A 144,179-nucleotide genomic window follows, 5' to 3' on the forward strand; every position below is an offset into this window, starting at 1 on the left:
GCTTGGAAACATTAGCAACAGGGAAGAAAAGAAGGAAGTATATTGAGATTAAATGATATATATTAGACAAGGAAATTGCCTTCCAAGTTGGAGTCTTGCAATAATATTAACATTCCACTTCTAAAACAATTTGTGGAATATAATTAACCTTTAAAAAATCTTTATCTTTAAAGATAAAGCCATTACCATTTCACACTAATATATGATTACATCATTTAAAACCCTATCACTGCCTGCATAAATGAGAATTATTCTCAGAGAGGAGAACAAGTAAGAACAACCAATGAACTAATAATATGGAGTATGTTTCCCTGTATCTCTGGAGAAACCTCAGGTGGTTTTCTCATTGAAAATAAGTGTACCATAAACCCAATCATGGTGAAAGGAGTGCAGAATTCTTTCAGCCAGAAAAAAAAAACAAAACCAAAAATTTGAGAGATTTGGGGAAAATAGAAATATACAAATTTAAAATCTCCCTGAAGAAACAGTTTGACTTTTTCTTACAAAATGAGGTATATATTTTCAAATTGTCCTGACTTCAAATATTATAATAATTTTAAATTATCTAAATGTTGAAATCATATACTCTGGATCACTTCATTCCTTTTGTTTGTTTGTTTGTTTTAGCTTTGTCTTTAGGCTAATTTAATAATTATTTATGCAGATCTATTTCCACAAAACAAATGTCTAATACTGCCAAGGTACACCTCATACCAGATTTGTTTTAATGATTTATGAACAGTCATTGTAGACAGCACTCTTAAATTTATAGAATTTAAAACCAAGAGATCGTAAGGTCATCTGGGTTTATCTTCAGTGAATCATAGGCTTTTAAATTCCACTATTTTCCCTGGTATATATCCAAAGCTCATGTTTGACTAAGGTGTATGTTCCAGACTACACTGAGCACTGGTGTGAGGGCAAGAGGTGCAGAATCCAGTCCTCCTGGTAATTTGTGCCAATATTTAATTGCTTACACTGTTAAAAAATGTGTCTGATTTCTCATTTGAATTTGTTCTGGCATCCAGCCATTGGCTCTTTTTATGCTTTTCTTCACCACATTAAAGAACCCTTTAGTGCCGAGTATATTTTTCCCATGAAGGTACCTGTACACTGTAATCAAGTCACCTCTCAATCTTCTTGTTGATAAGGTAGACAGATTGAGCTCTTTTAGAGTCCCTTGGTAAGGCATTTTCTCCAGCCCTCAAATCATTTTTGTGGCTCCTTCCTGAGCTCTCTCCCATTTTTCACTGTCCTTTTAAAAAAGTGGACACTAGCGCTGATGAAATATTCCAGTAGCTGTCTCACCAGTTCCTTATGCTCTTTGCTGTACTTATTCATCCTCTGAAGAAAGGCAGAGCTAGTCAGAAGGCACCATCTGGTGAGGAAGTCTGACTGGTAGGGGGCAGATTTAAATACTTAAAGAGTAGCAGAGGGGAGGGTGGAATGGGCAAAGGACATTTAAAGACTGACTTGCTAGACTATGATCATTTTTAGTTTCCCCAGGAGGTTAGTGAATTCTTCTCCCTTGGACTGCTATTGCCTGTGTTTAAAAAGGTGAATAGCAGCAGACTATAAAATATGGAAAATGAAAATTTCATTGGGATTACACATGGATGAGAAAAATCAGCATCTGCCTGCTGGAAAACACAGGACTAATGGGGATAAGGCAAGCAGAGAAAAAAAAGGAAAGAAACACCATGATAGTCAAATAGGAACACAAAAAATCTGCAACAGTCAAAAGAATATAAATAGGAAGGGGATTCCATGGCCCTAATTGATGTTGTAACCTATATTTAAAAAGCATTGGATTACTGAAGTCTCAGAATGCAGGTCCAGTACTGAAGCTAATACCCACCCTGCAAAGCCAACACCTGAAAGGGGACACTGAGGATTTTGCCCCACTCAGCTTTTCAAATTGCATTTCTTAGTAAAAGATCCTTTTTAGAAGCTTATAAAGATGAGTAAAAACAGGATATAGAACTTGGAGACTGTATACTTACTTATGCACCCAGCTGCTCACAACTGCTGGGGTAGCTCATGAGAAAAAGCTGTCATGGCAGACAAGCATAAAGCTGGTTGCTGAGATGAGAGGCAACAGTCTGAGTTGCAGATATAAAAGACATGCAAGTCCAAGAGAGAGCTTTCGAATTACTCTCAGAAGCTGCAGAAGCCAAAAGCACTCTCTTGTCCCCTTCTGCAAGGACTAAAGCATTTGTCTCTGCCTCTGCATTCAGCCATGCTTATTCATTCCTTTAGGATCTGTAGATTTGTTTTCTACAATGCATGGTGACTGAAGAATAAACTTGAAAAGTGCATGTCAGCTTCAGTTGTTACAGCAGGATCCTGCATACTACTGTGAGGGTATTAGTCCAGGCAAAAATATACTGCCTGAGCTCTTCACTGACCCTGTATCTGCAATAACACAAGCATTGGTTTGTCACTATTTTTTTGTATCATCCGAGTAATCAGTAATAATTCATTATAAAGGACACGCAGTATATAAAAATGTGATTTTGAACTCTCTTTGTAAAATCATGCTTCGTATAATTTCTTATACTTCTGAGAAAGAAGAGTGCAAACTACTGTAATACTGTTGTTGATTTCTGACTTATTTATAGAAACATTCAAACACCTAAGGCACATACAGTTGATTCTTTCTGAAAAATCAGTCTTTGTTGCTTAAGCCCTTTACTAAAGTTCCCATAGCAGCTCTCCATATAAGCTTTATTATTCCATTCTAATAAATTAGGCAACACAAAGAACATCAATAAAAAAATTACACTTTAGCTGTGAAGACAGTGAGGGTTTCTAAGAATTTTTGCCTAACTCAATGGTGTAACTGAGGGAAGAGAAAGGAAGACTAACATAGAAGTGTCTTAAAGGCTTCTTAATTACTGAAACAGAGGAGACATGGTGTGAGATGCGAGAGAAGGAACCTTTGCAGACATTCTTTCTTTGTTTTGCAAACAGCAATTGCAGAGGCATGTTTTTCCGCTTTAACTGACAATTAATCCCTTGAGCCTAACACTAGCAAGTACTTGCCATACAAGTCCAATTCCCTCCAGATTTTATCTCTAATGCAAGATTGTTACAAAAGCCCTACATTCTGATGCTTCCAAGTTACTTTTACACTGTGTAAATGTTCCAGGATGCACAATTTGAAAATAGAATACAGAACTGCTATTAATATTAGGAAGGTCTTTACTTTCAGGTGTTACTTTTACAAAATAAAATAGTGACACCAACAGAGGGTTCCGTCTTCCAGGGAATGACAAAGAAATACACTTAACTGTTACTTTATTACAAGAAAATGAAATGTAAATTTTTAAGCATTTATCATGAACATCATAAAATTGATTCTCCTTTTGAGAACTTCATTTTCTTATATTTCCGTCTTTCTTGAAATAAATTGTTAGAGAACTCTAAAAAACTTAATGTACCTGGTCTTCTGTTATTCTAGCATGAAGTAAAACCTATAGATTTTTTCCAGTTTATATATTTTAAGCTGTGTTATATCCAGAGAGATGCAGCATTCTTATAGAGGTACAATGCTTTGCACTTATTTTACTATTTGATCATTTGATTTTTTTATTTTCCCAAGATATAATCATCCATCTTTTTTCTGGGCAAATTATTCCACTGTATAATAGAATTATTAACTCCTCAAAAATCTTCTGTTCAAACATCAGACTTGCTTCAATAAGGATAAGCATCCTTAATGTGTTTGAAATAGTAACATTTTGTATTTAATTTCCAGCTACTCTACAAGTTCACTAGATGACTTTCCCATTAGTGTTTTTGAAAGATGTACACCATGCATCTTCATATTCTCTGATATGAATGTTTATTTCAGAATGTCTTTGTTAGCAGCAGGAATGTGACATTGCACGTACAGAGTCAGAACAGGAGAGCAGAAGAATCCAGGTACTATTCTTACTATTATCCCATCTGCTTTTTGACCTTAGCTAAATTACACTGAACTTGTGCTACCTCAATTTCCCTACTTTAACACTGATATCAAGATATTTCATTCCCTGTGTAACAAAGCTAAGTATTTCTTTATATAAAAATGGAAGAACCCTTAGCGAAACTGATTCAATGCAAATAAGCTAATGCAATGCTATGGTTGAGAATCTGAACAGAGAACTCTCAAAAAATGCGAAGGCAAACTCCCACAGCAATTACAAAGTAGGTCATATTGAACGTATGTGTTAATGCATGAAGGGGATATACTTGCTCAGAAAAAATTGCAGTTGCTTTCAACAACCAGGCACACATGAGTTCAAATCCAATGCACTGTTGTGATAGCCTGAAAGTTGTATTTTCATTTAATAAGACAGTGTAAGAGATAATGCATTGTTTGCATTATATCCAATCACTTCTGATACTATGCTCTATTGATCAATGTTTTCTTTCCTTTTATATTGACATTGTGGCAGCATATACGTAGATCTGCAATGACACTACTGCGTTCGACATTGTGATATTCCCTGTACAGCTGCATTTATATCATTTGCAGCCCTTTAGAATGACAATAAGTCCCATGAAATCAAATGATGAGCTATTATTATCACAGAAACATAATGAAAAATAACCAGCTTGGAAGCTGGATATTAATATATTAGCTACCCACCCAAGAACTTCAAAACGCAGTTGGTTTTTTAATACAGTAGACCCCCTAAGTTTATCTTCTCATTCGTTCTTCTATTTACACTTCTAAAAATGTGACTTGGAAGAGATCCATTCGTCAGTAATTATCAAATGAACATCAGGATGATCATGTCACAGGTCCATCTACTTAAGTTGTCAACAGAAGACACTTAGACAGCCAGATGAGAAGCAGAGCTTTAATATATCCCATGGAAAGTACTCAGGAACATATGAACATCTTGGGATAAAAGTTGTACCATCAGTACAACATTTAATAGCTTTCTCTCTAATTTTGTAATACCCTTTGAACAAATTTTCATAATATTTATGGTAATATGCTCTGCCTTAAGAAGAAATATGTTTTCTGTTGTATATTAAAAGGCAAAATCTCTTTTTCTGGGATATAATCTGTGACTAAGAAGTGATAGATATCTAAATGCAGAATGTTTATTCTAATAAACTGAATTTATCTCTCAATTACAGGAAACATATATGCCTATATGGAAAAGCCTAGACAAACTGTATTACATATGAACTTAGTTTTTGATAATAGTGATCCTGTACATAATCCTAAGAAAGCATTTAGAATGTACTTAATTGGCCTGAGTTATTTAAAACTGTATTATCTTAAAAAGGGGGGATATAAATTAAAAGCTGTCTCAAAGACACAACACTACCACAGTATTTTTTAATGATGTGTCTCTGTGGATTCAGTACATTTACTCCTGAAAGGTAACTCCATATGAAGCATGTGGCTTAGAACTGATATCAAACCCAATGATTGTATGTGCTATCCAAATCTGATGAATTTAAATTCACAATTTTCATAAAAGACATGGTGAATGTCTTAAAGGCCAAAATCCCTCCTTTTTATTTGTGAAGTTGTTTTGTTTTTTTTTTTTCCCCCAGCAGAGTTGTCATTGTCTTTCATCTTGTACAATAAAAAAAAGCAGAATCAAAAAAACTACAGTAGCTACTTCTGGTGTGGGGATTACATTGTAGAGGTAAAAGTCATTTCCTACAGCAACTCTCTAAAGTGCAGATGAGCAATAATTGCCTCTAACTTTCTGGCCACATAGGTGTGATTTGGAGATTAGAAACCGGTTAGCTGTTGAGATCCCCAGTTTTTGCTTGCACAACTGAGGCAAACAGCAGCAAAACTGAAAATTCCTGAATTTCGCGTCAACAATCCAGTAGTACTGCTAAGCAAAGAAAATAGTATGTTTGTAACAAAACTGATACTCCAAAGAGGTTTCTAGCAGGGAGTTAATCATGAGCTATCTAGCAGTAGTACAACGTCCACAGTGCCTAATTACTTAGGTTATCCTCTCTGCGGTAACTAAAGCCTCCCACACAGTATCTCTCCTCTACAGAGCAGGAGCTATTCTTGTGCTGCAGTTGCTAATGCTTTTGAAAACTAGCACTTCACTGGGGGGCTGGTTACTTCTGAATCAAAGCACATCCCAGGTACTGTGTGAGGATGTGAAATACCGGCTACATGTCAGTTCCCAAAACTTGACCAAACTGCTGCACCACTCAGTCTTGCTATCCTCTTTCTAACACTGCACACAAAGCTCCTGTGTCTTACACAGTCCTTTCCCCAGGGGCCACTTGATAAATCCAGAGACATGTAGCGGCTAATGCATAATCTGTCTTTTAATTTAATTTTCTTTCAATCAAAATCAAGGCAGTGGCAATGAAGATATTCACTCACATATCTTTGTTTCATAGATCCTCTTCTGTTGTTGTACTGGCCAGGCTTCTATTACCCTTACTCCAGTAGAAATTTCCCCAACAGGAGCTCACAAGCTCACAACTGTGGGGTTTTTTTCACTGAAGATAATTTTGAAGGCAGATTACAGGCCATTTTGGAGAAAGAAAATGTTCACTCATAATTTTGCGCTGCAAAACTGCTGGTTAAGAGTTTAAAAAAATTGCTCATTTTTGCAAGTTAAAACATTCAGATTAAAGGATTAATGTGAAAAAATGAGGTACAAACTTTGACTAACAAGCAAATACTGCTACAAAGTGGTAACTGTAACTTCAATTGTCTAAATGGTCTCAGACATTTTTTCTAAGAAATTATATGTATTTCCTCTTTTCATAATGGGGACCTTTAATACTGGCATTTAACTGGAACTTTATATACACATACTTGTGTCTTCTGCACCTTTTAAAACCATGCTAAAAACTGATAAAAATATTGTACTATCCCACCTATATCTTTGTGATTTTAAGAGTTTCTCAGTTGTTTATTTTATTTGGGTTGGTTTGGGTTTTTAAAAGCTTTGAATCCCTCATAGTATTCACAAAAAATTCAGCTTGATTTTAATACTTCTGCAGTGACTACGGCAAAGGTTCTTAACTTTTACACTATAATGCAGTCAATGTATTTATAGTTCTTGAAAATGTCACATGGCAATGTTATGCCAGGGACAGCACATCTCAGAGACTCCTTAATATGTCTGCATCGTTGTATTCTATTTGTAGAGGCATTTTTGTCAGCAGCAATGAAGAAACAGAGCTGCTGCTGCAGCTCTTTCAATAACATTCAAGCTTATAGTTGACCCGAGGGGCTCACATTATGACATCCATATTTAATTTAACAATAAATCATATTTTCATGGACTAGAGTATTGCATTATAACCTCACTGTTTTATGTGCATGGGAATGCAGCAAAAGCAGGCTTGTACCTATCTACAACACAGACTAAATGGTTAGTTCATGAGAGCAAGGTTGGCGTGTATAGTGACAACAATATATAAAAGGTTTTATAACAATTCTTAGAAGTCTGAGGGAAAAAGGATACAAAAAGCTATCCAGAAGGGACTGCATTTAATTTAAAGTTCAATTTTTAAAATCTTCTTAGCTGCACCACCTTGCTTACTGTCAGTTCTAGTTCTGCTCTGCACTTCCCATTGCAGTCAGCATTTCTTTCAATCTCATTATCTCATTTTCTCTTCTGCTTCATTCAAGAATATTTAAGGAGAAAATTAACACCATCTGAATCTTAAACTTTACCCATCCTTTTCTCCTCACAGTCATTTCTCTATTTGCCCTGCATCTTTTGCTGCTGACCTTCTAGCTGACTCCAAATTAAATGTTCATATGTTTCCTATTTACTTCCAAATCTAGCCCTGCTTGTTCACATTTATTCTTGTTCATCTCCCTCTTATATGCCTCTGCTCATATCACATCACATCATCCTCAACTTCTTTACTTTCTATTTCGACTAACTTCCAGGATATACTTTTTGCAGCACTCTGCAACCTAAAATTCATTTAACTCATTTTTTCCTCCCCATCAGCGTTATTAATAATCTTCTACCAGCCAGACTATGGAATATCTTCACTGCTCTTCTCCATCAGCTGGCAATAGTTTACCCATATTTGCCCTGCTCTCATCCACAGACTTTATAGAACTACATTATCTTTTTTAGAAGGCTCCACTTTTCAAACATCTTTTTCTTTCTTTTTTTGCAGCCTTGATCTTTGGTCTAGATGTCATCCTTAGCGTACATTACATAACATTATGAAAGAGCAACTCTAGTAAAAAGCATTTGAATACTCTGACCCATGTTCTCTTTCTACCTCTCAGTCAGCTTTTTGCTCGTCATCTCTTCATGCATTGTATCTAAATTAGATTTTCAGTTCCTTGGGGTAAGAAGACATCACTTTCATTTATCTGTAAAGCACCATGCATGCTTATGGCTCTGTCGAGGTGCTAAATATGTATATCCACATTTATTAAAAAACTGATGTTTTTATCTATTCATATATTGCAGAAGCAACATGGCAGCAGTTGTACACATTTATAATAGCAGTGATATGATTTATAGTAGCTGCATGCTGTTCTCTATTTCCTAGTTTATATTTACATTGCTCTTGCTGGTCTTTTTAACTAACTAAAAAATAAAAATCTCGATTTTCTCTGACAGTGTTGATGTACCAATTCAGGACTGCTCCTGTCCTCCAAAATCTTGTAATTTAAATTGTCCTGATGACAGTAAAAGTTTTAGGAATTTTGGACATGTAGATTGAGAGGCACTGAAGTACTCGGATTTTCAGAGTACTAGAGCATAACTCTTTCTAAAACACAAGATCTTTAAAATTGAAGATCCCTACTATTTTGAAAATTTTGGGTGACAAAATTAACACAACTAATGTAAGTGTGTATCTTAAAAGCTAGGAAGGTTTATAATTAAAAAAAAAAGATAAAATGATGATACTATCAATCTAATTACAATGTACTAAAATATTTATAACAACAAGTGCAGTAACTACCTGTAGATATACTCTTCTTTGTAGTCAAGCATGTTTATTTCTTTTTAAGTAGCTGTTTAAATCCCATAGCAGAACCCACACAGTCTCCTGTCATGACTCAGAGCCCCTTGCATGACTGAGTCTGTACTAATAATTTCAAAAGTTAGCTCAAAAGATAAGGAATTATTGTAGAGTAGACACTATGGACAAAGCAATTAAACTATTATGCTTCATGTAACACTTAATAAATGGTTAAGCATTTAACCACTGAATAAAGTGAACATCTTTGAGTATCCTGCTTTGCATCAATCTGAGCTGAAAACTTGAAATGGGTTGCTCATTTGTGGGTCATTACATGTGGAGTGGCCTTGATAAACTGTTTACTTAGAGTAGCAGGCACGAAGTTACATGGGGATAATGTTACTGACATTTCTTCATAGAATGCCTACAGCTGATGGATTTAATAGCTGTATTATCTTTGTATAAAGGGACTCATTTCAGCCAGCATTCCACCATAATATTTTACTGGATAAAATGATAAACTTAATGTTGAGCTGCATATATAACTAAATCCGTGTAAGGTTGCACTAATTACATTCAGACCAAATACACATTTAAACATATTTTTGGACTGAACAAATGGTAAAGGTGAATTTTACTTAACTCTTGATGTGTTCCAATAAGCATCTACCTCCAAGCTAGTCCCATTCATTTGTTACTATGCATAAAGAGAACTGTGTCAACAAATTCATCAGACCTACCCTAAATATTTACTTCAGGATAAGCTGTTGTACATTCTAAAACATTGTCAAACAACTAGATTTGGTAAATGAATTCCATTTCATCAAACAGTGAGAATCCCATGTTTATTAATTTCTTTGCATCTTCAGAGAAAGTCAGATCCAGATATCTTGTCTACAAACCTAAAAGTAAACAAAACTCCTTGATAAAACTGCTGTCCAATGCCAACTATTAGTTTCCAGATGTGGCTTGGGGCCAGATATGGAATAGCCCAGGAAGTGCTCTCCAAAGACAGCTGCAGATGGCCTGTCTGCTTCAGATAGAAAGACGACCTACCAGTTGGTTTCAGCACAAGAAAAAGTGCTGAAAAATAGAAAATCTCCTACTACGTTGTAGGAAAAGAGGTAATTGGCATGGATTTTTGCATAACTGCAACTTTAAATGAAAAGGAAGAAGATAGACAGCTTTTAAGTGAATATTTTAACAAAAGTAAGGATAAAATAAAGAATATAAACAGCAAAAGTAAAAAATAAGCATGACAATGGAAAAATAGCTACAAAAAATTATTGAACTATGATATGACTTTCATGATTGGGATCACTTTGGACCAATACAAAAGGGATACTAGCTGTTATCTAAATGAACTGACATCCTAAAATGCATTTCACTTGCTACACAGTGAGAAGGTCAACTTCCAGTAAATTACTTCAGAGAATACTACCAACAGAAGGAAGGTAAGGAAGGAATTTCCAGAACATTGGAAATTGGACCAATACAAAAACTATAGGTAAAGCATAAAAACAGATCTTTGCCAGTGCTGAACACTTTTGACCACCTTGACACAAAGGCAGACGCTGAGTTCTAATGACTTAATGGCCATGTACAGGAATTAGTTGTTACACAGACCTCACTGTGTGGGGGAGGTTGTATTCTCTAAGGATATTATGAGATGCAAATGTCAGGTTTCTAGGTGCACTCAACTTCACATCCTGAACAATGAGAAGTACGAATGATAAGCACTTTTTAACGTGGTTGCTCTGCTCAATGAATAACTGTGACCTTACAAAACAAATTTAGAAATAACATATATATGGAGCACCTTTTCTTTTGTTTCCACACCAAGATTAAAACTACTTCCTTTCCTTTCAGCTAAACATTTTTTTTCTAATCTCATCACCTTACTCTGATTTACATAAATTTTAGCTTCAAGAATCATTGATCATTGCTGAATGCAAATAAGCACAGAGTAAAATTATATTAAGTTTGCACAATTGATCTTTCATAATTTTAAATGCTGACTTTTAAAATTTACTGTAAAATCAGTCTGAAATACTCCCATTGTTGACTGCCATCAAGTAGAGCAGGGTCACTTTGGGAAAACCCATTCTCAGTGATGTAAATTATAGGGTTATTATATGTATCCTAGAACAAGAGAGAGCAGAAGTTTTATTCAGAACAGATGTAAGAAAGCCCATAAAATCAGATGCATTACCCTCTATCTTTTCTAAGCTACAAACTAAAACTAGTTTTCATCAAATTGCACTGACCCTATTAACTTAATTTTCTGTGAAGTGACCTTTTATGACTAACAATGGAAAAGCAAAACTGTGCAAATATCCATGAAGACAGTGAAATGACTTATTTTAATGAGAAGACTAAAATATCTTTCCTGCATTAGCATCTGCTTATTGTCACTGCTCCTTAACCCCTTGGTACTGGCAGACACCACATGTCTCCTTTCCAGGAGTAGATGTATGCCAGGAAAGCCTTACTGCTAGCATCAGAAAGATAATTTCTGGAGTTCAAAAGATGATATAACACTGGTGTGTCATTTCAAATTGTAAAACAGATATCAAGTACAAAGGTAATAGGAAAACACTAAGGCTCCTACTCATAAATGCCAGCATGAAAAACTTAAATTACAAATCCCAAGGTGACCTGTTTATTTATATCTTGTACAATATCTTATGCCACCCAGATGGGCTCCTCAAAAACCTTCTGCAGAATTCACAGAGGTTCTATCAATCTCAGCTATAGACACAAGTCCACAGTGTTTTCTCCAAATGTTACCACAACTGCATCAGGGTTTAGCAGAAGCTTTTTACATATTATAAGCTACCTTGTAAGCTCTGGTACCAGTACTGGGGCTATACCTTTTTAACAACCACCTAAAGCAACAACATAAGGCCCATTAGTAATAATCACTCAGTCTCCAAATGTACTGAAGCAATAATTTACATGAATATCAATGGTCTCAATGATCTTTTCAGATCTCCAGTCACCTCTGGTTTTTAAGGATTAAGGCAAACCAAACTGATACAGGGAGAAGGATGCCATTTCCCAGGTTATTAATGATTTTGCAGCAATAATTGACTGCTGAAACTAGTAAAGGAAACAAAAGAGGGTTAATAATAATTTTGATACATTTTAACACTTGAAGCAACCTCACTGCACATTTTTTCTGTTATGAGATGCAAATATTTGCTTTCAAGTGCCTGCTGACTACTGTTACAAGACCCCAGAGTTGGCAAAAATGCTCAGCACACAAAATCTTCCAACCAGGCACATAAAATGAAATGAGGATGCAAATTTTCAAAATAGATCAGTGGACAGCAACTCCCCAGGAAAAACATCATTCTGATGGGTGCTGGTTACATGAAAATATAATCCTTTCATTTAAATGCCTGAATGGCAGCCTGACTGCACATGCAAGATACAAGCGTGTTGAAAAAAGCCTGACGCTTGAGAGCCTTACAGGTGGATTTGTTCTAATGAAAACATTTCTCTCCTTGAGAACTGTGTCTTTTAAAAACTTCAGTGCCACACTCAGCAAGGTAACTAAGCTGATCTTTATGTTTTGAACTTGGTTAGCTGGATTAGCTGTTTCCTCTAGAATGTTCCATTCTCCATCACTGTGCCAGCATCAGGACAAAGATACTGTCAGTGTATTCAACATTTTGCAATGGTGTGAATTCAACATTTCACTCATTAGATCTATATGATATTAAGGCTTTTCATTGGGTTCTACTAAATTTTAGATAGAATTTGAGGCACTGGTCTCTTTAGCCACCAACCTGAATGGCTTGACAATAGTTTATCCAAGAAACCATCTCTTACCTTTTTACACTGCCACTGCTGCAGACTGCTCAGTCCTTCTAACTCCAAGAAGGAATTAGCTCACCTGTCTAAAAGCTTATGACTTCTAACCTTTCTTGTCCCCTCTTGCTAAGACAGAGATCAACTTTAATTTCCGGGATGTGTTGTTAAAGCTGGCCAGTACTGGGGATGTATTTCTAGAGGCTTAAAAGGAATTCACCTTCTGTACAGATTTAGCAGTGGCTGACATGAATATGTTTCCTAAAGGACTATTTTTATGCTGCTGAGAGGTCACTGTAAGTTTAAATATCAGGATACTTTAAGCTCTCAAATAGGCATTTTTAATTTTGCTTACATCCAAACACAACTGTATTGCTTTTAAACCTTCTGAAAACACTAGATATTGAAATACACATCATAAGCTCTGGTTCAAAGAGTATCAATTACCTTGCTCTTTTACTTGAACTATCTGGTTTAGTGCAGTAATTGGAAAAGGCCAGCAGTGGCCTTGAATTATTATTTGTTAAGCTAAGAGCCTCCAGACAGGAATAGTTCTCTCTCATGCTGGTGGAATGTAGAAGTCAGTCAGCCTTTGCTTCAGAGGCTTGGGCTAAACATACCAAAGTGTTTAATAACCTCAGAAACCTAAAATTCATAAAAAGTTTGTGCATCTTAGACTACCACATATCCTAGTAAGACCTAGGTGCTTGTGAAATATCTATCCCAAGGCCTTGCTGTATTGAAACACAGAACTGAGAAATGTCTACAGGAGGTGAAAACATGGCAGAAGGAAGAAGGAGGAAGACTAAATTGTAAAGGTTAATAAAATGTATGCTTAGGAAGCATGTGTGGCTTAGATCATTATTCTTAACAGTTTCTGAAGCAGAGATTTTGTTTAATCCAAAGCAGGAGATTTGTTCTATACTTCTATTATACATTCCTTGGTATTTTCAGGTTCAGCTTACTGTGTACTGATGTTTGAAAATGCCAACACAGAACTCCATACTACCTTCTTCTTAAAAGGAGAGTATAAGACTTCAACTTAACCCAACTTCAAATGACTGATTTTAGGGATTTCTGCCAAATAGCTCTTTAAGACAACATTTACTGGAGCAATCAGTTATGAACCCCGAATTTAGACAGTGCCTTCTCCTAAACAAACAGGTGCATACAAATCCCTTAGCACAGCAAGACTCAATATCTCACATGTAGTTTGCTTTTCCTTCCAAATGCAGCACCAGAAAAACAAATTTAATTCTAAGGAGATATGTGCCTGAGCCTGAGAATGCTCCCATGCAAAAGAGAAAGGAATATACTAGAGCTTCAATTTTGAAAAGCAAATTCTTAGTTTGCAATAGCAATTAGCAGCAAATACATCTTGTTACTCTAACTTTTGAATGGGTTTCTATTTGTCTTCAGTGGGACTGGGTATGTGTTAACCCTTTGCTGATGAGACTACAAGGTTTACTACAAAAGCTTAAACTGGGAGAAAAGAGATCCTTTGCTGCTACAGGATCCTGTCCTCTCATATTAAGAGTAATCCCTACCTAGAAGACACTAGCATTTCTCATTCTAATTTTCAGATTATAAATTATATAGTACAATTTATAACATTTAAGTGCAACCAGGTATCATTTATTTTTTACATCTGAATTAAACACCTATATTGGAAAAGATTTATGCCTTTTGTTAGGAAATGAAGAGAAATGGAACTGCATTCCTGAAAGATGTGAATGTCAAGTCAAATTTCCAGGTTGTCTCATACCTTCCAAAGTAGGCTGACTTAGCTTCTCTGGTTGTATCTGCAAGTCAGGTAGAAGCAGAAATACAGAAGAAAACGTTCTTCTGAGGAAATGAGGAAGGGTTTTGTGGAGATAACCCAAAATTTTGGGATTCCAGATATTAAGGAGCAGTTTATTACTAGAAAATGAAGGATTGTTCTTTTCTCCTTTCTGTCATCTTCTCTCCCCATGCTGATTCCCTACCTTCATGCGTGAGACATAACATCAAATTCTCACAGACTCAATATCCCCATGTCTACCCCTTCTGTATTCTTCTGCACTGACACCTCATGTTTAGCAGCTCACTTTTTCTGCTCAGGGCACCTTCTAGGGTAAAAATAATTGTACAAAAGTACTTTAAAAACTTAGTGTAAGCTTTAAGCTAAAACCTGACACATCTTAGGAACAATACATCTACAACATCGCTGCTTTAAAAGACCCTACCTCCAGCAAGTTAGAAACAGAATGGTTTTAAAGGTTTTCAAATGTCCTACATCTTAGGTGTGAAATTGGTAGTGAATCAGTTGGTGTGAATGATTTTATTTGAAAGGACATTGCTTTAAGCTTTCTAATTCTTCACATGCTCTTTGCAAAAATGTTTATATAGAAGATGATGGCCTTTCCATGCTATGCAGTTACAATTGCTTCAACAGATCACTGCACAGGAGAAGTGAACTCCTGCCTAATGAAAGCTGGCCTACTTGGAGTTCTGCCAATGCCCTTTCGTTAAATGTAAAGTTCATAATATTAATCAGGCAACTGCTTATACTGGGGATCAAGTGAACATTTTCTGAAATTACAGTTGAGTTTTGTCAAAATGTTAGCTTTCCTTACCAAGTACGTTCAGAATGTCTGCTTGCTATTTCCCACTCTGACAACTAAATAACAAAGCCCATACGGTAGGCAGCTCACTGGGGTTTTACAGTGCCTGCAGCCCCAGCTGAAGGAATATCAGCACAGGAAAGAAACCACAACGACTAAGCCAAATTTAAATTCAACACACCACAAAAAGCATTCCAAGGGAAAGACAAGCTGTGCCAGTGAAAGTGGGCCACGTATTGTAAATTTTGGTGGCAAAGAAAAAGCTTCAATTCAAGCCTCTCTGGGATACTGGCACATGTATCTGGCATGCTCTGCAGGGAAAAATGGCTGGTTGGTCTGTTTACAGCAGATTTACCAGCCCCCCTTTCTGAACTCTTGCAACAAAGGCTCCTCCACTCTCTGGTGAAAACCTTAATCTGCAGGATGCAGAGGATGGGCTGCTGTCTACTGAATAGCCAAGCTCTATATGACCAAAATTCTGCAGAAAAAGATTGCTTCTGCTGGAACCATCCTAGTACAGATAAGGATAACCTGAAGAGTATTTTCTAAAAAGTCCTATCCTTCATAGCCTTCCATCATTGCAATCTTCAAACCAGAAGAAAGGAATTGCCAAGGCAAGTACTGCCCTAGAAGTATAAAGATATCTATCTTCTTGGTAAAACTGAGATGCAAAAGAGTAGGAAGCAGAATTGAGATTTAGAGGTTCATTCAAATATACTTTGCTTTTTTCTCCTTGGAACATTATCCTCCCAGCATACAAGAGATCTCAGCCAACTACTTTGATTCTCCCATTGTTTCTGGTTCAGCTTCAGTTGCTTTTATTCTTCACAATTCTGTTTCTTCTTTCTTCCATTCCCTTTGTTCTGTAGGCATAACCGTCCTTTCCTGTCTTTTCCTAGTGAGTGACCTTAATCTCACCAAGTCCACACCAATGGAATTAAAATAAATTAATCAGAAGTGAAACAAATTTTATATCTGAGTTCTAGCAATCTGACCAGCTTATTTATGTGCTGTATCCCTTTACACATATATACTGCCTGCTGAGACTGTGAAAACTCTTCAGAGCTTCTATTTGCCAGAGAACTAAGCATAGTTCCTATCAGTCTGAAGAATCCTCTCTAATATGCTACAGAAAAATGTCTGGGAAAAGTATGTCCCTTAGTGCAAAATAGTCAATGTGAAGTTCAGCACATTGGAGTATACTGATAAGCTATCTAAATTCACTTTGGCAAATGAGATAACTTGTCTGTTGTAAGCTGTCCAAAAATATTCTCATGGCTAGGATTCCTGTAAGTATAAACATTCTGATGAAGCAAAATGATTTAGAGTTACAATTAAAAAAACTGGAGTAAGCAAAAAGATACATAGGAAACATAGTAATAATCCTATCCCAAAAGATTGTGCTATCCAAGGGGATCTAGAATATTAATTAGTAAGTTGTTGCAAACCTATAAAAAATCATCCCATAATTACTCTGAAAAAAAGTTGCAATTTCAAAGCAACACTGCAGAATAGCATACTGGATTAATTATGCCAGACTGCAGCAATAACCTTGAATTAAAGCTGCAACCTTCTATTTTTAAGAAACAATTGCCTTTCTGGTTGATGAAACCTGTCGTCCCATCAGGTAACAGACGTGACCAGGAAAGAGAAAAGCAATAATGAGTCAATCCAAGCTGTTTGATACATTTCAAATCTTCCTCCCACAGAGTGTAGCTGCCACAAGCTACATCACCAGTCTGGTTCTTGAAAACTCGATCTCCTCCCTGATGGGTGAATATGTCCCAGACATTAGGGCCCTTTCCATCTGCATTCCAGCCTTCTGCTTGAAAAACAAAACTTGGTCGTTACACTTTTGACATCAAAAGACATATGTTGCAAGTAAATATTTATCACAAAATAGGTGCAAATCCCTGAAAACCCTATGGGCAAATTGAGAAGTATTCTCTACCCACTCCTTATAGTATCTAAAGTAACTAGGAACTTTCAAGCATTAATATACATTTGCATTAGGTTTTGCATTTATTCATATTTTTACTTGCTGCTAATTATTTGAAAATTCTGTTTTTAAAAAAATCCAGACTTCTAACACTCTTCATACTTCCTTAGCCAAAAATCAGATGTTTGCCACTCTTGAGACATTACAGGTTTTCACAAAGGGCATTTTCTAATGCAACCTCCATTCATAAAAGATCAGTCCATATCAAAGAAAGCCTTCAGGGTATGAGAAATACATCCAACAAATAGGCACTTATGGCTTTCAGTATGTCCTTTGAAAATCTTGACAGTTGGTTAAAAAGAAAGGAATGCCATTATGAGCCATGGCCCTAGGCATATACAAGCTGAATTAATAACACAGCTCTACAAAACTTCTGCTTTTTGTTTAGCCAGACATTCACAGAAATTAATTTTGAGTGTTCAAAAGCACTGCACCATTTCCCCCAAACTTTCAGAGTTTTGAGATATTTCTTCACAATTCTAAAATTGAGATACACAGATTACCATTAAAATATGCAAAATTTAGCTGTTGTCTGAGATCTAACAACATATAATATTTGATTCGAATAAATGCACCTTTCTTCATTACAATTTCTTTGTCTTTCCTGAGCAATGCTGTAGCTGAGGCAAACATTACATTTTTCATGTGGAGAGCTCTGTAAACTTACTTCCCTCTGTAAATCCCTGTAAAGTGTGATTTAATCATAAAATCGCAATTAACCTCAAAATGGCCAACCTCATTTACCACCAAGATTTTTCAGAGTCCCAGTGAACGCACTGTTCCACGGTTTTTCTTTAAAAACTTAAAGGACATTGTGTGTTAAAATTATGTATAAATTAAATATCAGTTGGGTTATAAGATTAATAACTATATAATAGCTACATATCAATCCTCAATAAAAGTGTTTTAATAATCAATTAGTATCATAGAAATTAGAGATGGGGAGAACTATTAGGAGGTCATTGAGTCCATCCCCTGCCAACGCAAGATTGCTCCCTTAAGTATATTCAGTACTTAATATACATCTGTCTTATTAAATCTAAGTTTAATGCAAGGTTAAGCATATTGAAGACACTTAATTTAAAGCATTACTAAAATCTGTAATATCACTTCTATAACCTAGCTTTTCAAAGATCATTGTCACATTTCATGGTCTTTACAGAATTTTATTGCAGCACACATACATCTACATTTGGTTGGTCAGTAAATTAAATTTTACATGGGACAACCTTCAAAGTAGGTCAAATTTTAGATCCAGACAGTTTTATTTTTTATTAATCTTGGATTTTATCATAGACTTGGTGCTCTGTCTGTATGCTCCTCAGAAAAATACAATACTACAAGTTTTCTATATCCTGCTTCAAATTTCAAACATGACTGCTGAAACAAATAGTCATCTGAGAGAAGTGCAGGAAATAACAGATAACAGTAATTCTTTGATGGTACCTAAAATTTTGAAGCCTTTAAGAGCAGGCTTCCTGCACCATATTGGTTTGATACAGCTCTTTTTTCAGTTCGGTTGGAGTGAAGGGAAGAAAAAGCTGCCATAACAGGCAGTTAGCACACTTTCGGTTAAGAATTGTCATCTAGAGCAGAGGCTGAATGATCCCTCTTTTTTGTCTGCCTTCCTCCAACAAAGGAAGTGGGAGGGAGGAGGGGAAGCATTTGCTTTTCAGCAGAGTATAACAGTACTACTCCCGTGGTCATTAGCCACTGTAAAGCCCTGAGCAGGGCTGCAGCAAACAGACTTTTCACTTTCAAGCATTCCTCACACTGTTTAAAGAGACTTCTCTGTACAGCATCGAGCATCTGAGCTACCTGATAAAGTGTAGGAAGGAATGCAGCAAGGCAACAGAAAGCTCTACATACTAACACATCCTACTGAGCCACAATTAGTCTGCAGAGAGCTCTGCTCTTCTTCATTGAACCAAGCTTGCACCTCTAAGCTTGCTCAGAAACTTCCATGCTACAAAGCACTCCACAGTGTAGGCATAACTGGAGTTTTAGGGAGCTTTGGGGCCAGGAAAGAACAGTGATGAGGAACTGATTTTACATTTAAAATACTTAGGTGTGAATTGGATACCAAATCAGCACATGACATGCCATTGAATGAATAATATAAATTATTGTGATACATGTTCCCCATTCTGTGTAATTATTACATCAGAAAGAAATGTAATGCTTTTCCAACTAGTGAAGCTACTAAAGCAGGACTATTACTGATCAGAGTGTTTTTAAGCTTTTATGTACTTTTACAAGTACACTTTTCCTCTAATTCAGCTGTCCTTTAACCTTCCGGAGTGAAATTTTCTTGACCTGGTCTCTGACCAAAAAGTGTAATTTTGTTTGAATTAATGCAGTTCCACTATTTGGCATATGAAAGAAGTGAAGGAAACCACTTTTACCATTACAAGATTTTTTTTTCCAACTTCTCTCCCTGCCCCCACCCCCCAAAAAATAAAAAAACAACAAAGTCAAGCAGAGAGTTGAAATTTAGCATAGAAATGGCCCTCAGTAAGAAGAAGTGCTTTTGAATGTTCTGGTGCAAAATTGATTTTGATTTGACTGAGTCATGAACCTTTGAAATCTGCACTTTGAGCATGCAGAGTACAATTGGTATGATTTTTTAGCGCTTTGAAATATACAGAGTGGAGAAGGTTGTGCTGTGCATAAATACATAGCTGACAGTAAAAAATAAAGTAGCCTGTCAGCTTGTTCCTCTTCTACTGTGTATCTTGTGATATGCACAGCAACTGAGTTTGGACTCTACAAGAACTATTGCTTCAATCATGCTGCCTCTAAGTCAGAAGCTGCACAGCCTCTGAAGCTTTCAGGAGAAGGAATTCCCTGTTGAGTTTCTTACTTCTGCAGGAAAAGGGTCATTTGAGTAGTGTCTAGACCATATTATAGATTTTTTTTTTATGTTTTTCCCACTCAGAAGCCATAAGAAAGTTCATTAAAAATACATTAAGAGAACATTAAAGTTGCACATCTAGCCACTCAAAAGGCAGGAAATTATAATGTCATTCTATATGCACACACAACTCACATTTTAAAAATTAGTTAGAAGAGCTATGTGCATTGCAGGACTCGAGTTAGAATCTGGCCCAGAATATTGATTTCCTGGGAACCGCGAGCTGTGGAGTCTATTAGGTGAAGTGAACCGAGCTCATTAAAAGGTACCGAGCATGGGCAAGTACTCTCAATTTCAGCAATAACCAAGAACTAAAGGCTACATCCTCAAAGACAATTTAGGATCTACAACTCCCATTTAGGTACTGAAATCAATGGGAGTTAAGTGCCTGTATGCTGCAGGGCATAATATGAGAAAATCAGGTACATGTGTATTTTGAAGGTTTGTAAAGACACGTTTATGAAAGGATAAAGTTTTGGAGGGGTTATGGCTGTAGGTGTCCCTATGTTTATGTGTTTACATCCCCTAATCTGCAACATATTTTCATCCCATGCTGGGCAAATCCCTTCATCAGTCCCTCTATTCAGCTGGGAACACGACACATTTCCCTGGGGGACAGCCTCCACAAGTCCAACTGTTAACCTCTCAGTTCATTGTTCTTCAAAATCTTTGGAGACGAGTTCCTACCTGAAGACTTCTTGTGAGTACCAATGTCTGATGAGGTAGTTGTCCCATCCAGTTTCAAAATAGCCAATAGCAATTTACCTGAACTAGCTTTACAGAAAGCATATACACAAGAAGTAGATGAAAAAATTACTTATATCTTATATATATATACACTTATACTTGCTTCCTCCTCACCCCCCCCCCCCCTCAATAACTAGCTCCATTTCCATTACCTAGCCATATGTCTGAGATTTGAAACATCTTTTACCCTCTTCTTACTCCTCAAGTCAAGTGTTTAGACATAAGTGCTACATGGATTTGCATCAGATATAATGTCTACACAACAAGGCAAAGATCAAACACTCCTGCATCCAGATTTTTTGTTCACTTAAAACTTCCTTAATGCTTTGATAGTTAAAAATTGACACCTTCAATTTGATATGCTGCTGTAGCTGCACCCCAAGCAAATCCAACTGGAAAAGCAATATCCTCCAGCACCGGCTGCAGAGGACAGGTGAATACACAGCATTATGTGTGTTGTGGAGATGTCGGCTTCATTTGCAGACAACACTTCCTGGCTTGATCACTCTTCCACTTGTTACAAGCAGATTCTATGTGGAAGACAAAAATAAACCCTGTGCAGCTTCACACACTGGAGGGTAAGCCATGCACTTTGCATATCTCAGGATTAAAGCAGAGAGGTTCAGTCAGCTACCAGTGAAAGTGGAAAAGGCAGCAGTGGAAAAGCCTAGGGTGGTCATGGTAAAAGGGCTCCTCCTAGTACAAAGAATTAATACACAGAACAGATCCATCTTTCCCTTCACTTGCCTCTCACCTCCCATCTCTCATACAGAGAACTTTGTGGACCCTCTATTCAACATAATTCCTTTAGCTACCAGGCAAAAAATAATTTCCACCTCTTCCAGTAAGCTTCAAAAACCAGCAGCCCCTCTTCTTTTCTGGCATTCTTTTTTTTTTTTTTTTTTTTCTCTTCCAACACCAGGAAAACTTGCCTGCAGTAGCTGAAAAAGGATATTTTAGCCATTACATGTTTTGCAGTGGAAACCAATGAGTAGAAGAGCAAGATTTGTATGGGAGTACAGACAGAACAGCTATCTTTCTCCTTCTTTAAAACCCCGTGGACGCTCATTTTTTTAAAGCAGCAATGACAACCTTATGGCATGTGTGCCAGAATCAGCATCTGCAAAACAGCCCTCAGGTCTCTTCCTCTACCTTCTGTCAATGTTGTTACTGCTCTCCTGTCAGCAAACTGAAAAGGAAGCAGCAGCAGGAGGAGAGTCACGTAAAAAGTGGGATGGGTTGAAAGTAGTTTACTGTCCCTTTCCAGAAAACCGCAACACCTGGCACACTAGATGGCACTACTGCAATTTTTTTTCTTTTTTCACTTACTGGTGTTTGTCCCCCTATATTATAACATTACATCCACACTGTTTTTGCTGAGGTCCGTATCTGCACGTATTGAACTGCTGTAATATATGACCACTGTTCTTCTTCTTTACTCCACTTACACTCTACTCTCTTGATTTTGAAATGTTTCTGGGTGAGGACCTACTTCTGCAAAGCATTATACATGTAACTGACATTTTCTTTGATAATGAGAATAAGAAACCTTAATATACGTAGGAAATCCACTAGCACAGTCAATGCACATACTTTTGCCAAGAATGCACACAATAAAAGAATCAACTTCTTAGAAAAAAAAAAATTCCTTTGTAGAGATGCAGGGAAGCTGATTTAATTCCAAAACGAATATTGCAGAACCAGACAGTGCAGCTGCAATGCAAAATAAATCAGGCTTTCACAGCAGGCATGTATTTCCTCAAGTGTCTTTTAGAGGAAAGGTAAAAGCCCCTTGAATACAAAGGAACGAAGGGGAAAATGGGGCACAACATACTAATTTGTTCCCAAAACGCATGCTGACACATGGTCTAGGCAAACATACATATCCTTCATGTGTATTATACAGATGACCAAAAATCGATAAAATCAACTAGTCAATGTTCTCTTGTTGAAACAGCATCCTCAGGCTTTCATCTGCAAGTTAAGGACAGTTAACAGTCAAACTCATCAGGGCCACCTTAAATTATGATTAATAAGTATTAATGAACCAGAATAATAATGCTTATTTTTTACGTCATTAAATATTACTGGTAGGCATCTTGGAAAATGTAAGTAACATTAAATATTTTCTCTGAGAATAATACAATATAATTTCACAGGAGATATAATAAATATGTAACTCAATAATAGGGGGAGGGGCAGACAGGAGATACTAACAATAAATAAGTTTTATAAAAATGCTTAAGCATAAAAACAAGGCTAAAAAGTGTCACTGCAGATTCCGTATCAGGAATCAACAGAGACGGGTTTTGGGAGAGACTGAGTAGGAGGAAAATATTCCATAAGCAGTCTGGGGGAGAGTGAACAAAATTTGCCTCAGAGGTTAAGACAGATTCACAGTAATGAGATACCAGGTTTTGTCAGATAAGTAGGCAGATACTGAAAGACGCAGGGCTTCAAAACTCAGAGAAGCTGCGCTTATAGCAACGAAGCTCAGATTTTTCTGGCAACCCAGTTTCTACATTTGTGATCCCACTTCTGGTTGTATTTCTGGATTCATAACCCATTCCTTACTGCAGTGGTGGGACTTGAAATTACATCTTCTTTAGACCCACTGCATGGATTCTAGGACGCACCCACCTTCTTACTCTGATAATTTTCCCTACATCTAACAAATAACCTGGCCCCAACCTGAATTGCAGTATTTTACTGTCCCATTGTTTTGTTCAACACATGTAGGTATAAAACTTTAAGAGAACTATTAAACTCTCTCTACAGGCCACATTTTTCCTGACTATGTTTAAGGTCTTTATGTTTGCACTGGCACATATGTAACTGAATGAGCTCAAGCCAAGTATTTGTAAGAAAAAACAAGCAGTTTCTGGGTATCCAAATGTATTTGGACAAAGATTTTTTTGTCAAATCAATAAAAAGCAGGAGTAATTGGCCCTGGTAATAAGGGTTAGCAACTAAAATTACAAAATGCTAGATAATTTATTAAGGTGAAAGATGAATAGGTTTTGGTGATGGACTTTAAGTCATGTGGGTTAATTATTATCAGAGGAATTGTATCTTGTCAAAAGGAGATTTTCCTGACTGAATTGGTTTCCTATTATAAGTATCTTTAATTGTATTTACTATGGAGTTTAGAAATTAAATTTTGAAGGGGTGGTGAAAATTAAAATCTTGTCCCTGAAATTTTACACCATGCAGGGACCCATAAAAAGATATACCTGCTTTGGAAGTGAGACTGTATGTCTCTGAAACAGCCAAAGGTAGAAGTTCATATCTTCTGTGAGTTCTCTTTGTAATTGCAACTCATAAATTTACCTTCTCTCTCTGGCAACGTAATAGAGCAGCTATTGAGAAACAAATTTACTAAAACACGTTGAAGTCTGCCAGAAAAACTTGATTTTTTTAATAGTAATACAAAATTAATGAATAGAGAGCAGAAGATATACTGTCATATGTCTGACGTTTAGCCATATACTGTTTACTTTAGGATATTTTAGCACTGGGCTTAAGGTGTTCTCAATTAAGTTATGGAGACAGTTTCTGCCTTGTGCTGTGGCTGCAGTAGAGGACTCATAACTTTGATTCTCTAAATTCAGCCTTAATTAGAAGCTGCTCCTGGACTGTTGATTAGCCTTTCTTCTGCCATCACCAATGTGTCAAAATTCTGTTCCCAAACTTAAATAAATTGGAAATGAACTATCATGTTGACTGAAATGAAGGGTGATGACAAACAATGAAGGGTAATGATAAACAATAACTTTGAAGGGAGGCATTTAGTGCAGTACACAAAGATTAGTATTACTTATGATCTCATTTAATAGCTTCAATAATGAGCTAGAAGAGGGAGTAAATGGTACATTAATGAAATCTGCAGATCTATTAAACTAGGAGGAGCTGAGCACACTGCTGAAAATGGAGAAATAATTCAAGGGTTCTTGGGAAGATTAGAAACACGGGCAGAATATTGCAATGCGATTCCATTTAGAAAACAGATGAATAATATTTTGGTAAAAAATCAACAGATGGTAACAGGTAAAATTCTGGAGAGCTGTAATGCTGGAAGAGATTTAAAATTGAGAACATCAGGAAAACTAGGCAGAAATCTGTAACTGAGCAGTAGATATAAACTGTGAAATTTGTGCAAAACTATTAAAGAATAAGTAAACAAGTAATGACTCATCTTAAAGCAGCTCTACAACCATCGGTTCTCTTCGGTGTATAGCATGGGCACTGAAAAACAGACTATCAGTCAGATGGTTAGAGATTTTACAGGTATGGAATTTTTTCCTGGAAGAAAACTTAAAAGTAAGCCATTCATACAACAGAGTGTTGTCCTTCATAAAGTGAATGACATAACAGTGAGCCACTGGCTAAAAAAACATTAAAAAGCCCAAGACTGAAGAAATAAAATACTGCTTCTGGTAATTGCATGATGCAGCTTGAAATTTTTAATATTCCTGAGGTAACTGCCGATGTAATGCCAGCTGCTACGAGCTTTCCAATACCAGATATATGTGCACAATATCTCAGAGACCTAAAGCTACTTGTGAGCAAGTTAGTTGCATTCGGGGAGCTCACACAAATTAATCTTGCTGGGAATAACTCTCCACAAACTATAGAGGAGGGTCAAACTAGTGTTACATCACTCCCTGTACCAGAAAAATCTTGGCAATTCAGAATGGCAACAGCATTAGGATGTATAGTATGTTTATAAAGTGATAGTCCATATTGGTCATCAGTTTTCAGAAGTCCTGGATAGTTCTTGGATGTTGAAGGCAATTGTCCTTTATTGCTGAGTGCCTCCATACAGTATTTTTAAGTGGGCATGTCTGCTCAGGAGTTTGTCACTGTCATTACATTGTGACACAACACTGAGTGCACAGAGCAGGGCCTTGATCCACAGCTTTAAATTTGCACACTTCAGTAGAAAACCCGGCAAAAGCCGTTTCATGTAAAACCATGCTCTATTCATCTATATCTTGGCATGTCCTGCTGTTCCACACTTCTGCATCACTCACCTTTTAGGTGAACAAGCTTAAAAACAATGAGCCGTCATGCAAAAGTATCAGGATAAAAAAAGGAAGAGATATATATATATGAAGAACAACACAAAAAATACCAGAAGTATATGCAGTACCTCTGGTCCCTTGTGAATGCACTCTGTTTGCTGAGACAGCACCCTTCCACTGGTGTTTCAGGGAGACCTGCCTACATTTTCCAGAAACTGGAAGTTTCAAGATGTTTGCAGAGCTACCTACAGGCAAACCTGCTTAATACAACTTTGCCAGGAAAATATCTGCTGCAACTTATTAGATTGGCTGCAACTGGTTAGAAAGACACATCCAAATGATTTTATCTAAACTTGTTAACATTTTTAAAATAGAAGGCAAAGTCTCACACATTTTAAAGTGGCACAATTTCCCTATTTATGCCATGAATCTGTAGGCTATTTTGCTACGCAGTTAAATATTCAAAATCATGTACGTAGAATCTTCACTGCACATACCTAGTTCTGCTTTAAAATCAGTATGCCTCATTTTTTACACTAGGTACACTGAAAATCCAGCACCTTATCCTCTGGAACATCATTTCAGCGCCCATAACTAGAAGTCAAATTTGGCTAATTTGAAAATGTAGGCCCAGTATCTGTTTGTTTTGCTGTTTCTGAAACTTCTCCCTTCTTAACAGGTCAACCCTTAGAAACTTGTTGTATTACTTGGTTTTTATTGCTGAAAGATTATATACATGATGTCTATATTTTTCTCCCATTCTAATGTTCACAACTTACATATTTCCAAGCACAGGAATGCTTTTTCTTTCTTCTGACCCCACATGCTGACAAGAAGACAGCAGCAGCCCCTGTTAGAGTGCATTCCAGGAGGCAGAGGTGTGTGCTGACGTCACATCACATGATGGGGGGGTTAAATATTGCTGAGCTGTTTGAGTGCTTACAGGCACTATATCCATGGAAATCACTAACCAGAGCCAACCAAATTTGAAAGAAAACTGGCATTTGTGAGAATACATGGCTGAATAAATATTGGTGCTGCAACATGACGGAAAGCCTGAAAAGCTGCTGCAAGTACTATATTAGGCACCAGAGAATATACTTGAAGGAGACATTACAGATGCTGGTACTAAGGGAAGTGCTTCAAGCAACATCCATAAGACCACAAAAAAGTGAAAATCAACACAATCACATAAACCTGTTTTTAAAACTGAATTATCACCGAAACACTTATTTTTTTCATTTATATGCAGGTTTTCTCGCCAAAACACTAATAACCTAAAAAATTCTTAACAATTTTTACTGACTTTTTTTTCTTTCAAGGTTTGTGTTTTGGTGGGGAGTTGTTGGTTGGTGGTTTTTTTTGGTTTTGTTTTGTTGGGTTTTTTTAATAATTTTTATTTGCTTTAATACAATCATGGAATAAACCAGGAACAGATTCTGCCCAGACCAATTTTATATTGGGGATATGTTGACAAAACAAAATTGTTTCAACATTTATAATATGTATAAATTCCTGCAGAGTCCCACTATTTGTTTTCAGAATTAGCTTGAAATAGTGCAAGTAGTTTATATAGCACTGAAACTGTATCTTTCATTTTCTTTTTCTTCCAGAAATGCTGTTTCTCATGTCACTGACTATGACTAATGACATTGACTATGACTCTAGCAAATATGCTTGAAAAGCTTCTCCCACCAGCCAGGATTAAGAAATCCCATTATATTACTGCATTTACATAAAATTCACTTCCCTGTATCAGCAATATAGAACCATCTACTATTAAATGGCAGCACACTATGAGAGACAGTAGTTGATATTACTTTTCAAAAGATTTGTGCTACACCATTATCCTGTAAATATTTTTTTCCTTTTGCAAGAAATACTATCCATTATACTCCTCATTTTTATCCTGCAAAATAGTAGTGAGTACTATTGCTTGCACCTGGAAAAGGAGATGTACAGCAGTATTTTAATTTGACACAGTAATTCAAATACCTATTTGAAATTCAGTAAATACAGGCTATTTTTCAAACAACTTGAGTTTTATACATACCTATGCACATATATATACACACACACACATATATAGTCTTCCAAACAGCATTACAGATGTGCAGTGATGTCTCAGGACTATGTTATTCTGAAAATATCACAAAACACGTACCTGACCCTGAAGCTAAACTAACAGAATAAAAAGAAAAAAAAAAAAATCAATACAACTGTTTAATATAGCTTTCTATTTCTTGATTTCAGCACATAAATAAAAAAAAAAGATTAAAGGATACAGTAGGCATAATGGAGCAGCACTAACCTTTTTACCATCACAGAGGTTGTCTCCTTAATAAAGAAGCCACATGGATAAATACTGTGTCTCATTCACTTTAAGCTCTTTATATCTTCCCTCATATTTTAGCTTGGCGCAGAGTAAACTGAACAATGGCATACTGTAGATTAAATCATACACATTCTTCCCCTTCTGATGAAATACTTCAGAATTTTATAATCACACAACAAAAAAAAAAAGTGGAGTTTATGGGTAAGCAAGTCTATGTTTAGATTGAGCTCCTTTGATTCTCTCTTAATTGCCCTTCAGACTAAACTGGTGAATAGACCTAGTAATGGTTGTTGTATGAAAGCTTTTGGCTGCTGAGTGATCAATATCCCATAGGAGGCAATAGTTAGAGCTCTGAGGATGTGGATATTGGGCACACATGCATACTGAGCTCTTACAAATATTTCTGGCTCCTCACATTCCCATAGAAGTCTGTAGAAAATATTGTGTTTATGTAACTAAAAAGACTACATCATGATCTATGGCATAGATTGGGGTAGGAGAACAAAAGCAACCTTCTATTTTCTAGCCTTTGAAAAGCAGATTTTGTGAATTACCACTATTTAGCAGAATACATAGAGCAGCTTATTAAATGTATTTAAAATCTGTCCAATGGTGGTGCTACTACCCACATCACTCTCCCCTCAGTCTGAGCCAAGGCAAGAAGTTGCAGCAACAGAAAGCTGTTACCTTTTATGTGGACCTTGCCACTGGTTGCTGTTGTTTCCTTGCCAAAGAGTGAGTAACTTTAGATTGAGTTCCAAGTTTTCCAGAAGACTGTGCTGTACTGATTACCAATTATTTTATACCCTCTTTCTGGCCTGTATTCATGATCTTAGCCTCAGTTTTGTTTTGGTCTGTTTTTTGCATTTTTTTAAAACACAGCCTTTGGCAGTAGCAGAAGAATGGCAGGGGAACTTTTGTTGGGCCTCCAAATTCTAGCATGGAGACAGCTCCATCTCTGTAGGAGCAGTCCAATCCAGTTAATGCAAAGAAGATGATGGGGGCTGAAGCGTTCTCAAAGCAGACAGAATCTTTGGCAGATTACACAACCAACATTAACAAGTTCTCCACTGAGCTTATGCAATGTGTATTTCTTCTCCAAGGCTTACACTGGCTCCACATTTATGGAAGCTCAATAGATAGGGCAAGAGAGATAAGCTGACAAGCATGTGCCATTGCTGTCCCAATTTTGATTCACTCTTCAGTCAGTGTCTGGAGGTGCTAAAGCTATCTTGTTTCCTTTCTGCAAAAATCTCATGCTTCAGATGCCTCTGATCTACACCACCCATACAAATGTGAGACTGAAAAGAAAAAGGCAGCCAGACTTGTGGCCTCAAACAATGAAGAATAGATGCAATGGTTATGAGACATCTTAAATGAAATATTTGCAAGGGTCCAGTTCTTATTTAGCCTGAGCCAGATTAAATATGCATTTCTCAATAACCAGATGAGTGTCTTAAGCAGCAGATACTGGTTATCCTGTGCTGACCTTAAAAATTCCTCCTTTTTTTTTTTTTTTTTTTTTTTTGGCGTCCTGGGTATCTTTTTGATAAAAAGTGTATTGTAATACTTCATTCTGACAAAATATCTTGGTTCTAAATCTCTGTTTTCAACAGTAAGGAAAAAATTAAAAAATCATAGTAATTTGTTTTTAGACCTCATCTTTCCATGCTTGCTGTTTTCCTCCTTTTAAACATCTTAGTCTGGAATTCCCCAGAGTACAGTGGAAAAAATACAAATTCTATCACACTTCCACAAGTAGAATACCAAAAGGCTTCCATTTTGGACTCTATACGGACACAGACTCTACAAACAAAATCAACACAAGCTTTCCATTAGTCATTGATAGTTGAATCAGGTCGTAGCTTTCACCAAAACAAGATATTTAATGAACAGGAATAAAATAAAGAGAGGAGAAAATAACACATGAATGGTATCAAAATTTTTTGTCTCTCAAAGTATCTTTTTCATATGACTGTAACTGATATATTTAACGCTACTTTTGCAGTCTTTTTTCAACATGGCTGAACTTCCACTATGTCATAGGATGTTAACAGTTATTGCAAAAAGGATTTGGATTTTTTATTTCACTCTCCTTGTCCCAGTCAAGATTAGCCAAGTCCTTGTAAACATATGCTATATATAAGATTTCTGAGGGTTTTCTAAAGGCTGCAGGTTCAGTATTTTTCCTGCACTTACAGAACAGGATTGATGTACAGCCCTGGATTGATGCCTAAAATAGATCCAAGATACGTATTTTTCATCATGCTTTGTGTCATGTGCTATTGGTTATAGAGCTTGCAAATGTTATCCAGCTGGATTAGTGCCTTAACCACACCTTTGCTGTTCAAAGAGAAGGTACAAAATGAACAAAATCTCTGTTCTCCTACAATAGTTCAGGGAGCATATCAGCATGACAGAGCAAGCTGGGAAGACCTTAAGAGAAGATCTTGCGATTGTTATAACTTCTGTTTGTCACTATACCTGTTTATTTCCATGGAATACTTTATAGCCATTAAGTTCTCTAGGCACTGGTTTGTTGTCTATTTAAAAATAATGTGATACTAATTTGAAACTTTTCAGTTTTCTTCCCTTGAATGTGCTGAGTTTTCAAATGAGAGAGGTGTTCACAGATGAAACAATGGAAAAAGAGCACAATATGTAGGGAATAACACTGCCAAAAGACAAAGAATCCATAAAAAAATATGTATACTGATACCAATTGTTTCCTGCCACAATGCTGGAAGCATTCAGTGCAAAAAGATTACAGTGCTGTTATGCACAGATCTTTCTCTGTCCCTGGAAACACACTACACAGGAGAAAAGAGCCCCTAATGAAAAGGGAAATGATTTCTCAAAAGCTACACAAAAGATCAGTATCAGGATTAGGAAAACATTTAGATCTTTCATCAGGCATATGTATTTTTCAGAGGACAATACCTATCTGTATCTTCTCATATCTACTGCAGAATTACCTGATGCTGAGCAGGTAATTTCTGAAAAGCTAAGGAAACATGCAGATGGATGTTTACTTTACAATATATAACTATAAAAATGGAAAGCTAGAAGTTTTTTGTTAGCTATAATTGTCTTTAATATTGAGGTATGCACTGAAAGCGAATACACAATTCTGCTTTGTTCTGGCAAGCATGTCTGTTGAAATGCTGAACAGAATTTGAAACTTTGTATATTCCTTCAAAAACTGACATTAACAGAGCTTTGTAACTGAAATGCTAAAATGTCAGAAAGAAGACCCAAAAACCAAAATCACATATCTCAGCTCTGCCCTTCTCTGCAGTAACCTGCATGTACTGCTGAGTGGATGCTGAAATATATCTTTTCATCCATAACTTTGCAATGGCAAGTTTCCTGTACTAAATTTACTTTGTATCTTAAAAGTTTAAAAGTTGAATGATTGCCTATTAAAGTCAATACTACAGAATCTCAGCTTCTATGGAGAAAGAAATGTTAAAGTCATGTGTTCAGTACACAACCAACTCAAATATGAACACTGTAATGACATTAGAGATTACCTTTTTATCATTTAAATTTTTCCTATGAATCTGTAAGGGAAAGAGGTGATTGTAAAAAAGACATAATTATAGCTGTTTTTGAAGAGAGTTGTGATCACGATCTACTAAAAGGATGGATAAGTATTTGGCTGTGGGACTAGAATTTTAACAGAAGTGACAAACCTATCTGAAAATAATAGCTTTTCCATTGGACAGAATCAAAAGACTGCTATGCCTTTCCATTGTGGTTTATCTCTGTCACTGCCCATCTATAGCACTTTAAAATTTATCCTCTTAACAATCATTAAAGCTTGAATAATATGTTTGCATAGTTATTCATCACTAAGACAAATGAAGGAAACTTTTGTTTAAGGCTGGAAAAAACAAAAAAATTTTTGGTTATTTGACCATAATTCACAGAATTCTATGGAGTAATGCCATTATCCCACTGACAGCATTTGATACTTGTAACCTCCCATGAGCTCACTTACTCTGCTCACTTCTGAAGGCACTGTGTCTCTTTATGATTCCTTGACCATTATGCAATCTCTCCCATGGCTGGATGCTTGTCTCCCATGCGATGTCACTGCATCATTTAGTGAGACAAATGCTTGTCTGCACTTATTCTGAGACAGGAACCTCATGGAGAGGGGAGGAAATAATTCAAGTTTCCAAATATTGGCAATTTCATAATTTCATTTGTTTCTTAAAGCTCTGCTTCTTTCCACACAAGGTCCATACCATTTAAAAAGAAAGACAGCTTGTATAATCTGTATAGGTCTACCAAATAGGAACAGACTGGTAAAAAAGCACTGAAAATAAAATTTCTATACTATACTATACTCTGAGATAAATTTCAAAGTCTCCAGATATGAGTCTCGCTTAAAGCTCTGTAAGCAAAAACCCACAACTCTTCATGTAAGGAAAAGCAAACTGTTACATGACTTAAGATCACAAAACTGGATGATTTTTTTTTTCCTCAAACTTAATAAGTGAACTAGGATAAAATTGACATTTGGTCAATGATCATATCTGAGAAATTTCAGCTGTGTAGGTGAAAGTTTGGCAAAGTCATAAATAGCTGAAAAGGACAGAAAGGAAACATTAAAAAAAAACTATAAATGTCACTATGCTCTCCATCTGGAATACCATTGCTAGTACTTTTACAATGCAGACCAGACAGCAGACTAAGGGAATCAATGGAACAATGATCTGTCTTAAAAATCTGTCATAAAAAAGAGGAAAAATATCATGAAGATCGGAGATGAGCTCATGGATCATCCAGAAGACCACCTGCTGAAGAGGAAGACAAAGAAGAAAAGAAAGTCTGTTTTAGCCAGCTTCAGTTTCTTGCTGGACTGACCCTTGAACCACTAAGTCATCAGTTTCCAAACATCCAGTTTTACTGGCCAATTACTCAGCAGAACATGACATGATCAATGATCTGAAAGTTTTCAGCTGCTTTTATTGATCAAATATATAAACAAAACACAACTGTCAGCTGCTTTGACTTTACTGCTGATGAAGTGATGTTTAAAACAATTAATGAATTAATGCTCAAACACAGATGAAAAAAACTGTAGTTTATATAAAAGAGCAAAAATGTTTACTACTCAATTAATTAATAATTTGCCTTATAATTGATTTTTTAAATTGTTTGACTGGCAAAACAGAAGTGTGAGCTATAATTACCAGCTACCTAGATTAGCTCTTTTTTCTTTTTGGATTTCTGTTAATTATTGCTAAAGTGAAGGAAGCAGGACCACTGGCGCTGCCAAACTCTTTTCAAATTATTGGTGCTAAAAAAATAAATATCAGAAAATGCAAATTACCACAAAATGTGAAGGTTGATTACTTTTTGTAAAAAATCAGGCAGATGAGCAAATGCTATGAAATGCTGAGGCGGGGCTGGGGCACACAAAGGAGTTATGGTAAACTGATGAGCTTCCAGGTGTCGGCTCAGCTTGGGTAGCTAGTAATATTTGCACTCTTAGCCTGGAGCAAATCTGAAGCAGAAGGTGTTAGATAAATCTTCAGAGAAAGCACCCTCTGCTAGCAGGACCAGCCCTAAACAAGAGTCAAAGTTTGCAAAGGCACGCCACTTTATGAAGAACAACTTACTTCACTCCTCCTTGACCTACTCTGAAAATAGGAACAATATCAACTTTTAAAGGCGGTAATTTAATTTCCCTCTGACAGCAACAGAATGATCCAGGACTCAGTACTATCTTGCCTTTTCAGAAGAAGTGTCTATAAAACAGGGTTGCTTTCAAAAAGAGACTTGGAGTTGAATTCATTATTAGTCTCCTGGAAAATGTAATTTATGTCTTGCTTAGCCAGGTAAGATGGAAGGCAATCTAGCTGTTAGAAAATAAGGAGCTGAGTTAAAGAAAATGGAAGGGGAAAGAATTAACCATGAAAAGAATACTATTTAAGGAAAGGGTGAAAACTGAGAGATTAATTTCCTGTTAGTTCCATTTTATCTCTTGTAAGTACATTTTTTAATTCTTTAAATCAAAGTTCTTCTGCTCTATGTGTATTGCCATTATTTCCCTGGAATTGAAAATGTCTGTTTTGTTCAGCAAGCGCATGTTAGAAATCTTGGGCTATTAAAAGATGGTGCCAATGTTAACTATTATACAAAGGATTAAATCTTAACTAAGTAGTATTAAAAAGTGACTCTATAAACCTTTAGGTTATTGGTACTTAAAGTTTTTCAAAGAAAAGAAGACCAATATGAGGGATTAATAGTTAAGGTTATGCAAAATCCACTTAATCAGCATGGCTAATTTTAGCTTTGACTAAAGCTGCTGGCAACTATGTGTATTTTGCTTTGGGGCTTTACTTTTGAAGAGAGTGATGAATACATTTTTGAGGTAAATTTATCTTAACTGAAAGTCTACCTAATGCTCTTTAATTGCTGAAAAAGTGATTTTAATAGCATTTGCATTTAGGAGAGGAAGAAGATCTTCAGCTGTGCCTCTTTAAGACCCTAAAATAAGCCTTTTATTTTCACATTTATATAATATACTGCTTGACTATAAAACAGGTGAATTTTATAAACAATACAGTCATCAACATGGGCATTGTTTATGAGGAAATAATTGTTCTCCTGATAGTACATAGTCTATCCAAAAAAGAGCTTAGGAAAACTGGAGCATACTCCGAAGACACGAATACAATGACTTGCCAAACTATCTGGGGCAAAAATGCTGATAATGAGGGTCTTTCATTGACAAATGCTACCTAAGCAAGGCATCTGTGCATCTGCACACTGTTAGCTCACGTACCCTAGGCATTTTAAACCAGAAATATAAAAATGCTACTACCTACAGCACTTTTACCTGGCTCCAAAATCACAAAGGATTATATCATTCAATGTGAAGTGGGTTAAATGTGGTTGTGTTCTTAGCTTAAACCAAACTATATGAATACTCTATGCTTTCTGTCCTGTGAGAGTCAGATAAAATCTGACTGCATCTTAAACTGGTGGGGTAAGGTGTTGAGAAAGCGAGAGCTGGGCATTTGGTGAACTCAACTTCACAAGGTTGTCAAAATCTTGTGGGAAGAGCTACCCTTTATATTACAAAAATGAAGGGCCATGGTCATAATTCCACAGTGGATGATGAAGGGCTTTATCTAGTGGAAAAAGTGGGTAAACCTAATAAAATTATACTACTGATTTACAACTATGTGAAATTTGGATAAGTGTACCTGTATTAGCACACTGCAATTATTCATACAAAGAAGGTAATGTTATGTTAAAACATATGGCAAGATCCTAGCATACTAGTATAGAATAATTTAATTTACTGTAAATTGAAGTCTCTTTAGGTACTTTCAATACTACTTTTTTCCCTATGTCATGAATTAATTTATTAATTGAAATTCATGCAGCTTTGCTTCCCTATACCTGCTGTCATGGCCTGAGAAGGCCATCCCACCTTCCCCCTTCTCTTAGGATTTTCATAGCACTTTTTCAGTGCAACCTGTTTATCAGCTAGGATCATAAGGCATGACATACTGGCTTAGATTCAGTGCATCCAACTATGTGGGTATTCTGTGTGTGGCAATGATCAGCATTTTCAGAAAAAAAGCACACGAACTTCCAGTGAGCAAATGAACTTTCTGTCACCCTATGCTAAGGGCTGGAGAAGGCTTAGGCACTGTGTACCAAAGCTGAAAATTGCATATAATTAAGCCAGTTCACTCTATCTAAAATTAGGCAGAGTGAGTAACTGAACAAAAGGCACTTTGGGGAAACACAGAATCTCAACCTGTCAGGAGTGATGCTTTTCCTTCCAGTAGAAAATTTATTCTGTAATGAAGGTTGTGATTACCTCTATGTACTTACAGAGGCTGAGTTTCAGCTAACTAGTTGATGTGCTGTTAGCACTGTTATTATGATAGCAATTGTGCAATTGACTAAAGAGTCACATAAATATTTGGGTAGCGAGCTTGTGCTGGTCTTGGTGCTGCCATGGCCACATCGCTATACAGAGCTGCGTTATAGATTCCCTCTCCTACAGGCAGTATCTGCAAGGGCTAGAGTTACAGTTTTTTTTAGTGCAGGTCTTGGATATATGTCCCACAAGAAGCCATCTGTCCCCCTGTGCCCATGTTAGAAATGCTGTCTTCCAGATTCAAATGGCAGTTAGATTGACTAGACTCAATGAAACTGAGATAATTCATATTGTACTCTTTCCCTTGGCTAAATGTCATCCAGTTATACAATTCTGCCTTTTTAAGATCTTCCTGCTCCTGCTGTCTAGTCTTATGCAGATATTGTCTTTGATTCTGGGTTTAGATAATTGTTTGGTAGACCACTGCATGGTACTATTTGCTACACCTCAGAAGAAGCTGTAGCTTTTTGATTGGAAAAAAATTGTTGGTAGGGATTTGTAGGAGATATGTCTTTGAAAATGAATTATACTAATAGTTTGGTTAACAATCTTCAAAGTTTTAACTTTTCTGTTTTTCATTGTAGACTAGCACTTGGAGAACAGTAACTATGAGCAATAAGGATCTGAGCCTGAAATTTCCTATACAGCTGTAATTCAAATTTTTTCACCTTCAGAGAATCACACAGCCCCTGTTACCTCATACAGTTGTGGTGCTTTTTTTTTTTCTGAAGGCATTCAGAAAGGCCATATGTATAATTATCTTAACATTTGTGATCTTGTTTCGCATTCTTACTTACATTCATGTGACCAAATGCATTTCTGTGGGGTAGGTCTGAAACACACCTTAAAACTTTGAGAGCTACTTATCTGTATGTGTTTCTACATAGATGTTTATATTACAGCTTCTCAATTTAAAAAGGAAAAAATTACCCTTCTATATGTTCTAGGAAACATTCCTAAAAATGTATTTCGAGGTATGTGCTCTGATCAGACCTCCCTATACCAGAGCCTGTTAGGTTTAAGTGAAAGTATTGTTACTTATGAATAAATTTATTTAGGTATTCTATAGCAAATGGTTTTAGTTTTACAGTAGAAGTTAAGCATCTATATCCATTATAACTCACAACAAAGAATTGTAAACTTTCGAGGCTATGTAAATCTCTGTACTCTTCATTGTGCTGCTTCAAAATACCAATGTCTAAAGAAAGGCTGACAATTACCTGGAATGTAATTTGAAAACATGCCTGGCACATTGCTTCCTCTAAAGAAGAGGTAGTGGTGTGTGGGCTTCTTAAAATGCCCTTACTGACTGCTGAGAGTAACTTAAAAGATCTCATGTCTTCTGTTTTCACACTGCATCAATTGCAGCCATGTGGGCCACCAATAGCAGCAACTCCACAGTTACTCTTGTTTACTGTCTATTCCACGCATCGTATGCAAAATTTCCCCTCTGTCTATTGCATGGACCCTTTATTTTGTTCTCAGCAAGCAGTACTTGCAATCTAATATGTATTTGTATGCTGTTAAAGGTTGCTGTCATTCTTTTCTATGAACTGAACATGTCTATGTAGAAATTGAGTTATAAGGGGGAAAAAAACCCTAAATCCATCCATTTTTATTACGTATTTTAAACTCTTAAGTTTATCCTAAGACAATGTTATGATTGTACTAGTACCCACATTTGAGGTAGCATTCATTATGTAGCAGAACAAAGTTACCTTCATCTTTGCATCTTTACATGTGATACGTTCCCTGAAAAAAAACCCAATGAAGTAATTTTCCACTATTTAAAATATAAGCTCATAACTTTTTAACCCCAATCTATCTAGTGATATTTTATCCTTGCCCTTTTTAAAATTAACTATTCAAGTCGTGTGGTACTTGACTGAAATGAGAAGGGTCACTGCTTATATGTGCAAAGCCATGCTGGGGAAGTCAGAAGCAATTTTGCATTTATTTCAACTTTAATGCAATCTGGATTATATAAAGGGTGTAGAAATGACTGTAGCAAAAGTTTTACTGATGAGGGTTTTATTTATGGCATATATATTCATTATACTTTAAAATAAACACTACTGTAGTCTATGTTCAGACAAAATCAACTCTTTAACAATTAATAGTATTTGCTTTTTCTTGTATAAAAAACTGTTCATTGCATCTGCCTATTCTCTGTGTTCTGCATTTCAGTATTTTTTTTTAAAACTAATGTCTCCTTTCAACATTATAATTTTATTCTAACACTAAAATATATTTGTTGTGTTTTATTGTCAGATTTGATTAGCTCACCTGCTGTTCAGGTGTGTGCTACTCTTCTTAACTTGGAAAGATTGTCTCATAAAAATCTGCAAAACTAACTTGATAGTCATCCTTTAAAACTTCTAAAAATGTTCCTTTCCTCTAATTGCAATGAAAAGTCTTGACAATGATGAAGCAGCTGATGTTCCTGCTACAATTGCTGTCTGTAAGTCTGACAAAGAGCCTCATTGATATCTTGGGATCCCATACCTCTATCACCTATTGCCTATTAGCACATCAGCTTCTGGGACAAGAACAAGTTTCTGTATTCTTAAAAGCCAAAACATTCTCTTAGTTGTCAAAAAACATAGGTGGCCATACCTGCCAACAGCATGACTATTTGCTGTGGTAAAAACAAATAAATAATTATAAGAATCTTTATTAGCTTTTATAAAGAAAAGAGAGCAAAAGATCCCAAAGATGTGTAGTGACAGTAGACATCTTTTTTCACTCAGTCAAAACAAAAAGGCATAAACATTTAATGAATCCTGTGATTTTAGATGAATGGACAGAAATACCAGTCAACAGAAGCAACGTCAATAAATAAATTTGAGATAATCCTGCAGCAACCAAAGCTCTATTTAGATACGCTTTGGAATATTTAATACATCTAAATAAAGCAACTCAGCTGTGTAGCAGAAAACCGATGCTGATGTAAGCTATTCTGGTGCTGGCATAGAACCAAAATGGCTGTCATTTTTGCTGGTCTGCTCAGTTTCTTTATTTAGGTGTTTCTTACATGAGATGCTGTTTTATGGGGGGTTTTTTCACTGAAAAAAAAATCCTGTCATGTCTAAATTGAGCTGTGTAAGATGTTTGATTGTGCAAAGTGTTTTTGATCTACTCCCAGCTATCAGCTCAACTGGAAAAGTTTTTCAGTGTTTGATTTATTTACCTGTGTGTTCATTTTGTTCTGGTTCTATTTAATCCAACTTAACTTCTTTCTGAGAATGCCATGTGCAACCAGGATCAGTGTTTTACTAATATTAAGGAATTCTGTCTACCGCTTTTTCTTTGTGCATTCATTATTTCATTGAAGAAACCAATTAGTTTGGTTTCACTTGATTTATGCTTTTTACAAATGTGTTACCGATTTATCACTGCATTTTCTTCAGCCTGTTTACATACTGATTGCTCTTGCTTTACTAATTGTTCTAGTTATTTTTCAGATATTGAAGTTAAATTTAGTGGCCTATAATTCTTCTGCATTTTTCCTCAACCCTCACTTATTCTCTTTTTTTAAATTGAATTATAATTTTAGCCTCCTCCTGGTTTCTAGAGGCAAAGAAACATAGATGGATATTAAACTGAGCAGTATACAACAGCATGACTAATAAAATCCAGTTTGATTAACCAATGACTTTATGGGCAAAGGAGAAAGTTCTGCTTAAACAGGACTACCAAGCTGCCTTCCACCCTTGGCTCACAAGACCATATCCTTCTTAATTCCTGTACTTCTTGTTTTCTGTGAGTGTGTATTTTTTCAGGGTGTGAGAGACAGTGAAGTAAAATGTTGTCAGTTGTTTGTTGAGTATTTTCAGATATATCATCTGAGATTGAAGTTCACTGTTTCAGTGAAACTAGAGCTGGGACTACAACATGAGTGCTAAGGCTGTATAGCAAGAAATAAGATGGCAAGAGTTACATAATCTCTGGCTTTATGTGAGTATCATGGTTTAACCCTGCTCACCACATTAGGCCCACACAGCTGCTTGCTCACTGCCCTCGTGGAAGATGGGGGAGAAAACGGGAAGAGTAAAAGAGAAAACTCATGGGTTGTGATAAAGACAGTTTAATGGAGAAGCTGCTTACCTAAAAAAGGCAAGGAATTAATTCACCACTCCCCATGGGCAGTCAGGTGTTTAGACATCTCCAGGAGAGCAGGGCTCCATCAAACACTGGCTATCACTCCAAATGTGTCCCTCTTCCTCCTTCTTTCCCCACCTGTATATGCTGAGCATGATGCCACAGGGTATGGAATATCCCTTGGGTCAGCTGGGGTCAGCTGTCCTGGCCGTGTCCTGTCCCGATTCCTTGTGCACCCCCAGCCTCCTCACTGATGGGGTGGAGTGAGAAGAAAAGGCCTTGACGCCGTTTAAGGATAGCTCAGCAATTGTTAAAATATTCCTGTGTTTTCAATACAGGTATATCTGAGCATGGTATCTAGATAGGACAAAGAACTGAAGGTAGATCTATAAACTAACAGACAGTTCAGTGGGCTCCTGATTCTCAGTGTGCAGTAGCAGAAAATAACCCCACAGTAATTGGAAATAATGGTAAATAGGAACAAAGAAGTTATATGGCATTGATGAGGCTAGTATTGGAATACTGTATACAGTTTTGTTTTTTAGGGGTGTTGAGGAACTGGAGGGAGTAAGGAAGAGATCCACAGAAGGGAAGACCTTTGTATGACAGAGATGGTTTGGGTTTAAAAAGACTGAGAAGCGATATGATTTCAGTGTATTGATACAATTCCTGTGCATTAGATATAGAGTGCTGAATAGTGCCTTTATACCAGTTTTTAAAAATAGCATAACTGATTTTTCAAGCTAAAGGTGAACAGTCACTGGAAATAGATTACTAAAAGAAGCAATGAATTCTCTAGCTCTGGATGTTCTCAGAAATATCTTTCTAGGGAGCTTGAATCAGTTACAATCTACTAAGTCCAATATGGACTTGTGATGGCTTCTTATGTTAGACTATATGATTCAACAGTTTCTTCTGACATTAATTTCAAGGATTCTTGACCCTTTCTCCAATGAAATATCTCAGTTCTCTTACCAAAACACTCTGATGCCAACTATTACTCATAGCTATGCAGTCTTCATCAAGGTACATGCATGTTACTGCAACTTCTCACATTTGTTGCAGAGGACAAGGGACAGAGTCACTTTTAGATCATCACTGTGGGAATCATGATTAATTTAAACAAGAAAATTTTCAAAAATTTTCAATGTGGCATCCGTTCCTGAAAGACGGTTATTTTGCAAACTAGAAATATGCAAATCCCACAGAAAAATTTTGACTCACTGGTTTTAATGAACTGCTGAATGTCAGTTCCTTCAGCCAATAGGGATTGCTTTTCCTACACAAATATGTGATATTATATTATCTTTATTATCTCCAGATAATGCTAATTACAGTGGAAGAAAATGGGAGAGGATCTTTAATATTGCTGTTACCAGAGAAGCTTGGCAGAATGTGACTCACGGGTATTCAGAGCACCTAGTAACTAGATTCTAAATGAAACAAATCCACTCAGTCTTTAACACTAATTTTAATGGAAAAATATGAAACAAAGATCAGATCTGCTGGGAAAATAGGCAACCTTTTAAATTAATGTTCCCTGAGCCACAATTAATTTAGATTTAATAGGACAGTTAGTGTACGTTATGTGAATACTGATTATTAAATGCACACCAAGGATTAAAAGTTATGTAATAGATTCATAACAGTGAAATTGATATGTTCCTATTGCATTGCCATAATACTCTGCAAATATGTTTTAGTATGTAGCTGCTATTTGTATGATATATAATAATTGCTTAATGAAGTCTAAATTAAATACTTGAATCTCAATTGCCTGGGAAGTACAAAAGACAATTTGAAATATGTTTATTATAGTGTATTATCACGATAAAATTACACTGTTTTGAAAACAACAAAAAAGGGCAGCAGTCTGAGGGGCCTACTCGAACAAAAAGTTTTCCCTGGATAGTTTCACTGCCAAAACTCCCATGGAAGCGCCTAGATGTCAGGATGATTAAGTACCCAAAGAGCAGGATCCAGAAATTTTGCTGAGGTTGACATCAAAATGCATTGTTTCCCCCATTTCCTTCTGTCTTGGGAAGAAAACCTTTAATGATGTATTAACTGCTATTTATTATTATGCTTCCTATTGCTCCATTTTTTATGCCTTGTGATTGTTTACCAGAACTATAAGTAATCCTATGGATAAAATGTACTGGGAGAAAAGATCAGTACAAGTCTCATTGGAGACTGTTTAGACTGTGGTTTTATTTAGAAATTGAGGGTGCCACAGATCACTTCTTTAATGATACAGCTCTGCAACCAGACAGGCAGCTATAACCTACTGCTGTGGCTCCACCTGCTGAAAGGTATGGGTTTGAGTTCTGAAGGAGTGCCACAGTAAGGCACGGTGCTTCTCCCATCCACTGATGCTTTTTTTTTGCATCTCTGCATGGTATGGCTGTGCCATGTGTCTGTGTGCCACACACAGTGTATGTGCATCTCGGGTACTCGACAGCAAGGATCCCAACCTCTGTGTCAAATGCAAGATCTTACTTATTGTCATCAATGTGCCAAAAGCAACTCCTGCTCCATCGCTGTGGGTACACCTATGAGTCCAGGGGAGCTTGTTATCATCCTCCCTTTCTGCTCTTCTGACTATTGCCCAGGCCTGGCTCAGTCCTCCAGGATGTTGTCTGAGCTACAGTCCTTTATCAGCATGGGACTCAGTTGTCACTTGCCTCTGGCCAGTGTACTCTTTTTTATTTTTGTTATCACATTAGCCTTTTCCCTCCTGTTTTTCCACCTAAATTTTCTGCCTTAGTTCAAGATAACGTGCAGGGAAGAAAAAGAGAATCTCTTGCTTCAGGCAACATTATACAGCCAATAAATTTGGGACTTTTCTAGAATTAATGTTCTGTAAAATCTAAGGTGAAAAGATTTGGGAATGAAAGAAATACTTCAAAGTATTCCTCTTAAGGAAGTTTAATTTCTGAATTTTTTAATTGCTTAAGCATCAGACAGCTTTTTTTTTTTTTTCATGTGCATTGTTCACACAACAGTGCAAATCCCCATCTATCTACCTAGACATAACCACCAACACCTTGGAACACCATCACCTTCTTTTAAGCCATAAGCACTGCTATGTTAGTAATGAAGTAGTACAGGTTTTGTTTTCCATACTAATTTTTCCATACTAATAATTCTGAGTACTTACATTACAACATTTATTGAAGTATATTACAAAGTATGGCAAGGAGTAGAATGAAAACTATTTTATTTCCATTTTTGTTAGTCGATTATTGTTTGGAAGCCTGTAAGTGCATTAAAGCTGAGTAATGTGCCTAACAGATGAAAATATTTTCAGAAGGGGGTGGAATGACAGTTACACATTTTAGAAAATTTTTAATGCTAGGTTATATGAAAACTGTATTTATCTCTTCCTCTTCCATGCAAATATATATTTTTATAGCTTTATCTTTATTTTTTTTTGAGAAATCATGTAAGATACATAGTCAAAATGTTTCAAAATTATATGAAGCAATTATGTGAAGGCTAAATACGCAAAAAGTGGTGACGGAATTTATATGTTAAAAAGAAACATTGTACAACATATTTTACCTATTTTCAAGCCGTTCATATTGCTTTCTAAAATTTAGTGATGGAACTGTATTTCAAAGTCAGTGCTCCATCTGCAATTATAGGCTAAAACAGCAGAAGAGGAGTGAGATCCCTGTGTGAGTGCTGAATCCACACAGAATTTTCTTTCAGTCATGGCAAAGAACATGAAAATCAAGCATGAAAATATTCAAGGACTGACTGTCCTTTCTGCAGAAGTGAATCTGGTGGTATTTCAAGTTTTAATACACAAAATTTCAGTGTCTAATTCTCACTTAATTTGGGATTTATTGATAACCAAACCCAGAGATCTCTAAATAAACAGCTTGGAGAGCTTTCTCCTTTTAAGCACTTCCAAAAAGTTTTCCATAAGAAGTGTACAAATTAAGTCAATGAATGTTTGGTATTCTGCCAAAGTATTCTTGAAATATGTCTGCTTAAAGAGCAACCAGGTAAAGGGAAATAATGTTTCTCCTAAGACTCCCGATGGAGGCTAAAAGCTCCATTTTCCCCATTATACTACGAAAACTGAAGGTCTCTGACCCTTGACTGCAGTAAACTGGGGAGAGGGGCTTGCAGAGAATATCTCTGAGAACAAATGGAGAATATTCAGCATGAAAAACATTAGCCAAGCATCGGGGAATACCTGTGTATTTCACACAGCAGAGCTTGGGGTAACTCAGTGACAGAGGCAGGGGTGCAGTACTACAACCTGCAGCTGTGTAAGAAGTAGTTGTACAAAGGTGACTCTGTGCCTGCTTAGATTTAGTGCTTACCAACAGCAAGCCAGCATGCGTCAGCAGTTATCATCACCTCCCTGTACTTGGAATATCAAATAACCACAGTATTGCAGACATAGCTGAGGGCAACCAAATGTTTCCTCCTTCTTGACAATTGCTGTAGCAAACAAAACATAACTGATGATGTCCCAATTCATGAAAAGTGGTTGGTAAAAAAACTCTGTGGCAGTGAGAAAAAACCCCATAAGATAGGAAGGTAGAGGTAGCCTGGGAGTCCCTTGAAGAGGAGAATTAGGGGATTTCCTTCACACCACCATTTCAGTGAAGGTGATGATAGCCCAGGAAAAGGTGCAGGGATGTAAAATGATGGATGATAAAAGAAAAGGACAGGAGTAAGCAAAGAGAAGAGGCAGAATGGAAGACAGACATAATGTAAAAGTTCCTATTTATCTCTCTGACCTGAGGACAAATGAAGAACTTGAACTGCTGCCAAAGCTACCTTTGTTGACACACAAACACCAATAAGAATTTAGTTGCTTTCCCCTCTTTCCCACATCCTTCTTCTTATATATACTGGATACAAAAGGTTAGTAATTAGTAGACTAGAAAGAAGGGAGGAAAAATTGTCCATTTCTGTGGTTTCCCTTCATAAAATTTGCCATTAGTACACTCAATTTTGAAAAGTAATTTAAAGTGAATGTACTAGTGGCAAATTTTACGAAGGGAAGGGAAACCACAGAAAAGGACAAAATAAGCTTGTTGGCAAGCTGGAAGCAAAGAGTATTCAAAAAAGTTCCAAGTTACGTGGTTCACTGCAAAGAAAGCATCACCAGCATCAACAGCATTACCAACACTGGTGGAGAATGAGGGGATTGAGGGAAAGAAAGTTTGGAGATATTTCAGTACAGAAAAACAAGCAAAAATTGCAGAAAGAAGTGATATTTTAAAGTAGCTGTACCCCAGCTATAGCCAGTAGGTTTTGGGAACAACTTGCTTCCTTCTTTGCATCTATATCAGCTATTACAATAAAAGATATTGCCTCCACCTACAAACCTTGACTTTCTTGAAGTTACATAGGATGGCTTACTTTGCTGCCCAGATGGGAATTTTCACTCTTTCCTTGTGCCCTCCCCTCTTTTTAGCTCTGACATTCTTTTAACTCTCTCCTGCGTTGACTCAATAACCTGGCAGAAAACTAAACACAAAAAAAAAGTTAGCTTTGTTGTTGAGTTGAATCGGTTTATTGAACAATCAGGTAATTACAGCAGGTGGAGCAAGAGTGAGGGCATATAAGCTTAAGGTAAAGGGGCTTTGGGAAGGTAGGAGCACAGGACTTTCTGGTTTTTGTAGCTTTGTTCTTAAATCCTTAGATCAGTACATCTACAATAAAAGTAGTGACCCAATAAACTCAACAAAGGTATATTGCAGTTCAAAAAAACCCCAAACCCACACATGAAATTTGTTAAGGGACTCCTGTGGGACATATGTTTTGGATTAAGGGCTTTCCTGAGTCAATGTAAGAAAATAAATTTTCAAATATTTGGCACAGAATGGAAGCTGCAGTAATTTCATGAAAGAGGAAAGACGAGGGGAGAAGCATAAGCCTTCAAGAAGAGACTTTTGCTTGAAGCCTTCAAACTTTTTGAAAACAGGCGAGGAACAGTGGAATTAGATTCACTGCAGAAGCAGTAAAACTAAGAAGAAAAATCAACAGAGAGCAAGATTTGTATGTTTCCATAGCAGCAGTTGAAACAGAGGCATAATTCAAAATTGCGGTGTTGCAGCTGGCATCCAAAGTTAGATATCTTAGTAGGGGTGGTTTCAGCGGAGATGAAAGAACAGAGCAAATACCTCAGAAACATCAAGCACAAGTAACACACAAATCTACACATTAGAAGGAAAGGAATTGGACATGACAATAAGATGAAAAGCAGTAGCAAGAAATTTGTCTCTCCAGGACTTTAGGAAAATGGAGAATTACGATGGGCTGTGATCACAGACACCAGAAGCAACAGTTCACCATTTCCATCATCATGTGTATGTGACCATGTGGATCATCTCACTGATACAACTGGTCAAAACATGAACTGCCACAAACACGAGACAGGTAGAGAAGCACGTATCTTCAGAAAAACACAAGAACATTTCTTTCAGTAGCACTGAAGTGCAATCTTGATTAGTTATGCTGAAACTGTGGTGATGCCAAACCAAATTCTGGTTGCATCAATAGTCTAAACTGGCATAAACAAGCCCCACTGCCAGAAGAGGCAGTTTTACGCCCTATCTCCATGCTGATCCATCACCCAGCACAAACTCTCTATGGGGCTATGCAAAGAATGGGGTCATACTATTGATGTAGGTGAAGGTTCTGGGAAGAAGGTGGCAAAAGGGAAGAACTGTTTAACCCAGCACTACTTCTGAGGGAAAAAAGTATCTTGAGCCATGTTTTGATATAGTTAATCCAGCTTTAAAACTCCTGGTGACAGATCAAAAATTATAAGCTTCCATGATACAATGCAAATTAACACCGCAGTTTGAATTTGTTTAAAACAGAGCCCCAAATGGAAGAATTATCTGAACACTGGTGAATTTTATGCTAATTAGCTCTCTCTTCTCTTACAGTTAGTGTAACTGCAGTGTAAGAGCAAAAAGGCATTGTCAACTTTGCATTTTGTGTCTTGACCTAATTCAGTTCAAGTGTTAATAGTGGCCTCGCATCTCACCCAGATCAGGTTGGTCCTGTTGAGTGACTCAGTGGCAGACAAACATCATATTAAAGTTCAGGGACCAGTGTCTTCTTTGCACTCCAGTCAACAATTTCAGTACTTGGAACAGGTTTCATATTAATTTGTAAGAGGACACAGAGTCTATGAGTAAAGGATGATTGTGATGTTATTACTGTAATCTTGTTCATCTTGCTCCAATCCACAATTCCAATGGTTTGCCAGTATCTTTCCTTAGGTTACATTTAAAACTGAGTCACAGACTAAGTGTTCAACATTATTCAAGGACATCTTAGGTTAAAGATTTTGTAAGACTCATTTTGGCAGCTGTTACATGTCAATATCTAAAATGGCATTTCTGTGTAATAGCAGGTAGTTTGCAGGGTGCCATTTGCCAGTTCTCTTCTCAAAGGATAGGGCACTGTGAGTTCTTGGCTAGTTACCAGAACTTCCTATGGGTTCTGCAAAATCTGTCTTAAAATTTTTGAAATAGGTCCTGCCACATTTGACTGTGAGTTAGGTAACAGTTATTTTATTATCCTCCACCTACCAGAAGCAAAGAACATATTGAATTTCAATTATCATCGACACAAAAGTGTTTGTGCCTGGCTGTACTGGCTGCAGAGAAATGTGCAAACATGACCTAATTACACCCAAAAAAGTAGTTTCAAGCGTGCCATAAAAATACTCATTGTTGGTAGGTGGGATTTTGTGTGTTTTTGTGGGTTTTTTGAATGATATTTAAATAACTTATGGCTACCAAGGGAATAACTCGTTACCTCATTTTAGGGGGAAAATTTGAGAAAAAATGTCTTGTAAGTACTATTTACTTGGCGTTATGAATTTTGAAAGCCATGCAGCACCCAGGCAGGGGATTATCTTTTCCCCATGGAGCATGAACAGCAACAATCCCCCCTGCAAGAGTAAGGAACTGGAGCAGGAGGGCAAGCGACAAGTTATGAAAACAGACGAGAGGGAAACCAAAGTGCTTTATCGAAGAAGACAGAGCCCACGGAGAGTCACACAGCCCGCCAGCTGTGCAGCAAGTAAGGGCCCACAGGCTCCGTCCGTGCAGGAATCAGCAGCACAGACGCCCCCTCGGTCCGGCACCCCCGGCCGCGGCCCCCGCCGGCGCCGCGCAGGCGCGGGGGGCACGGCGGCCACGGCGGCGCTTGCGCAGTGGGGCCGCGGCCCGGCGGGCGCGCTCGGTGCCGCGGGGTCCGGCCCCGGCGGGAGGCGGCGCTGCTGCTGCCGCGCTCGGCCCGACCCGCGCCACACAAAGGCGGCCGCGGCCACCGCGACTCCCGCCCGCGGCACCGCATGGCGGCGGCACCGCCCCCGTGGGGCTAGGCCAGGGCGGACCCTGGCCCCCTCCCTCGCTCCCTCCCTCCGGCCTCTCCCGCCCGGCCCGTCCGTCGCCGGGAGGAGCGGAGCAGCGTCCTGCACGGCCCCGCCATGCTGCCCCCGGGCCGCCGCGCTCTCTGCCGCCTGCCGCCCTGCCGCCGTCGCCGCCCGGCGCGGCTCCTGCCCGCGCTCCTGCTGCTGGCGGTGCTGGGCGGCGGCGGTGCCGCGCTGCCCCCGGGCTGTAAGTACGACGGGCGTCCCAAGAGCGCCGGCAAAGCGGCGGCCGGCGGCCCGGCGGAGGTGAAGGTGGTTTGTAGCAACCTGGAGCTCGCTCAGGTCCTGCCTCCCGAGGCGCTGCCCAACCGGACGGTCACCCTGTGAGTACCGTCGCCGCGTGGGGGGTGGGCAGCTTCGGTGCGACGTGGACGGGGCGGAGGGGGAGTGGGAGCGCCGGTCTGAGGTAAAATGGGGTGAGGTGGGGGGGAGTGGAAGCGTAGGTGACTCCCCTCTACTACTGCAGAAAGCCCCGGGAGCGGATGTGCTTTTCATGTTTTCCGGTAGTTTCCCGGGATGGTTATTTGAGAAGGGGGCGAAGTGTCGCGTAACTCACCGGCGGAGCGGCACCGTCCCGTGGAGCTCCCCCCGCGCCGCCGCCCACCCCGTGGAACAGCATCCCCAACTCTCCCTCCTTCATCCCTCAGTAGGCGTGCTGTTTTTGTGTGGAGGCAGTCCTTGCTTATCCATTTGAATAACAAGTTTCAAACAGGATATGCAACTTAATCTAAAGTAAAAAATATGTTGCCACTTACTTAGACATAAGTGTGCACATGTAAAGAGAGGCTTTGCAAATTATTTTCATTTCTGAGACATTACCGGGTCACTTTAGCAAAGAAGTTCATAGAATAGTTTGGATTGGAAGGGAGCTCTCAAGATCAGCAGGTCAAATCCCCCTGGCATGGGCAAGATCTTCCTCAGCACTGGATGTCATCAGTGGATGGTCCCAAAAGTGGAACCCTTGCCTCTTCTTCAGAGAGGCTTATTGTACCTGTGCTACCATGGGAAGACTCAAGTGCAGCCAAGTAGTGTGCAAGAAGGTCAGTGAAAAGGAACTGAAATATGGGGTCTAGCTTAAGATATTTATCTACTTAACTGGAAATCACAGATTTGAAAGATCTACCAGTAATCTGGCATTTAAAATGTACAGAGTATACTGTCATGAGAACAACAATCTGCTGCTTTTGGGAATGCTGACAGCACTGAAACACCAAGGAAAGGCTTCCTTCCAGAAGTCTTAGGTGTGAACCCAGCAGATGCACGGACCCGGACCTGTGAGAAAAGGGAAAGCAAAAAACGGGAGCTGATTAAGGCTAAAGTAGTTGTTCGTGCTTGAAAGTCTGCAAGGGTTCAGACAATATCTCTAAATGACTTGTGAGAAATGATTATAGATGTTCCCATGTGAAGTTTCTGAAGTAGGAAACAAAGCATAAAGTAGAAGTGACAGTAGTTTGATCAACAAATATGTTTAGTCTTTGTTAGCCTCAAATGCTTTGCAGCTGATTAAATGTTACAAGTATGGTATTATCCTTAAAAATTTTGATATAAGTAGATGTTAGTATGGTTGATATGCTGAAGTTCACTGTGGGGTTCTTTTGGTTCAAAAAACTTGAATCACAGCTCTGATAGCTGTGAAAGACAAGCAGATACCAAACACAGCAGCCTTGGTGTGAGTGGATCTTTGTTCATCATTGCAGTGACAGAAGAATTTGGAAGAACGGTTCATCTTTCATCTTGATTTTTCATACTGCTTCAATATCTAGAGCATATCTACATACACTAATTAGTAGCTTTCAATTAACCAGCCTTTGAAGTTCATAACAACTTTTGAAACATTTATTTTTCTGGTTTGAACTTTTTAATAGACATAGCAAGAAACAATGCCATTTTTTCATTGTTATTTGAAGCAAATATCTTAACTGTGTTGATACAACTTAATGAACATACACTTTAAAATTTTGCTTGAATATAAGGCAAGTATTATTAAACCAATGACCTGCTTTTTCCAAGAGTGTGGACACTAACTGTTGTGTTCGGGTTCAGAATCTTTCAAGTTTGTTGAGTCTTGAGATGTGACTTTGCATTCTCTGAGAGTTTTTGGTTTGTTATGGTTTGGTGGTGGTTTGTTTTTTTTTTTTTTTTTTTTTTTTTTTTTTGTGTTTTGTTTTGTTTTTTTTTTTTTTTATTATTACTTTTACCAAATCCATGTTAATCTGGATAGAAAGTGTTGGTGATCTGTGGGGTTTGTTGCCAAATGCCACTTCACTAACATGTTGATTAGTAGTGCCTGGATTAATTGTTACCTAATCTTTTGCCAAAAATTACATTTTTTTCCCCAAGCTGATACTTAAAATTGCAGCACTTGATGAATAGTTGTCTGATACGAGACAAACTGCCCTGAGTTGTCTTGAATCTTGATTCTTGTGGGATTCATCTATTGAGATAAGTACTAGTTCTGTTAGATCTTTTTGGATTATTGGATCACTGCAGAGATATGTAGCTGAAAATAGATCACTGTTGTGTATATCAGCTGCATTTTAATTCAGTTAATTTTTTTTTATGTTGACTCTATTTTGCACAAACCAGTTTTAAATACAGTGACCTATATAGTTTTATATAACTTTTTGTTTTTTGAATGAGTTAGGAATGATGCAAACAAAGTGATTATATGCATTTTGGAAATACTGATTTCATTCTTATCACTGGGCAACCTCTTAGATTTTCAGCTGATTAGCTACTGTGCCTTTAGCATTTACCTTTTTTTTTTTCCCCAGTGAAATATTTTTGAGGACAATAGTCTAAAAAGTGAGAAAATAAGAGAAATAGTGGAATTTAGTATAAGCGAGTAGCATCTGAGGATGCTGGCCAGGTTCCTTCATTCTTGCACACCATTGTAGTTAGTGGTTAATGATGATATAAGTTGGGCAAGGTCACTTAATTTGCGAAATGCCTTGGGCTGTGTTTGCCACAAAACATGTTATTGTCCCACTAATTTAGGTCAGTGTGGTGAGATTCTTCAGTTGCAATTCAGAAAAAAAAATCCTAACTTGATTTCAATTGATAAGAGATACAGTAAGTTTGTTTCATGATTGAGGGAAAAAAGCAGACACGGGAAGAGGAGTATTAAAGTATGGAGACATGTTTATGGGAGAGTTAAGGTTTAGGATTTCTGGCAGTACTGTAAATTGGTTTTCCTTTACAATCGAGGTAGAACTAGCTGTTCTTTATGGGGCACTTAAGTCAAATTCCAAGGTGAATTCAAGTTCATTTATAGCTAAGGAAGTGACTTTTTTCCTAGCATTATATAATAACAGCTGGTTTGGGTGCAAATGAAAGGTGTATCTACATGAACACCATAGATGGCTTTGACCTTTGTAGGTTAAGTAGCCAGATGAGATGCTTTTGGTTTGAAGATACCAAAACAGGCTGAATATAACTGTGGCTTGTCTGCCGTGCTCTTTATTTCAATAGATACTGAAGCCATTGCCATGATGCAAATTTAAATAAGGAATGCACTGTAATAGAAGTCTGAGATAAAATGTCTGTTGCTGTTGCATTTCTTGATGCAAACTCAAATGATGGTGGTGGATACTTGTTTGAACTTGTTGGCTATTAGCCATTGCTTTGTGTTTTGAAGAGAATGTGTAAGTCCACTGAAGGCAAGCCCATGAAGCTTATTATTTGTTGAGAATACTATTTACCTGTTACATATGTTATTGGAACAAGAATCTGAATAAGCAAAGGAAAAGCATATATATTCAGTAAAGAACTGCATTTCTGAATCAGGAGGCTTACTGCTCTGCAAACATCTCTGCTTAAGCGCATATCCTAATAGGAACATAGGAGTACCACTGTTTACACTTAAAAAAGTGTTAGGATTTACAAGCCAGAGCATTTGCCTGGATTTATGTTCAGTGCTTTTCAAAGATGTGCTTAACTGGGTTGCTGTTAGGAAACATCTTAAAATGGTACAGTTTTTGTCCAGCTCTAAATAAAATCATATCAAACTACATCCATTAAGCAGCTCTAAGGCATACTTACTTGGACTTCCAGATATCTGTGCAATTTTTCCATTTATGACACAAATTTAAAATTTCAAAAGTTCCAAAGCAAAATGTCACTCATATTGTAAGAAGCCACTTGTATAGCAATGTGCAGTTACGTTGTAATTATCTGAGTCGTGTGTAATGTAAATGTCCTCTCTGGAAGTTTGCCTCTTTTACAGTGCATTTCTATTTACTAACTTGATGGTACTCTTGGTGGCTATTGGTTTGGCAGTTTTTTGTTTGGTTGGATTTTTTTTGGTGGGTTGGTGTTTTTTTTTTTTTTTTTGAATAGTCAATTTTAGACTGTTTAAGTGATCAGTACTAATAATTTGGGCAGTGATAACATTTTTGAAGGTTCAAAGTGCTAATAATCCCCATTAAAACTTAAAAATTTCTTTGATCAGTGGATACACAGGCTATGCAAAATGCATTTTACATATGAACACAAGGCAGTACAGAGCTAGTACTTGAGAACTATAGCCACAGTGTAGTAATTCACAAGTACATGTACATGCCTTTTTATCAGTGACATCTGACTCCTGAAAATCAATAGAGTGTGTCATTTACTGATGGGCTTGTGTTCTATACTTTTAGCAGATTTTGTTGAGAAGATAACCAGTTTTGTGCCTTTCTGTATGTACTTTTCCAACATGGATTCATTGCTGAGAGCTTGTTATAGGATATTGAGTACATACAGTATTCTCTTACTGTGTACACTTTTGTATGTATTTGAGTATTGCAAGAAAATTCTGACATCACAGTATGAACAGTGTTCTCTTCTAAATTTCAATATTTAGTTCTATCTGAAAAACTATTCAGCTTTGGAAGACATCATGTTACATGGTTTATATGTGTCCACTGGGATACACTGACAAGATTGAATAGTGTTTTCCTATTTCATGAAGTGTTGCAGTAATGACTTTAACATACATGGTGGTTTTGTAACTGGCAATAGTTTTCATTCAATATTGCATTCAATTATTGTATTGATTCATACTTCTTTTTAATTAAAAAAAAAACTTTTCTAAATAAGCATTTTTAAGTTCTTTTATGTGCCTTTCACAATAAGATTACTGTACTTTTGATTAAATACATGAGAGAAGTAGAAATATGGCTTCTGTACCATAGATACAACGATACAACTGTAGCAGTTGTTACGAGCCTGGGCTCAGGTTTTGCATTAGAGCTATGTGTTGGTTACTGTCGAGTTGAAAATAGCAGAGAAGGACAGAGCTAAGTGCTGCAAAATTCTGGAGAGCAAATACAAATTTTTGTAGTGGAAACTTTTTTTTTTTTTTAGTTCTCAGAGCTACCATATTAATGCAAAATTGCCCAATACTTTTGTTCCTAAGAAGATACGCATATAAGCAATGCTCTTCATGTGTTCATTAGCCCTTCAATTAACCCTAAAGTGACTATTAAATGTTGAATGTCTTATGCTATATCTAGCCTCAGGAAGACGTCTTAATCTTCACAATTAATACTTTTTTATTTTATTGTTGTCTTTTATTGATCAGTAGTATTCCTGGGTTTGCTTCAGAACTGCAAAATACTAGAATTTTTATTTTTATTTAATGCCAAGAGTAAAAAAATTAAACTAGAATTTGTGCTGCAGTGATGAAGAACTAATAACTTCTTATGTCTCATTGCTTGCAGTTTGCTCATGTTTCAGAGGTTATTTTTGTAATTTAAAACAACTATGTAGCTGCAAGTTTAGGTTTTTCAGAATTTAATGGTTCCCATATGTACTTTGCATGGGCCAGATATGTTGCAGGTTCATGGATTTGTCATTACTGCCTTATATAGTCTATCTTTACCATTACAGTCTATAATTTTTGAGTTCTACTCAGTTTAAATGCATTTTTGTACTATTTGTAATCCATAAAGATTAAAAACAGTTGAGCATTTTTTTTCATCAGTGATAATAAACTGTTTTAAATTTAAAAATGTCACATAGAGTATGTTTTCATGAGTTTTGCTTTCTGTAGTGAGGTTAACAGTGAATTTTAAATTCTGATTTTGAAAATCTTACATAATCTGCTATATGTCTCTAGTCTTTACATAGTAAATAGGTGAGAATTTTGTTTTCACCTTGTACTTACTGGGTGTTTAGCTGTGAAAACTGCAATGTCTTGTTGCTCTTAAAGTGCTAGAGATGATATCCATTAATTACTGTTTATGTGGATCACTGTGTTGTGGCTTCTCCTTGTGCACTGCCGCAGGGCATGTGCAGTGGTGCAGTGCAGTGCTGCCCTGGAGTGAGTGGGATGCTAGTGCACTGCAGTGCAGAGCTTTTAGGTCCGCAAGGAGCAGCCCTGCTTTGGTTGCCTGCGTGATCCAAACTGGTCTGCCAGTTTTGGGTGGGCTGCTGAGTTGTCACTTCGGAGTAGGAAGCTGACCTTTTTGGTAAGACAGACCAACTAAGAGCTTCTTTTGGGGGAAAAAACCCCAACATAATAAATGCAGATTGATTAAAGATGTTTAAGAAATAAACACTTTAATTCCACAGTTCTGTCTGCACTGGACAGTGTGTTCTAGGATTCATCCAGACTCCACGTGGCTGAGGGCTGTGCTGTCTTCAGGTGCTTTGTGTAAGAGTACAGTCTGTGCTGTCTGCTACATCAGTTCTATCTAGGGAGAAGAAGGTGCTTTGAGGTAGGAGGAGGGAAGTTAGAGTCTGGGTACAAAGTGAATAAAGGTAGGAAGATTGGATTAAGAGGCAGAAGCTGTTGCTGGGAGTTGGGATGAAGTTTGAGTTTTTTGAATGGATATGTCAGTTACAGAGTTGGGAGATCAGAAAACTTAAGAGGGAATGAAGGCAGACCAAATATGGTACTGAAGGCTGAGTGTAAACTGGCTTGATATGAGATGAGCAAGATTCTTGGAAATTCAGCAACTACCTCCAAAATCACTAAAGACAGGATTAGTGTCTGTATGCCAGTAAGAAAAGATGGGTCGTATAAGGAATGGTAGTGGCGTAACATCCTCATGATGCACTGTTTCCACCTGAGCTATTTCTGTCAGATACAAGGACTCCTTATTAGTTTGCCCATGTTGTTACAGAGTGTGTTTTACCTTGAAACTTAGTACCGGGCAGAGTTTTTGCAAGTTACGCTTAGATTTCTAAAAGTGTCCTGTCTGATATTGCGGACAACTTATTCCAATATCTCAAGCTGTTATTTTAGGATAACAGCCTCTGGTGTTAAGAGGAATTTAAAGCAATTCTCAAATTTGTGTGTTGATGGGCTCATTGGTGTTTCTGTGGATTGCGGTGACCTGACCTTACAGCTGTGTGCTGGAGATCCCCTTCAACCCTTTCTTCCTGCTTCTGACATAGGGATGATGACATGCAAGGGCTGAGGAGAGAAGATCTCACCCTCTGAGTGGGGAATGTTGGATCAGTATCCATCTGTCTGTAAAACTGTAGCCTAAACTGGAGCTGGTGTGTTCATACCTTCCCCTCCCAGTGTCTCACTGTGTGGATGTTTGTGGGTTTTTTCCCCTCCCCTCCCTGGCTGCAGTACTAGCATTTGTCTGGCTCCATGCCTAGTCAGTTCAGGGAGCTAAGCTATCCAAAACCTGTTTAGTTCTGTAGGATTAGGATATAAATTTTTGTGAATGTATCCTTGTGTGCCAGCAGTTGACAGGAAGTGCTTGTTAACGTGTATAGGCAAAGCACTTTCTAGAGAGCAGGTACACCTGATAGGAAGTGTGAATACATGTGAGACTGGGTGTGACAGTCTGTGCTCCAGTTAGTACTACTGTGATGACACAGAGAATTCATTAATTTATCTGTTGTAGCAGCTAAAGTTAGGAGTGGCTGGCAAGACATCCATGTGCAGTCTTCTGTGTGAAGCACGTTACTCTCTTGCATGTATGTGTGGTGGTTTTTGGGGTCAGGTAAACTTGAACTGAACTTCAAGCCGGGGGAATCCTAAGAAGTGTACATCTGGTGACTAAGTGGGAAACCCAGGAGGGAGCAGAAGGTAGTAAAACAGGGCAGTTATTACAGAAGTTGATCATAATATCTTAAAATAATGCAGATGCTACAGATAGAAGCAGGCGGCAGAGAACTTGGAGGAAGCTTCCTAGAATGCAGTGGTCACAAGGGTTAGCCTTTCAGTGCTTTTTATTGGCTTTAGAAATGGCAACACGGAGTTAGTGTTGGAAGAAATCGGGTGAAGTTGTGTCCTCTGAATTTTCTTCTTGGTCGGCTTTTGAACCTGGGATAAGTACAAGAAAGAAAGAAAGGTTTGGTTGGTAATTTTGTAATTTCACAAGAATGTCTTCTGAAAGTAGTATGATTTTCAGCAACATTGCTACTCATTCTTGCATGCTATTTTGCCCCTCAGTTCTGTCCTTTTCCAAGATGATTTTTATTCAGTACTTTTACATAGAAAACTTGCTGAGTTGCTCTAGTGACTGGCACTGTGTTTCACTAGAAATAATTTCTCTCCTTAAGAACAGAATGTTTTTAATGAAAAGCAATAAATAAAGCATGTTGTCACATACTGAATATCAAGAAAAATATTCTTTAATGGCAGTGCATAGTGAGCATTGCTGCTTGAATGATCCAGGGATTGTGTAGGAAAAATAAAGATTCCTCATTAGATTATATGAATTTAGCACATTACCAGTTAAAAAATGGAGCAGCATAAATAGATACAGTTTTAATCCTGTAATTTCATTACTTCTGAGTGGTTTAGTTTACAATTTTAATCTTGTTTAATATGCATAATAATGAAATATTGCAGGAAAACTTTTATCTGTTGCAAACTTTATTTTGCAAATGTTTCATTGCTAAGCTCCTCAGTTGTAATATTTTTGTTGAATTGGAAAATACTGTCTCCTTTCATTAGAGTTTTGGAATGATTCATAGTTCTTTCTCTGAATAAAGCTTGTGGAGTGCTTTCATTTTAGAGTTATTTTTAAGCAAGTATTGTTTGTGTTCTGTTCAGTCTATTACTGGGTTTCTTTCCCTTTGACACCAGTAACTCACTAGAAGGCAAAATATTAACTGTTGAAAAACACTGGGTTTATATCCTTGTTAAATCACAGTTTCTACAAGATAAACTTTGAAGAATGTGTTTCTTTTTGCACGTTCACAACTTTCAGCAGAAAGCATTTTTCTTGGTTGTTCGCAGATGGTTATTTTAATCTGACTTTTGCTGGTGGCCACTTTCCCAGTCCTTAGGGTATGCAGTCATCATGAATTGATATGATTTATTATCTGTTTCCTGGCTCTCCATTTGAGTCTTTTAAAATGTCTTTTGGAAGTTACTTCAGCATGCAGCTAACAGTTACACAGTCTCCCAGTCTTCATGCAGGCTTCTTGGTGGCCATTTTCACTATTCAGTAATAGTGTTAATGGATGTGTGTGTGTTTTAATGATATCCTCTGGATTAGGATTCATTTGTGATGTTAGGAGATGCATTCTAAATTCCTGTCTAGTTGACTGCTGTCTTAGCAGTGGTTGTTTTATAGCTGGCAAGCCAAAATTGTTTCACAGAACAAAATTTTTTCCACTTAGTGCTTATTACCTCATTCTAATGGTAAAAAATGATCCAGCTATGTTTTTTTTCCCCACTCTGTATGAGAAAGAAAAGTTAGTACATCATCTTTAGTATCTATTGCTGAAATTCTTCATAGTACAAAGGACAGACTGGGTTTGACTGCATATATATTTTGCATGCTGGGCATCTACTGCTAAAGGATCTCGCCAATAAGTTAAGAGTCACAGTTGAGTTTCTTTTCAGTTTTGCCAAAATCTTCTGCTAGTTTATGGAGCAAAATGGAAAATGGGCTTTCTGATCCAAGCTATATTTGACAAAGAAACATTTCAGCAATGTTCTTGGAATAGGTGAAAAGCCAGGGAGAGTTAGAGGGGGTTGGTACTTTTTTTTTCTGGAGGTACATTGTTTCAGATCACCTCTTTGTCTCTCCACAGCTCTTCTGCTCAGTCAGAGGAAGAGGGAAATGCTTTGTTGTAAGGTGACTTGAGACTGTAATTCTTTCTAGAACCTACTTTTCAGCTGCGTCTTCTTCCAAGTTTTTTGTGTTAATTCCCGTGGCCATGTTTTTTTAACACAGGAACTAACATTGCCTGTGTTCCACATTTTATTTTCTGGTATGTAGGTGTTTTTCAAGCAAAGTGCATTTCTTCCAAGCAGGTGTTGTTGATCATTTAAAAGAAAAGAAAATAAAAATCTCTTATGTAGCTCATAAGAAATATGGAGTAACAATAACATTGGGCTATGGAAACCCCTTCATGAAATCTTCAGTGACATCATTTATGTTTCAAAGTCATTTGTTAAAGAGTTGAACAAGATGGGGATGAGTGGAGCTCTCATCTCAATGGTAGCTCTCTACTGTTTTCTCTTTAGACTTCTTAATGATGGAAAAGTTAGCATATTTTCAGAATTGTCTCTTTAGAAAAATTATGGTCTTAAACTAGTAACTTGGAGATATTATTGATCACAAATAATATCCTCTAAGTGGTACATGATAGTCCATCATTTCATTGTGCATTAATGCACAGAAACTGTGAAAGTGACTATAAAACATCTACTTTGAGGTGAATGCTTTATCGTGTTTTGTCTTCTTGTGCCACATCTCTTAATAGTTCAAATAATATACGGACTATATATTAATAGCAAGTTTTAACTGCATTTTTTTAAGATTAGACAACATTTTTGTGTGATTAAGTGTTTTAGATTATATGGAGTGTTGTAAAATCTATCATTTATTGTACTAAACCTTTATGGTTGAGCAACTAACAGCCTCTGCAGAGAAAATACTAAATCAGTCTGACTGTAATTTGTAAATCATGCTCAAGAGAGAAATTTACCTTGTACCCAGATATTCAAAGGCATCTACTTTAGGCCTGTTATTTTATAGGCGATGTCAGAAAACTAATTTTTTTTTTTTCTTACAGAACTGTTATTTTATTTAGTTTATACTTAGTTCAGTCAGTTATAGCTACTTTTGAAGTGGTTCAGGCTCCATTTTGAATAACTTATTTCTCTGGAAGAAATACAGGTAAGCCAGTAAATATGAAGATGAAGTAAATTGTAACTAAGATACACATTAATTTCTGTGCTACCAAAGATTGTAATTTGCTTGCTTGCTTGCTTGTGTTGGCTTAGATCAACATTCCCTTGTGAACCTCATGTGGTTTCTTTCCTTAATTTCTCCAGAAGTCTGGAATTGGTCTGAAATTTTTTTCTTGCTGCTGCTGTTATGCCTTATGTTCAGTTTGCATTAACTATTAATGATTTTTATAAGCTCCTTCATTTAATTCTTTATATATTATTACTATTCTTCTTCATGCATACGTTTCTGAAACCAGGAAGGATGTTGAAATAAAGGTATTCTTTATTTGGTTTACTGGATGTATCTGGTACCTACCATTTTTACAAATAATACTTACTGTTTAGGTTGTAAACTTTTTCTCTTTGAGTAGAAATGGAAGTAGTTTCAAAGACTTTAGGATGTATAATTTTAATGCTTCAGGTTAAATTTTACTAGTTTTGTGGGCATTCCAATTTTTAGATGGTAATTATTATTATTATTATTATTATCACTAAACTCACACTCTTGCAAATGTGTATACTGGTTTTCTGTTAAATGTCGTGCCATTCTTGATGGGAAGATTCCTTGAAATACATGTACATTTTTTAAGACTACCCAGGCTTCCTTGGTTTCTGAGTCTGTTTTTAAAAAACAGCACTGTTTCATTTGTTCATCTAGGTTATCACAGCTGCAGGCAAGGGACAATTTTCCTTATTTTCTTCCTGTGAGGTAGCTTAATGTGTTGGACTACAGAGCTATATTCTCACAAGAGCAAATGCTGTTAGCTGACACTCTAGTAGATGTTACAGGCATTATAGCAATAAAATAGCAATTTCTCAGTATACTTTAAAGTATGTTTTTCCCCTTCTTCCTTTCCACCATTCTTATGATCAGTCTTCACCTGGTATTATCTGACTGTCTAGTATATTATATTGATCACACTTGTGTAGTTGACATAAAAATTAATCTCCTGGGAGATGCCCTGGGCAAATGTGTAGTTTAACGTTTGCTGCTTGTAGAGCAGGGGGCACCAGGGATGACTTGAGATGAGCTGCAGAAATACATAATATGATCGGAAGGTGAGAAGAAGGAATCAGGACTTGTTACCTTTGTTGAATGATTTAAGGTTAACTTCAAGAATTTTCAAACCTTCCTACCATCAGGCTGGAAATGGAAGGATTTTCAGTTTGTTCAGGTGTCTTGACTCACTCTGTATGAGATGAAAGAGATTGAGTCAAAGCCAGAACTTTTACACAAAAAATACCTACTCTGTATTTGTCTAAAATTCAGAGACTTGAGGCAGTCTTTGAGAAACCTGGAGAAGAAAACTACTTAATGTAATAAAGAGTTGTGTCAAAATGGTGCTGTTTTCATAGATTGCTATTTCTGTATTTTAGTTTTATCTTATTGATTGTGTGTTTTGAAGTATTAATCCTTGTCATTATATAGTAAATTTTGTGCACTGGAGGAAAGAGGGGGATGTGTGTGTATTTGGTTTATGGCTGTTGTAAAGGACATCTGAAAGATGTAGTGGACTGAGAAGAAATCTCATAGTGGCACTCTTAAGTGCAGAAGTAGTTATCCAGCCTGAAGATGTAATTGGTGTAAGTGAAGAAGTGCAGGGACATGTTGGATATGAAGGATGCATTTGATGAAGGACCTGTCTGAAATTGAAGTGACTGTAGCAGAAGTTGTGGAACAATGTGACAGAGGGAATAAATTTCCAGGACAAGATGGTGTGACTGAAGAGCTTTTAGAAGAACTCAGGAATAAAATGTCTGAAATCTTGCTTAGAATGAACTTGATTTTTGAGGACTGGTTGGTAACAAATGCACATTTTTATAAGTGCACCACCATCTGCATAGTTCCAAGTCTGATGTTTGTGTTGAACAAATCGGTAGAGTTTATAATAAATGTATTGGGTACCTGGATAAAGGTACCATGGAAAATTTACATCTTCTGTAATGAGAAGCTCTTCCCTGCAGTCCTTTGGAGTTCTTCAGAATCAGCAAAATATTTGCAAGGTTGATCCAGCTGTTATAATGAGACATGCCTTTCTAAAAGGTGTGTCTGTCCCTTGCCAAAGGCATTTAATGAAAAGAGTATGTCAGTCTTAAACTGAGGATCATCAGATCAGCAGCTGACTTGCTAAAGGGTAAGAAGAGGGTGTGGAAGTAAATGGTTATCCTTCTCAGTGGAGTCATAGAGACCTGTAATGCACAGCTTATTTTTTAATGACCTGTAAAACAGTGTGAGTAAGGGGTTGATATAGTTGGGTGAGTTGATTGGTGTAATAAGGATGAGGATAAAGTGAAGAATTTTGGAAGAAGTTTGTGAAAGTAATTGGGCAACAAAATGGCAGCAACAGCACATTGTAAAAAAAATGAAGAATGTATTGAGGACAAAAACACTCTTGTCTTATATAAGATGATGGGCATTGAGCTGACCAGAAATCTTAGGTTCTTAGCACAAGTGATGAAGGCAGATCATATCTTAGAAATTGCTATGGAAATGGTAGAAACAGAACATAATTATTCTAGTCTGCAGATTTGTGACTTGTCTGCGTGTCAAGTACTATTTCAGTTCTGGTGGTCTTACCTCACTTTTTTTTTTTAGTGTAATAAAGCTGGAAAGAACTCAGAAATTATTAAGGTGGCACAAATGGCTTTTGTGTAAAGAATAATTAAGTAAAACATGGATTTTACATCTGCAAAGAGACATCTAGTTTTTTATATGATTGCACATGGTAAAAAGAGGGTAAGTGGATTGATTACTAAGTGTTTCACTGTTTAGAAGTGGGAACATTAAATAAAGCTGGCAGGAGGTGTTTTCAAAACGAGTGAGATGAGGCTTTTTTTTTTGGAATGGAGTGTTGTACTGCGAAGCCTTTTGTAAGGAGCGTTGCAGATGCCAAAATTTGACATGATTCGAAAGGAAAATCGGCTTTTTTTTTTTTGTCCAACAGAGCTATGTAGTTGTGTAGAAAGCGGGTCCTTCTAAGTAAGGAAGTACCCAGCTGTGCAAAGAATTTCCTACCTTGAGGATAATTAGCATCTGCTGTGATCTGTGCTTGACAAGATGGGCCTGATCCAGTTATTTCAATGGAAGAGGGAATTTGTGGTTGTGTTGTCCTTTAAGGAAAGAAAGGATAGATGAGTGTTTGTTGAGCTTATTTGCAAATGTTTCAAAAAGACTGCATTGAGGAGTAGTATGAATGTGTGAAGGATGGCTGGGAAAGGTGGTAGAGTCTGGGAGAAGTGTGTGTGTGTGTGACTGAAAATGAGAGCAGAGGAAATGGGAAGCAGGCAATATGCTGCTTGGTTTGGAAAACCAAAATAGGTACAGAAGACAAGAATTTTGAATGTACTGATTGGTTCTTTAATACTTCATTTCTACTACACCAATTCTGGGGTCTTACTAGGATAATCCTGGATAGGTATGCTTCCTCTCAGATGTTATATATGTAAGCTTGCATGGTACTTAAAACAGATGACATAGAAAATCTTCTTTTTCTCCTTCATAGTATTTAAGCAGTGCTGTTGTATACACCTCAAGACAGTGAGCTCAGCATTGTAGTTTGATCAACATCGACACAGGGTGTTAAACAAAATAAGTTACAGAAGAAGTGTAAGTTGCAGTGAAAGGTTTTGTTGCCAAACCTATAATACATTGTTCTTGACTGGTTTTGTTTACAGGATTTTGAGTAACAATAAAATAACAGAGTTGAAGAATGGTTCCTTCTCTGGATTACACCTTCTTGAAAGATTGTGAGTACTTCTTAAAAAGCTATTTTCAATTTAAAAATTAAGTGATATACTGTTTATGTTTCATTAATAATTCTGAGAACAGAATGTCTTAAATAAGAGATGTGTTCTTTATTTTGATGGGGTTTTTTGTGATTGAAGAGTTAACATAGTGAAGTGTTCTCTTAATATGAATGAATGAATTACTCATTAATATGAATGGAATGTAACAGCAAAAAAGGGATAATCTCACCTGCAGGTGAGAGGGCAGTTTCAGTGGGAAGTTTACTACAATGCTATAATGGATGGATTTGCTTTGTTGGTTGTTTCATTATGCAAACACTTACATTGTAAAGAAAATTACTTCTTTAATTTCTTCGGAAGTGTCAAACCCTTTGTTGAACAGTTGCAATGTATATTTGCAGGGGAAGCAAGTGTATTAGAGCCTCTAAGAGAGAGTGGATTTATTATAGATTTATTGTTGACATTTATTTAAAAGGTTTTGCTGCTTACTTCACAACTTTGGTATATGCCAAATGTACAGAGGGTGGGAGTGAGTCTGATGGGAGCAACTTTTTGGCTATTTTTTGCTTCCTGTTTTCACTTCCCCTTGCAGATGATACATTGCCTATGGGATAAGAAGCAGCATTGTAGCTTCTGTTACAGTCAGCTTTTTTCCAGCTGGTAGGAGGTCAGGATTGGCAGGTTGATCTACCTGGTAGCAAGCGTAAACTTTAGAGATAAGGATTTTTCTAGGCCATTTGACTGGGAAAGTAGCCAGTTTCATAATCATCTCACAGCATCTAGGAACAGTTCCAAATGACTTTTGGCTTCAGGGGATTAAAAGTATTTTATTCTTCCTCTAAAACTCGGAGGCTTCAATCCCAGTCACCTGACCTAAATAAATTCAAACACTTCTACCATTCCCTCTCCCACATACCAGAAGAAAGTGTCTTTTCACTGGCAGATGAGCTTTATTGTAGAAGGAAGCTGCTGTGCCAAAGAAGCAAGGTTATCAGCAGTGATGCCATTTGCTTAGGTAATAAAGGCATCTGCTGACAGCTGTTATTTTTTGAAACTCATTACAATTTTCAGACAGGAAATACTTGAAACTCTAGTTAGTTTGAGATAATGATTTAAGTTTTCTCCATGAATCCAAATCCTAATTTTCTTTAAAGTCAAAAGAATGCAGCTTTCTTCCATTTAACTCCTGTTCTTTGTAAGGGTTTTTTAGGTTATTTTAATATCTTCTTTCATGAAAAGGAAAAGAAAGCAGAAAGGCTGGCATCATGTTTGGAACATTTAATGTGAGCTGGGGTAGCAGTATTTTAGAGGGTATGGTAGTCTCATCAGAGTGAGAACACTCCTTATTGTGTGCTGTTGTAGGAGTTAATGCATCAACAAACATTTAATAATGGCCAGGTGTCTTCATTATAAGTGGAGGGATAGCTAGTGTGCTACAGTAATTATTAATGATAATATTTTCTTCTCTTTTCCTTTTGTACATGCAAGACTTGTTTAAAAGCCATAGATATTTAACCATAGTAAAAGTAAATTTTTCTTCTTTAAATGCTTTTCTGACCTTGGACAGAAACTGCTATTGTAATGAAAATAATTTTTCAAACTTAAATAGATAATCAATAGTAAAAGGAAAAACAGTCGAAAGTCACAGTAACTATTTTAAACATTCACATTATGTTAAGTAGTTTCAAATTATTTTCCTTAATGTTCATTGTGGTAACTTGCATGCTTTGAATATTGCACTTTTTTGACATTTTTTGCTTATTTTATTTTTTCTTACTATTCATGCTTCCCCTTGTTTCCTTATGAGTGTAGATAAGTTCCTTTCCCCACATTTAATTTAAGAGATTAAATGGAGATAACAGAAATAAATTGTCATTATTTAAATAGTTAATTCAGACAGTATCATTGTCATTTTACTGCTTACTAGGAGAGAGATTCTATATGCGTTTCATGCTTGTTTGTTCATTCCTTGTAATGTTATATCTGATAGCAAAAATATTTGTCATTTCTTCTTAGTGGTTTTCAGGTAGAGTTTATGTATGCATTGATATATTTAAATAAAGCCTTTAGAACAACAAATCAGATGAATATGTCAGGAATGTGTATCTGCATAATAATTGATTGAATTTTAATCAACACTGACAACTTTATAATTCATCTGTTAACATACTAAACTTTTTTCTCCTGTTCAGTTATTTAAAAATTTAATGAAAATGTAGATATTTTTAGATGGTTTCTATCATTTTAATAATTTTTCCTGTAAACTTGGGGACATGGTATCTGCAGCTGGCAACTTGTTGCGCTTTAGATTATCATTTTACTCAAACATGTTATCACTTGACTTCATCCCCATCTGGTAATTCTTCTCTGTTACTGTTGAAAAGGGATGTAGTTTTGGGGCATACAAGCAACAAATAAAACAGTGAGGGAGTTCATTAAAAATGGTGGCCCCAAGTAGCCATAATAAATAATAGTTTTAATAAGTAATTAATTATTTACAGAAATGTTAATTTATGATAATTTGAATTTGTTAATGCAGTATTTTGTAAAGAAGGTGATAAATTTACAAAAATAAAAGTTTTATTTTACTGGAGGGTAAAATATTTGTTAATTATAGTAGAAAATGACTATGCTATGTCTACATCTACTCTTACAGGAAAAAAGTATGCAAGTAAGAGTAATCAGGTCAAAGATTTTAACTGTCTTAAGTGGTAATAAAAGTGTCTGTACAAAAAGATGCTAAGTATTTTAATCTCCATTATGTTTTGATATTAATTTAAAATTCAACAAAGGCAAGTGCAGAGGATCCTGCACCAGGGGAAGAGTAACCCCACATACCAGCACAGACTGGGGGCTGACATGCTGGAGAGCAGCTCTGTAGAGAAGGACCTGGGGATCCTGGTGGGCACCAAGTGTCCATGAGCCAGCAGTGCCCTTGTGGCCAAGAGGGCCAATGGTACCCTGCATTAAACATTGCCAACACTCAGCCCTGGTGAGGTGCACCTGGAGCGCTGTGTCCAGTTCTGGGCTCCTCAGTACAAGAGAGACATGGAGCTCCTGGAACAGGTCCAGAGGAGGTTGACAAAGGTGATAGAAGGGATGGAGCATCTCTGTTACCAGGACAGGCTGAGGGAGCTGGGCCAGTTCAGCCTTGAGAAGAGACGACTTGGAGGGGACCTCATTGATGTCTTTCAGTATCTGAAGGGAGGGTGTCAGGAGGATGGAGCCAGGCTCTGCTCAGTGGTGCCAAGCAACAGGACAAGAGGCAACGGGCAGAAACTGATGCTCAGGAAGTTCCACCTGAACATGAGGAAGAATTTCTTTACTGTCTAGGTGACCACACATGGAACAGGTTGCCAAGGAGTCTTCCACGCTCGAGATATTAAAGAACCATCTGGATGCAGTCCTGTGCAGTGTGCTCTGGGATGACTCTGCTTTTGGCGAGGAGGTTGGACCAAGTGACCCACTGTAGTCCCTTCCAACCTGACCCATTGGGTGATACTGGGAAATGTAAAAATTCTGTCATAAGCATTTGTTGGATTTGACTGCGTATGATCTACACCCCAGAGAGCCGTGGAAGGGATATGCTGACTTTGTAATATGTGTAATGTATAACCTATTTCTGTAATTTCTTACCTTGTGGTCTTCCTTCATTTCCCTTTTGAAAAAACATTTCATGTAGGAAGAGTCCATGGTAGCTAATATGTTTCCCATCTGACATTCATTTTCAAGTAATGTTAAGGAAAAAAAGATAATTTATCCAATGGTAGTTAAGAAGACTTAATAATGTATACCTGTCAGTATGTATATATAGGCATAGTTTGTTTGTGCCTGCAGGATGCTTTATTAAATAATTAAGACAGTCTTCATTGTGCTGAGACAGAAAGCAGTAAATTTTAAAGTATGTATATGTGCGCTTTTAAATCATAGATGACTGGCTACTGAAACGTTTCATTACAAAGTGTAATAAAATTAAAGGTTTGGGGTTTTTTTTACATGGCAAACCATATTTAAATACAAGTAATCTTTCATCAGCATACTTTTCACATCTTAACAAGAACATTAGGCACAAAAAATATTTTTGTTGATAAGTTGCTATTTGTCCACTTAATAATGGCTTTGATAAAGGGCTGTTCTGATTTGGCACAACAGTATCCTCTGTCATGAGAATGGTTAAACAGAGTTGCGTGATGCTGAAATCTGCATCCTGTGAGGTTTTCAGGCCTTCATTGGATGTGACAGTGGGGCAGTTGATCTGATTTAGTTGTACTTTGAGCCAGAATTTGGATTACATGACTGACATCAACGCATCCCTTGAAACCTAAGTTTTTTAACTCTCCTAACATCTGTTAGTTGCCTTTGCTGATGAATATGCGGTACCCTTATTTACAGTGTTACTTAGATTTTGGAGTAAATTAAGAATCTTTTATTAGATTCTCAGTGTAAGATTGCTCTACTGCCTGGCTGTAGAGCACTGTTCTGTTTTGGTGTAGGGGTGGGTATTTTTGTTTGGTGTTTTTTTTGGAGTGGTTTTCATTTGGGGTTTTTTTGTTTGGGTTTTTTGGTTGGTTGATTTTTGTTTGTTTTCCTTGTTTTGTTTTTTAGATGTATTCTTGATAGATGGAAGATGCAGTTACTATAATATAAAAGATGTTACCCTAACTCAAATCCTCTCTGGCATTTCTATTGGACAGGTTTTCTTCCATTTGGACAAATAAGTATCCATAGATATATCTTGTTGGTTGAGCTTTGCCAAAGAAAAATTAAAATCAACATCTGAAATCATTGATTTCCTGTTGCTAAAACTAAAATATGGTTTATATAAATGTATTCATAGGTGTTAAAAACAACAAAAAATTTAAAGCCAAACACAACTTTCTAATGAGGTTGTCTCCCCCACCTCCCTTTTATGTGAGAAATACAAATCTGTTGGTTTAACCACTACTGTAATTGCTTCATTTAAAGACTGTCCTAGATGCTGGAATCCTGGTAGTTGTACCAGCCTGTGTTGTATGAACATCTTTTACTGTTTCTGAAGAGTTGCTAGACATGTCAGCACTGTTAATTTTGAGATCTTACGGTATCTATTATGGTATCTTTCGGTATCTTTTCTATTTTCCTCTGCAATACTTTTTGGTAGATTGATATACAGCTAGTGCCTACCCAAGGACTGCCACTGGGAAGTGTAAAAAACCCCAGCCAAACAGAGACTCCCCAGCTGTTATAGTTGCAGGCTGAGAAGAGTCTTAACACTTTGGACATTCATTGATATGAATCCATTGCAGTGGATTTTTGAAAGAGTCGTATCAGGGAGTACACTTTGAATTTATGGAGTTAAATTAGGGATCCCTGAGTCTAGACTAGTGGGTTTCCAAGGCTTGTTGTCAAGGTTTTTCTCCCTCAGTGGCTTCAACAGTGAGATTTTAAGTGGGAGTTACATGATTTTAAATCAAAATTTGAAATATGAACAGAAGGTATCATTTTTCTTCCCTACATCAAAGACTGATGGTAAGTGAGCGATGAATACCTTTTATTAGTGTCAGGTTTGTCATAGTCTGGTACACCATGGTGTTTATATCCCTGCTGAAAGAACCAGTTCTTCAGGCTCCTGATACTACTGCGTTGGAAGTACTCGGCAGTTCCTGCCACCATAGCAAGGGAAGGAAATAAAGTTGAGATAAGACAAGTGTGTATATGAAAACCAATTTACTGCAAGGTGAATTTAAAGTACTTCCAAGTATTTAAAATGTTTAGGTATAGCACTCATGTGTGATACGTGTGCCGTGACGCTGTCTGTTGTACCATGATTTGTTAATCTGTCTTCAGGAAATGCTGTTGTGAAATCTTGGGATGAATTATTTACTCATGTATATCTATGTGATGGTAGAGGTAATTCTCTTGGGCAGTTGTCTTTCAGGCAGAATTATTAATGTTTTGGTAGATGTATGAGATATTTTTTCTACTCTTGCAAATTCAAACAGTGCTTTTAAATGAAAGTATTATTTTTCTTATCAAATGTAGAAGTTTGGATATTATGGAGTGAGAAACTTTACGTATAGTAATAAGTGCCTGTGAAGTTTCAGATAGTAGTAAAGTAAAAATCTAGGGTGACTAGGGAGGTGGAAGTAATTTTAGCATTCATGCAGTGATAAAGTTTGTTCAAGACTGTACAGGTGTTGTCAGCTGCTTTCTGTGACCTTTGAATTAAGCTGTATCTGCAGAATATCTCAAGTTAGGAGTTAAAATTCCTAAATCACTTGTACTATTAATAAAGCAGTTTAGTGGTTTACATTTCTTCTTGCAGTCTCTGGAAACTTAAGATTTAGAAATTTGTTCTGAAGTTTTTTCACCAGCTGTATTTGGGATTTTCAGCTAGGGCTTTGCTTTTGTGCCAGCAACATAAGTGGAAATTTTCAGTGTTGTGTCTTCGGTGTATTTTTAAGATCATGTTTTGCTTTTTTTGGTAGATGTTGGGCACTACTGAAGTATTGAAAATTGGATAGGCTAAAAAGTCAACATTGTGCTAGACAGTATCATACTGTGTAATAAGCAAATGTCTCTCCCTGCATAGCTATAACCTGTTCACACTGTGGCAAATTATCTTTGACTCTTACACCATTCATGTGATACGAACTGATAAAGTGTTTAAGGGAATACACATGCTGCTTCTATTCTTCCTTGTTGTTAAAATACAGATTTTTCCAATTTTGAAAGATGCTATGTTAGAGAAAATAAAAATGTGTTGTTGGGGTTTTTCTTTGGTGTTTTGTTTTGGGGTTTTTTGGGGGTTTCTTTGTTTTTGGGTTGTTTTGGGGGGTTGGGTTTGGGGTGGGGTTTTTTTTGAGTTTCTCAAGCAAATTGAGACAAGTTAGGTGTATCTTTATGACTATATCTGTTTTAAAGTGTTATTTATGGTAAATGTTATGTCTTAATTTTTCTCCACAGGGATCTTAAAAACAATCTTATTAGTACCATAGATCCAGGAGCTTTTCTGGGGCTTTCATCTTTGAAAAGACTGTAAGTAGTATATTTGGCTAGTCAGTTTAAACAAAACAAACAAAAATCTCCTCCGAGAAAGTCTGAGCTTCTGGAAGTTTAGACAGCAAAGTTATTATATATTAACAGTTGAATATATATGCTGTCTAAATATATACACACACATACATAAAACAAAGTTTGCTTTCAGTCTTATGACTGAAGAACATCTGCTGCTTGTGGCTTGGCAGTCTCACTTGTTCTGACAGTCTCTTGTGTTATTCCTTTCTTTTTGTATTTGAGTGGCTTGAAGCATCACTGGGTGGATATTTGTTCAGAGCTTTGATTCCATCAAATCTTGTTTTGTTGAACGTTAAACTCATGATTTTTATTTTCCAAAGGTTACAATGGAACATGGAGTCCTTTGCTATTAATACTACACTGAAGTTGCAGCACTGTTAGGGCTGCTTTAGTGAAGGTTTTGCCAACATTCCCATTAACATATTTTTGGGGGATTCATGCCTTGGCTGTAAAAGTTCTGTAGCAGATGAAACTTGAAAAACAAAAATTCAGCATTATTGCTTTTCTGTTCTTTTTCTTCTTTCTTTTTTTAAAACACTTCAGATTTTTGGAATATTTTTACAACTTTTAATTCTTAGTGAATTTCCACTACCTCCCTCCACCCTGTTTCTTTCTTAAATTTTTAGAGTATACATGTTCATTTGTAACTGATCAGATGATCTGGCTCACTTAAAAGAAAGAGTATTGGTAAATGCACTTCTGAAAACCTTAAAAATAAAACTGAAGCACCAATTCTGGATCATTAATACTTGCAAGCTTAATTTTTATTACTTTAAGAATATTTGGCAATTTGATCCAAGACCTATATTGAAAAATATATAACTTTTAAATATTTATCTAAGTATAATTATAGAAGTCGTCTATTTTTATGTATCATAAAGGCACTAGTATAGGTCTCTGACATGTTAAAAGAACAAGTGATACGTACCTCTGTGTGTGAGTATATATATATACACACACATATATACATACTACACAAATATGAAAATTTACTTGGTAGGGGTGTAAGCCAAGCCTGTTTAAAGAAATTTATTGGTAAATCTAGACTTTTTGAATTGTATATGGACAAACTATAATTACTTAAGAGATGGATTAAGGAGTCTGTGGGCATGTGTATATACCCATATAGCAATACCTTGTGGGTTTTCCTGAAAAAGACCAAATATACATGTGGTGTAATCTGTTACTCATGAATTTTTGTTTAAATACTTCTGTTAGCAGGCTGTATTTCATTTGGAAATAAACCAGTTTGTTCCAATTTTTCCTTTTTTCTATTTATAGAGATTTAACTAATAACCGAATAGGCTGCCTGAATGCAGATATATTTAGAGGACTTGTAAACCTTATTAGATTGTAAGTATAATTTGTTCTATATAAATACACTTATGTTTCAGCCCTGTGTCAGTTAACATTCTGTGTTTTAGGGGGAGTAGTTTATTTAAGTGTGCTACTGAAAGACAGCCAGTGCCTATGGTTGTGGTTTGTTACTCAGTAGCAAGTGTAAAAACAAGTGTTGGGGCCAACCCAAACCACGATGTTCAGTGGTCTGTTGACTTTGCAACAGTTTTCCAGTTCTTAGAATGTGTAGCAGGGAGGGAGACTAGCAGACTGTACAAAATATTTTCTTCAAAAAAATATTTCAGCATTATAGACTCTTTCAATATCTATGCCTTCTCTACTGTGGCATTGGTGTCAGTATCTTTTGCTGGCTGTCTTGCATGTTTTGAAGTCATTCATTTACTTTAAGAGGATAACACGTAAGATTATGGAATATTTCTTTGCCCTGGTTGTTAGTTTCTTACACACAGTGCTTTCACTGATATATAGAAAGTGATATGGATAATATTTTTAAAAAGCATTCTGTTAGATGGAACATGCTTTCTAGAGCCTGTTAATAGGAAAACATCAGTTCACCGTGAACAGCAAAATTAATTTTACAATTCTTGAAATTTATGCTCAACATGTGCTAGTTTTTGCTTTAAATGGAAGTAAAGTCTTTGCATTTAATTTTTTTTTTCCCAATCTTAAAATTCTTCACCTAAACCAGGAGTGTTAGAGAACAGTTTATTTGGAGATCTTGCTAGGCTATTGAGACCTGATTATTATTCTTACAGTCTTCTGAACTATGAGAGTGTCATAATAGTAACTTAAAACTTTTAAACATAGTGTTATCTTGAAGAGAGGGGTTTTTTCTATTTCAAATGTCAGTTGTCTGAGCATGAGTTCAAATCATGATACTTTTATTTTTCAGGAATCTTTCTGGAAATCTATTTTCTACACTTACACAGGGAACATTTGATCATCTTGGTTCGCTAAAGTCTCTGTAAGTACTTGCTGCATCTGGTCTTAATTTGCATGATCATTTGTGTTCTTAAAAAAACCATTTTATATACACTTGCTTGTACTACAGTTTTGTATTTTTACTTTTAATCCCCATAACAATATCTGAATAAGCACGTGGCAAGTGCACGTATATGGGTATTTGGCTGTTTATAAAAGCCCCTTCAAAAGTTGCTCACTATTTGTTACATTATTCTGAAGAAACAAAGCTCTTCTCCCATTTGGGCTTCCAAAAGCTTTATTCTATATGTGTCATTTATTAATTTATAGTAAATAAATAGCATTTGACACCTTTATAGCAGAGGGAACAAATACTTTTAAGCAAGATGTTAGTCCTTTGTGAACAGTATAGTTTTGTTACACATAACAATGGGAACATCTCAACCTCGTGTCATTTTGCTCTCTCTTGGTTTCATAAATTGTAATCTTGTGCAAGAAAGAAAGTAAATTAAAAAAATAAGTGCTGATGATCAGCTTATGCTTTTCCCTGGTAGTCATGGCAGCTGGCTTACTGTACTGGGGCTTTATCAAAAGCTTTGGTTTCTGAATTTGACACCAAGTTAATTTCTTGTTTATAAAGAAGAATGTTTCTTTCCCTCCTCCGTCTCTTTAATTTTTCATAAGTTGTTGTTCCTGATATTTTAATTGTCTGCATAAAGGTTGCTGTCCAAGAACACCACAGATGTGACAAGAGAACCTGGATATAACGGTTGCCATTAAAATAATATCTGTCTGGAGGAATTCATGTGAACAAACAGCAAGTGGGGTTTCACAGGAATGTTGATTTAGTGTTTGAAGTGTTCTGCCTGTGATGTTGTGTTATCCTCTAGACACCTACAAAAAGAAAATGTTTTCAGTAGAGGTAAAAACCAGTGTAGACATAGCCATATATTTTGGTACATTTTTATCTGTTTCTAAACAGATAAAATATTAATTTCTGAACTGATAAAATTAATTAATCCCTTAATTTAGCCATCTTCAGCAAACATCTATGGGGCATTTGGTATGCCTTTTTAGTAGAAAGTACAGAAGTACTGAAAGTACAGAGAAGACTGTGAGTCAATTAAAAACCATGTGATTTTCATATGAAGCAGAATAAAATTGTATGAATACTGCTTTTGAAAAGAGAAATAGTTGAGCTATTTTTAGTTCTGTTGATTTTACTGCTAAAGCATTTGATTGCTACAGTGAAGCAATGAAGTGTCGTCTTAGGTTATGATGGTGCATATTCAAGCAATCTTTCTTATTGCTCACCTGAAGTAGCATGAACACTCTCCATGACAGAAATTGCTAGAATTTTTTCATGCACCAGTATTAGATACTCCTTATATTTATGGAGAGGATTCCTTTTCTCAGGGAGTATGTCCTTTTGTTCTCAGAGTACAGCTTGTGGAGGATTAGAATAACTTCCAGTAGGTAGAGGTAGGCAACTCCACGGTAGTGTAGACTTCGACTGCTTATGTCTTTGTGTCTGTGACAGTGAGAGGCATTGCACAGCTGTTGATGTCAAGCTTTCAGACCTTGCAGTTTTGCAGTTTGTCACTGTAAATACCTGTGTTTTGTTGCAGAGAATTTCAGACTGATTATCTTCTTTGTGATTGCAACATACTGTGGATGCATCAGTGGTTAAAGGAAAGAAATATAACTGTACGTGAGACTAAATGTGCCTATCCCAAGTCACTTCAGTCACAGACAGTGACTGGTGTTAAACAGGAGCTTCTCACCTGTGGTAAGCACTCCTGACAACTGATATGTGTTTTCTAATGCATTCCATGTTCTGCTAATGTTAGTGAACAGACATTTTTTGCTTTGTTTCATTTCCCTAAAATTCAGCACTTAGATGACAGTGGTAATAGTATCTCCTTTTCAAAGGCCGATCTTTAGTTGTGATTCAGTATTGCTAGCTTTTGGAAATAATAAATAAATTGATGATGATGGATGTTATTTTGTAGTAACAAAGGACATAAACTCCTTTTTCTTGCTTATCTGTATTTTTCAGAGATCTTTACCTAAATTTCACAAGAGGAATTCGAAACTGATAATTTCTTTCCTAGGTCTAGCTGTCTGACTTCAAATATGTGAATTATTTTAACCCCAGATTTCTGAAGTTGAAAGATCTTCATTTTTTGAGTTACTTTCCTGCATGGCAATTCTATTCTTGATTAGCCTTCTTTTTGTGGCAAAACCATGACCAACTTGCTTACCTTCTTTTTTTTTTTTTGTATTGGAATTATTCCAACTGTGAAAATAAAAACTCACATGTTACTGTGATTTTGAAGTCTTAGTGAATAATTGGGAAGGACTAAAAATGCATAAATACGTTTTTCCTTCTAATTTGTATTTTCCACTCTTTTAGATGTGGGCTGGTAAAAGAATTTTGATATATATTACATCAAAGGAATACACATTTTGAAAAAGAACATAATGATAATTTGTATTTTTCAATATCCAATGCATTAAATGTAGTTTTTGTATACATCCTGCCAGATACAACTTTATATCAAAATATAAATAATTGATATTCACTTAGTGTATTTCTCTCCTCTTTTGAAAATTAGGTATATAACAGATTCTTGCTATTAATTGTGGGTTTATGTCTTGAATTCTAGAACCACCACTTGAATTACCGTCTTTCTATATGACTCCATCTCATCGTCAGGTGGTCTTTGAAGGAGACAGTCTACCCTTCCAATGTATGGCTTCATATATTGATCAAGACATGCAAGTCTTGTGGTATCAGGATGGGAAGATAGTGGAAACTGATGAGTCCCAGGGTATTTTTGTTGAAAAAAACATGATTCATAACTGCTCACTGATTGCAAGGTGAATCCGTAGTGAGAAAATGTATTTTCTACTTCTTACATTCTGCTCTGGTTTAGTGACTATTTCCATAACTAATCCTCATGTCCTCACTGAGTGAACATGTACACAGAAACATCCCTAGCAGGGAAGTAGTCTTCACACATCTCCTATTAATGATTAAGTTTGAGGAAGGAGGTCTAGAGATTTGGCTGGTCAAAGCTATATGCTTAAAATAGTAGATTAGCTAGAGGAACTTGCAGTTGGGTTTTAATTTTCTGCAAGTTTTACCTAATGCATTCATTTAAAATATGTTTGTAGTAGGATACATTTGTTCTCATGGAATATTAAAATGATGAAAATGTTGAAAACAAGGCATTTAACTGAATTACTCATGGATTCTTTGCTCTCCATTTTGAGCACACCACAGTTGTTAATGTTGTTCTCCAGCAGAGATCTGTAAGTGTAATTTATTCTGCCTGCAGCAAATTGTTGACTTATTCAGCATCTACAGTAGTTAGATGTCCTGTAATTGTATTAGTAAATTAGAGCTTCAATGTTTATAACAAATTATGCATTTGGTAATTTATTTTAGTCTAACCTCTCTAAACAGCTAAGAATTTTGTGTTGAATAGCAATGATAACACTTGGGGAATTTGGACTTCTCATCTCTTCTTTCTGAAGTCTAGGGACTTTTTCCTGTGGTTGTTCTGTTTGTTTCCTACCTTGGCAAAATTGAGAGCCTGAAGAACAGTAAATATTTCTCTGTTAATTACAGTACATGGAGATGTAAACAGCTCTGGTTTTGTAAGATCACTCATGGCTGTATGTAATTTGATGTTTCTTCCATTGTCTTTCTGTACTTAATTCATCTTTTGGTGAAAGCTTATATAAATTTTATTGCAAAAATGTTGGGTTTTATTTGCTTAATTTATCTTTCCAGTGCGCTGACAATCTCGAACATTCAGGCTGGCTCCACAGGAAACTGGGGTTGTCATGTACAAACCAGACGTGGGAATAACACAAGGACAGTAGACATTGTGGTGTTAGAAAGTTCTGCACAATACTGCCCTCCAGAGAGGGTTGTGAACAATAAGGGGGATTTCAGGTTAGTAACCTCAGGTTTTTTTCAGATTAAAGAAAAGTCCATTTAATTTAGCTTCTAACTAAGATTCTGTGATTTTGAGGTGCCTATGTGGATGCTTGCTTGTAAATGGTGTGTAATAGATTTTTAACTGTTCTAAATTACTATGTGTTGACAGAAGTGCATGAAATTATCCTATGAAGTGTTAAACTTTGAGCCTGGTAACACATCCTTGAAAGATACTGAAACTAAGCTATGATATTTGAAATATATAAATGAAATTATTGGAATAGTTAAACTTCTGTAGATTACCTGTAAGATCAAGTTAGACCACATACTGACAGGGGGCTTTCTGCTAGGTTATCATTCTCTTTTTTCAAAGCCTTCTGCTCCTATATGACAAAATCACTATATAAGAAATACTCAATATAGTTTGGATCTTTTTTCCCCCCTGTGAGTATTAGAGTAAACAATATGAATGGTGCTGCTTCCTTTTAATGATTGTTGGGACTGTAGTGGTAGCTATGATATTCCGTTGTGTTGGGTGTTGCAGAGTATTTTATCTTTTGTTCTTACCTCTTCAATTGTTTTCCCTTTTCTGATCTTTCTGCTGCTGGTCACTCTAACAACACATTACTCCTGGAGGTGCCAGCTGTAACAGATAGCTTCTGTATAGATTCTCTATATGTAAGGTAATTCACTTTATGACTGCTCTGTGTTTTACCTCCCTGCAGTAGTCCCTACTGAGAATTAGTGTCTGCAATAGCATTGTGTTCACTATGGTGCTTAGGGTTTCTTATTGTTGTATAAACTGCTTTTATCCACTCATTTCACTTTCCTTATGCTGCTTGGCTGTGCTGATCTTCTGCTTGGTCTTTTGTTTACAGTTAGAAACTTTTCCTTTCCCTGTGTGCATTAGAGTTTTTAAAGTCATCTTCTTTGTATACAAATCTAAGACCATATATCTTTTATATTAAGAAAGGAAAAGTAAAGTTAAACCACGTTGCAGGGACATAGTTTTTAGGGGGAGGGAAAAACAAGCTTTCAGTTGCAGAAGACCTCCAGCTGTAGCAAAAATTCATTTTAAGTCCTGGCTGGGAGCATTAGTTCCAACCTGATCTCCTTTATGGTCATCACTTGGACAGTTTGAGAAGGGTGAGTATGAGGAACTGTTATTAAAGGGAACTAGTGTTAAGATCACTTGCTGCACAGAGGCAATTTAGAATTATTGAAGAGCTTAACTTTCACATTGTAAGGAATTATTTATTTGAGTAACTTTGTGCATGTCCTCTTTTTACACTGTGGTGGTTTCAACTGCAGAGATAAGCAGTACATTAGAAAAGGAGAACTTCCTGCTTTAGATAAAAGGCAAAGAAAGTCAAACAGATGCAGGTTGTATTCATCAAAGAACACATCTATTTAAATCACTTATGCATTTTTTTATGATACAAGTGTGAATTGTTCTTCTTTGATTTGCCATTAGAGGTGAAAACAGATGGTAAAGGCTTATTTCAAAGCGTTTTCCATTAAATTAACCTGTGCTGTTCAGTGACTGTTCAGTGTAATAGGATTTACCCCCTCTGGAATTCAGTAGAAAGAAATAAGATTTCAGGAAATGTTCAACTTATCAAAAAGTTCACTGTGTCTGGGTTTGCTATAGCAGACTTCCACTTGTAGCTTGGGTAGAGTAATAATAAAGAGTAATTTTTCACCTTAGAGAGCATATGGAAATAAAGCTTTGACTAGTGAGAAAATGGTTCTGAGCAGATGGCTGTAAATGATCCTAGGTGAATTTGATTTTATAGTTTTTTTAGTTGGAACTGGTTAGTCATTTTAGCTTGGAAGGTGTTTCAAGAATGGCATCTAGATTTTTATCCCTGCAGAGATGGGATAGCAAAGAGCAACGAAGGAGGTGTTTGTCTTCAGTGTCTTTGGCTCAGTATTAGTTCAGTATAGTTTGTAAAGGGCAAATCTTCATCATGGAATCTATTTCCTTTAATTTAAATATTCTAAGTCTTACTCAGGTAATATCCCTGAGTATTTTATAACTAATTATTAAAATGAAAATACAGTTTGCATGTTAAAATATTTCTGCCTCAGTAAGTCCTCTAACTGTTGTGTTTAACATAATTTTATGCTGGTAGGTTATAGAATTCTTTCTTAAATATAAGAATGATCTTTTTGAAAACTGTTACTCATTGGGTGTAATATATTTTAAAACTGTAATTATCATGCTGAATTTAGAGAATTACTAAGATGTAATGCAATAAGACTGGAGTATCTGTAAGCTAATGAAATTATGATATAAGAACTCATTGTAACTGAAAGTTACTGTTCTTTTAAAGAAATGAGTGCTTTCAAAATAGAATTAATATGTATGAAAGAAAGGATTCTTTTATAATCTCACGGTCTGTCTTTTTCTTTTCCCCTGAAATGAAATTCAAGTGCTTAAATGTAAATGAACCATCTTGTCCTACCCAGCTGTCTATGCTCATGTATATGTGATAAATTCTGAGCACCTAATTATATAAAGTAATTAAATAAGTGTTAATACAGCCCAAATTTGCACTTCTGCTAGCAGTTGGGTAAACTGTGAAAGATACTCAAGCTTAGACTCAGAAGAAATTAAGAGTACAGTCAAACTTACATAGCCTTTGTTTGTATGGTAAGAATTTCATGTCATTAGTCACCTTTTGAGCCCTGCTGGAAGGATGTCCTTGGCTTCATGGAAACTGGAGAATGCCTCTTTAGCTCATATCGTATAGGTATTGGGAGGAAACAGTTCTTGACTAAGAATGGTACAAGTTAACATTCATTTAGCAAAACTAGGGAATAAGGGGAATGCAGTTAAAGCTAAAATCAGTTCCCCTATCTCATTCACCACTGGGCTGCAAAGAAACTTGTACCTACACAAGGGGTTTTGTGTGTGGGAGAGGAAGGAGGATAAAGGGACACTGTTTCTCGAAAGTGTTCCTCTTCATGGCGCTGTGCATTTGTATTGTTTCTGTGATGTGCGATTATGGCACGAAGCTGTTGAGTTTTAAATTGCCCACTTTTGATGTCTGGTTTAGTAGAAAGCTATCTAAATCACTATACAAATAATACATTACTTTTAACAGTAAAATGTTTCTGTACATATCTAAATTTGTTCTAATGGTAGCATAGACTATAAGACTACCTGTCATTGCTTGTATTCTTTTGAGAAGATTATGGCAAAAGATGATAAAATGCTGTGTAGGGAGATGAATGTAAAGCAGGGACAATAAAAGGACAATAATGAAAGAGAGGGGTAATAAAAATAGGAAAAGTGGAGATAAGAGGAGGGAGAAAAGTCAAATAACCTTGTGATAATCTAATAACTTTTGCAGTAGTGTTAAACACTGAAGCTCTCCATTTTTTTCTGTTTGATGGCTACAGAAGTTCTGGAAGATATACATATATATAGCTTAGAAATAATACTTGTTTGGAAGCATAGTAATTAAAGCTCTCCTGAAAAACTTGTGTTACATTTGAGTCCTAGTCTGAGAAACCAGAGACAAACTCTGTTTTCTCTTTTTGCAGTTCTTTAGCACTAGATGCAAGTAGTGAGAAAAGGAACAGCATGTGCCATATTTCAGTGAAAATATTTGTCTTGGAGGTTGTGTCATACAACCTCTGTCGGGACCACAGAGCTTAAATTATTCCAAGGTCATGTGGTACTCAGTCTGTAAGGTGATACATTCAGTAAAAACTGAGCTGACCACACTTTTACTGAAAATGCTTTGGAAAAATACAACTTTTAGAAAACTGTAGAGACAGAGACAAATACCCCTTTTGAAGTAGCATCTTTGATGTGGAAACTTAATATAAAAATTTCAGCACTGATAAATGGTTTTGGAAATGATGTTTTGGTACTCCAGTGGCAGTGTTTCTGGAAACCTGACTGCATTCTAGAAGTGGAGGTTTGGGTGTATTATGCAAGGTATTTGTGGGCCTGCATGTCTTCTAACAGCTGTGCCAGCTGGTTTATTAGTTGTCCTCATCTGCCTGTTTTCTTTTTGGCTTCATTCTCTGAAGGCTTATTATAAATACATTAAAATTGGGACCACAGAAGTATTTCATCTTTGTACTTGTTTTTCCAGTCTGTGTTGAGTCAGAGTTTATTTCAATTTGTCCCTTGTGACATTTCAGAGACTTGGATAAGTGCACATGTATTATATCCTGGTGTCCCTCCCTCCCTTCCCAGCAGATGCATAACTTGCTGTCTCCATGAGCAGAGTTGGCTAGACACGATGCAATCTGATGTTTTGTTAGCTTGCTGAGGTGCATGTAACATTGCACTAAGATTACTACTGGAATTGTGGCAATTCACAGCAATGCTGTAGTAATTTTTTATGAGGAAGATTTTTGTCCTTTCTTTTGCCGCCTTCTTTACAGTTAAAAAGATGGTAAGAAACTTATGTTACCATTGCAGAATCTATAACTGTTCTTTTAATTAATTTACATTCTCTAGAATACCTCAGTATGATTCCAGGCATTTAAAATACATGCTACTTATTTAAAAATTTTTTTTCTTCTTTCTTTTAACTACCTCCAAAGATACCAAATCTTGGGTAAGTTTTCCTTTCTGGTATTGGTTGATGGTGACGCTTCTCTTAATTACTTGAAGTGGCTGCTGAGGCTCTGAGTGTATGTGAATGCTTATTTGCTGGGCTCTGCTGGATACCCAAATAATCTTCTGTCACTTCTAGTATTCAGATACTCTGATGATGGTCATAATAACAAGTTTCCGTTTCTTAATGAAATTATGTCACTGCAATATAGAGAACTGATCTGTAATGCCAACGCTGTTATAAAAGGTAGTTAAACTTAAGTCCTTATTTCCTAGTTTAGTTTGTTGTATTTATCATCTAGTCTTGTTCATTAGTTCTCTTACCAACTTAGAATTCTTCTGTGGTTGTTGCAATGACCTGTGCAATATAGGGATGCCTCCAGCAACTGTCTTTTTGTTGCTTCTTGCCCAAACTTAAGTAATGGTAAAAATGGCCTGAACTAAGTATCTTCCTACCATTATTGAATATGTTACAATTGGTCTGTTGGAACTGATGAAGAATAAATGGGAGTTTAAATGGAAAAGACTTCCAGTATACCCTGAAAATTAGTGCCTTCTATCACTTAATATAATTGAGAAGTGTAGCCTTTTGCCTTGGTCCATTCCTGGAGTTAATTCTCTTCTCTCAGGAAGAACTGTGATAAATTCTATCACCTTCAGAAGAGGAGATACTTAACTGATGAATAAGGAGGGAAAATGGTGCTGATTTCTTCAGTTTCTCTGTGTTGGCAGTATTACTTAAATTTTTAGATTCCTGAAAATGGAACCTCCTTCAAAGTGTTTACTTCACCCTCCTGCAAACACAGATTTTTTTTTTTTTTTTTTTTAATATCAATATATTCTTAGCGGTTCTTAATTTAGATGATAGTAGTGAATAAATGGCTATTTACTAAAATGCAGTCCAGATAGAAAAGCAAACTTTAAATCACAGTGTAATCCACAAAAATTTTTTTTCAACCAGTTCCAATTTTTGGACACAATTGCTTTGTACAAGGCCCTTTGAAATAGTTAAAATTTAGAAAAACTATGTTAGCTCTTAAGACTGTTAAAAGAGCTTGACATAATGATGTTACAGAAAGCCTGGAATGATCCAATGAAGCTCACTTGCTCTCAGTTTTAGATAAACCATATATGTTGGATTGTTAAATTTGAGATACCTAGCATTCTGCAATTTAGGTCTGTATGCTTTTTACTTTTAAAATTTAAGAATTTGTGCTCTGAATGATCAAATAGTGCTTATGCATATAACAGGGTAGAGAGACAGAAGCAGGAACAGGCAGACTGGCTGCCATTCCTTGTCCTTGTCCCTTCTGTCTGCTCAGCATTGCATCTTAATTCAGGCATGGTTTCCTTCTATTCTTTTTTTTTTTCTTGAATCAGTTCTGCTCTAATGAAGGATCAGTGCATTAAAGATGTATTGCAATTTATTTACTATATTTTTTTTAATCTGTGTTTGTTTTACAGATAAAATACACAGTATTACAGATAAAATACACAGTAAAATTAGCAGAGAAACTGGAGAGAACATTAGTTTTCCAAAGAAGGGCATAGTTTCACATACCTTGAGTGAAAGGAATTGTTTTCTCCTTTCTTGACACTATGAATGATGTTTTTCCCATTAATTTCTATTTGGTATTTTGTTTGCAAAACTGGTCAGAGTGGTTGTAGTACTGCCTCTACTGTTCCTTGAATGCTGCAAATGTAGTCTTCTGTTCGTATCTGCATTTTGGTACGAATATGAATGCAATTGTTTGGAAGTTATATTGATGCATGTGTAGAGGACAAGTAGAAATTGAGTATCAACTAGTTTTTATAGTGTTAACAGGGAATTTTTCATGAAGTAGGCAAGGTTTTTTATCAAAAATTGTAAACTATTTTTAGTTATTTTATAAGCACCTTCTTCTCTCCACCTGAAACCTCATGAAAGAATTTTAAAAAAAGCATGCTAGCATTAGAACTCATTTTGTTAATAGACACAAATGTGAACAGCTTGAAAATACTGAAGATGAGCCAAGGTGGCCCTTTAAATAGTTTAGAGATGCTTAGTTTTGAGTGTCTCTTTATTTCATGTTGTAGTGCTTAATCCTTTTATTTACTTGTCATGTAAATTTGTCTAAATATGAGGGTTTTTTTTTTTTTCCTTTTGACTCCCCAGGTGGCCCAGAACATTGGCAGGCATCACTGCATACCTGCTGTGTACACGTTACTCTGCTGGCAGTGGGATATATCCTGGCAACTCACAAGATGAGAGAAGAGCCTGGCGCAGATGCGACAGGGGAGGGTACTGGGCAGACGAGGACTACTCCAGGTGCCAGTATGCAAATGATGTGACTCGAGTTCTTTATATGTTCAATCAGGTAATTTGTGCATTTCTGTAAAATCAAATTATGAAAATCTAATTAATGAAAATTTAAACTCAGAAGACCCTTCATCTTTTTTAAGCTGGAAATATTGGTAGTCTAGATAGGTTATGATGGACACATGCCTCTGAGTACAATACTGGAACTTGCAGGTTTAGGTTAAAAGCTTGGTTTAGTACCTGTTTTGAGTGCCCCTAGGTTGAAAGTGCAAGGAAAATTTTATTCCTTGTACTTGTCTAAAGGATAAGAGCTTGTCATGATTATTTTTGTCAACTGGATGCCCTGCCCTGCCCACATTCTGTAAAGAAACAAGGCAGGCTTATTCTGTAATGGAGAGCAGCTCTTTTCATGATAATAATAGAGAGTAGTCAAACTCTGCTTTGCCTTTGTTGCTGTAAACCTTTGATAGATTCGGTGTAACTGATAAAAGTTAACTAGTGAAAGTAGTGAGTATTAACTAGGCTTCTTTATTTGGTAGCACTTAACCAGGATCCAAGAGAGTATTCTAGAATTTAAATTGTAGCTATGAAACAAAATTTTTCAGCTCCAAGTTTCTGTTGAGGTTCATCTAGGTAACGCACACTTCCACTAACGCTGTTCTGCAGTGGTGTACCCAACCTTGTCTGTATAGGTGCTGTGTTGTAAATTACTCCATAAAGCTTTGAACTTCTGGTTTAAGCTTGTTTTCCAACACATGCGGTCAGATCACTAGTATAGATGCAACAGGTCAAACTATGGAAATACGAGATTGTTTGTTTGCTTGTTTTTGGTGTGGTGTTTTGGAGTTTGTTTGGTGGTTGGTTTTTTGTTTGTTTTTTAATAATAAGGCTTGGTCACTGGAGTTGATGATGTTGGTAGCACCACTTATATTTAGCATGAGGCTGTGATGCTTATCTGAGCCTAGGGTAGGATTTCTCCATTTGTGTGGGTTTGGAGTGTTTTGGTTCATCTCATATTCTTTTAGGGAAAACTTCACACTACTGATCTGAAGCGCCTCAGCCCCCAAGTGGGACAGTTGGATCTGAACTGGTGTTTTCCCCTTGGGATGTCTTAGATTTATACACACAGTGAAATCTTGATGTCCGGTTGCTTGGGCTAACTCCAGTTTGAGGCAAAAGACTTGTACTACATATTGTGTAGATGCGTTGTTGATGACTTGCTCCCTCTGTGTTCGGGTACTGCCTAATGCAGACATAGCTTTTTGTTTCCCTGCTCTGGTTCCTTGAGGACCCCTCAGCACTGGTCTAACAAAGAAAAGGAAACAAAGGGAGTGGCTGTTTTGGCCCAAGATAAACTTAGAGGCTGACATAACTATTCTGCTTTACTGCTTTATATTCCTAGCACTAGAAGTGCATGCCATGGTTTGATCCCATGAAACACATTTGAGGGCTCAAATGAAGATTGTTCTGTCTTAATGACTGGTTAACAGGTGAGAGATGATGCTGGGGATCACTCTGTCCTTTTCTGAGACACAGGAAGGTTGAGTGTTAGCTTAAATAGAGCTTTGATGCTGCTGGTTTGCTTTTTTCTCACCTGGGTATTCACATTTTCCTGCAAGGCCTGTGACAACTCAATGCCGTTGCTGCCAATGTACTGTAGCCCAGCTGCTCGAGAGCCTAGATAACTTAAGCTTGTTATTACTGCTTTTGGTTAGCCAACATTTTTCAGGTTGTGGAAAAATGTTGCCAACTTTGTGTTAGGAAGTTAAAAATATAAGTATCAGACTGGTATCTTCAGAAAAGCAAAACAAAAATTTTAATGTGTGAAGTAGACAAGTTCCTGTGATCTACTTAAAAATGCATGTACTCAGGTATTCTGTGCTGAAATAAAGGTTTAATTTTTTTTAAAGGGAGGGTGTGGGAGTTGTTTTTACATATGAAAGTTGCCTTCTTTTTATGTATAGTAGGTCTGGAATTTTTAGCACTATTCTGCACAGAAATATTTTGTCCCTGAGACTAATGTTAAATGTAATCATATTACAAGCGTGTTTATAGCCTCTGAATAAAGGTAGTTGAGCTGTTTTCAACATCAGAGCTTCGCCAAACATTTTAAATCAAGTAAAGGTTCACATGTAAAATAAAATAAAACCTTTTTAGTATTCTACAAGAGCATTCATATTCCACTGTTCTTGTTTGTGTATTGAACAGGTACAGTTTTAGGTGAAAAGAAATTAATGATAAAAAGTTCAAAGAAATTTTACGGAGTATCTGAATTTGAAATTTGACTTTGTTCAGTGTGTGTTATGATTTTGAACTTTGTTTGCACTTTTAATGCATGACTCTTAGCATATTAACAAAAAATTAACTTCCGCTAGTCACATTGAAATTTATGTACAAGTGCTAAGACTGGCAAGGACAAATATATAGTTGTGCTTATGTAGCACTTTTCAAGTTCAGTAGGGCAGACTAGATATCTCCACACCAAAAACCAGAGAGAGAGAACCTCTCTAGTTTGGATTATCATGGATAAACAGCATGAGCTGATAACATTTGCACAGCTTTCCACTGTACTATGTAAAATTTCCCATTTTTGGTCCCTGCTAGCTCAGGCATGTTGATGTTGTGTATTATTTAGTGAAGAATTTTCCAGCATGGGGTTTGTTTACAGAGTGAAATCATGATCTTTGCCATAGAGAGATCTGTCTTGTATTTTTGTGCGTGTATGCCATTCCAAATGCTTCCTATAATTACAGAATTGAAAGTGAATGCTATGGTAGTGGTGTGTTTGGATTGGTTTTGGCTTCTCTTGCTATAAAATGCTATATTTAAAGAGCTTTGTGTTGTCATGCATTGGCTTTGGTGAAAATGAAAATAAGCAGTTGACAGTACTGTTTTGGGGGTGGGTTTTCTCCTTTTTTTTTTTGGTACAATACCTCTTTCTCTTCTAGGAAAACAGCACAAAACCCAGTTGCTGGCTGCCAGTACAAATGATAGTTCTCTGGCTTGTAGGAAATGTTTTTGCTTGCAGATAAGGTGGTGATTCTTAGCTACTTAAAACACTGTGACCCTGTGGGAATTGCTCTCCTGTTTGGATGAATGCTTATTTATTAATTAATGAAGTGTTTTCTCTATCTTGTACTTTTTCAAATGCTCATGTTTGTTCTCTGTGTAGATGCCGCTCAACCTTACTAATGCAGTGGCAACAGCAAGACAGCTCTTGGCTTACACCGTTGAAGCAGCAAATTTTTCTGATAAAATGGATGTTATTTTTGTGGCTGAAATGATAGAGAAATTTGGAAGATTTGCTGAAAAATATAAAGAGGTAACTGGATAATTTGCAATCACTTTAAAGATAATCAAAGTGTTTGTCCTTAAGTATTCTGAGCAGTGAAATCTTCCCAACGTTAGATGCAGGCACTGAGTTAGTGGATTGTCAGATTCTATTCCATGTTTTTGTTTGTTTAGTAGGTCCCTGAAGTTGCTGACCCATGGTCACAGACTTTGCATTCGCGCTGAGATGATCCAGCATTCACTGGACCTGTAATGTGAGTAACACCTCTGGTCAGCACTGGAGCAGGGAGATAGGTACAGTAAGTCTGTTTTTATTTAGTATAGAGTGGGTCACACAGGTTTTCATTGGTATGTTCTTATCTAAAAACACAAATAATGAAAGCCTCAGAGATCCTCTCAATAATGAATAAAACAAGACTTATCTTCTCCCCTTCCACCATGATAGGCTGTCTTTATTCAATATTGAGCCATATCTCTAAGGTTTTCAGTACTCCTCTGTTGTGCAGGATATAACATAAGACATTAAAACAAAATCTTAGAGAACGCTCATTTTTGGGGAGAAAAATGCAAGTAGTTGAATAGTCCCACCAGTGGGTAGAAACTCTCTGTTTCACTGCTGAACAGAGGTTATATTGATCTCACTGTACAGTGCATGTTGGGAAGTTGGAGACCACAATGCCTTGAGTTTAAACACGTGCAAAAAAAAAAGCCAAATTTTCCCCATCCACCCCCCAGCAAACCATAAATGCTGGTTCTACATCCTTCTCAGAACTCCTTGGAGGATTTTCGTCTTAGACAATGGGGTTTTTTTTCTCAGTGGGTTTGATTTGAAGCCAGCCTGTGATTTGCTGGTATATTTAAGGAACATGAGTACAATTTCATGTAAAAATTTTAGTAGCTATTAATAAGGCTGATTTCTTATCAAGTTACGACTCTAACTTGTTCTTGACACTGGTTTTCGTATTCATTCACTCCCGCCATCTTCTAAGTCATTCCTTCGTTTGTGCTGAGGTGGCTATTCTGAAAGATTAGTACAATAAATAATAAACAGGGTCATTTAATAGCTCTTTCAAATCAGAAGAAACAAGACAAATGCTCAGAAAGTTCTCAGCAGATTGTCTTGAGTTAGAATACAGCTGGAAAAACTTGTTCATACCTTGATAAGCAGGAGAAAGAATAATGTGTAGTATATTTTAAAAGTATGAAGCAATTTGAATTCTGTGAGTTGAGGATATTAACACTGCTGGTTTATTCTAAATTCACCATTTGTTGATGTGTAAAACTTGTTACCATTTCTCGAGTAGTAATAAGTCATGAGAAACACCTTCAATTAATTTAACTTTGTTGTTGAAGATTTAGTGAAAGGACTACAGCCTGCAAGTGCTGCTTAAGGTTCTGTAGTTAGTTGTTAAGAATTTTTACTGTTTGTAACTTCTGTTCCTAAGAGAGTCAGTTCTCAAAATAATAAATATTTTTATACTCCAATTCTTACCTTTTAAAAAAGAAGAGCAAATTATAATGTTCTCTCCTTACTAGTAATATTCTGAAAAAAATTTGGGAAGCCTGGATGGATAGTAAAGGACATATCTTCCTCACACTGCCCTGTCTCTCTTCAAGCAGAAAATTCCAGTCCCTAAATTTAGGCACTGTGAATTGCATTGCAGTCAATTCAACTAAAAATTATACTCACCTTTTCTTTTGGTCCAGTATTTGTCACTACTCCTTAAATGTTGTGAAAATCTGGTGTGGGTCAATGTTGTCAATGTAGGTACTCATTAATTTTGGTAGAGTGGCCTAAATAAATAAGTTCCCTTTATAGTTTGTTTTTATTCAGAAGGCAGGGTGAGGACTATGAACTTAAAACAATGTAATTGGTGGTTTGAAAGCAGCACTGGTACCTGTGGGTATTTGCTGTGTCTCTCATGTAAACCTGTGACCTAAAACAGGTCATGCAAATTTGAAGGCAAGCAAGAAAGCAATAAAAAAAGTTTGACTTGCCAAAAGGAAGCAAAACAGAAGGGTTGTATGCTAATTTTTTGCCTGTTTTACTATTTTCTTGTCTTCTATCATACATGCAAACTGTATTACTGTTGAGTTACAGTTTTAGTTTTCAAGTTGATTGTAAATAGTCCTCTTAAGCAATTAGTACAGTAGAAAGTGGAGTATTGCACCCCTTCCTTTTAATAAAATATTTATCATGAATTTTTTCCTAAGTACAATATAAACAGACATATTATATTGGCATAACATTTTTCTTCAATGGGGTAAATGTCTGAGTTGAAGTATTCTGGTATCTCAACATGATGAGGTGATTGAAATAGGAGGAACCAATTTCCTTGTGCTTTTTGTGCTGCCAAGTCACTTTGTATTTTTTGATAATGACCCACCTTTGGGTCATTAGGTATGAATTCATTAGGTATGAATGGTTTCATACCTATAAAAGAGTCTTACTTCTCTTCCATGTTAGCTTGGTGACGTCATGGTGGACATAGCAAGTAATATTATGTTGGCTGATGAACGTGTTCTGTGGATGGCACAAAGGGAAGCCAAGGCTTGCACCAGAATCGTACAGTGTCTACAGAAAATTGCTATGTATCGGCTTGCAAATGGAGCTCAAGTTTATTCTACTGTAAGTATGAATTTATTTATTTATTTAGAAGACGTTTTGCTCACTCTTGAGTTTGAATAGCTTTTTATTTTTCTTAATAGATGCTGGCATTGTCTGAAATGCCTACTATTTCTGTAGGGAGAAGAGCAATACTCTTGAAAGATTTTTACCTGCCAGATAAACTGAAACAGTTTTCTGGATGTGTTTTTCTGTGAAGGCACAGAATCCCTTTAAGATTATTTATTATCCTGTCTGTGGTGTGTAAAATCATTTCATGTTTGATTTTTGTCATCACAGTATTCTCCAAATATCGCTCTTGAGGCCTATGTAATAAAGGCTGCTGGTTTCACTGGGATGACTTGCACCGTATTTCAGAAAGTGGCTACATCAGACCGTACAGGACTCAGTGATTATGGGAGAAGAGATCCAGATGGAAACCTAGATAAACAATTAAGCTTTAAGTGCAATGTTTCAAATACTCTGTCAAGTCTGGCTTTAAAGGTGATACCCTCTTTGTTTCCCTACTGACTTTGTAATAATATGTATTAATAATTTGGCAAGCAAGTTTATTGTTATTAATTTCTAAGGTTAAATTAGTGGTTTTGTGTAATCCAAAAATGACTGTGAGAAGAACGAAAGGGATAAAGGATAATAAACCTTAATTATAAAATAGTTGTTTTAATGGACACAACTTTTAATAAGTAGATGTGGTTTTCTTCATTGTAACTTCTTAAGTTGAAAGATCCTTTCAGACCTTTTCATAAGTATTGAAATTGAGACACTTCCTAGTTTGTAATAGTATGTCTTTATTTTTCTGCATTTTCACCTTCATTATGTATTAAATCAGATATTATCAGTCTCCTTAAAAATGTGAAATATTCTGCTCAGAGTAATCCTGTAATTAAACATGAAATAGAAGATTGACCTGAGAGGTTAATTTCGTGTGTGCATGTGCATACACACACACGCACTCATATATTACATCTGTATGTGGGTGTGTATAAAATGGAAACACTTCTTCGTGTTCTATAAAAGTATTTTTTCAGTTATATTCCCCAACTTACCTATTTGTTTTTAGCACTTAATTTGCTTGAATGTCACTGCAGGATGTATATTACAATTTATACTTATGTAATTCTGTGAAACTATATGCATGCTTCTCACTCAAGTGTTATTTATATACAAGTAAAACCACCCTGCTTGTACGCAGCATTTTGTTTTGAATGGTACCAATGCACAATTGCAGCATTTCTCTTTGTCTACTTGTGTTGGTTGCTGCTTCTAGTTCTAATAGTCTAATCTGGAAAAACTCTTGTAATACTTTACTGATACCAACTTTAACTTTGCTCTCTGTAACAAGTAAGGTAACTTCAGAATCTTTTACTTTTTTTTTTTCTTTTAAAAAATGTTTTAAGACTTTAATAACCTGATTAAGCTATTTTATCCTGGATTACTCGGAAATACTGTCAAATAGGTTGGTCATTATATATAGTCTGCTAAATGTATTCATCTCTGACACGGTATATATAGAGGAGTTGCTAATTTAATCTCTGTAAAGAATACAATTTTCTCTTTAGAACTTTAAATCTGTTTGTTTCTAGAACACAATTGTAGAGGCTTCTATCCAGTTGCCAGCTTCCCTTTTCATGCAAAAACAAAAAAGAGAAATCAGATCAGCAGATGAATCTGTCTACAAGCTTCAGCTTATTGCATTTCGCAATGGAAAGCTTTTCCCAGCAACAGGAAATTCAACAAATCTGGCTGACGATGGGAAACGTCGTACAGTTGTAACTCCAGTTATTCTTACGAAGATAGGTTTGTTTTTATTATTACTTTTTAATGATCTTTAGTAAACATTTTTGACTCCCTTGTTTTGATTAGTGTGTATCCAGTAGAAGGTTTTAGCATCCAATGTGTTACATGATGAGAAATTTATGTGCAAATACATTTCCTTTGCAACAGATGGCTTAAACATAGCCAGTCACCACGTTCCTATCAACGTGACACTGCGGCGGATTGCACATGGAGCAGATGCTGTTGCAGCTCAGTGGGACTTCGATCTCCTGAATGGACAAGGGGGATGGAAATCTGATGGTTGTCGCATCCTTCTGTCTGATGAAAATATTACGACTATTCAGTGCTACTCCCTCAGCAACTATGCTGTTTTAATGGTATGACACTGAAAAATTAACTTTCTTTCTGAAACTTAAACATGTTTCAAGATATGATTCCGTTTGGTTTTTCTCTTGTGTTAAGGAAAACAAGCATTCCCACATTCCATTTCACATAAAACTAGACATAATAAGTACATCTTTAGTTTTTGCTTTTGTTGATGTAAATGTTGAAATAAGATGATGTTTAAGTGGAAATCTATCAAAGTGTAATTAATTGGATAATAAATAACTAATAATCAACTGGATATAATAGAAACAAAAGAATTTTCATATGCAAAATAGTATATTATAGGCAGACATTTTAATGAGTTACCTAATCAAATTGGCTTTTATGAAGTTTAGTCTAATAATGACAGGTGTTCTTCAACTGTTGCTGCTCTTTATTTTAAACTATTTTCTCTGTGTTAGATTAGATTTGTTGGCTTTGTCAGATGACCAGGAGTGTTTTCCCAGATATTTTTTTCTCAACCAAAGACAGCTATTTCATTCTAAATTAATTGTTCATTCACTAGTATGTATGTCTGTTACCAGAAGGCATCACTGGAAATGGAAAAAAAACCAAAACGCTTAGTAACTATGAAAAACATTTTTGAAATACTGCTGAAAAATAGTATCTAAAATCTAGTCTAAGCATATTGGCATCAATACAATGGTTAACCAGTTTTGAAATACGGTGATAGAAGAGACTCTTTTAGTGCTCCTCAGCTGTGAAGCTGAATTTCCTCTTTTTCTGTTCTCAGAACTCTTAATTTCAGAATTTTGCCTGGGAAGCTTCCCTTTTTATAGATGATGACTGCTACCCTGCTCATGAGAAATCACCACAGTTGCTAAATGATAAAATCTGATACATAATTAGGGTGGGCTGGTAGGAAGCTGAGCGAAATATTACACGGTTTAGGAAATACTGTTAAGTGTAAATTTGGTATGGGTTTTGTGGTAGTTAATTTGTTCTAGTGGAATTAAATATGTTTTTATATAATCATACATGGAAGAAAGAGGGCTCCTTTATGATGATCAGTGGATTAGAAGTTGATAGGGAGTTTAGAAACTCAGATTTTCAAAAATCTTCCTCTGAAGAGAATTAAATGGTAATTTCCAAGCTAAACATAAATAAAATTGATTTACATGACAAGCTTTTTAAAAGTGCTCAAAGAAAGCAACTTTTCACTTTATTTTTGAGGGTACTGTTTAAAATTACTTTAAACTTTTACAATCATATAGTTCCTTTCTTGGATATTTTTAAAATATATAATCCTTTCCTAAAATTTAACAGCATTTTCTAAAATAGAATTAAACTTCATTTGTATGTGTAATATGCATATAAAGAGAGATTATGCTTTAAATTGGTCACATTTCTGCCGCTTGAGGAGGAAAAATGAAAAGCATGTTCAATCTGCTTCCATAAAGACTATTTCTGAATTAATACATGGTAAGATTGTATGACTATCTTCTTGTGAATTATAAAGAGAACTGCTGACAATCAGAAATCAAGAAAGTTGGAGAAAGATGCAGTTTTCTTCCTTTTCTATCAGTAGCTCTCATTGTATACTTGCTCAAAACTGATATTCCTTAAGTGTTTAGCTACTTTCTAAAATGTTAGGCTGTAGAGACTGGAGAGGAGGGGGTAGATGGACTGGCACAGAATAATACTCATCTGACAGATGTTCTTTGCACACAGATAATACACTGCAGAAACTCTGGATGTCTAAGTGACTGCTAAAAAAGGTTTTTGTAATGTCTGTCCAGATATTAACCAAAAACGCCGTAATAGTCTATTTCACTTCTAGACTCCCATCATGTTGTGAAAGTCTGGGTTCTGGTCTTGGGCTCAGAGGAAGTTCTTTTGGGTTCAGTTTTAGAAGTTTGCTCTTTAATCCAGCAGTTGTCATTAACATCAAATACATGAAATGGCAGTGGCAGGGGGACCTGAACATGGTGGCTCATCGTCCTGGCTGGATGGTGAATGACTTAACCAGAGCTATTTCCCTCTGTTTTAATCTACTTTACTTTAGTTCGTATATGTGTAGAAGAAAGCAATTTGTAGTGTACTGACCCTCTTCATACATTTCAGAACATAATGTAAAGTCCTCTGATAAGGAAACACATCACTAAGTGCCTGGTTTTCTGATCTAGCGATAGGCAGTTGCAGTTGTAAAACTTTGTATTTATTTGGAAATTATCTTCACCACTGTTCTTAATAATAGAAGAGATAAGGAGGAGGCTCAGCTGAAAACTCATTATTACAGGCTGAAGGGAGGAAAAAAACCCAGCAATAGTGGTTGAGAAGAAGCAAGAGTTCTGCTAATTGGCTATAACCCCCGCCCTTCAGTATTCTTAATGCCGTCACTTCTGTTATTGTACTGTCATTCTTTTTTACTTAATAATTATTTAGGATCAGTTTAGCTCAGAAGTAACATTATTAGTTCCTGTCACTCCTTCTACTAGATCTGAGGAAAAATGTCAGTGCAACACGTAAGAATTCCATTGACTTATTCCATTGGTTATTGGGTCAAGGCCTTGGCTATCTAGGCAAGGCACACTGAGTTTTCTCAGATACTTTAGAAGATTATTGTAAATCTTGCGATTTTGTAGCTCTCATTCTTGAAATTCACACCAATACGTACATGACATCTTGTAACATGACACCAGTCCGGAAGCAGCAACCAGAATTGTCCTACAGTTTCTGTTGCCTGGTACTCATGGGCCAGGTGTGACAAAACATTTGCTTGTGCTTGTAACAGCAGTCAGTTCCCAGGGATCCCCAGCTGCATAACAACCAGGCCACAGGTAGTGTTGAAATCAGATGACACTGGCTGCCTGAGGCATAATATCTTATGATCCTTTTCAAGGTGCCAAAGAAAACCAGATAGATAAGAATCAAACTGACAACCTGATTGAATTAGTTTGAAATGAGGTTGTTAAGTTAGTTAGGAATAACGAATTTATATTCTGATGAAAGAACAATTGAAGGTATGGTGAAGAAACTGTTGACTCTAATTTAATTGTAAGCCTTAATTCAAAAACTCTTTTGCTGTCCATGAAATCAGATTACCCATCTTAAGCTTGAAAATATCATGGATTTTTCTCAAAACAGACTCAAACTTCCTCCTAATCTTTTATTGTTCTTTCTGAATGGCAAGTTTTCTCTCCTTTTCCTCAGGACGCTTTTGAACTTTGCCAACTCCAGAGATTTTAGAGTGACTCAGAATTACAGGGGAGAGACTTTTCTGTATCGTGTCCAGTCCAAAAAACTATTTTTAATAGACTTCCTTCACTAACCATAGTTAAGTAAATTTACTGTATTTTGTGCTGGAAGGAACTACAGTTTCTTTTGAGTTGTCATGTCATGTTTGTGTCCCTTCCCCGCTCCTGGAACTCTAGTAAATTGTAACTGCTTCCAAACAGAATTATTTCTTCTTTTGAGTAAATGAAAATGTTGTTCCAGGGTGGATTCAGAAAATTTAATTGACTCTATAGAGCTGTTGAATTCTCTTAGAATTATCAACGATCTATTCTGGTCAAACAGTAATCATAGAATAACAATCTGGTAGGAACATCTGGTGCCATTTGGTCCAGTTAACCTGCTCAAAGTTTGACTGCCTTCAAAGTCAAGTCTTACTGTTCCAGGTCATATTCAGTCAAGCTTTGAGTATGTCCAGGGACACAGACTCCCTGGGCAGTATGTGACCACTTCAGAATTTTTCTCCTGTATCTAATCAGAATTTTCTGTGTTGCTGATATTGTCAGTTTCCTTTCATCAGTGGATGGTTCAGGTCCAAGAAGAGTTTTAAAGAGCTTGACTTGGTCGTCTTTATACCATCCTAGTAGGTAGCTCAATATAATAATGAGATTTCTCCCCTCTTCCTTTTCTTCTTAAATATAAAAGACATCTTCTTCAGCCTCAGACACTGTATGCTTCAGCCTGCTAATCATCCTGGTGATCTGTTAGACTTGCTCCATCCAGTATGTCCGTGTCTTTCTTGTGCTGGGGAGCCTCAGACTGAGAGTTCTGCAGGATGGTCTCTCAGTGCTCAGGAGAAGGGAAGGATCATCACTCACCCATTTGCTGTGCCAGTGCTCACACAGCAAAGTGTGGCCTTGGGCTACAGGTGACACTGCTGACTTGTGGTCAGCTTTTGTCTGCCACTAACTATGGCTGTTTTCTAATCAGTCCAATGCCCAGCCTCTACTTTTATGTGCATGGGGTTATTCAATCCCAGATGCAGATCTTTTAATATTTTCCTTTCCTAAATTTCATGATGTTTTATCAACCCGTTTTGCTGTCTAACCAACATCCCTCTGATTATCCTCCAATCTGTTGCTTGGTCCCCCCAGTCTGTAACATCATTTACAGACTTGCTGAGGGCACTTTCTGTCATGTTCTTTGGGTTGTTAAAGAAGATAATTACAACTGAAACACACAGTTATTCCACATCTGTACATACAGATATTTTAAGATGAAGAAAATGGTGTGTTTCTATAAGCTGCTGACCTCTCTGTATCTTCCAGAACATATGAAGTTGAACTGTTCTATAAGAATTGTGACTGCATTTATAAAGGTCAGCCAGAATAGCAGATAATTGCAGAAGAATTATATATATAAATAATAATAAATAAATAAATAATTGGAGAGTTGTTTTGGGATGGGTGAGAAGGGAGGGAAGGCAATTCATCTAGAAGGTGTCTGTTACTTCTTGTGTTCCCTTTGTCATTCCCCCACCCTCAAAAAATAGATACTGTGGACTAATGTTATTTTTGGTTTTGTTGTTAGGACTTGACTGGAGCTGAATTATATACACAGCCAGCTGATCTTCTGCACCCAGTAATTTATGCCACTGCCATGGTTTTGCTGATGTGCCTGTTGATGATCATGGTCAGTTACATATACCATCACAGGTAGGAATCAGAATTATTAGACTAAGAAAATTAGTTTCATCATGCTTAGGACTATCTTTTCTATTTTATTAGAGAATGATATAGTAATATGCTTTCAGTGTTTTTTCACTATAAAATTTGTTGATGGAAACTAACAGTTACGGAAGTAGCTATTTCATCTCTCTTGAGCTGAATTTAGCTCTCGTAACCATGTCTCTCCTTTAATTCTTCATTTTGCTTCATGATGAAAGAAGAGGCCATTCAAGAATAATAGTAGAATTTAACAAACTGTTCAGCCTTTTACATTTCTGTTGATGTGAAAACTTGAATCCTAAAATTCTTAAATCAGGCCCCAAATAGATGTATAAAGCTGGCAGTGGGAGGGTGTTTTAATTTCTTGGGATAAAGTCCAGAGATTGTATTTGTTTAGAAAGCATGTAGTAGTCAAACAATCATTAACAGAAATTATATGTTGTTTATCACAAGAATATCTTTCTAGTTTCTGAAAACAGTAATGTAGCTGTGTTTTATATTGTCTAATTTGTTCCTTTTAACAGTGTGATCAGGATCAGTGTTAAAAGCTGGCATATGTTAGTTAACTTGAGCTTTCATATTTTCCTGACATGTGTGGTGTTTATTGGAGGCATAACTCAGACCAGGAATGCCAGCATTTGCCAAGCAGTAAGTAAAAATTAGTTGCTGTTTTCTTACTCCTATATATGAATATGGTCCCCTTGCCACTTACAGAACTGTAATGCTGTAAAGGCATTCATCAAAATGTAAAATTTAGACAAAAAAATTAATGTTTTGCTTTTAGGTCATCTAGTCCAACACCCCTGCAATAAAGAGAGGCATCTTCAATTAGATCAGATTGCTCAGAGCCCCATCCAACCTGACCTGCAATATTTCCAGAGATGGGGCATGTACTACCTCTCTGGGCAACCTGTGCCTGTGTTTTGCCACCCTCATTATGAAAAACCAACTTTCTTACATCTAATATAAATCAACAGTTTTTCACTTTAAAGTCACCTCCTATCACTACATGCCCTTGTAAAATGTGGAAGAGATTTTTTTCCCCCAAAATGCTATCACAGAAACTAAGTTTTATTGGTTATTTCTGTTTTTGAGACTTACTGACTATGAAATTATTTTATAGGCCTGTATGTGGCCTTTACAGGCCATGTGAAATCTGATTTTCACAGGTATTGAAATACCTATTTCTCTTTGCTCAGTGTAACCGAAGGGGAGAGAAGTGCTTCAAGCCCCCATGCTTTCTCTAAACACATGTCCTTAGCTTTATTGAGACTCCTTCTTTTTAATGATTTACCCTTCTAAGATTTGGCCATCTCCAATTTAGTTGCAGTGTTTCAGTATAACAACAGTTGCTGCTTTCAAAAATGTCAGTGAAACTTTAAAAAAAATTTTTTTTTAATCCAGCAATTAAAAAAAAATTCAAATCCCTTGCCATAACATTCCATAGTGCTTTTTGTTTGAATTTACAGGAGTTATTAGGTTGATGGTTCAAAGTGATGCAATAAAATATATCCCTGATGTTTCTCCTATGTGTGTGCACACATACACACACCTTTGTTCTTACCTTCCTGGAGAAAGAAATCCTCCAGAAGAAACCTTGTGGTACAGATGGGCTGTTTGGGAGTTGTGTGTTTTTATGGGTGACTGAAACTGGCAAAAACCCACTTGTAGTCAGCTTAATAGGAACTAAAGTGTTAGCCTTGCATGTGCTGTCATGGCAGTGTTGGCCTGTGAATAAGGCAGTACCGGACAAGGAGATTCCCCTGTTAAGCAGAGTTTGCATTAATGTTTGGGCTGGTTAAACAGCTAATACACTTTCTTTATCTTTGCATTATGTTAAAATCTCTGATGAATGTTGGCTGTCTGTATTTTGCCATCTGCTCCATAGTTGTCACAGTATCGTGAGTTTGCTGTTCCCTTACTTGTTTCAATTTGAATAATATCAGTAACACAGGACATTTTTAATTAAGTCTTTTGTAAAATACAGTTTCCTAAAGCGTATGATTGATATGTAATCTGAAACAGGTTTTCCCCTGTTATTAAGTTTTCCATGCATGGGTTTGCATTACATGTTTTATTCTTTTTTAAAACAATAATAATTTGACACTTAGAACAGTCATATAAAATAAGAGGGGTTTTTTTTCTCTTGAACTGAGCTTTTGAAAATTTCAGCTTTATGTTGATTTGTGAGTTTAATGATTACTATAATAACTCAGTAGAAAGGAAATATTTGGGGGTTAATTGTTTTTTTGTTGTCTATTTTTGTTTTAAGGTTGGGATAATTCTCCATTATTCCACTCTTGCAACAGTACTGTGGCTGGGAGTGACATCTCGTAATATTTACAAGCAGGTAACCAAAAAAACCAAAAGGTGTCAAGATCCTGATGAGCCACCTCCTCCACCCAGGCCTATGCTGAGGTGAGTTGTTTGTTTCTGTGGCTCTGTATTTCCCAAGTTGCTACATTTATATTCTGACCAGAATATGTAATAAGTCACTATTCTTCGGTTCTCTCAAGGTCTGTAAAGTTCCTTTCAGATTTTTCTGTTTCTCGGTGTTTTGTTAAGGAGGATGAGCTGAAAGACTTGGTCTTAGTGTGTTTCAGATGCAATGCTGGGTTGCTGATTTGTAAATTAAAAAATTGGTAGTGTTTCAGCATCACCACTGAAAGTTTGACTTCAGGATTGTTAGGACTTTAGATAGCAACACAATCCATTAAATTGTCAGAAGAAAGAATGTAGAGAACTGTTACCACAATTAACAAACACTGCAATTTAATTAAATAAAGTTTAATATGTTTTCCAAAGGTTGTTTACAAATTATTTGAAAAATAGGGTTATCACTCATAATCAAATGAAAATAGTGCTCTTTGTGAGGCATTACTCCTTGAATTTTCATTTCTGAGATCCCACAAATGAGACAAACTAATTATCTATTAAATTCACTTACGTGAAATGTTCTTACTAGAAAATACTGACATGCCTTGTTCACGTTGCCTCCTGAGCTGCTGCATGTTAATTAAAACTGCTACACTGAAATCCGCCACAAGGTGGCAGAAACTGATTAACTTTGATTAGTTACAGGCAAATATTTAATGAGCTTGATATTTTAAGTACAGAGACTGCAGAAAAACAGAAGTGCATTTCTGATTATCTTCAAGTATCATCTTCAGTACTACATACAAGCATTTTTTTATCCCTTATTATTTGTTATGAAGTTTCTCCTCTGGAAAATGTTGCAGTAAAATTACCAGCCTTACAGGCTCAGCTCTACACAGACATACATGAACTTGCTTTTTTAGGTCTGAACACCTCATCTCTGACACTGGCAGTAGCTCCACAGACAAGTATCCAAGACAAGAACAGAGCAAACAAACATGCTTTATATTTTTCAGACTTTCTCAGTGTCCAACTTCCTACAGATCAGGAATTTCCTCAGTCAGATAGATGTGTGATGTTTTTGTATGGAAGGGCCACCGAAGAATTTTTTTTTCAGTTGTCTTTTAAATTTAGTCTCAAAGTAAAACTGCCCACAATGCAGTACCTGTACAAAGATTTGTTTTATCTGGCCAGCTCCTGATTGCTGCATCAAGATACAGAATACACCAATGTCAGAATCTGATCTTTGTAGGATTCAGCAACTAAATAATAAATTCAGTTCATCTTGTTTTCCAAGAAAGTCATAATTTGTTTTAGACTGTTGTTTTGTGTCTCAAGTGAGAGAAGAGTTATTTCTGGTGAATTATCAGAAATGCACTGGAAAAGTCCAGGACCACCATAATAGGTGTCTCCTGTTGATAAAAAACAAGCGCTCACCCGCATGTCACAGTAGGAGCTTTCACTTGTGTGTTCTGATCTGAATTTGGACTGGATTAGTATAAGCTGCGGGACTGAGTACTGTTAATTCTGATTATCAGTAATTACTGATCTGCCCCTAATGAATTCAATGGGAATTCATAGAAATCAGAATGAAAAGTAAGATACTCCAACAACATAGGCCCTTTTTCTTCTTGAAAGTATACAGTTTTCATTAATACCACCACAGAGAAGCAGGAACTATATACTGTAAAATTACAGAGTCCATTAAAAATAAAAAAAAAAAACCCAACTGCCATATGCCAAACCCCTCCACCCAAAAAAATTTCAAGAAACAGTGTATATAATATTAGGCAAGTTCACCTCTGGAACAGGACATACCACTTAGTATTTTCATTCTAAGTTTCCTTACTCTCTTCCAGCAGTTTACAACTTCTGATTGACAGCTTTTGCTTCTTCCTTATAACACTGTATGGTTTTGTTCAGTGTCTGTGAGTGAGAGGTGGGAGTGAGCAGCTGTGAGAGAGAGGCAGCTTACAGCAGGAGGAGAAAAACTGTACTGAGGAAGGCTTAGAAAACAATTGATGCTACCAAAGCCTAAACCTGATGCACCCTATTTAGTTTCATAAAGAACTTGTGTGTTTCCAAATCCTGGAAAGCTCTCATTTCCTTCATGGTGACTGGAAAAAATCCATTGCGCTTAAGCAGCTACTGATAAACTGGTTTTATTTTTTAGGTTCTACCTTATTGGTGGAGGGATCCCTATCATAGTTTGTGGAATAACAGCTGCAGCAAACATCCGAAATTACGGCAGCAGACCTAATGCGCCTTAGTAAGTAGCCTATAAGTGAGAGCTCTGTCAAAAGATTCCTTAGGCTTGCTTGTCTCTGAATACTTGTTGCAATTAATTCTGATTTTTCCAGAAAATGTAGCACAGACAGGGTCATTTCAATGAACTGAAGAAGCATAAGTGACTTGTGCAAAGATATTAATTTATTCTTTGGTTTGTTTCTTTTGCAGTTGCTGGATGGCTTGGGAACCTAGTTTAGGAGCATTTTATGGACCTGCTAGTTTTATAATTTTCATAAACTGTATGTATTTTCTCAGCATATTCATACAACTAAAGCGTCACCCTGAACGCAAATACGAGCTGAAGGAACCCATCGAGGAGCAGCAGCGTCTGGCCACCAACGAACACGGGGAACTGGCCCATCAGGATTCATTGTCAGTGTCCCTGGTGTCCACATCTGCTTTGGAGAACGAGCACAGTTTTCAAGCGCAGCTTCTGGGAGTGGGCCTTACTTTGGTTTTGTATGTTACGCTGTGGATCTTTGGAGCTCTGTCCATCTCCCTGTATTATCCTATGGACCTGATCTTCAGCTGTTTTTTCGGGGCAACATGTTTAAGTCTCAGTGCCTTTCTTATGGTGCACCATTGCATTAACAGGGAAGATGTCAGGCATGCTTGGATAACAACTTGCTGCCCAGGAAGGAGTACATATTCGGTGCAAGTAAATGTGCCACCTTCCAGTTCCAGTGGAACCAACGGAGAGGCCCCGAAATGCACCAACAGTAGTGCAGAATCCTCATGCACAAATAAAAGTGCCTCAAGCCTAAAAAATTCCTCTCAAGGTTGTAAACTAACTAACTTACAAGCTGCAGCAGCTCAGTGCCACCCTACTTCTCTGCCATTGAACACAGGTCCTCAACTTGATAACAGTCTCACTGAACATTCAGTAGATAATGATATCAAAATGCACGTAGCTCCACTGGAGGTACAGTTTCGGACAAACGGACACCCAAGCCGGCACCATAAGAACAGGAGCAAGGGCCATCGTGCCAGCAGGCTCGCAGTGTTGAGGGAATATGCCTATGACGTTCCCACGAGCGTGGAAGGAAGTGTGCAGAATGGCTTACCCAAAACTCGCCAGAGCAACAGCGAGGGCCACTCGAGGAGCCGAAGAGCCTATATGGCATACAGAGAACGTCAGTATAACCAGTCCCAACAAGACAGCAGTGATGCTTGCAGTACACTTCCAAAAAGTAGCAGAAATACTGAGAAAACAATAGCTACCAACAACAAAAAAGATATTCTAAGGAAACCAATAGCGGCTGAACTTGAAAACCAACAAAAATCTTATGGGTTAAATTTAGCCGTCCAGAACGGACTTAAAAGCAGTGGACAGGATGGACCTTTGCTCACTGCAGACAGTACTGGTAATATTAGAACTGGGTTATGGAAACACGAAACTACTGTGTAGCATTATAATTCTTTCTGGGATGAATCCGTATGAACTGTGATTACACATTCCTTAAAGCTATTAACACTTTTAAAGACTGTTTACAGACTGTAGGTACTTTATGCAGGGAGGGAACAAAGCAAAAAATTTTATGCGTTATTACCTTGTCTGTTCTTACAAAGCTGAACTCTTGCTTGGTATTTTGTGAAATTTTTTCTGAAGTGTCAGTCTTGAGAGATGCAGAACACAACTTTGTATATTTTTTTTACCTGTAACCCCGCAGATGTGTCCACAACACATTTCAAATTTGTATTTAAATGTATAATAAATAGTATTTTCCCCAGCAGCCCAAAGTTGCACTTACTTGTTGGGTTTTTTAAATATTATTGCACTGAATGTCATATTGATTTTACTCTTTCATTATCTGAAACTTTTGAGCTTCTGTTACTAAAGAAAATACTGAAGTTACAATTTCCTACACTTAAATTGTTGACACCTCAGTGTAAACAAGATCATATTTTGTATCATCCTGCTGCTGTGACCAATTTGAAGTTGTAGTTGCAGAGTGGTGCTTGAGGTTGTACCTGTTTCCAGCACTTATACGAGTTTTGCTAAAGTTACATGTATTAAATAGCAAAAAATGCTTCTGTATAATGTAGTACTGGTACCACAACTCAACCTTAAGCAACAAATGGAATTGGATTGTATATACTTAGTTAGTTGGTTACCCACTGCTGACTAGTCATTTTGGGTGTTTTGGTTAAGTGTATCTGAGTCATGATACAGATCTAACATTGTCCATACTCAAATATTGTGTTAAATAATTGATAAACTTGTTCAGATATGTTTAATTACTGCTTGCCAGATTTACTGCAGCTTCTAGTTGTCTGTTTGGTAGCCTGAATTAATCTTGGATGCATTGTACTAACCTTTGCAATAGGACAGTGTTGCTAGAATTTGGGTTCTATTTTTACTTCTTCTGGGTAGTTACCATTTAAGAATTCTTTCAGGAACATTTTGACAAGTGTATGACTCAGTTTTGATTGCTTTTCTATTTCCCTGGTTTCAAGAGAGGTAGCTTTTATCTTGTATCCAGCCTTACAGTTAGCATAAGGATAGACACTCAAAAAAAGGAGCTTATGGATATTACTAAAGAAAAGAATTTTAACTAAATACACAAGTGTATATCAAATATGTTTTAAATCTATTTGATAAAATATCTAAACATCTTAGACAACTGACTGCTTTGTAATTGCTGTTTGTGGGTTGTTACTTGGTGCAGGAGGGTTCCTTTTGGTGGCAGAAATGCAGTTTTGGATGTAGAAGTCAAAACCAGCAACTTGATCCTATTCCATTCCAAATACTGCAAGTTATGAAAACCGAATTGCAGACAGTAGGTGAATGTAAGGAGATGTGCCAGGAGAAGCAATCAACTCTGAGATGAATTTGTATATTACACAACTAGGAGCAACCCATATATAGTAGCTCAAACTGAGATACTCATACATTATATTTAATCAGGTGTTTATACTGTGCTTTTTTTAATAGTAACAAATGTATGTACTCATGCAAATAATTTAAGCCTACTTTTTATCTTTAAGATTATAGTGGTAGAAAAATGTAATCCATGTATAACACGGCAAAACGTCCAAACAGTCCACAGATAATTTATTATCTGAACAAGGTATGGTAGGGAGTTAAGGTAGGATCAGTTACGCTTAAGAATCCACTTGCCCATTGCTTTTAGCACTTGCCCTGTTTTCTTAGGTTTGCTTGGATCCAAATATCAGTTTAGTAGTTCTTGAAACTCACCTTTAAAATTAATTCTATGTGTAATACTTCTGCATAGCTTGATAGTTTGCCCTGTTTTGATGAGACAAAAAAATAAGCTTTTCTCATAGTACCTAATAAACTCTGACTAGCCTTGGTACAGGTAGGGTCATTAATGTAAAATATTTCTTACCTCATCACTCTAATAAACATGCTTAGTTCACTCACTGCTGTATACATAGCTACATTTGCTTTTCATGTAACAAGTGCTTTGGCTCAGATGATAAATTAAGACATTGTTCTCTGATATAGTCTTGACAAACACAATGATACTTCCCATCTGCTGTATTTTTCATGAAGAATCTTAAGTTGAAAGAATTTATGTTACTGAAACGTGGAAGGCAGGTTATTAGACTCTGTAAAAGGGGGGATATTTTATATAGTATCTTACTAAGAAAAAAGCAGAAAAGTCTTCAGGTTTTTTTATATCTTCCTTCCTAATAGTGTAAAGTAAGCTTATTTTCAGAATTGTAATTAAACTTCATATGAAAAACCACCTGTATCACTCCAATGCAAAAAAAAAACCCCAAAACCAAACAAAAAACACCACAAAAAGCTTATTTTGGCTTTCTGTGGATCAATGTGAGAGTAACTACCATCATTAATCAGAGAGATAAAGGAAAGTAACACAAAGTGGGGGCAGTTTGTGGTATCTACAGAAGAGAGACTACTAGAGGCAGCAGTAGTTAGGGCTGGTTGTTACCATGACAAAAGTGTGTATTTGTGCAGTCATACTAGTGGCAGTGGCAGACTTTGAAAAACAAGTGTTGTGGATATAGAGGAGAAGGGTATAAGTACACCCTGGTTTATGGCTAAAAAGGTTTAGGTGGTTTTATCATAGAATGTGAAGGATTGGAAGGGACTTTAAAGATAATCTAGTTTCAACTGCCCCTGCCATGGGTAGGGACAGCTCCCACTAGACCAGGTTACTCAAGGCCATATCCAACCTGGCCTTGAACGCTGCCAGTGATGGAGCATCCGCAAGTTCCCTGGGCAACCTGTTTCAGTATCTCACCAGAGTAAAAAATTTCTTCCTAATATGTAACCTGAATTTTCCCTCTTCCAATTTGTGCCCCTTACTCCTTGTCTTGCCACTACAATTCCTGAAAGAGTCCCTCTCTGACTTCCCTGTAAGCCCCTTCAGGTACTGGAAGGTGCAATGTAGTCTCCACATAATCTTCTATCTTTCTGCCTCATGTTCATTGTTAAATGCGTGCTATTGACTTGGCGTATGGTCTCATTTGCACTGTAATTTGGGCAGAGGCATCTCTTGTTAATTGGATCTCATCCATTATCATAACACCTTAAATGGTAATAAATTTAAACTTTGTGTAGGTTAAGAAATATTTCAGATGTTGGAAGAAATAATGACTTTTTATTAAGTTCTCTCATTTTTGCTTAATTACGTTTTGACCACTTCTGTGTTAGCACTGTGCTGCTTGCTGAAACTGTTGATGTCTTGTGTTGCTGCATTTTCACATCCCTGAGCAAAGTGAAGGATTGGTTCACATTGGTTTCAGTGGGTCACAGTATCCAGGTCTTAGAGAGGTTAATAGCATAGACATCTGTGAGAAGTACTATTCTCCTTGGAGTTCAAGATTAACATATAAAACATGAAAAAAACCATCTAATTTAAATGAACACACTGAATTTTTAACCCCTGTTTTCAAAAAAGGAGAACCTGTTGTGTTGTAGGAGTTTGGTTTTAGTTTAGATGAGGTTTATATACCTTTGGTTCCCAGATTGGCTGAATATGGACATTTGGGGAGATGGAGGAGGAAACTACGTGGTGGTATCTATGAATGCAGGTGTACAATTTATTTTATATAGAAGAGTTAAATTTTGAAAACTGTTAAATTAGTAAGATTCTAAGTATGACAAGCCCATCAGCATCACTTCACAGCTGAAACTTGCCTCCACGTGAGCAGGTAGGGAATGGCAGTCCTTGGCTGGAGGTGAGGAAAAGCAGTCATCTGCCTGCTCCACTCACCTGGCCTCTTCTGAAAAGCCCTCACAGAGCTGGTGCTGCTGACCAGGCTTCTCTGCTGGCTGAGGCTGTGGCTCCCCCATGCATCGTAGACAAAGTCTTGAATTGTGGAGGATGGCTCTAGAGCGTTGAAAGACAGAAACTAAAAGGTCAGTGCAGAAATGGGCTTGCTGACAAATCATGACTCACAGCCAGCTGATCACATATCCGATGTGACTTCATCTTAAAAAAGCCAAACAACCTTTAATCACCTTTAATCCCAAAGTATACAATTTGAGTATACAAATTAAGTGCTTAGCTGAATATGGCATTTTCTCTGAAGTCAGCATTTAGTCAGTACAATAGTACTTACAAATCTTTGTAATGAAATAGATGAGGCAAGACTGAAGTGAGATAAAACTGAGGGGAAATTTTTAGTTTCTATTAGATGAAGATCCTTGAAATTTTGCACTTGATACTTAAGTACTGCATATAGTAATAGTTTCATGTACCTCTTCAAGTGGGACATCACTGATTAGCCTCAAATCCAATAATTGTGTGAATGAAAGAATACTAAATGTTAGTATAGATTAAGTTTTAGAACTTGATTTTAGAGATTGTTTCAGAGACATAGGTTTCATAAAATGACTAAAGACATAGTATAGTTTTTTTCTTTCGTATAAATGTTTTATCTTCTAAGTGTAAATTTCAGCTTTCACCTAGAGGAGGAGGACTTCAGCTCAGCTGCAAAGCCTAAAGGGCCTTTTATATGAATCACTATGTAATTCTTGATAGGATGAACCATTTCTTATAATACATACCTGACATTTTCACTTTATCCACTTAAAATTCTGTTTGCTGACTATGATAATTCTGTTTCAGCATCAAATGCTCCTCCTGCAGCCTTTTTCCTAATCCGTTGCCAGCTACAAATTAACATGGTTTGTCTTCTGCCCTCCCCAACAGCCTTCTACATTGTGACAATGTGGAGCAGCTTTCTGAATTGTTTGCAGCAATTTCCCTTTAATTCACAAATGAAGAAGTCGTTCCTATAAGGCAGAGTCCAAATCTGAGCAGCAAAAATCTTAAGTATGCAGGGACTGTATTTCATCTATTAGCTGATGGTGTTTGTATTGGATGCAGCTGGTGAAATAGAAACATGTAGGAAGGACAGTTTCCTTTCTAGGGGAGGAGGCATCCTTGGTAACATCTGGAGTTGCTGAGTAAGATATTTAAAATAAATACTTGGATGTAGTGTGCACCTAATCATTAAGAGGCTTATCTCTAAAGGTCCCAGACACACAAATTTGACAGGCTCTTCAAGGAATTGTGAGACATAAACTTGTCAATTCTGTTGACACATAGCACTTAACTGCATCAGGCCACAGTTTCTTTTATGGGCTGAAGATGTACTACTATTATGAATTTCAAGTTAAACTGTACTTGAGTTTAATCATGGCTTGATAACTACAAGGCACATAGTGTGTGCAGGGAAGATTTCAATACAAAGTAGAAGAGGATAGTTGAAAAGACACCTTTATTAAATACAGTTGCAGATGTAAAAATATCTTCTCAGGCCAGTACAGTCTCAAGATCTGATAAACAAAAATGAGTGCAATCAGCAGTACTCTGCTCCTTCCACATACAGGTAATGAACAATCCAGAAGATTGCCCTAAAATGCTGCCAGTTTGGAGTGACACACAGTTGGCCAGTACCTCTCAGCTGAAAGATGACCTGCATGTGGGAACCATCACCAGTATATGGACACATCCCTGATGATGACTTACATTGTCCTATCCTGTGAAGTAATGTCATCTGGTTATCCCATAGCTGAAGTTTTATCTGAACCTTGTGAACAACATGAATGAGCTTTGGAAAAAAAGCCTCATTTACAGTTAAAACAGTTGTACGTTAACTGGTTTCCAAGACATGCCATCTTTCCATGTAAATGCAGGCAGCTGCACAATGGTAACAGCACGTAGTGTCAGCTGTTCACTCCAGTCCATGGCTCAGCTTTCCTGTCACCTTCAACAGCCATCTTTTTGACAAAACTGGTTTATACTTAGAGATTTTTCTCATCTTTATGTAAGTTAGCTACTTGGCAAGTTTAATTCTTTAAAGACACCAGCTCAACTGGTGTGATTCCTCTTGCCTGTTACATTTGCCACCTTATATTTAGTGTTCCTGGATTAAAAAACAGGAAAGAAAGCCAGCTTAAGTCTTACTCATTAGTCTTGTAAAGAACTCCTAAATATCCTCATGTATACAGGACGGCTTGGGGAACATGAGCAAAATCTTAATACTGCTTAATAGGTAAAGATGAACAGATGAAGCTGCTCTGAGGTGCCCTAGGAGTGCCTAGTGTCTAGACATGGTGATAATGCTGGAATTTAATTGCTGACATCTGACAGTTCTAATTCAGCTCCTACCAGCCTCTTTTTGAAGCTTTTGTCTGCAAACATGCAGGCAGACCCAGGAGTGTCATGAAAAAATTACTTGGAATAAGGTTACATGCCAGAAATACCACAGCACTTAATGGCCAAAGCCATCCAAGGGGCGATCTGTGTTCCCAAAACACTGTGCTTTAGAACAGTGTAATTACCACAGTCCTAGGACTAGGGTAAAATTATTTCTTCCCTGCTGTCAAACAGTTTAGATGCAACTTAAATTTGCCCATTTGGAGATTTTCTTCTTTTCCCTGCCCCCATGAAGTTAACAGGTAACAGCTGTTAACTCAGCAAGTTGGTAGCTCAGTTTGTCCAACACATATGTCAAGGATCTTTCCTAATAGAAAATTTTCTTATTTCCCAATATACATCTTTTTTTCCTGAAGATGTGTATTCTAATGAGCAAAACCCAAAAAGCCCACCCCAAGTCCCCTGCACACCCTTCCCCTTTCCCTGTGGAATACTCCCTTCTGCTGCAAGGTGGCTCCATATAACTGGGAAGCATTTTATAAAACTTTCTTCGTTACTATTGAAATAAAAGCACAGATGATAAATTTCTGCAAGGCCACATGATTTCTTCTGTTCACCTGTGTAAAGACGATGGGCTCTATGGTAGCATGGTATCATTATGAGTCTGCACTAGAAATGTGAGAGATTGTCTGAAGATGTTTCTAAGACCTGCTATATTATTCCTGTTAATTTTCTTAGGTGTTTCTGCTTTTTAACAAGTATCACCTTAGCCTTGTCTTCTCTAGTGAATGCTAAATCATCATTCTTAATGCACAGAAGAACGCCTAGAGAAAATAAAAGCCCAACCCTTTTACTTCTGAAAGCACATGACAGAAATTTTAAATACATGCCTACTTGCCAACGTAACTTAAAATAGGCTGATTATGTAGCTCTATTTAAAAAAAAAAAAAAAAAAAAGACACAAACCTCCTTAAGGAAATTAGTTCTTCTTTTCAAACCATGCCTGCTGAAAAGATCCAAGTTACTGTTACAGTGTATTTTTGCATTAGGGCAAGTTTTTCAATTTATTGCAGAATAGATGTCCAGAGCTACAAAGCTGTAGAGAATGCTTTTTAATGCTCACACCTTGTCTCCTGTGCTCTGCCATTTCCATTGCATGGTCTGTGCAGATGAAATTGGAGTGCTGTCAGGCAGGCATTTTGAAGGGGAGCTGCTGGTACCATGTACCTTGTGATAATGAGGCCCCAACTCCTTGTTTCACAGATGTGGAATCTCAGTGATCCAATGCCTCACACTAGCCATGATCAAATCCAGCCTTGGCAGTCACAGTTGCCTGCTAACTGTAAGGTATTGCTCACCCAGAATAGCATGCTAAAAATTCAGCAGGAAGAAAATTCATGCTCATTTCCATACAATGAGCATAAGATGCAGAGTACAGTATTCCATCTGTCTCAGCTCTCCTATTTACCTCCAGAAGTATAAGCTCCAGTGGCTTCGTACTTTCAAAGAGTAAAGAATTGAAGCAAGGGTACTGGGAAAATGTTTAGTTCTCTATGTACAGCCTTTGTTTTAAGGAAACTTGCTATTTAAAAAAAAAAAAACAACCCAGTCTTTAATAATGCAAAGATCCCCTTCTTCATTTCAAGGACAAAATTAAAGTTGGTATGCTTCAAGTTACACATTGTGTGACATTTCCTTTGTTCAGGCTTAAATAACACTTATGCTTTTCAGCAGCATTACAACCAAATCTATTTGATAGGGGAGAGCCAAAATTTCCTGTGCTCCACTTATTAATGCAAAAATGAGCAGGAAGCAAACATAAAAGGACAGATGAAGTGGGAATGGAAAAAGAATATGTGAAAGAAAATGTGGTTTATAGAAAGATTTTACATTTATGACAGGGCTCTGAGGGCAGACTCCATTGCCTGCTGCTGCTTCTGCCTCCCAGTCCTTCCACACCCCATAAGGGCCACAGCTGCAAAAATAACTTAAAGGGCCTGAACATCCAAGGAAGATTTTAGAAGAAAGAATAGAGGAGAAAATTTATTAAGATGAAGTTATAAATATATTGTTATGTTGCTAGTAACATGCCACTTGTACCAGTCATGGGCAAAATAAATGATTGGAAACTCGTCACAAACATATGGACAGGACATAATAACAATAATAAATAGATTATATGAAGTAACAATGTGAGTAATAACAGAATGGTAAGGAGGCAATGCAAGCCTGTCAGACAGTTTCATTCACGGAGAGTGTTGCCATAGCTTTCAACAGGGAGCAGACTTTCAAAGTTGCTGCAGTCACATTAAAATGGAAAAAGTTCCCAAATGTGAGCACACTCAAGTTCACCTCCAGAAATGAAAACCTACTTCAACAATAGAGGTGGCAGAGAAAACAAAGAGTAGAGTGCAGCTGTGATTAGAAACAGAAAAGGCAGAAAACTGGCAAGTAATACTGCATTCATAAAGAAATCCTTTTATTATTTTCACTTTTAATCGTGTGCATTCAAAGCAATTGTTTTCTGGTCCTTGTATTGTTACTAGCTCTGCAAAATCCTCCACTACCAGCCCCTGAAAACCTATTCTGAACCTGAAGCAATAGAAGAAAAAGCTCAAAAAAACCTCAGTGACCCCCACCCAAGCTCCCAAAGTCTTAGCTTTTGGTTCTCACAGAAATCCTCTTAGAACAACAATGTACACGTATTGCCGAATCAATAATTGTATTATGTTCTACATAATCTATGCAATTACTTTGATGCTTTCACTGATCTCCCATGAAGCAAGTGAACGATAAACCCCAAATACTTAAAAGGTCTAGTTATGAATCCCAGACACAGAAAACAGCCTTGCTTGCCCAGCCCTGCCCAAGATAATAACTGCATTAAGGAACTTGATTTAAGGTAAGTGACCTCTCTATCTTGAATGTACATCTTACCCGTTAAGAATTGAGTCAGAGAATTAAATAAAGCAATCCGTAATCAATAAAAATCAGTGTTCCCTAAAATGTATGAAAATACTGCAGTTAAAGCTGTAGGAGGAGAGACAACAGCTGGCCTTGGTATTAAAGCTTAACTTTGGTTCCAGTGTTAATACCAGCAAAAAGCAGAATAACCCCTCAAATGCTATTCTTGTATTATCAGATTAACAAAAATCAAAGCTTTCCCTCAAAATCAGTGTGCATAACCTGTATTTTTGGTATGCTGCACCTGTATTAAGGAGCTATTCTAACATTCACTGTATCATGCGATAAGTTTAATCAAGGAACTGCAGGCTCCAATGTCCACTCAGCAAAACATTTTGACTCTCATGATTAAATAGATTTCTACAGTGCAGCAGAAGTTAATGCCCAAAGTGATCTTTCTGAAGAGTTTATGTGCCAGTTTATTGTAAGCTGTAAATTGCTTCTGGAGATGAAAGACATTCTTTTATGTTATTAACTGTAGCATAATGACACTGATTCTGAAATAACTTCAGAGCTAGGGACAGAAATATGCTCATCTCAGTGAAACCCAGCACCCCTGAAGGAGTACAGTACTAAAATATTCACTTTTCAATCTCAGAAGAGATACAACCATAACAAAACCCTTGTCATAAAATCCATGCCATAACAAATTTGTTATTTTGGATTTTTCCTGGTCATTTTTACACAAGAGTCTTTAAGACTCTGTCTAAAATGGTGAAATGGTCATAAAGGTATCAAGAAACACCAAGAAGTCAAAACTTCCCTCAGACAATCCCAGGAAACAATGGAATTTAACCTATATATACACATCTTACATGAAGAGTAAATTTTAAATTCTGTTTAGGACTGTCCTATGTCTTGAGCTGTCCTGTCAATTTCATGGGATCATTTGCTGGTGAAGGTACCAGCTGACCCAAGTAATGCCATCTTTAAGCCTATGCAGTAAGACAATTACTACAATTTTTACCATGTAAACTTCTCTCAAGATACAAGAAATATACTGTCAGCTGATGTTATGCTGCCTAAAGCATGAAACCAGACATTTCAAGTATTCATTGCATGAATAATATCTAACAACAGTTTTGCAACAATTGCTCAATAATGCCAAAGTTACGTATATGTTTGCTATACCCTTTTCAGGTAAGTCATAAAAAAATTGTACATATGATGGACTCTGATGGTTCTCCAGGTCTGACAGTAGTGGTGAAAGCATATTCAGCTTTCCTTAAAAGCCACTGAAACTTAGGATAAGAAAAATAAGCAGTGTAGCACAGAGCTAAGAACAAAAAATAAACCAGCCACCTATATCAAGGAAATGTTGCTCATTTTGTTGTTAGCCAAACAGCAGCTTTATTTGGGCTAAGAATAAAGAACAGAAATTTGGGTCCAGACTGACAAAAGCCTGTGTTTGTTGATTTCAGAACTGAACCCAAATTCTCTGGGTAATTCTACTCATTTTATAGGTTTTGCTAATTTCTTAGGATTTGTTGCAAGTTAAAAGAGAGGTTGTGTGCATGCATGTATGTGTGTGGGTGTGTGTACAAAATGTATCAGCTTCACCCTCTTTCAAATATCCCCTGGTAATTAATTAAAGAATGTAAAATTTCCTATGGATATTTTCAGAAGATCCCAGATGATTTATGAGCTAATAAATTACTTCCACAATGATCATGGAGATCTTTGCTTCTGAATCAAAATGCACACTGTAAAATCCCATCTTGCATTCTTGTATTTTGATTTTTTTTAAGAAGTCGTCAAAGTATTATTTGCTGCTGCTTTTTTCTTTGTTTATAAAATGCAATTTAATACTTTGGCAGATACTGATTTTTTCCCCCAGAAGATGGCTCTGAAGGCTATACTGCAAGGTGTACTTTTTCTATACTGCAACATAAAATCCTTTCATATTGGATGTATTTCCAATATGTAAGTAAGATGTACATGTGATGTAAGTAAGATGTACATGTGATGTATTTCAGGCAGCTGAACCAGAGGAATATGCAGACAATACACAAATATGTCCTAGATCACAGTTCTTTGTTTTGTCCCAGTAGCCTTATTGCAAAAACCAGAGTCAGTGAATCTGCATGTGTGGGTAACCTGTGGCAAGGGCAGCTATGCTCTCCCCAGAATCACTGCCTGACTTTGTCTTCCCCCCTCCTGTAATGTGGTATGAAGAGAAGTTCTCTTCTCCCAAGTTAGCACTAATCCTTGAAAATACTGTCAAGCCTCACCTTAATCTTGATGAGAGATGGAGTGCCATCCAAAATTTGAATTGTTGTAAAATTAAAATATTTTTTATACCTCTCACCCATAAGCAGCTAACAAAATGTAAATCCTCTTACTTGGCTAAGCAAAAGAAGCCATGAGGAGAGGAACAATTTACTTGTGCAAAACTGATTTTTCTCTACCTCCGGCCCATGCCCAAGAAGACAAAAATACGATCCTGCTCTGTTGTCTCAAATTGAATTGCCTCAAGTAAAGAGCTGGCACAAGGCAAGCTGAACCACAATAATAGGTCAGAGAATACACAAATTAAAGTGAAACACCAACGGTTAAAACTTTTCCTCAAGTTTGTTGGTTACTTAAGGTTCTTGTTTTAATTTTCCCAGGAACAACAATGGAAATTCTAGGATTTGTTATCATTACAAGAATTGTTTTGAAAGAAACTGTGTGGTGGATTCATTCATTAGAACTGCTACAGGCAAGGAAGTCAAGGCGGAAATGGTTTGCTTTACAGGTGTATACATGAATTTGTACCTCACTTGCACTACTACTACTACTACTACTACTACTACTACTACTACTACTTCTACTACTACTTTAATGGTCATTTTGCATCTAGGCAAATGACGAGGCTATTCTCCAAGAAAATTAATATCATGCTCATTTTGTTTGAGAAAGTTCTTAGAACTCACTACTGACAAGCTGACCAACAAGTCACAATCCTAAACCCTCTTTGTTGTCTGTAAGTCACATGGCAGTGGATTATTGGTTGCCTGAGAAGGCTCAACAGACTGACAGAGAACCAGATATGCCTTCAGAGATTTTCCCTATTGTCATTGCAACGGGCATGTTACAGGAGTGCCACTCCCTGGGCAGTTCATGTCTGATTCAGGACAACTCAGGATCTTCTTCCTGATGTCTTCCATAGCACAGCACTTAGTACTCTGTAACAGATGTAATGACCTTATAGCACCCTGGAAGCAGAAGCAGAACAGAGAATTTAATATTTTCCTCACTGATCCTTAAAAACATTCTGTCCCTTTGCTTTACTTTTGCAACCTGGGTTATTAATATTTCTCTTGTGTTTCTGAGGACTATTAAAGAAAATAGTTGCATTACAGGCAATTTCATTCTTTCCTTGTTTCAAAACTCATAAAAGTCAGACTAATTTCAAATCCAGTCTCTGGAATATTAGCCAGAAGTGTTCTTAGAAAGAGCGCGAATTGCATATTAATTAAAATATGAAGATAGAGTTTGATATGTGGTTTGTATTGCTGAAAGTCATCTTCATGACCCTTTCAAAACACTGTAAGGCGTAACGATGAATCATGTGACTAAATGCACAGAATGAACACTTTCTAATACTTAAAACAGAATATTTTTGGGTCTGTCTCATACCTAAACATGATTTTAACTACTTTAATAAATAAATACTGGTTTTGGCTTGTAGATCCAGCTGGATATATAATCTCTTCTTTTAATTACTGGAACATGACGAAGTCTGGAAGATAAATGGAAACACATGAAATAGCACTGTTATCATAAAACTGGACAGGGTAATAAAAATGACAGTATCAAATAGTTTTATAGACCTTTTTTTCAATGTCACAAAATAAAAATATACTTTTATGAAAGGGGGAAACTATGAATTATAATCTATGAAAGAGAAAGGTAAATCAAATGGGTTCAGTCCACTAGAATTTGATTCAGAAGACAGCTGCTTTAAGGAGTAGCATTTTGAAGACAATTTACTGTTATGGGGCACATGCACATCACAAAATGAGATATATGGGATATGGTGGTCAGACTTCTGAGGTAGTTTTAGCTACAATGATATGCACACATAATATGTCCCAGGCATATGTTCAGAGATGCTACCTGAGACAACAACACAGCAGGACTACATCAGCATGATGCTGGGCCTGAGTTGGCAAGTCCTGACTCTGAGCAAGCCCAAGCCGTGCCAGCTCTGCGATTGCCAGTGCTCTACCCTGCAGCAATGTCCCTTTCAATGCCACACTCTTCCACTTTAGCAGGTACTTTTCAGGGCTGACTCTTACTAAAGAGTGAGTTAATAAGTTTTGAAACTAACTTAAAGATTTCTAGATGATTTACAGAGCTATCTCAAATTAATGCAGAATTTCAAAATGGGTGACAAACGATCAGCTGTAGTATCTTCAGAGAGGTTGCCAGGTCCCAGCAGGTACAAAAAGTGTGTTTGCAACCAGTGGAACCATAGAACTTGATTTGTGGATATGGCAAAATGTGTCTGTCTTTCTACCTTTCCTGCTAAAGGTGCCTGACATGCCTGGAGAAGGGCCATAAGGCATCTAACTAAGCATGCTGCTTGCAATTAGCAGGTAGCATTAAGGAAAGCACTCTCCCTTTCTGGAGGTATGGAAGATGTTTGAGGGAGATGACCTGTGGATATTCTGTAGGCCTTCATATCAGGGAAATTGCATGCTAGCATCCAAAGCAATTTTTCACTTGAGAGAGGTAAACAAATTCAGTCTTCATACTCTCTGCCTATTAAACTCCTCTTATAATTTTCTATATCATAAACCTCCCTTCTTTTTAAAAAAGCAGAAAGTAAAAAGATCCATTTTGGACACATTACTTTCAGATGAGTATCTACCTTAACCTGTATCAGTTCATATGGCACATTCTGACTTATTTTACTTAAAAAGGGGTGAATATTTCAGGGGCTGGTAAGTTTTTGCATTGTGTGAGTACAGAGGAAATCAAACAACTTAGTGAAGATACTGAGCACAGACTATCATTCTAGATAAACCTAGAAATATCCCAACAACCTGAAAACCTGTTCAGAACTTCCATATTGTAATTGGACCAATGAGACCAATTGTAACTGTCCAATGAGACACAAAGCCTCTAAAGCATGCTTAAGCTTTGATGTTGAGAGAACCATTTTTTTTCAAGATTACAGCAAAACCTCTGTAGTATCCTACACTTGTTTTTTATGAACTGGCAAACACCCTTTGAGACCTCTGAGGTTTTGATTTACCAAATTATGAATATCAATCTAGTATCGATGTCCAACTGAGACAGACAAAGACCTCTAACAGTTTAGAGTTAGAAAGTGTATGTTTATTTGGCAGCAGGCACTGCATGGGATAGCTCCCTAAGACACAGGGCCCCGATCCAAGCAAACACAAGGCTTTTTATTTACAAAAATTATGAATATCCAAAATACAAATGCATATTCATAACATTAACACCTCCCATTCTCCACTTCATATGGAAATGAGCTTAAATGCCATTAAGCATGCGTAGTGTGTGTTCTGAATTGAGTCAGTGGTCTCGAATTGAGCCAGTGGACCAAAATAAATGAAGTAAGCTCATCTTCCTCATTTTGACCTTTTCGCCTCTCTGAACTTTAACAATCCTATTACTTTATTGACGTCTAAGTTTCCTCTTGCATGACTTTTGAACGGGTTCCCACCAAGGGAGGAAATCGGTAATTGTACTTGTTTCCTAGACCAACTTATCAATGTTTCTGTTCCTCGTTCTAAGCACAGCTAAACAAACATGCAAATGACAGATCACTAATTATTCAGTAAATTTACTACCATCTTGAAAACCATTTCAGGTCCAGCTCTCTTAACTATTTCAATTAACTCTAGCTGGGCCCAAATTCCTTCCTATTCTAACTAATTTCAACACAGCTAGCCTATAACTAAAATCTTCATGTTTCTTTTAAATCTATGTTTCACTTGATTGGGGGGTGGTAGTGTTGAAGACATTACAGACACATCAAATCCCATCAGCTGAGAGAAAAAAAATCTGTTCCAAGCAAAGTTAAAGAAAACCTGAAAACATCGCCTCCCGTAAACACCCTTAAAAATTCCCAGTTTAGCAACTATGCCAGCAAATATGCCTGCACAGTCCAATGGGATTTGAACCACTCACCTTTGTCTAATTGAAATGAATATGAAATCACAAGGAAGAAAAGATGACCACAGCTAAGGTATTGACAAGAAATGGAGAGAGGGAAAGGAGTCACAAATTTGTCACTTTGGTCAAAGCAGCTGGGCTGAGGCCCACCAAAGCAGATGTGCCACTGGGCTGTCAGATGTGAAACTGCAGAGCTCCAGAGAGCAGTCACAGAACCAAGAGACCGCTCTCACTCTCCGCTGAGTCTCTAAACCAGGTCACAAGCATTTTCCTGTATTTTCTCAGAGGACGTTTGCTTTAAATTATTCTCTGCATTGATTTCAACTTAGTTCTCATAGACATAGTAAAGTAAAATATTCTGTTCTCGTATTCAGTGCATTTTCCCTCTGTCTTTTCCTAGATCTCATTTCAGTATGCAGAGTTCTCCAAGTTTAAACTTTCAGGATACACTTCTAGACGAAAAAGATTTTTCAGTCCCAAAATCTCTTTCTTGCAATTTAAGCATTAGACAGTCAGGCTTCTAAGCCAAATTCTGTCATAAAACTCACTTCAATGCTTCTCCTTAAGTCAATTTTGTTTAATTCAGACACTTGTCATGATGATAAACCACTGAGTAACAGTTAAATCTGCAGTCTCCAGATGTTAATTTTTAAAAAAAAAAGAAGTAGAAACTATAATGTCAAAAATACAGAAAAAGATCCAGAAGGAGTACTTGTTCTGTTCATTACTTTCACAAGACTCCCACACAATAAATTCTTGGTATATGTGAAGAAGGCATCTTTAGTATATGTCATTAAGTATGCTTTAAGATCTGCCTCATAATCAGGAAATGTAGAAATTGAAAGCTAATGCCACCTATTTTAACACAGCAAGCTGCCTAACAGCCTGATTTATGATAGGATTAACAGAAACTGCCATGTCCAGAGGAATCAGAGAGGACCAGACCAGCCTCACTAGCCACAACTAATTGTTGAGGAACAGTAAAGGAGCAGTAACAGTGCTACTGATCTCACCCCACATGAATCCTGTAGGAAGTATGAAGATACCCTTCCACTGCCAATCCCTGCAGTGTAGTCAGTACAGAGAATGGCCAATGGAAATCAGTTACAAAAAATGCAAACAAACCTGCAGCTGATACCAAAGAGAGAAGTCACAGCAGGTGCTTTCAGTCTTCATTGTGGGGAAGTTGGTGACAGTCACAACCCCTGAGGCAACACTTAGGGCACTTCACTTTGAAGCATTTGAGATATTGATATTCAACAGTTTCTAATATTTTCAACAAGGAAAATTTAGTCTTTGGGAAACTTGTACATTACTAATATGAAACTAGTGCTTATTTAAATTAAGTAATTCAGCAGGTTTGGAGAGGAATGAGAGGAAAGGGGAATGTCATGAACCATGCCTATAAACTTTGGTAAATGTGAATGTTTATAATACTAAGTTTCCCTTTATAAAAAAACCCATACCATTTGTTTTCATATTGGCAGACATTTAGAAAGAGAAACACAGGCTGAATAAAATCCGCCTAAGTTCTGTGGAGCACAAAAAGAAGCATTTATATCACTAATGGATTAGCTAGACAGGACCATTTTTCTGCTCAGAAAAAAAGATCTACTTTTTTTCCAGCTGATCATCTGACCTTTGAAAATTCTTCTTGATGAATTGCATAAAGGTATTTTAACTTAATCTCTGAAAAACAAGCTAGATTCTCAATGCACTTTTTGCTAAGTAACTATCTGAAATGAAGTGGACTGACAAAGGCTGTGTCCCAGTCCCTGCTCTTATAAACCTTTACTCTGAGTATTCATTTACTCAGACAATTTCATTTTCTTTGTATGACATAGTATGAGTCACTATTAATAATTCCTAAAGTTAATTCTGTTCAGAACGTCTTTGTTCCTGCAAAGAATAAACTTGGTAGCCATATACAAGAGGATGTGTCCCAAAGGCCCTATGCCTCTGGTACAGAAAATAAAATCCAGGTTATAATAAAATATTTTCAAATCAAATTTCCTGGAGTCATGTATGATAAAAGGGGATTTTATTTATTGATAAGACTTGTTCAAAAGCAAGTACCTCAAGTTATTAGGGAGTCAGGAGGTTGCCATGTGGCTGATCTGTTCCCCTAAGTTCACCAGCCCTTGCCCCCCTCCTCAGTCCATGGTTTACCCTTGTAAATATCTGAGGGGTTTGGCACATATAAGGTCTCACTCCTTCTTCTGCTTTTATGATCCTCTTCTTTCCAGCTACTGCTTCAGTAATAATATTGCAGTATTTAAAATTTCCTGGGGTGCCTTTCTGTTGTACAGTCCATATTCATACAAATTAGTAGGTGTTTTTGTGCTGGGGTGTCAAAAACTGTGTGTTCTCAGGGCATGCATAATATTTACAGAGAAGACATGTCACACACAGTTCTGCCTGTTTTATTTTGGATAGAAGCAGCAATGTCCTCTGTAACGGCACTGTAAGGAAGAAGGAATGCTGTGTTCAGCCCCAGCCCTCAGGCTGAGGAGTTCAAATCCACACCACTTGGCAGGAGAAAGCGGTGCTCAGAGAGGGAGCCTTCCCTCTTCGTGGCTGAAGGAAAAGGAGCCCAGGATCAACCAAGCACAATAGAGCACAGGAGCAGATACACAAGGGAGTGCAATACGATGAAAAGCATTTGTAAGTGCAATTCTGGGCAGGAGAGGAGACCTCCAGGGTTCTGCTGTGAGCTCTGCTTCTGGGACCTCTGTACAGCTCAGGTGAAATGTGGGTCTCACTGGAGCTCACCCCTGTGAGTGAGCCTGCTCCGAGCAGCAAGAGGAGCTTCTCCATGCTTTGTCTTGCACATTCTGACACACACTGCCAGGAGATAATGGCTCACACTTAAAGCCTAGCTCTTCCAGCACTGCACAAGGAGAAGGACAAGAGTCTAGTTCCTCCAGGCAGACCTGGAAAGTTAAACTGTGTCTCCCAACCAGGCATAGAACTTGAGAAACTTCGTTAAGAAATAACAAAAGAAGACTCCCTTCTGCTGTCCTTTCCTTGTCTCCATGCACCCTCAGAAAGGTTTTGAGATAAGCAAGTATCCACTTATTTCTAGGAGCAATTATTTCTAAGGACAGAGATCTCTCACAGGACAGCTGACTAGTGCCTCTGTTATTTTAAGGTGCCTCTCACTTCTCCTAAGCCTTCATAAGGGCCAGAGCACAGGTTCAAGCACTGCAGTGGATGTGACCATCACCAGCTCTGTCTCTGGCAGCCTTGCTGTGCAGAGGAGATGAAGGGCCAGGCTTGTGTGTGTCCCTGCCATTGCATGCACCAGCCTGCGGCAGCAAAGGGAGGGAGGGACCGAGCTGAGGCATTTTTTTCTTTTATATTTTCACAAAGAGGGGGAAGTGTGTGCATGGGCAGGGAGTGCAAAGAAGGGGAAATAGTTTAAGGAATATGATTGAGCTGGGGAGGCACTGAGACCACATACGGGAACAAGATTAGCAGAGATACTGGCAAGAACAGTGTGATCTTCCTAAGTCAGCTCAAACCCCTCTGCTTTTTCACAGAGCACAAAATATCAGTTTCAGGAGACCCAGCCAAGAGGGGATTTGGTGTTAGAGAAGAAAAATACAAATCCTTTATTTAGAATAATAAGATTAAAAATAAAGGTAAATTAAAAATAAAGGTAAATTTAATCTAAATACTATTGACCTCTTTATTATTCAATAGAGGAACAGACTGAATTGAAGAAAAGTCATTGAGCAGCATTAGCCTGGTGTGTAGCCCATTCTTACAATATTGTTACTGTTGGATTTTTGTTGGATGAACACATTCACTCCCAGATAAATCAAGTATTTTGTTGACTGGGTTATGTCTCTGATAATTTAAAAAAAGAAAAATCTGTCAGACCTTTATTTTTCTTTGATTTTTCCCTTGCCAAGAATCCACAGCTAGAGTGCTAAGAGGCAAGCAATGTCCTACCTTGTAAGTTGGATGTAAACAAAAAAGTAATCAGATTTATCTATCTTTCGAAGTATGTGCTGTATAATGAACATATTTGAAATGAAACCTATTATTGCTTCAGAAACAGAGAGGTTTACATCCCCTTATTGTTTGTTCCAAGCACTACAGAGTACACAAGGCAATCACATGTAATTGGTATAAATCAAACGTCCTGAACTGCCTGGAGCCTAAATTGAGAAAATGGAAAACAAGACCAAAGACCTATAAAATGTTAATGTTTTCTTGAACAGAATGCTGAATTTATATTGTATTCTTCAGTTTTAATTTCAAAACTTAGCAAATCTTTCTTTCCTGCTGGCTATTATCCCAGCTCCAAATACATACAACATGACTAAGATTTGCTTTTGAAATTTGGTGTTGTATTCCTATGGGCTGAAATGTATCAAATGTGTGTGGTGTTTATAACTAGGTGTTAATACTAATGTGGTAAGGGTGGAACACAGATATTATTCACAAATTTAAAGTCATCTGTACTGAAGAGAAACACATCTATTTTTGCTGTCAGGCAGGACTTCATGTTTATTTGAAAGAATCAATTTCCTGCCGCCGTTATATTTTTCTACAAAAGGAATGAGCCATTGTTATTAATAATCTGATCTAATAAGATGAATAACAGAAAACCCTTAGTCGATAATTGTTTCTTCTGTTACACCTTAAATTCCATTGGTTGTTTCATTTAAAGACTAAAACCACCATTTTCCCAATTATTCCTGAATAACCTTTTTCCAGCTGAATATACAACACAGCACACAAAACTGACAGGATGGTGGTCAGACATAGGATTTTGAGGAATGGGTGAAACGGAAGAGCATAAAAGCAGGCACATCCTACAGATGTTTCATCTGGTGTAGTTAAGTGATGACAGCTTTAGGGTTTGTGTCATTCTCGGTCAGTCCTTACCTGGCCAAGAAATGTGTCTTTCCTGCTTAATACCTTTTGTGGAGCATCACAAGGAAAACTGAATACTCTGTTGTGTCCAAACCGGGAAACTCTTGCAAACTCTTGCTTCCAAGGGGTATTAGATGTCACTCAGTGTCACTGTACTTCCAGAGGTGCTCCAAATTATGTGTAATGAGCTGGGTATGAAAGAGTTTCACCATGGCTGGTATATTGTAGTGCTTTGAACGTCCATTGATTTCATTTGCAGGTTTAGTTGAATCCCTTGCACAGGAATTCCACAAGCCTGAATAACACAGTTCATTGCTTCTGGAAAATTTGAGTTTTAGAAAGTAAAAGCATTAAGCCACATGCTCTCTACCAATATAGTAAGATTAGTGTATATTGTCATTTCCTGCATTAAATGAGCACAGAAATCCATTCCTGAGAGGACAGTGACTCCTATTCTCAGCAACAAAGAACTTGAGGACATGCTGTAATTTAAAAAAAATCTCTAAGGAGAGTCAATAGATTTTTATACTGTAATATGATTAAACATTATATCATTTCTATGGATTCCAAATACTATTTAGAGATCAGAGATGGGAAAGTCAGTTTCATTTGGAAAGTGGTAAGATTGTTTTATGACATTATCTTTTGTTAACCATTAAACTTTATTAAAGATACTATAAAGATACCATTGTTCCTCTGCTATTCACAATTTATAGTGGGTGTGCCTGCAGAATACACTAGAGCAGGAAATATTATTTGAAGTAAGGTATGGATTAAGTCCATGCATAAATGAGTAGTAATCCTGCTTGCTGCTTAGTGTGTCTCCCTTAACACTTCCATCGAGACAGTATTCGATAATATAGTTCCAAAAATGGACTTGGTTCCTTGAAGACAACTCGAGAATCTTATAATCTTTGAGCAACACAGTCTCATTTTTGCAACCATGGCAGCACTGCACGTAGTACAGAACCAAAGCTCCCAAATGTTTTACAATAGTGGTAGACCTACATCTCCTTCTGATCCACACAGACAAGATATTTTCCCCTGTATTCTTAGATAACTCATCCCCCAGGAACCTCCAAAAGTGAATCTACCATACTGGAACGAATACCACAAGATTCTGTTTCTTCCCTTCAAAACCTAAATTTGGTCACAATGGAGTCCTTTTGTTCAGTGAGTGACTGTATAAAATACAGACGTGGCAGAATTCTTCCATTCCCTCATGTTCATAGCAAGGCAAACCACACATTCCTGTTTTCCTGCTACACTACATTAACATGTGCTTAATTCCCCTCTGCTGTGGGTATTGAACTTTGAAAAGCAAAGTCAAATTAAAAGAAAAAAACACCCCCAAAAAAGGATGTTGTTTCAGAGCCACATGGCTTTCTCATGGCTAGGGTTTTTTTCATGTGGAAAGGTACATTAGCTTTCAGTTTCTGATTTAGCAAACACAACAAAAACAGTGGCTATGTTTTTATTAATAATAGTTCTGCATTTTTTTTTCTTTGCATACTGATTGTTGTAAATCTGGTCTTCAAATAATTTGTTAACAAGTGAGAGCTGTATGCTGTGAGATATATAATAATATATATCTAACAATGATGTAGGTCTTGACTACAGTAAATTCTTTTTAATTTATGGAGGTGTGTGTATGTTTGGATTGCAGATTACAAACCCCAAGCTTAAATAGCCAAATACCCAAAATGAATGTTTGAATTCATGTATGTTAACTCTCTATAAGTAATTTCTGCCTTACAATATAGTTTTGCTCTATATTGGTAAGACTTTTGCCATCCAGATGGATACAGATCTTGCTCCTTTTGATCCCTAAGACCTAAAAGAGAGATGGGCCTTCACCAGGTTATTTCCATCAACTAGATTAGTCTGAAAGGGATCTGGTATTTCTTTGGTTCATTTTATTTACTTACAAAGACTACACATCATATCTTCATTGCCAAATCAATGCCAGTTTCCCCCTATGGAGCTTTCTGAGAGATAGAAATCTCAGGCTTCCCCTGGACTCTGTGCAAACCCCATAAGAAATAGTTCATTCTTCACACAGGTATTGCAATCAGTGCTTTACCCAGACCTGCTTTTACAATTTTCTCCTGCAATATCTGTCTCTGTCACACAGCTCTACACATGAAGACCACTTCAAGAGTATCCCTTTTTCTCTCCTCAGTTTAATTCTCACTAAATTCTTTCTACATGGCTTATGCTGGGATCACTATTGCTTATTCTTGCTATCGTGAAATAGAGAAGAATTTCCCCCTCTTTAGAAGGCAATTAGCTCAGCAAGTACATTGCACATGAGGAAAAATTTCATTAATAGAGACTATCATCTGGGAAAAGAAATTGAATTGAGCCAGTAAGGGTAGAATCACAAGGCTCAGAGGCCAGAGACAAAAATTAAGCTGGTTTTGACACTAGTTGTTTCCTATGAATTTCCCAGCTTACTACTTTCAGAATTGAACAGGGTAGATAAGAGGATATACGGTGTTTAAAATTATTTAAGGGAGTTTTGCAATAGGATTTGTCAGTCTTCTTATAAGGGCAGTGATTCCCTTTTGTATTAAGTAGCAGAAACCAAAGCAAAAGAAAAAAAAAAGCCAATTTCACTGGCTGTAATGCTGACATTTGTTTTAATTTAATCCTAATAGTTTTCTCTTATGAAGGTCAGAATATGTAATTCTAAACTGACGCAAAAGTACTATTTTTTCCAAAATTTGTGGATTTCTGGACAAAAGAAGATTTACAGTGCCGGCATGTTGGAGATATACTGAAACAAACAGTTTTACACTACCTATAGAATACAGATATTCAATGAAACAGGCAAAAGAGGTAAATCCTAAAAGAAAGGTTCACACGACGAAAGTAACTGAATGTTATTTGAGTGTAACACCAGCCAGAATTACGCATTAGTGGACAACAGTGGACATTTGTTCAACTGTTTGCAGTAGCAGTATCTGTGTTTGAGGAAGTTACAGGAAGCATCTGATAGCGGCTTTCTGTGGTGAAGGCAGGAGCAAAGCACTGGAGGAACGACGGCTCCAGGGCTCCAGCTCAGGAACACTTGATCTCTGAAAAAAAAGTGATGTTACATCAAGGTGTCCTATTCTGAGCTTGAAAGCCTAAACTTTAAAAGGTGGAAGAAAGGGAAAGAGACAAACACATTCTGGCTGAAGCTGATTCTTGCTGGAGTACCCAGCTCCCAGCCCTGTAAGTCACAAGTGGCAAAGCTGAGCACCATGCAAACACATCCTAAAACCTTGCAGGTAAGTTTCTATCAAAACCACTGATGAGCCAAACCAGAGACATGCTTACATTTCAGGTTCCATGCCTTGAAAGTTGCCACAAATGTTTTGAATTTCTCCTTGAAGCTTAGAGGCGCTTATCTTTTCTGGCCATCTTCTGTCAAACTGTATACCAATTATATGTTGTTGTGTTCTTGTTACAAGCTCTTTAGATTTTGAGAATAATTTGCATGCAGAGAAATCTGCTGTTGTTGTAGACCAAAAAATACCAAGAAAGCTTAAGTGAACAGAAAAGAATTAGAAACAAAATAAACAGTTTCTTAGTTCTCTACCACTCTTCCCTGGTTACTCCAAAATCTCTCCCTTTTTCTCTCCTCTACAACCAGAAAACAACACAAGTGATTTATGAATAGATAAAGAAGGTCAACAGATCTGCAAACAAGCAAACACTGGGTAAGGAATCAGGTGGACTGTAAAATACACAGCAAGCAATAGGTGAGTGTTCCTGGCTGTGCATTTATTTTACTAATTTTTTAAGGAAATGTCAATAAACCTAGCCAAAAAATTCCCTTACTATGTTCAGTGGTGGGGAGGTCAGAAGTGATTCAAAAGAAGAGCCAGTTATTACAGCTTTGAGAAAACTGATAAGGACTTTGCATGTGAGGACTCCCATGTGAGTTTCATTACCTCAGAAGTCATCCCTACTGCAGCATTATGTTTGTCTGGAAAACACTGTACATTGGCAACACAATGGCTTAACCTGGGTGCCTTTACCCACAGTTTTTTACGTATTAAATTAGAATTTGGATGGTCAGAGGCAGGCATAAATTGAGTATTTGTGATAATATATAGGAAGAATACTATAAAGCTGATCAAACTTTCTGTAACAAGCCACCACAGAATGGTTGAGACAATTTCTTGCAGTAATGGAGGAGGAAGCCCAGAATTTCCTAAATTAATGCAGGTGTCCCCAGCTCTATGGGACGTTTTCAGATGGAGACAGCAGATCAGGTATCAATTTTCTATATGTACATATCTATCACTCTCCAGAAAAGTGATGACATCAAGAGCAAGAAACAGCGCTCCATTCTCCAGTTTATGTACTAAAGCTGAGAAATGTGTGTTAAACCCACAGAATTTCCTGGGGAAACCTATAGCTAAGGCACATATCCAGTCAAACAAATGAGGCAAGGCTGACAGAAATTCTGGATGGCACCATGTCCTTCTCAAAAAATGTTTCAACACATTTCAAAACAAAAAATATGAGCCAAAAAAAAGTAAGTACCCATCTGGTATTTATCTGCACTTCTGCAGAAGAAGCACTTGCCGAAGGAGCAAGTTCTGTTCTGCTTGATGTAAGGCACATAACACCCCAGCAGACCTTTAGACCCCTCCCCATCCCTCCTCTTGCTCAATTAGACACCTACGGTAACATAGTACATAAAGACTGTCAAAGATGCAAAAACAATGTTAGTAAACACAACCCAGAGCACACAGTTGTCACAAGGAGAACTAAAGGGTTGTCAGTAAGCAACCAGACCTGCCAAAGCAGCTTCACCATTCATGCCTGCAAAAAATCCCATCTCCCAGCACATAATCATTTGAATATACCAAATCGGCTATTCCACTGCACTTTGAAATCTGGAGTTCCATTAACAAAAAGGACCCTTGCTTGCTTGCCTGGTTTCTCCCAGTTCATTCCCACATCTCTTGTGCTGTGTGTTGCTCCTTTTCCCTCCAGAATTCCATCTGCCCCTTCATACAGTTCTTTGATTTGCCATCTGTTAGGTTATTACCTGGAAGGATGCTGTACATGCTGCTCTTCATTGAAAAGACTCTTAGCACAGACACTGCAGCTAACACTGGACACACTTCCAAGGCATGCTGGTGCCTCTTCCAACCTGTGCTTTCTCACCCAAATTCCATTTTGCAGCTCCAGTACCCAAAGTAGTCCTGACTCTAGTTATCCAGCATTTCCCATCCTATTGGTAAACTTCTGCTGTCTTTGGATCATTTTGGAGTGATCTCTGTGTCTTTCATTCCTTGGTGAATCAACTGAAAATGTGGGTGTAGCTATCCTCTCCTCCGGTGAAGTGAACAGACACTGCTGTGAGTAACATATCTGAGAGCACATGAGAGGAAATCTGCAGCAGTGAGCAGAACCAGAGTGGGTGGGATGGGGATGAATTCCTCAATGTTCCCAAAGCTAATCAAGCTTTTCTGAAACTCTGGGATATCAATCAGCTTGCTCTGTGATGTGAGTCTCTCGAGACTCAGAGAGAAGGGAAACATCTTCCACTAAGTTAAGGTAGCCAAACCTCCAACCATATCATGGAAGTACACAACTAAGTGGTGTGAGTCTTCATCATTCCTGGTACGTTACAGAGCCTGTGCTTTAACATGCAAACCATTGATTTATGGTCTGCCAAGTCTATTTTAAATTTTTCATCACTATATGAAAGTTTGTACTGTGATTTTCTGGCTTAAAAAATAAACACATTGATGCACAAAGCAATGAAAAGTAACATTTCAGGTATGGGATCTATTACATACCATGTTCAGCACATTTTCCAAAAAGCAGGTTATCTTCTTGTTTTCACAAATAACAAATCAGCTACATAAGATGGATAAAAAAGGTAAATTTTTTTGTTTGTTTCCAGTCCTAAATATAGAAGAAAAAGGAGCTGAAACAGAGTAAGGAGCAAAGACAGGTATTGATGAATTGGGTCACTGCAAACTGAGATTTACAAACTGGTGTGATGTTTCAAATGTAGTCACCACGAAACAGTGACTGTAATTTAGACTTTTGTCAACACATTCAGACATCACAAAGAAGGGAAAACAGGGCCTCATGTCTAATTTGAAATATTTTAAGTACCTGCCATCCACTTCGGCTGTTGATGTCTAAAAACACATGTACAGTACATCCTGTAATTACATGAAAACATTTAAATAATGGAGCCAGAGTATATTTTCAGGGCATTTGTCTGTCTTCCCTTTCCCTCTGTCTGGCTGATTTGTCTTTCTCTCACAGCTTTTTTGTTTAGGTCTCCCTGTACTCCTCCTATATCAGATCTAAGATTTGTTGTTTTATTCAGAAATATACAAAGAATTGTCAAATATAATTTGTGGTGCACAATTCATTCTATAAGAGACATATTCAAGAATAAATTCTGTTAGAGACTGAAATGATAGAAAGCATATGAAAAGCTTTTGACCTTTGTGATTAAAAAACTCCAATGACAGATCAGTTTTGATTGAGTGAAAACCATCATAAAGTCATCAGTTATATGTTCAAGTGCAGGAAATTCCCTCCATCAACAGAAAAGTTCTTGCAGTTAAGACAGACACAGGAGACCTTTGCTCCATGTACAGTATTAGCACAGTATTCCTCTTTGATTACTGTACAAGGTGCTTGGGATAATTCTCAGAAGTAATTAGCCTTTTGCAGTGCCTAGGGTCATGCATCAGTGTCAATTTTAGAACTAAGATTTCTTGCTCAATCCACAACCTGAACAAGTTGCTTAAGGAAAGGATATCCATGATCAGGGAGAAATAAAGCACAGAAAGGATTTGGGCAGTTTCTAAGCATGCCAATTTTGATACAGAACCTATAAAAGGTAGCTGAGCTGCCAGAAAACCAGAAGATGATCATCAAAGCTAAGTGTTTAGTTGTGTGATGCTAGAGGCATTTCCTTCAGACACTCATGACATGTTGGTACCAGTAGTTCAAATGCCTTGTTTGGCTCCTGGTTTGAGAAGTCTAATATGCAAAACAAAAGTCTCAGGGCTGGTTCAAAACATCATAAAATTAATGTAATCTTTCCACAGACTTCAGTGAATATTTGATTGGTAACATAACTATCAAGAGCATTAAGTCCTTTCCAATACTTCTTATTGAAGTAATACTTCCCCAAGGCTATCAAGAAAAGTGAAGGTTTTCACATCTGGATGCATTCAGTAACTATAAAAACAGCACATGGGTCATAATAATTTAATTTCAGTAGGTGAGTGACAAGCAACCTTTTCTTGTACTGAGATAAACAAGTAGTATAGTTGCACTGCTATATACTGTTTGCATCATTGCTTGTTCTGATATCAGCACCATCTTATCCTTAGCATTTGTTTATTGAATCCAACAGTTAAATTCCTATGTAAAGGTTTAAGTGACCTGACCTCAAAGTGTTTTTGAAAGACTGTGGTGAACTACCGTCAGCTGGCAGGACCAAAAGCAGGAATACCATATCCAAGCTGTTCAGCCCACATGATAGAACTTTTCTGAACATTCAGGAACAATGAAACAGGTTTTCTTGAAAAACAGACATGATTTTCCCTTTCACTGTTGAATACTTGGGGAATTTCCTGAGGTTTATGACCCTTTAGGTATACTCATCCCCACATTACACAAGGAGCCATTAGCATCTGTAATTTGAGATAAGAATATTACCAATTCCCATACAAGCTGTTACCTCTCTTGTAGCTAATTATTTTCTAGTAGAAATATTCTATTTTCTAGAAGAAAATATTCTAATATGCTGCTCATTAATATGCCAGCATTGATTCTTTTTCTCTTTTTTAAGTTGCCTGTCAAGTTGATTTACTTTAGAAGTTGTCTAGTGAGTGCTCAATTTAAAGTGTCAAACCCTTCTGTTCTATATAAACTTCCTTGAATTCCTCAGTATTCTACTTGATTTTGAGTGGAACTTTGTAACATAGCACTTTTGTACCCAAAAACCTTTTTCTTTTTGTGCAGCCAATTTTTTTATTTGACATTTTAAACAACCATTTTCCCAACCGTTTTAAACAACTACTTTTTGAAGCCATTATGGTCAAAAAAGTGCAATTTGAGGGCAAGTTCTCTCATAATGAGAATCTTCTTGAAACACACTTCAGAGATATTTCTCTAGTTATCCAAAAGCATGGATCATAGGATCAGCTTGCCTTACAGATTCTGTGCCAGCTGATAAAGAAGGAGGGAGGGGAAAGAAAATCATGGCATAATTGCCAAATCCCAGGCTGAGTCTGCAGACTGGTAGTTACAGAAGAGCTTACCTCTACGTGTTGTCTGGGATTCAAAGAGCAACAATGAGCATGGAGCTCACACAACTCATTTGGTCAAAATAAATAACTGACCTTACTCCAAATTCCAGCTATTTATTCACTCACAACATTGATGACACCAAGGTACAGTACTACAAATCAAATACTAGATACAGCCAGGTACAACTGGGAAGGGGCAGACTTTTAAACAGGGCATAAAATTAGATAAAAGAAGTATTCAAGTAAAATGGGTAACTTCAACTCATTAGAAGAGGTTGATTCCACAGCTACTTTATCCAGCAGAGCTCAGGATGATTACCTCTCCTGAAATGCCAGTGGTCATGCTCTATACTTGAGGGAAATTCCAGCTCTTTCCTTTAATGTCTATCTGTGTAACTACCACTAAATCTCTCCTAAAGATCTAGCTCTGAAAAGCCATTCATTTTAGATTTTAATATCTTTTTTCTTTAGCAAAAAAGTGAACTTCCCCACATGCTTCCAAACCTTTGTATTTCCTCTCTCCTCAACATGAAGCATGTTATTAATAAAATCTCATAAACAATCCAGTTTCCCTATTGCCATCTATTAAGCTCTTCACAAACACATACGTTTCTAGAAACACATTGTTAAAACAAATATGATTGTTGTCTTTCTTTGCATAACTATCCAAAAACATTATGACTTACCTTCAAGGAAAAAAAAACACCTGAGTGTCCTGACCAGAACTGTCTCCATCCCCCCATGTACAGTTATAACATTGTAGTTTGCTGTTCTGAAAGTGTGTGGCCCTTCCCCATTTGTGCCTAAAAAGCTTAGTCATTGAGCTTGTAATTACTCCCAATCTCATCCTTTCTACTCACCCATCTTTTTGCAGTTAGCTTCTCTCACCTGTGGTTTTCACTCCCTTTCATTGTCTATGTATGTGACAGTGATACACAGATCTTTTTTTCTCCCCTTCATAGCTTTATCAAATTTCAGACAAGCACTGTTCAAATAAAAGCTCTCTTATTCAGTGCCCCAGTAAATATTTTTCTCTTCCTAACACTGTGATATTTAGAGACAAAAAAAGACATTACTGAAATTACTCGATATTTGCATAATACCAATTCACTGAGACAGATACATCCATGATATTCTCTACAGAGACATCTCAAGAACTAACTAAGCTCACATATCTGTAAACATAGCAAGTCACACCTATCAACCTACATCATGTTCTGGAGAATTGCCATATTAATTTCGCGTTAAACTCGACACAAAAACAAGTAGTGCCCTGCTTGTTCTCTAGGCCAAAGTTTCTATTCAATACATCTCCAAAGGAAAAGATCAACCATGGTATTTTGCAGCTGCATCCCAAAGATACTTTCACATGATGGGGTCACTGCAGGTAGTTAAGTCAAAAGTCAAGAGCTATTTTCCAAGGATTATCTCATCTATTAAAACTTCTCTGCTTTTTAGAAAAAGTTAAATTACCTTTAAAATCGGGAAAAACAAAGTAATTATGAAACATATTTTGCCATTAATGTAATCGCTTTCAGCCATATTTTCTGGACACTTTGTATTTGACACAAAGAAGGAATGTAGAGGGATTCCTTGTGGAATATAGGATACTCCAGGAGGGCTTGGGCATCCCAGGGCTGTTTCAGAAGTACCCCTGATGGGGCCTCAGGCTGAAAACAGGCTTGCAGGGCACCTGCTAGCCGGCAGCCTTGAACAGCCTTGGGAAAAGGTATACACTGGTCAGCTCCCCCGCTGCTTAGAGGCTTTCTCATGGGAAAGGGGCGTGAACTTTGGAAAAAAGTATAACTTGGTGTAACGGGATAATAAAACTGGAGCACGATGCTCAAATCGCATTGGTGTTCGTATCGTGACTCTGGCTGGATTCCCCTGCTCCCGGGACCGCCCCCCGCTACAAAGGAAGACCCATGTCAATTTCTTTTATGTATGTGGTGAACTTGATGAACTCAGTCAATTACATGATAGCCTTGATCTGATTGCATAAGACGAGAAATGAATCACAAGTTTTTATCTGTAATGAAATAAAGACATTGACATTAATCATCATCATGGTAGATAGTGTCACCACTGCTTATTGCTGTTAGATTGTGCTCCAGTTATAGAGATGCATGCTGAGACATTGTTCACTGCAAACATCAAATGGGGACATTTTTCAATTGTTTCATTTTGTATGGCAGCCACATCTCCCAGAACACCAAATAGCAGTAGTACACCTCAGAACCCCATGGCCTGTGATGAGATCCAGGCAGATTGTATGCAAAATGTCTAGACATTTTCATCATCCTCCAACCATCCACAAGCCATTTACTGCCTGGTTTTGTCTCTCAGGATCAGTAGTAGCACAATAGGTAGTCTCAAGACCTCACATCCCACAGAGAATCTAGCTAGCTACTGTATACATACCTCGTAAAGTCTTTAACAAAAACAGGCCAGCTCCTGCAATACATGTTTCTTCCTTCATTCCTTTCCAGATGGTCTTCAGCTACTCAGCTGATCTCTTATTTGGCCTCTGTCTCCCAGAGTTCATTCCACACGTGAACTAACCAGGGACAGAGTTTAATAAGAGTCATCTATCAATGTGCCACCTGGCACAGTAAAACTCATTCCAGGAAGGACCTTATTTTTAGTTCAGGTTTCATCTACAGCAGCCAATTCCACTTCATGCTTGTTAATTACAAAACACATCTCCCAAATTCTTCTGTAGTTAAATGAGCTGGCACTCATGAAAGGTGTCTTTAAAAATTCAGGGCCCATTTTTCTTGCCAATTCCTGACTTACAATTTTTTATATTTACTCCTTTGCTGTTGAGCCTTTTGTTACCCTGCATAACAGTCTGCTTTTAAAATTAACTTCTTAAAAGAGAGGAAGATTTTTTACCCTTCTCTTCTATGCTTACTTCATTTTCTCCACCTGCTGATTTAGAAGTATTCAGACACCTCCCCAGTTTTGCTTGCTACCCTGCTCTAAGTGCTAGAAAATGTATGTTTCTCCTGCCCTTTGCCCTTCTGCCAGCAGCTTTTAGCACTTTCCCAACATGGAGCACACTGATCTTACAACTGGCTTTGTCTCCTACATTCAGCACAGTTCCTGCCTGGACATTCTACTTATCAACCTGCCTTGTTTTCTTCCATGGTATCTTGGTGACCACATTCCTTTTCACAGCCATCTCCTGCTCCCAGCTTTCAAACAACATTTCTCTTTCTGTGTCTTCTCTTCACAAAGATTCTGTTCATAACTGCCACCTTTTCCTGACCTCTCACCATATCAAAAAAGCCAAGGCCTTTGGAAGAAGTCAAGACCAAAGCCATCTTCAGCAACTTACCACTCATTTGATCATTGCATTCAACACAACTGGCTCAACTCCATCTTCAGATCATAGTCTGGCAGCCCTTATTTCACCCAGTTTCTTACAGAACCTGCCTTCTTCCTCTTACAGCATGCATTGGTTAGATGGGGCAGCTGAACAGGACTCATGGAGCCTTTGGATCTTATGAGGCAGACAACCCTGTTACAGATAGGTAGACTGTACTTTGATTAGGATGAGAATTATCAGGGAATATGCACATTTTTGTTGTTTGCATCTAAGAAATCAAATTTGTATAAATTAGAATCCCTTAAAATTCTGTTCCTGTTTTTTCTAAAGCTTTACTCATCTTTGAGTACAATGAAGCCTTCTGTTGGGATGTGAAAAAATGTTTTGGTTTTGGCTCCTGATCAGAAGCAGAACTTGAGGTAACATTTTTCCCCAAGCTTTAAATGCTCTACAGCACATTTTTAACTTTCTGATGGCCTACTGGTGCTCTTGCAGTAAAAACCCAGATTATTTATTCATGTTATGAGAGCATCTTGCAGAGTCCAGTCAGAGGATACCATTTTTCTGAAGCTGATGGCTAAAACCAATAGAACATCCCATTCATTCTCTATGGAGAAGACAAAGCGCTAAATCTTTACAAATGCAGTAGAGTTTCTTTATATCTTTCTGTGACTCCTGATATATGCACTAGTGGTCACATCCTCGGTTATCTAAATCTACATGTTTCAGTTAACTCCATGGTTGGTCAGGCAAGTGGACACAGTGTACACCATCTGAAGAACTGGTCCTTTTTTTTTTTAAATTTATGTACACACACTCAGAGTATTTAATTGTATTTTCAATGATAGGACAGAAACAAAAAATTTACCTTATATACTGTGCTATTCACATGTGGACAGAACGCTGAGATTGGCCAGCTCAATATACTACCCACCTAGAGTCTGTCAGCTGGTTTTGTTCCAAAATGCATTGCACAGCCACCATCTGTCAATCATAAACTACATGGCCAAAGAGAAATTTATTAATTTAGAAATACTGAAAAACACAATTGCTCATGAAAATGCTAGCAACAGTTATTAGACATGTTGATCAGCATTATAAATAAATGTTAATTGGGTTTTTACTTGTTTGCTTATTAAAAAAAAATCTGCTCCACAACACATTTTAATCAAAGGTGAGGAATTCATTGATAATTTGGCATAGGAACCAGCTACTACTTCAGTCAATTAATTCAGTGATTTGGATGTTTTATTTATTGCCCTACCAAAAAGCCCAGCAATTCAATAAATAATCTTTCTTTTCCATTTGATTATTAAAGCAGCTTAAAACAGAGACAGTTTCAGGACTAAAGGTGTATATTTTAGCTGCTGGAGCCCATGTAAAACGATGAGAATAATGTACTACCTATGGGAAACCAAAGGGAACACTGTGCAACGAAGAGCAGCTAATACAACTCCTAAATATAGGTGCAATTAAGAAGATAGACTTTTTAGTCTAAGATTTCAGAAAGATTCCAATCTCCAGTTAAAAGTGAGAGTAACTGTACACACAGAGACTCTTCAAAGAGAATGAATACAAATATAAGAATAATGCCTCCAACCTCTTTGTTAACAAAAGACAGAAAGCAGAAGATGTGATGGGCCTCTCCTAATTCTTAATACTTGGAAGGGCACTATTGATTTCATACCTACAAGAGTATCTAGCTATCAACTCTTCCATTATCATCTTCTCATGGTTGGATTGCTGCTACTTTCTTCTCTGCTTAAAATAAGGCAATGAAATGGAATTTAATCAAGTATCTTCTAGACAGCTTTCTTAGCTTGAAAACTCTCATTTGCCTGGGAAAAAGAATAACACCGACCTCTGCCATGTACTCCATAAGATCCATGTCTATACAAAACATAAATATTTAATTAAATCTTAGAATAGCTTACAACATAGCATTTTTAATTTTTCAAGATACTAGTTTTAAGTGTTTATATTCGATTAACACAATGCTCAGGTTCATAGAACAAGCAGTGTTCCATGACTTATTTCTCTGTCCATGAACATCACTCCTGCCTTTCCAGCAATTCCCCCATACCACAGGGGCTTTACCCACTTGGTCTGCTTGATCACAGGACATATTTCACAGTTATGGATAACCTGGGGGATGGTGTCTGCACTCAAGTCCACCCCTTGATCACAAGCCCACCTGTATGTTGCATTTCTCCCTAATGACTGGAGACATCACTGGCTCACTGAGCCAGGAATAACTCACCCTTGTGCTGCCAGTGCAGATGCACCTGAGACACTCTAACCGTGGCAGCTCAATCCACCTGTCCATCACTGCAATGCTCTTCAGTAACCCGACTCTTGGGTATGTGTGCATCCACGTGATGGTGGCAGTCCCTCTGCTGGAGAGAGCCAGGCAGGAGGATGCACTTCCCCTCCAGCACCCCGGTTCATCCCGCCAGAACCACGCCCCAGCGATGGTGGGGTGGTATAGAAGAAAAACCTTGGTCACACCACACAGTGCCAAACTCCACCCCCCTTTCCTGTAACCAGGACACTTTTCTTGCTATTTGAACTTTTAATAACTTTAACCACAGAATTACAGAATGTTTGAAGCTGGAAGGGATCTCTGGAGGTCATCTTGTCCAAATAATCCTTGATAAACTTTTAGGATCAGTGATATTTTGGCCATATGTTCTACAGGGTAATTCTAATTCATACTTCAAAAGCATTTCCATTTACCACACTTACAAACATGTTTGGTTTTGTTACCTTTTATTTCAATATAAGGCACATCATTCATCGATGAAAAAGACAGAAGAACATAATGCCATGCATGACATTCATACATGATATAGATTGAGTTCTTACTATGCAACAAACTTGGCATTTTTTTCCTAGCTTTAGTGGTCACAATATAAAAGGGGTAGTTCTTACCCAGATCTTTGGATTTTAAAAATATAAATGTACTAATTCAATAAAGAAGTGGTCAGTGTATCATATTCAGGTTATAGACTCCACATAATATTTTAGATTACCATATGCATATTACTAAAAAGTGACATAAATCTTAGTGAATCTCGCTTTTATAGTGTGTTATAATAAAATTTTATTAATACCATATAATAATGTATGTATATTATGTACTATATAACTATATAATATAATCATAGGATAACAATATGTTCATACTATGTCCCACTATATTTAGGTGTACTATACCATACCTACTCAAGATGGTTATGCACAGTTATGCAACATAATTGTATGCTATCTATTGGATAATATATCATTTATACAGCTTTGTTGCTGCTAGATGTAGCTGATGGTACAGAAACGGTATAAAGTTTGTTGCACTGCTTACAAAAATGTGTATTCTCACCAGCTGCTGCAGCTTGGCTGAAATTTCACCTAAGACCCTGAGTGCTGGTTGTGTTGTGTTTATTATTTTTCATACTATCAACAGTTGAGACAATACATCAGAACTATTGATCCACATTATTTATACAATATTTTATTTTGCCTTTTTACAGCCTTTTTTAGATCAATAAAAGCTGAAGATAAATGATGATAAATTCACAGCTTTAAATTAATTTAAAATCTAGATTTATTATCACACATATTTACTGTGCTAGATCAGCAGAGCATAGAGCACAGAGGCCTCCTTCATGTCCAGTAGCACGGCTATACTTTATTTGCAGTACAAACCACAGATTCCTTATCAATAAAGCAGAGGCCCTGTAATATCTGGCAAATGAATGATAAATCTAAAATTAAAAGTATTCTTTCTTTTAGTAGAAAAAACAACTAACTAATGTTTTTCTGGTTTTCTGCCAATAAATGGGGCTGTCACTTAATCTCTTACAGAGAGATATACAAAGCTTAATCAATGTATTCAATATTTGGTTAGTTCTTGTCCTTTCATACATTAGCACAGCCTCACCAATTTTTCCAAACAATGGAATTTACACTTGATACTCGAGTCCTGAAATGGTATGGAAAAAATACATTAGAGGCACCCATTTATAACCTAATATTTTTATGTTTAATTCTTTTTCACTCTCAGCACAAGTAGCTTCAGCTTTCATGAAAAGAACTGTTAGAGAAATAGATTATACTGTTTGCCTAAATATGCACTGATATTAACCTCTGCCCTATCAATAAGACAGTATGGAGGCAGATTAGTTCTTACATTTAATTATCTTTTTATTCCACAGAAGTTCTTTCTCTTCTCTTTCTGCTTTTGCACCTCATTAGTCATGATCAAAGTGTATTCCTTTTAATAGTGCCTTAATGTGATGCTTTGATCACATTTTCTGACTAATTTGAAAGTCTGTTAACTGAATTACAACACAGCCTGCTGCATTTGAAGTTTTTGGAACCATTTTCCTGGGGCCATTTTGCTCTGACAAATTTTAGGTATTTAATTGAGGTTTCCAGGAGCATAGTTGTTCTGGTCTTCTTATATAATTGACAGAATAAGACATCTTCAGTGAAAAGTGGATCAAATATCTCCAGAAGATGATTTGACCCTTCCATGGGGCAGATCTTTCTCAAATGTTTTCCACTGACTAGTAAAAGAGATTCTGTCAGTGAAGATCTGAATTTAAAGAAAATACTTAATTTCCTAGAAATAACTAGAAAAACGGTGGTCTGTGTTTTATGAATTTGCCTACGATTCTTACCCCTGTATTAGTCACAAAGGGCTATTTTAATGATTCTCACATATGTGTATAAATTGACAGAGAAATACCCATGAACTATAAGAGCCTGTGTCTATGGGCTCCAGAATAAACACCTTAAGCCTAGGTCATTTTGTTATATACCTTGCTCTTCCATTCAAAGTATATCCTACCCATTTCAGCTATCTAGATGCTTGCTTTCTTGGAGGCCACCTTAAAGCCATCTGGCACCTTGAACCTTACTGGCAGAAATCTTTCATCCAAAGGAATGGATGCACTTCAAAATTCATCCTCAAAAATATACCCAGAACAACATTACTCCGTGTAAGTAGTTCTACCACCAAATTGTTTCTGCCTTTGAAAATTGTTTGGTGAGAGATTGGTCACATAGTCAATGGGAATAGATGCAGCAAGGCCACATGACTGAGTATCATATGTTCAGAAATCACTGATTGCTTCAGTCAGTGGAATAAAAGATTTTTGGGTAGGTAACTAGGAATCTCTGCAAGAACAACTGTGTCAAAACCCTCATTAGTTAGTGGCTGGCTTATATAGCCCCTCTGTGAGAGCTCACTGGAAAACAGTTCTTAAGAAATTTTACATGATTCTTCACTATCCTGGAGCCATATTTCGAGATATGACTCTAATCTCATTGCTATCGATAGTCAAGATACTGGATATGAGGTGAATTAGGTTATAGTAGTCATTAAATTACAAAACAGTAAAGGCAAAAATCTTTGTACTGTATCAGATTGACTTCTGTGCTATAAAATTGTATCATTTCAAGTTAAATCCTGTGACACTGCTGCATGCAAAGCTGTGCCACACACTTCAGGAGACACAACCCCATCCTGCAATGCAGGCAAAATACAGGTACCAGAGGATGCTTCCTTTGAATCAATGTTTTCTCATACTTAAGCACCAGTTTCTTGAACATTCCCTGCTTAGCTCATCTTAGAGGTCTTTGCAGACAAACGTGACTCAAAGTAGAGTTACTAGACTTGCTGAGTAACTCTAAGAGCAGAGGTGCAGGAGAAATAAATTAACAGTGGCACCATGTGTCTTCTGACTCAATGTGATCACTCAAACTAATAAATGATCAAAACAAAAACTAGCTAAAATATGAAAGTCAAGCATGAAGTTTTCCAGTGGTTTTCCAGGGTTTGCCTTTACTAGTGCTGCAGCAAGCTTTTTCCTCTAACTCTTGGAACATTGTCCCTAACCTGCAGTTTTGTACTGTGCAGTGAGACTTCATTCTCCCCTCAGGACAGTCTGTATTTCTTTCCTATTCTGTGAACACAAATTTATTGTTAATTTGTGTAGCTGCCCAGGCACTCACAATTAGTACTTTTATTTTCTGCCAGTTGTTGTCACATCTAATCACTGTGGAAGGTACAGAAAACTTTTCTGAAAAATCACTGAGTTTTCAAAAATGCATCTTGACAATTTTATTTGGCTTTATAATTTATTGTGTTCATTTGCTTACCCGTGGCAATGAATTCTAACTTGTATTACCATACAAACCCCAGCTGCCTCTTACTCATGGATATAAACTCCATATAAAAAACCCATCAAGTCTTTATTACTTTACAGTGGCAAAGGATAGCATTTTCTAGAGTAGTAGGACTTGGTATAACTCTGTTGGTGGAAATAGAAGACTGCTTGGGTGAAATCTTCTGTTCCAGACACTGAGTCTTGCTCCTGACTATAGACTTGTTAAGTCTTATTAGCTCTTCAAAATCCAACTGTACTTTTTTAACCAGTTAGAGATAATATTAATTCAATTCCAAAGTGCCTTAGATTTTTTTTTAGTGTGTTTTTAATCTGTATCAGGAAGAACTGAGAACTAACTTGTGTTATGGTTTCAAGTACTGAAGGAAAAATAGCCAGTTTAGGGATTATTTCACTAGTTGATTTGATTATATTGGATCAGGAAAGGTAGAATCTCAAAAAATAAATTTTATTAAATCAATTCTCTTTCTGCTGACCTAGCCAGGATGTAGAAGCAGATGTGCTCCCTTTTCTTGGCACACCACCTTTGGCAGGCTGTGACACCGTACTATGAGAAGGCAGGAGTCGGAGCAAGGGCAAACTGTCAAAAAGCAGAGAAGGTGAAGAATTTTTACAGTAGAGAAACAAGAGGACTGCTGCAACATCTTATGTCATGCTGGGTGCAGTGTGGGCTGGCTGGAAGAGAGTTCAAAGCAGGAGGTAGAGAAGCTGTCAGCTGCAGGAATCTTGCAGAAGGAGGAATTGAGACATGCTCACAAAATGCTGTAGCTGGATGCTGGCAGATTCCCTTTTTATGGAAAGAAACTGAGGTAAGATAGAGAAAGCCTTAAAGGGACACAGGGCTTGGAGCTAGTCCAGGCTGTTAAAGAAATAATAAAAATAATGCTTTGGGCAGGGAGTTAACCCAGATCAAGAAATGAAATTGCCCTCATACAAATCTTTGTATTTAGACGTGCTGCAGCTCAACATTGTCTTTAGGAAGTTCTGCCACGTGAACGTGAGTGCATGTTTAAGTGTGTGAGTGTCAGTGTTTGAGAAGAGTATGTGTACGTGTGCCACCAAAAAGACAAAGCAGCTAATCCTAAAAACCAGATCTTTAAAAGGAGTGGACAGGCCCTTCTTCCAAAATGTCTTTGCCCTGAACTGAAATTCCCTGAGACAGGGATTTCGCTCCAAATTGTCATGGAGTCTCTGCACCAGCTACACACACTGCTTTGTATCCAAGTGATCTTCCACCAGCAATAAGCAATTGAAGCAATCCAGCACCTTCCTGCTCTGCTGAATAACTCAAATAGTTTGGCTGTGCCAAGGGGAAGCTGTTGTCTAGTTCCAGTCATTATTCCAGGCTTAAATCTTCACCAGAATCAACAACAGGCTACTTGTATAAAATCACCCTGAAACATTCATTTATTTCTTGAAAATAAACTTAGAATATATGAATCGTACTGATTTCCCAGTAGTAATATTTCTTTTGTTTTGACTTTGCTTACACATATCCAAGGGAAAGAATAACATAAAATGGTGTAACCATTACACAAATCTATATTTAATTCTGGATAGTTTTGATCAAAATATGCACTGCATCTCCATGGATTTAAAATATAAAGAATCAACAACTTGATATCCTAGTTCAGGTCAACCAATTGTTAAATTCTTCAGCTATACAGACAGCAGAATTGGCATACCCTTTTGAAAAAAACGCTCTAAAGAGCTGCGAGGAAATAGAACAGGGATTTTATTTTACAAATAAATAAGTATGAAAGTCAGTAAAATACTCAATCAAAACAGCAGGAGAAACTACTGTTTTTCATTAAGAAACTGAAACTGAGGTGAAGTAATCTGAAAACTTAGACAATGAAATGACATAAATATCTGACAAAATTCAGAGGGCTCAGGTGTGCTTTGTACTGAACTTGCTGTTCCTAATACAGGAGATATCAGCATTTATAAATATATTCAGTTTCACCAGCTTACGATCAGGTAAACAAACAAAAATAGCTCATTGATTTACAGACACATCAAGATTTTTAAAATGTGAAATCTGAGTAGCAGGGTGATAGAACAGTTTCTGCACTAGCTACCACATTAAGCATTTTTTTCCTGGCTAGTTTAATTATCTTTCTGAAGAAACAAATGGCATGTTCTGCAGGAGCACCTATTCTAATAAAATCTGACAGGAGCTAAGATCATACTTTCCTTAGTCCTTGGAAACTATCGAAGAACAATAGGTTTATCTGTGTTTAATTGCTAAAGGAGAAGCCAGGATATATCTGGACAGGAGGCTAAAATATTCGTCCCAGAGCATAGCTGTCCGTAAGCCACTCCTCAGGTCATCACGCCCCACGCACACACCTCATGTCAACAGGCATTTCGTTGCATTCACACACGGAGGTAGCTCACGCAAGAGGGAGCTCTCCTGGGTTGCCAGGGTTAGGTGATGAGTGACCTCGCCAACAGGTAACAGCAGAACTGCAATGACAGGAAGAGCATTTTTCCCACCATCCCGTGGGAACGTGTGGAGCTAGGGGGATGTACAGTGCTGCCCACAACTTAGCAGTAAATCATCCCTTGAAACAGAGACAAAAGTAGAAAAGGTTCCCTTAGCAGAGGAAGCTGGGGAGTTTTGGGATGGGACCATTCAAAGACCTCTTCTGCCCTGAGCTGTAAAAAGAAGGACCAGAAATGTCTGCTTTGTCACATGTATCAGACAATGCATATATGCTGGGAATCTGCCATGTAACAGAGTGAGTGAACTGTTTGTCAGATCTTCTCCTAGGAATCCTGTTGACCTAGACAATGTTTTATATTAATGGGACTTGGGGCTTTCATTATAGAATAGAATAGAAAAGAATAACAGACTGGTTCTTTCTGTCTGAGATGTTTACTTTATCAAGCTAAAATTTGCAATCAATTGTTACTATAACAAAGCCATAATTTTATCTGTTTTTCTGTCATAATTTTATCTGCTCAACAGCCAGTTTACCCATTTAGCATCACTGACATAAGCCAAAAAGGAAAATTTCTCTGAGAGTTCAAACTACAAATAGCTCACACACTACAAAACCCACAGTCCCAACTGAGAGGTTTATTTATTCTGCACTTTGGTTCCCTCTTACTGCAAAACTGTCAACCTTGGGTATGAGAAAACCACTGTACAGGAGTGAGAACCTCAGCAGACACATATGATCATGCAGCTGAATTAAACTATTCAGTGGTGTGTGGTTGATTTGTAGCAACTAGACCATCATTTAGTCTCTTGCATAATAT

At 37.1% G+C, this 144,179-nt stretch overlaps 2 protein-coding genes across 2 annotated transcripts; one reads left to right on the forward strand and one right to left on the reverse strand.

Annotated features, from left to right (window-relative positions):
• Window positions 1–10,965: 10,965 nt before the first annotated feature.
• LOC309573233 (uncharacterized protein) lies at window positions 10,966–48,737 on the reverse strand (the record flags this gene model as incomplete). The annotated part of the gene is made up of 5 exons (XM_082281996.1): window positions 10,966–11,079; window positions 15,712–15,818; window positions 16,951–17,178; window positions 21,364–21,436; window positions 48,474–48,737. 5 exons carry the CDS (start codon window positions 48,735–48,737, stop codon window positions 10,966–10,968), a joined length of 786 nt encoding a protein of 261 aa, XP_082138122.1.
• A 110-nt stretch (window positions 48,738–48,847) lies between these two features.
• Window positions 48,848–103,436, forward strand: ADGRA3 (adhesion G protein-coupled receptor A3). The gene is made up of 19 exons (XM_082282386.1): window positions 48,848–49,136; window positions 63,626–63,697; window positions 70,643–70,714; window positions 72,035–72,106; window positions 73,005–73,076; window positions 74,662–74,822; window positions 75,703–75,916; window positions 76,836–77,000; window positions 83,723–83,924; window positions 87,039–87,188; window positions 89,625–89,786; window positions 90,063–90,266; window positions 91,367–91,580; window positions 91,728–91,936; window positions 96,711–96,835; window positions 97,372–97,495; window positions 99,120–99,265; window positions 101,397–101,492; window positions 101,681–103,436. The coding sequence occupies exons 1-19, from the start codon at window positions 48,871–48,873 to the stop codon at window positions 102,918–102,920; spliced, it is 3,966 nt and encodes a 1,321-aa protein (XP_082138512.1). The 5' UTR covers window positions 48,848–48,870; the 3' UTR covers window positions 102,921–103,436.
• Window positions 103,437–144,179: the final 40,743 nt, after the last annotated feature.

This window comes from Coloeus monedula, assembly GCF_965178545.1.
Source record: "Coloeus monedula genome assembly, chromosome: 5".
In the NCBI taxonomy this organism is placed as follows: Eukaryota; Metazoa; Chordata; class Aves; order Passeriformes; family Corvidae; genus Coloeus; species Coloeus monedula.

Excerpts from the sequence above, each read along its gene's own strand:
- ADGRA3 (XM_082282386.1), top strand. The coding sequence starts at position 48,871 with ATGCTGCCCCCGGGCCGCCGCGCTCTCTGCCGCCTGCCGCCCTGCCGC. Across the intron at positions 74,823-75,702 it reads ACAGGAGCTTCTCACCTGTG|AACCACCACTTGAATTACCG; the intron begins GTAAGCACTCCT and ends CTTGAATTCTAG. Across the intron at positions 96,836-97,371 it reads AGTTACATATACCATCACAG|TGTGATCAGGATCAGTGTTA; the intron begins GTAGGAATCAGA and ends TCCTTTTAACAG.